The 110823-nt window shown below is 41.5% G+C and overlaps 1 protein-coding gene across 1 annotated transcript; it reads left to right on the top strand.

The window, feature by feature from the left end:
• The first annotated feature begins 37487 nt into the window (after positions 1-37487).
• HSPA12A (heat shock protein family A (Hsp70) member 12A) lies at positions 37488-100818 on the top strand. The gene is made up of 12 exons (XM_065672342.1): positions 37488-37638; positions 55094-55179; positions 57761-57888; positions 65220-65406; positions 66297-66401; positions 68757-68873; positions 88042-88213; positions 90825-90911; positions 91466-91570; positions 92658-92916; positions 94596-94699; positions 95678-100818. Exons 1-12 carry the CDS (start codon positions 37611-37613, stop codon positions 96310-96312), a joined length of 2013 nt encoding a protein of 670 aa, XP_065528414.1. The 5' UTR covers positions 37488-37610; the 3' UTR covers positions 96313-100818.
• Positions 100819-110823: the final 10005 nt, after the last annotated feature.

Genomic DNA, 110823 nt, shown 5'->3' with positions numbered 1-110823 from the left:
TCTCAAGGCTGCATTCTCTTCTGTATGAATGAATACCTTTCCACGCATAAATTCCTGCCAGTGGAGAGTTATTTGAGGTAGGTCAGTAACATGCCTGAGTGGTATTTTTTTATAATCTTCTGTCAAAGGTATTGTGCAAAGATTAAAGAAATTATACGGGAAGAAGAGGACAGAGTATTCTTAGATGTCCGTCCTTTTACATTGCTGTACCATTTGATAGCTCTGCAAAGGGTTGCAGCCTTACTGGATTAGTTATCTGTTCTTGGATGTAGCAGAAAAGAACACAAAAACAATGAATACACTTGGAACAATCAGGTGAATATGTGATTGTATAGCTCTGTTCCAGTGTTGTTTCTGCAAAGTTTCCTTTTCAGATGTCCCCTTAGGCATGGTGAAGGTAAGATGGCATTTAGTTGTATGTTCACTCCCCAACACCCTCCCCAAAAGGCAAGAGTTTGTGTGTGATTGTTTTAGACCTTCCTTCTGCTTTGAACGTGTCTAGTTCCCTTGGAAAAACATTCTCTACATCCCCATCCCCCTTTAGAGAAAACAAGTGAACTATTCATGCAAAAAAGTGTGTGTGTGGTTGGGAGGGTGGGGGGGCGATGCCACCGACAGGCCCTATTGAAATGCATTGGCTGTTCATTTACATTCACACTTTTTTTAATAAAAATGTTAACTAATGATGTTAAATGCTTTGCCAAAGGTCCTGGCGGGTCAGTTGCCCAAGTGCCATTTCTGCCTAATTAGGGCTCTTGTGGCAGCCCAGGGGTCTCCTGATGCAGTGGGTGACAAGCCGGGAGCTGACAGCTTCAATCGGCTCCAACAGGAAGGTTGGGCTGGTCATGTTTTCTAACTCAGCCAGGTGTTAGCTGAATGTAGGGGGGTTCTTGGCCAGACCTGAGCATTCGTTTGATCTTCCTTTCTTTCACTTGCTCTATTTTGAGCTCTTCCCTTTGCCTGTCCTATCTTGTGTCAAGGTCAAGAATGAGCTTGACTAAATCAGCAATTTAGTTTATCTCTGGGAGATCATTAGCAGTCCTTCCCCCCTCCCTCCCCAAATAAACCTTAGGCAGTGGTGCAGAAATAGTATTGGTTCCAGAAACCAGGCACTGAGCAGTCCAGATCTGAAAAGGAGAAGGAATAAGTGCAGAGCCTTCCATAAATAAAATCTTTTCTACTTCTGTGTTGCAAACCTGTTCCATATTATTAATATACATTAAATATCTCAATCAAAACATGCCAACTAACCCTCAAAAAACACAAAATGCTTCCACAATCACAAAAAAAGGCTTAGAACATGTTTAAAATTTTATTTCATCCCTACTGTAGTAAAGCTATTTTCTTAAAACCACAAGAAAACCAGAATAAATGAAGTTTTCTTTTGTCCTCACCTGTTTCTTAGTAGCACACTGACAATTTTTGTATGTGGCCACATGCTTTTGATTGGTGGCCAGGTTTAGGCGTTTTGACAGGTGGTGACTGTAAAATCAGATCATCAGCATATTGGGGGAATTGGCTTTTTAAAATGGATATCTTCACTTAATTTATCAATAGCACTTGGACTTCAGCAGATTTACGCTAGTTTATGTTAACTGAGAGAATAGCCCTTAAAACATAAACCCTTGCTGACCATTACATAAATAACTCTGGATTTCAAAATGTTTTACCAAGAAATGGCAGAAAGCATTAGACTGATCAAGCTTGAAATAATTTACTAGATTTCTTTAAGATTAATCTAGTTTTCAGACAATGTTCTGTGTTTCAGATCTCAACTAGATTTTGGACTTCTCAGTTTAAGCGATGTATTTAACTGTTCCCTATGTACATAAAAGTCACTACATGCAGAAATTGCTTTGGCCTCTATGGAATGCAATCACTGGTATCAGTTGGATAATAATAGACAACTAGTGAATAACGCTCAATAATATTAAGGACAGGAAACAATAAAGGAGATTATATCATTTGATAGCTGTAGCCATAATTTAATGATAGGGTGTGTTACAGGCTTTTTAAACAGGAAGACTGTAACAGGAAACAGTTGCATCCTTTCTTATTAATGATGTCAAGCACTTAAAAAATTAATATTATTTTATTAGTTTGCCCTTATCTCTGATCCAAAAAACAACTCAAATTCATCTCTGGAGCAAACAAACCCTCTTCTGCTGTATTCATCAGAATTGGAACTATAAAATCTGAACTTTCAGCTGAGGCGCAGTTGTACTTTATGAAAGCAAGGACAACAGAAGTTTCATTCTATTCTAGTATTTTAATAAAAGTTATTTTTCAATGAGGACAACTATTATAGCAGCCAGATGTTCCCAATAGGAAGCCCTAAGAGTTATGTTATGTAGTTTATTAAGACAATATTACTGTCTTTCAAAAGAGGTTAATATTGAAATAGGAAGGTAATGTCGAGACAGGCATTTCTTTCAGGAGAAAATGAAACTAGAAAACATAATGAATCACATCAGTCAATATCCTGCCTGATCTACTTTCTGGCTCTGTAGTGTGCATCTTATTTTTTCATCTTAAAAAGAGCTTGGCATGCAGGACAGTTGCTGGCTCGGTGCAAGCCCACAAGGTAATTTCCAGGGGGGATATTTCTTTCTTTTGATTGATAGGATTTTTTTTGCAAAAGTAGTTTTCCTTGTCTTATGTCGAGCTATTTCATTGCTAGTCAAAGAGCATGAAGCAGAATGCTTGCTGTGCCTTTATTACTACTGTCCCACGGTCTAAAAGGATTTTAGCCTTCTTTTAGTAATGTTGACTGGTTTTGGGAAGTTGGTGACAGTGACAGTAGCACAGACTTTTTGCCAGATGGGTCCAATGGGAGCGTTATGATTTTCGTAATACCAAAAATGCCAATTACCCATTTGGTTATCCCAGATCATAATTTCCTGCATTCTGTCCTCTGTCTTCATATGTAGTTTGATTTGCTGTCCACAGTCATAAAATACGCAGATCCTCAGCAGGTTTCGGGAATGCATGTGTTGGAAAGAGAAGGTGATTTGGTTTCTGTTGCATGCTGAAAAATTTGGTTTTCTGTTCACATTGTAACATACATGTCAGTTATTGAAGAAATGTACACACCAAACATACGTTTTTAACCTCTTAAAGTGCCATTCTGCAAAGGTGACACTGTGCTGAGAAGTTTCAAATGATGGAAAGTTATAAAATGCAGAGCACCGTGAAGGTAAGGCTGGGTTTTTTTTTTAGGCAGAAATCTGTCTTTGTCTCCCTGTTTTATTATATCCACAGATTGCAGCACATCAAATAGCCTAAAATGTGTAATTCAGGAATCTTAAGATGGGTATGTGGAGGGGACAAGACTGTTTTACAGGCGATTTCCCTGTGCTCTGTACAGTTCTGGGAATATGCCCAGAAATTCATGCTGCTGCAGCTTACTCTAAACTGCGTACGGCTCTGTTACACAGCAGCTTACATCAATCCAGGCATCCTGCCTTGCAGTCTATCTTCATAAAGTTGACAAAGTGAATTGAACCAAGGACAGAGAATCAGGTTTTCTCTCAATTGCTCTCCATTTATAAGATTTAGAAATGTTTCTTCACCAGTTTACTCCTTAAGCATAAAATACATGCCCAAGCTGAATATTCCTGTTGCTTCCTTTCTTTGTGACTGGCTAGTTCATGTGTGTATTATTCTTCTGAGTTCTTAATTCCTTGTTGATTGTTGTAATTTTTCCTTTTTTAAAATGAAGAATAAACCCCTTTATTGAAGCGTTTTGTATATGAATCTGCAAGAAAGTTATGGTAGATTTACCTGGTCTGACCAACAACAGGAATTAAAAATATGCACAGATAAGAAGAATTCTGCTCTTCTGCAGAAATCTACACCACTCACAGCAGTTGCTCTTGCTCATCCGAGGTAGGTCAGAGTGTTGCTCAGGGGTGGTACTGATTGTAGACTATAGCTGTCTGTTAGGAATAGTCATGACCTTGGAGGTACAGTGTGTGTTAGCAGTTCTTCCTGCTCTCACCGATGCGTGTATTAGAGGAAGGTAGTGCCAGTCACCTCTTTAATAGAGTCTTTGAATTCTTTTGCAGTTTAGGGCAGGAACAAACCATGAGGCGTGATCAACGACCCATGAATCCAGTGAAGATTCACTCACTGACCTGCTGTTAGCAATGATTCAAGGCTTTAACGATTCTGTATTTTTCCACTCTTCTCGTGGTTTCAGTCTTTTATTTCTATCTTCATATCAGATTGGTAGAATCCATCTGTTACAGCTAAATACAGTGACACGAGGCCTGAAAAGGTCAGGAGCAGAACAGATTTCTTTCCTCCAGATGGAAGCTTTAGAACAACAGGGAATAATTACATATAAATGCAAGAATGCTCAGGTAACTGATCGGATTTTATCTGCCTGATCCTTGTATGATGCGAATAGAAGATCGACCTGTCCCTGAACTCTCTTGGCAGCTTCACGGAATGACTTAAACGAGATCAGCTAAAACGATTATACTCGATGGGTTTTAATGATCAGCCAAACCAATTTATCTGCTTGTTTCTCATTGGGACTTTCATTCTAGCATGAGACAGGCTGACTTTACAGACTGGCTGCATCTTGTTGACAAAACAGTTGATAATCTTGAAGGTACAACTTTTGAGTTTAAGTGATAAGTTGCTTCATAAAATACCTGTGCGTGTGACATGCATGTTGTGATGTATCAGCAGTAGGCAGACATTGAGTTAAGCTGCTGGAATTCTTCTTGACTTCTTAAGAAGCATTTTTTGACAGCGTTAGTGTAAATATTAGAGCCCCAGCACTGAAACAGGTTGAAGCCTTCCAAGCTCACAAAAACATCCATTGTAATAAAGACAGAGTCAAACAGGGAAAATCTGCAGTAGAATCAGCCTAAATATTCTCACCCTGACCTTGAGTATCTGGAAAGATGAAAATGAAAAACCTGGAGTGCTTTATTGTGTTCATCTAAACTTTAGGGGGTCTGTTGAGGAAAGAGGATATTCCAGCTGAACATAATAGAGCAAATTCCAGAATGATTAGAGACTGTGATGTCTAATTAATTAGCTTTTGTGGGAGTTAATTAAGTGGTCAAGAGTAGTATATGAGGCAATAAAATCTGCTTCTAGCATTTAGCATGTTATTTACAGGGTACTGATAATGATGTAAATGTTATACTGCAAAACTTGCCTAGAAACACATTCGTTCATACAGTGTAAGATCTGTAATGTTTTTAAACATGAGAATAACTGTTAAGCCCATGGAAAAATCTCATAGTGAATACTTGAACAAAACTATTACCTATAGACCCACGTTCTAAATTATTCTCACAGATGTCCATCCTTGGGATTTCAAATTCTACTTCCCACCAGTAAAATGAGCAGGGCTTAGCCCAAAAGCAGAAAAAACCTTTGCCTTACAAGGTACCAAGGTGGGAATTTTCTGCTATTTTTAGTAGCTTTCATGTTATATATATAAAAAATAACAATAAAAAAGTGACCAGACATATCTGTAGGGTTTCTTTTTACATTTCTGAAGCTAAAATTCTGGGGTATTTTACAGTGGTTCCCTGATGTTTAAAGCTGCAAAGGCAATAGGACTTAGGAATATAAACCAACATAGTATCTCCAGGACTTTTGTAAGATTGCTTGGGGTATCACTGTAAAACCCTTGACATAAGTTATGTCTTTCATGTATTCAGGAAGCTGAAAACACTGAATATTACTGATGGTGATTTAGGTGTCACTGTTGACTATTCACTGTTGATAAACTATCTTTCAGTTTTTACTTTTGTGGGATGATAGCATGAAGACTGCATAACTTCTGTGAGTGCCATCTTATTTGGCAGCAGGATCAGGTACAGATAGACAGTCCTGGCATCTGAGTTCAGTCTCCAGATGAAGAAATGGAAAGAGGGAGATTCTGACTTAGATGTTCTTCATCCTTACTCTTCCTGAGGACAGCCAGGTCAGATACCTAAGACCTCTTTCCAGAAGGGTCGCTTGTATGTGGAACACCAGATTGCACCAGGGGTTAGTGTCTTTATGTTTGAACCTGTATGAAGTGTGCAGCTATCATGTAGCTAGGACCCATCGTGAGTGGGCTGAGTTCACACACTTTGCCAGCCCACATACGATGTTATAATGCTAGCTGGCTTAGTAGGGCTGCACATCAGATGGCACATGTGTTTCCTGCAGGGACAGAAGGCAGAGGTCTACAAGGGGAAAAGCCAGGAAGAAATGAAGTGGGTGGAAAGAGCAAATCAGGTGTCCCTCACCCTAAAATGACAATGGGTAAGTGCTATTAGGTGATGCCAGTCCCATACCTTTTCCATACAAACACTTTCCCAACTATTTGTGGTTTTTCCATTTCTGTATCCAGTAAAGAAACTGCGCAATGTTGCCTTTTCACTTATCTTTTTATTGAGATCTTCTACAGCTTGTGGTAATACATTTCTTTTCTTTCTTCGTTTTTCTATTATTTGCAGTTAAAGACTTGTCCTGTATCTCCAAACCTTTCTGATAGATTCCATAGAGAAGAAAATGATTCAGGAGAAAAGTATTTGAATGCATTTTGTGAGAAATATTAGGACTAAAGCTACCTTAAAACTCCCTGCAGGTTTAATGAGAGAGCCTGTTAAATTTTCTGGGCAGAGAAGAATAATTTGCTAAACAAAATCCCTGCAATCGTACCTTGGTTGCCTACCTTTTTTTTCCCCCTCTTTTAAACTTCAGAATAAATGAAAAATTGATCTCTATGGTCACTGAAACATTAAATTGTCTTATCTGTCACTTGTTCAACATTGGCTTCTTAAAAGGGAAAACAACAATCACAATCAGCAGTTTCTCAGTGCCTAGAAGAAAATAGAATCTATAAATGGGCAGATGAATTATGTGCTTCCAGTGGTTTTCAGGGGAAGCATTTACTGAGGGAGAAAATTGTTTTAATCTTATAACAACTAAGGAGTGTAGAGTTTGTAAAAACATGGAACACCTACACATAAACTTAATTTTTTGTTGCATAGGAACGTATACAATGTACCTTCCAACAGAAACGGTTGGGGAAACGAGCTCTTTCATTGTTTGTTAGGTTACTTTATATCTTTAACAAATCTCTGTGAAGCACTCAGGGAAACCTAAACACAGTGGGTTATTTGAGTGTTCAACCTTTACAGTATTGAAAAAACAAAATAGGAGTGAATCTTCTTTTAAAATGGCAATAAGTATAATGAGTATAATAATAAGTATAAATAATAATAAGTATAAATTTTGTTCATGTGCTGTGTATCTTTTCTTGCCTTATTTTGAAAGAGTAACTGAAAAGTGTAAGAGGAAGCTAGGATCAACCCCAAAACAAAGAGCAGCCTCTGCATTCTTGTTTTTTTGTTTCCCTGTCCTGTGTCTATGTCTATATTTTGCTAAGGATCCACTGAAGCAAAATAGAGGTGCAAACCTGCCAGGAGGAGGGATGGATATCCTCTTTCTTGGGTTAATTAGTTCTGGCCATTAGAGCACCCTGTCCCTCCATTTTTTGCTCTTGTTTCACAAGCCTTGAGTGGGATGGTTTAGTGTGAGGTGTCCCTGCCCATGGCAGGGGGGTTGGAACCAGGTGATCTCCAGGTCCTTTCCAACCCTAACTATTCTATGATTCTATGATTCAATAGCGGAATGAAAACAAATAAATTTGGAGGAGGGAAAAAATCGGAAACCTTTCAAGAATTAAATTTTCATTCTCCCTTGGAGAAACTAAGTAAATGAAGTCCTGGACACCCAAAATAATGTAGATTATCAGTTAATAAAGGCAGAAATGTAATATAAATGTAATATAAACCTATAAATAGGGGGTTGGACTTTTGAGTTCCCTTCCAACCCTTGGGATTCTGTGATTCTGTGATATGAATCCTTTGTTACGATGGGAAGGTAGTAAGAATCATAATCTGATCCTTGAAATTAAGCTGTTTATGACTGCAAATCTAGAAGCCAGGTAAGGTTAGAGTTTCCCCTTTTGTTGCCATTGTAATCTATTGACCAGTGTAATAATGAGGTTTTCTTATGTCTGTCCTCTGTGCTGGTGTGGGAGAACTGCTTAACCTACTAGAAATACAGGGGGAGAGGGGACAAAGAGGAGAGATTGTTGAGGACTGGGAAATGAGGGTATTGCTTTGGTTTTAGTTCCAATGTGATGTATAAAGCATTGATTTTTGCACAAGATGGCTCATCTGCCAGATATTTCCAATCACATTTTACCTTCTAAATGGAAGAATGTGGATGCATTACTCAAAGGTGGACCGGAAATGTGGATCCCTTTCTTCCACTGATGTTATAGTAGATGTGTAAGATCAACTATTGGTAGAACTAAGAAAGACATGAACTGGTGTGAATGGTTTTAGAAGGGGAGTTTTTTTCTGGAGAACTCATTAACATTTCCTAAGCCTTTCTTATCACAGAATCACAGAATCCCAAGGGTTGGAAGGGACCTCAAAAGATCATCTAGTCCAACCCCCCTGCAAGAGCAGGGTAACCTACAGTACATCACACAGGAACTTGTCCAGGCGGGCCTTGAATATCTCCAGTGTAGGAGACTCCACAACCCCCCTGGGCAACCTGTTCCAGTGCTCTGTCACTCTTACAGTAAAGAAGTTCTTCCTGATGTTAACGTGGAACTTCCTATGCTCCAGTTTACACCCATTGCCCCTTGTCCTATCACTGGATATCACTGAAAAAAGCCTAGCTCCATCATCCTGACACCTACCCTTTACATATTTGTAAACATTGATGAGGTCACCCCTCAGTCTCCTCTTCTCCAAGCTAAAGAGACCCAGCTCCCTCAGCCTCTCCTCATAAGGGAGATGTTCCACTCCCTTAATCATCTTTGTGGCTCTGCGCTGGACTCCTTCAAGCAATTCCCTGTCCTTCTTGAACAGAGGGGCCCAGAACTGGACGCAATATTCCAGATGCGGCCTCACCAAGGCTGAGTAGAGGGGGAGGAGAACCTCTCTTGACCTACTAACCACTCCCTTTCTAATGCACCCTAAGATGCCATTTGCCTTCTTGGCCGCAAGAGCACATTGCTGGCTCATGGTCATCCTCCTATCCACCAGGACCCCCAGGTCCCTTTCCCCTTCGCTACTTTCCAGCAGGTCAACCCCCAACCTGTACTGGTACATGGGGTTGTTCTTCCCCAGATGCAAGACTCTACACTTGCCCTTGTTAAATTTCATTAAGTTTCTCCCCGCCCAACTCTCCAGCCTGTCCAGGTCTCGCTGAATGGCAGCACAGTCCTCTGGTGTGTCAGCCACTCCTCCCAGTTTTGTGTCATCAGCAAACTTGCTGAGGGTGCACTCAGTTCCCTCATCCAGGTCATTGATGAAAATATTAAACAGCACCGGTCCCAGCACCGACCCCTGAGGAACTCCACTAGTCACAGACCTCCAGCTAGATTCTGCGCCATTGACCACAACTCTCTGCCTTCTTCCTTTCAACCAGTTCTCGATCCACCTCACTACTTGATCGTCAAGCCCACACTTCCTTAGCTTATCTATGAGGATGCTGTGGGAGACAGTATCAAATGCCTTACTGAAATCAAGAAAAACTACATCTACCGCTTTACCATCATCCCTCCACCTAGTCACTTCCTCATAGAAGGCTATAAGGTTGGTCATACATGACTTCCCCCTCATAAAACCATGTTGGCTGTTCTTAATGACCCCCTCATCCTTGATATGCCTAGTGATGGAGTCAAGAATAAGTTGTTCCATCATCTTTCCAGGGATGGAGGTAAGGCTGACCGGTCTATAATTACCCGGGTCCTCCTTCTTGCCCTTCTTATAGACTGGTGTGACCTTTGCCATCCGCCAATCCTCAGGCACCTCGCCCGTTTCCCACGACTTACCAAAGATGATGGAGAGTGGCCTAGCAATGACCTCCGCCAGCTCCCTCAGCACCCGTGGGTGCATTCCATCCGGACCCATCGATTTACAGATGTCCAGATTGCATAGCTGATCCCTAACCCAATCCTCATCTACCAAAGCAAACTCCTCCTTTGTCCTGACTCCTTCTGGGGCTATAGAAATCCGGGGCCCTCGGGGAGAGTCTGCAGAGTAAAGACAGAGGCAAAGAAGGCATTCAGCACCTCTGCCTTCTTTATATCCTCTGTCTCCAGGGTACCCACTTCGTTCAGCAGTGGGCCTATATTGCCTCTTGTGTTAGTTTTATTTGCTATGTATTTGAAGAAGCCCTTTCTATTGTCTTTAACCTGACTAGCAAGATTGAGTTCCAAGGAGGCCTTAGCTGTCCTAATTGCCTCCCTACATCCTCTAACAACTGTCCTATATTCCTCCCAAGCGGCCAGCCCCTCCTTACATAATCCATAGATTCTCCTTTTCCACTTGAGTTTGCCCAGCAGCTCCTCACAACTTTATGTACAGCCAAATACCAAGCTAGCTCCATCTGTTTTGTTTTGGTGAAGGTACATTGCGGGAGGTGGATCCAGCCTAAGACTCCACTAGTACAATCACTTCAAAGACTGAGTTCGGTTCCTTTAGTGTTAGTGAAATAAGTGTAGCAAACCCTTTTTATGGCTGGTGGTAGCACAGGTGAAAGTGTTTGCATTGTTCTAAAGGCAGCGAGTGGAATATTATGGATGTAATGTGGCAAATAAAATCAAGGCATTATGGGAACAGGAATGCTTGAGTTGTTGGGTGGAAACTGGTAAGCAGGGATTGAGAGCTGGTGTGGAATCTTGAAAGCTGTTTTCACTTGTGAATGCTGAATTTATTTGACCAGAGGAAAAAAGAAAAGGTGAACAATATCTGTAGGGAATGACTTTTATTTCACTTTCATCAGATATAGCAGTCAACAGCCATAGCTGAAAATGCTGTAACTAGAGACGAAAATACTTGGAGAAAGAAGATAGTTGTTATGTTCTGCAGAACAGTATTGCTGATAGACTGATATAGAAGGTTAAGCATGGGCTGAATTCTTGACTTCTCTGAATGCTCATGTTGGTTTTTTACACACTGGGGGCAGGTATTGATAACCCTACCTGTCTTTGAAATATATTTTGAATCCTTGAAGTATTTGACTCTTCTTTTTATTGTCTCTGCTTACTGCCTTATATGAAGGATAGCAAAACATACACATTCCATTTAAAAGGTTTTAACATGGGTTAGTATTTTAAGCTTTAAACAGAATGTCTGCTTTGGATTTATCCAGTCAAATTTCAGATAACATCATAATTTTATTTGCATTTTATTACTTGAGATAGGGTGAACTGCATATTGTTTTTTCCATGTTTTTGTGTTTGCACCTCTGGATATAATGAAGTAAAAACAGTGCACAAAGATTTTCCAGCCTAGCAGATGTTTAGGGTTCAGTACATAAAGAATAAATGCAATTGCACTAATAGAGAGCCAAGCAATATAACAGGAATGACCTATCCTTAAGATCAGAAGTCCTCTTTACATGCAAGAACTGTGGGTTTCATTTGTAGTGAAAGATTAAATGCCTTAAAGAACAGATGTCTGTGTTCCAACAAATATGGTACTCTAAGCAAATAATGGTCAGTGGAGATTCTGCCAAAGGGAGTTCTGTCAGATAAGCCATAAAATCCCGATTGTTGTAAAGGCACAGACTGAGTAATTTTTTCCTTAACCTTATTTTACTCTGTTCTGGGGGCTCTGTATTTGTGAGGAGAATTGTTAAAATGTGCTAATTTATTATGCCTGTGTTTATGCAGTGCCATTCCTGGTTTTATGGGAATCCTACAGAGGATCATGTGCATCAATGGACGCCTGCTGTGTCCATCAGTGTGGCATGAATGACACACAAGATTGTATGGAAGCTCTCTGCATAGAGGTATTTCTCAGTTCTTGGTCTTCCTTGGCACGGTTCTAGAAGTGATGAAAAATCAGGCTAGAGAAAGAAACATTAGGAATAACCAGAATGTTTTTTAACATGCTTGCAAAGGCTAACAATGAGGAAAGGAATTAAATGTGTGGAAGAATCTAGAAAATCAGTTTGTAACTGAAGCCTCGAGGCTTTTAATATGTCAGTCACTGGCCTTCCCTACTGAGAGCAGCTAAAACGTTTACAGTGCTTTTTTGGGGTGGATGGCATAAAACCTCAGAAATACTAGCCTTTTTCATTTCAATTAAGCACATACAAGTGCGTACTTATGAAATGTAATTTTTGATGGCCACAAAGAGAGACTCGTAAGTAAACATAAATCAGTTCACAGGTGTCACCTTCACCATAAGTACTTCCTTATTGCCTTTATATTTTGTAAATCAAGGAGAGGAAAAATAAAAAGATTAGAATTCATGTTGTTGTTTCTGTATCTTCAAGAGCAGACCAATAATAGCAAAAGGGAAGAGGTAGGGTCAACAAAAGGTTTCTTGAGGAAATATCAGCCATGTCTCAGAGTTGTCATCCTATCTCTTCCTCTTGCATATATTTCACGAGAAAACTAAGACTAAAAAGACAGACCTCTTAACTTTCTGGTCTTCGGATATGTGAGATTCCACATGCTGGAGCACACATTTCTGTGCAAGGTTAGGTGATAAACAGATGTCCAGTCATTAAAGAGCTGAATCCTGCAGCACATAGCCTTGAGAGGGGAGAATGCCTTCTAGGAGGGCTCCTGTCAGTCTTGGCTCCTGCTAAACAGCGCATTCCCCAGCTGCAATGCCAGTACCATGACCTTTCTTGTGCTCCTTGACCCACACATCAGATGCAGCTGGTCAGATAATCACAGAGCAGACTGACCACCTGCATCTGATGTGTGGGATCCAGAAGTGTGAGAGAAGCCATGGTACTGCCATATAAAAATGTGCAGTGCCAGCACTGACAGAGCATAATATAAAAAAATGACGCAGTACATGAGCCTTGACAGGTCTGCCTTATAGCACAGCTGAGGATGCACCAGATCCCACAGCATAGGGAGCAGGAAGGGAAGTGCTCTGTGTGCTGCCAGTTCTTCCTCCTAGAAGTCTGTTTCTGCATTCATAGTTTACCAGACTACCTGATGAGATGTACTCATCTCATCAGGTGTCACTGATGAGTGACACTGGCACTGATGCCACAGTTCATCCTGTCTTACAGATAGCGTGGAAAGCATGTTAGCCATAGGAAAACATGATTTTTAGGCTCTTCTCCATTGATTTCATAGAGAGCTCTTGTTAAACGTTCAGGTTTTGAGTCAATGTTATCAAAGCTACATGTTTTGACAGGTTCTCTCCTGTGTGTGTGTGTGTATGGAAAGGTGCTTCATGTACCTCCTAAGTTGAGAGATATAATTTGAACAGAGAAAATTATGGTTCATAGAGTGCTCTTGTTAGGTGACATGACTATGCTTAGTCCACTGCAGGACAGCCTACCCAGAGAAATGCATATTTCCATACAAATTACAGTATACTGCAGCCAAGAGATCAATTAGAATGTCTGCGACCAAGAACTCTCAAGTGTCTCCTTTCAGGCTGCCATTCAAGCCAGACAAGAAACGCGTTCAATTGGGGTAAAGAATTTGAACTCTTTCAGGGAATGTGTGGAGACTGCTGGAAAGTGGCATTCCCCACGGGGTGGGACTTGCCCATTCTGTGAGATCCAGCAGGGAATTTTAAGGGTTCTGTAACCTAACATTTTGTCTCCTGTTGAGAGAAAAATTGCAGAACCTACTGAATACTGTAGGAAGAATGAGTTTTCATTGGTCAGATGTAACTGACTATGCCAGGTGTATCATGTGTTACATCAGTCAACTTGATCATCTGAAATCTGTGCTGTATTTCATGTGAAAGGAACTCGAAGCACTTTGCAAGCTCTGTTGCAGATGCAGCGTCAGCATCTCTGATGTTGAAATGCAGGTCTTCTGGAATGAAACATCACAGGAATGAAATGTCATACCTGTTTAACTGTCAGTAGTAACAGTTCATGGATCAAGACAGGAAATTCAGGTTTAAAAACCCTTGAAAATTTAGAGGTGTGTGTTTTCAGGGCAGCAGAGTATGATACTGTTTACTCTTTTGGTAACTGCGTTGAGACATTCATTTAACCAGAAGTTGTGGAAAACTGTATTTAGCAATTCAAAATGCTTACCTTTCATCAAGATGGTCTAGGATCCTTCCCTTTGATTAGAGCTGTAAAGTTCTGTTCTTACTCAAGTCAGTGAAAAAGCTCCCATTGACTTCACTAATACAGCAGCAGAATGCAGAAGACATGAAACCTATCACAGCTTTCACTCAGGAAGAATCCATCCCAACTAAAGCCATTGAAATGTAATAGAATTTAAATGTTAAAAATACCTCTAATATTATTTCTTTGTAATATAGTTATATTGCAGTTGATAACATTGTAAATAATTTATACTTGAAATAGGGTGACATTCAGATACATTATAATTTTCTTTAAATATATCCTTCCTCTGGTATATTTCTTATTTTCATCACTGAGTGATTTGAAATACTTCTGCTCCATTTTAAGCAAACATGCTCCTCCCAGCAGTTAGCAAAGCATTTTTCATGTCTAGCTTTTCCCCTTTAAAAATATTCTTCGACTGTAGGAAAGATCTTAAACTTAATAGAACAATTTCTTGTTATAAAGGTATTGATTAAAAGAGAACCCTTATTCAGAGGCAGGATTTCCTTCACTCATGATTTATTCAGGGCTTCCCCAGGCACAGGATTGGTAAAGTAAGGCTCATAAATAGTTGAGAAGGGGCAGGGTTTGCAGGTGTTTCCTTTGGAAATCAGGTTCTCTGATCAGCTTTTTATGTTGGTTGATGTCCCAGAAGTTTTGTAATATTTTAGGATGCTTCTTCTTGCTCATTTTGGTATCTGTTCACTAAAGAGATGTTTTTAATGATGGCATGACCCGCAGGGTGTCCGACTTTGCACCAACCTTTTCCATAAGAGGTACAGGATCTCCTTTCTGATAGGCACTGGCTCAGGTTCAGTATTAAATATGAGTTTGCAGCAAGACTGGCCCAGCACCTCAGACAATTGACTTGGGTGGAAATCTTCACCTCTCACTCCAGACTTTTTATGCTGCAAAGAACTCCCCAAAGCTCTTAGAAGAGCCGTGGGATGATTTTCTGAGAAGTCAAGGGACGAGCGAATGAAAGACTGTGGGGTGCAGTCTGTGGTGTCTGGGAGCTAGGACATAGGAGCAGGCTGCAGGTAGACATAGGGAGCACCCAGATTCCAGCTGGTCAGCCATCTCCCATAGCTGAGGCATGTAGTGAGCACTCAGGTTTCCCCAGGAGGGAATCCGTTCGTCCCTGATGGACGTAGGGTGTCTTCGCTTAGCGTTCTCCCATCTCCTGTTACCTGTATTCTGCATCCACTCCTGATTTTACGCTGACCTACAGTGCATCTGGTTCTCCCCATCCCCTCCTCACGGCTCTCTGAACTCCAGGAGCCCGGGTCATCATACAAAGCCATAGGACGCCCTCCTCTGGATTGCTGTGTCCAGCCGCACATGCTTCATACAAACAGTGATACAGAAACAGCAAAATGAGGGAGATGGAGAGGACGAGGGTCTTTGAAAGCCTTTCTAATAAATTGTATTTTGTGGAACCTAATACAATTTATAAGTTTATTTTATATATTTCTTATAAATTGTATTTTAGGTGGAACATAAAAGTGATGTAATACAGTATATGGCATAACACTGAACAACCTGTGGGATATTCCTGTGTATCCATCTTCCCACTATGACAGCTAAGGGCTACACTACATGAAAAAAAGAAACTGAATGTATAAAGGTAATGTAAATTTACATGTTTGTGTATATATAAATTTATGCATATAAATGAGTTTTGCAAGTTTATATATGGGTTTATATATATAAGAGCCAGAAGGAATACAGATTTGATTTTTTAAATTAACTTTATATCAGAAAGCTACTTATTACATTGTGGCATTCCAGGTCATAATGTAATTGCGCTAATGACTGAGTCAGGAAGACCTTTTTCCATGGACATGCGATAACAAATACCTGGTCTGAGCTTTGAATGCTGTCTTCTCCAAGTAAGTTTCTTAGTTGAAGCAACAGCTGAGTGTCCCTTAGAGATGCTGGTGCAATCCTTCTGAATAACAATAAAGACAGCCTTTTGAAGCAAGCTGTTGCATGTTCAGTGTGCACTCACAGCTATGAGTCTGCATCTGTAACAGCCTACATATCAGAGGTGAATCCTTAAAAAAGTACCACACTAGCATGATACAGAACATCAGGGAGTTCCTCAGGGCTCAGTTTAGTACCAGTTCTATTCAATGTGTTTATCAGTGATCTTGATGGAATGCACTATTAGCAAGTTTGCTGATGATACCAAACTGGAAGGTGCTGCTGACTCTCTTGAGGGACAATATCCCTTGCAGGAGGATCTAGATATATTGGAGCACTGGGTAATGACTAATGGGATGAAATTTAGCAAGTCAAAATGCTGGATTCTGCAGCTAGGACAGAGTAATGCTGGGCGCAAATTGGAAGAGGAGTGGCTGGAGAGCAGCCTGCAGAAAGGGATCTATGGTGCTGATCACAGCAGGCTCAATAGAAGTCAGCAGTGTGCTCTGGTAGCCAGGAGGGCAAACCACATCATAGATGCATCAAACACAGCATAACCAGCTGGTCAAAAGAGGGGATTATCCCACTGTATTCAGCTCTGCTGCGGTCTCACGTGGAATACCGTGTGCAGTGCTGGGCCCACAATTTAAGAAGGATGTGAAGGTCCTTGAATGCATCCAGAGGAGGGCAACAAAGCTGGTGAAGGGGCTGGAAGGCATGTCAGCCTCCTATGAGGAGTGACTGAGGACTCTGGAGTTGTCTGGTTTGGAGAAAAGGAGCCTGAGGAGTGATCCCATTGCTCTCTACTGCTTCCTGAGGAGGGGATGTGGAGAGACACTGATGTCTTTGGGATGCAGTGACAGAACATGTTGAACTGGTTCAAAGCTGCACCAGCAGAGGGTCAGACTGGACATGAGGAAACATTTCTCTACCAAGAAGGTGGTCAAACACTGGAACAGGCTTCCCAGAGGTGGTTGTTGCCCCCCATCTGTCAGTGTTTAAGAAGCATTTGGACAATGTCCTTAATATGCTTAATATGCATGCTTTAACTTTTGGTCAGCCATGAAGTGGTCAGGTAGTTGATGATTGCTGTAGGTTGCATCCAACTGAAATAGTCCTGTCCTATGCTATGCTATGCTATTTTATCCTATCCTACCCTATCCTATTCTACCATCTCAAATAAAGTGCTGCCTACAACTCTTGACTTTGCTGGACAGCACTGACTTCCCAACACTATGAAGCCAGATGGACTTATTTTTTTAAAGCAGGATTAGCTATTAAAAACAAGATTACAGGGAAGAAAATGAAACAATGAGTTTCTTCTGCCAACTGCTTATCACTGGATTAGCCATGACCTTGCATGAGTTTTTCAGAGGAAATGACAGGCCCCATATGAATGTTATGTTCATGGTGATCATAATGCTTTAGGGAAGACAAGGCACGGTCTCACTGTATCTGTATCTTTTCTGTATCAATTAGCAGATGCAATAAGAAATGTTTCCTTTGTACTACTTTTCCCTAATTTCAGTTTCTAAGGAGCTTACCTTTTCATGTCTAAGAGCAGAGCTCTGAGCAAAGCAACATGAGGGGCTTTCAGGAGGTTGGCCCATTGGGGAGAGGCTTTCAGGAAGTTGGCCCATTGGTATCCATAGCTGAATACTTGGGCTGAAGACAGCAAGTTATTATTAGAAAACAAAGGACTGAGGGAATAACTAGAAAGCCATTTGCTCTTTCTCAAGTCAAAGAAGCAACTGAACATGAGATCAATAAAGTTATGTGCATAAACACACACATATATGTATATATAAAATATAGTTATTCCAAGAATTCACCCCTTTTGCATTAATTAAAAAAAATGGAAGGATGGAAGTGATGTACATTTAGAAACAGGCCACTATTAAAGTAAAGCAAATGAAATGCAGTTAATTTCAAATAATGTTATTGAACAACTTTTAGCTCTTCTAATTTGAAAAGGGAATCCTATTGTTTCCTTTTCTTTTAAACTTCCAATAAATACCCTGAAAGCATAAAGTCGGTACATTATTAACATAATAGAAATTAAAGCAATAAAAACTGAAAACATCCTAGGAATATGGCATCAGTCTATCTCAATATTGTCGTTGATGAGCTGAACCACACGATGGCAGTGTATTGTTGGATAAAGACAAGGAGTCTGAAAACCAGCTTCCCAGCTTGTACTTTTACCTACTGCTACAGAAACTTTTGTCTTTTAGGGTCATTGGATTCTAATTTTAGCACATGAAGGACTTTCCCAAGGACCTGGTTAAATATATCCACAAAGCAGCTCTTTAAAAAACAACACAAGCTTCTTTTCCAACAAACCTTAGAGCATGAGAGTTACTTGAAGTTGCAGTTTAGATTCCAGGCTCCATGACCCTGTAAGCAGTAGATCATCCTTGGATGCCAAATATAATTCTGCATTTCCACTCCTGCTGAAGGCAGTATTAAAACTGTGGCTGTATTTAGTCAGAACTGGATTAGCCTTATCATCGGGGCCAGCAAAGAAAGATCACAATTCTAATGTGTTTTGTAAGAAGCACCACAGAGCAGCCTTTGAAAGGCCCATTTGGGAAAGTTTGTGTCAGTGCATGTGACTCTTTCAGAAGCTGGACACGCTGGTTTCATCATCTCTTGAGGTGGAGAAAGAGGCAGCAATTAACTGATTGACAGATAAAGAGAAATGGAGTGTCTGAGTGCTTGAGTCTGGTCTTTCCTCGGTGTCAGATAGAGATAGCTGCTAAGCTGAGTCTTTCTTTGAGCTAAGTTTTTGTACATGACCTTTTGCCTTGGTCATTGTCTGCCAAGTCAAGCACCCTCTGCATTGGTTCTGGCTGTTCCTGTAAAGTGAAATAAAGGGTGTGTGGGGAAAAATGATACAGCAAAATTGCTCTGTCCCATTTATTTATTGTTCTGAAATATTCCTATCCATAATCCACACCATAGTTTATGCAGAACTGCAAGGCAATGTCAGCAAAAAGTGTGACAGGGTTTTACATGGGAGACAGCCCATCCCTCCCAGCTCACATATGTTGAAATTTAACTTGTGTAAGCAAGGAGTGTCACAGTGTGGTTTGATAGTCGGTTGAGTTCTGGTAGATTATGGGCAATAAAAATTCCAGAATTCGGACTCCTTCCTTTCCCTCTTCTGCATGAAGAGCTGGTAGATTATGGCCTGCTGAGTCTTAGCTCGTACATAGCTAGGAGAGCAGGGCTGTTTCTGGTCATTTTGGCTTTGTTCCAAGGTGGGTAAAATGTTTGAGCTTTATACCCTGTTGTGTTTTGGAGCCTTGCCTTGTTTCAGGAGCTGTAGGAGAATCCCAGCTTTGTGGGTTTACAGACAATTATGGAAACACAGACATTAACTGAAGAACTTACACACTGGCAGTCAATAGGAGCTGCATGGGCTATAGCTTATGGTGAACACCGAGTGCTGATTTCCATCCAGTGGGACATCAGCTGTGCAGCAGCTTGGGGTCTTCTGGAAGAAATGGTTTCAGGAGGAAGCTGTCATACTGGAACAATTCATGTGTGCTACGGGTAATTCTGTGCTGAGGGATATCGAAGAAACCTAACAGCCAGAAACGGGTTACATGGAGTCTGTCACCAGTGCCCTGCTGCCATCTGTCCCAGACTCTGTAAATACAAACATACAGCAGCTTCTGGCAGACTCAGTTCCCATGGATAATTACAGACCTATGCAGGTACAATGGAACCAGAACTTCCTAGAGTCATAGAATCATAGAATAGTTAGGGTTGGAAAGGACCTCAAGATCATCTAGTTCCAAGCCCCCTGCCATGGGCAGGGACACCTCACATTAAACCATGCCACCCAAGGCTCTGTCCAACATGGCCTTGAACACCGCCAGGGATGGAGCATTCACAGCTTCCTTGGGCAACCCATTCCAGTGCCTCACCACCGTAACAGGAAAGAATTTCCTCCTTATATCCAATCTAAACTTCCCCTGTTTAAGTTTTAACCCGTTACCCCTTGTCCTGTCACTAAAGTCCCTGATGAAGGGTCCCTCCCCAGCATCCCTATAGTTCAGTTCCATGTCCTTTTTATATTGAGAACACCAGAACTGCACACAATGCTCCAGGTGAGGTCTCACAAGAGCAGAGTAGAGGGGCAGGATCACCTCCTTCGACCTGCTGGTCACACTCCTTTTGATGCAGCCCAGGATACGGTTGGCTTTCTGGGCTGCGAGCGCACACTGCAGCCGGCTCATGTTCATTTTCTCATCAACTGGCACCCCGAAGTCCTTCCCCACAGGGCCGCTCTGAATCTCTTCTTTGCCCAGTCTGTAGCTGTGCCTGGGATTGCTCTGACCCATGTGTAGGACCTTGCACTTGTCATGGTTGAACTTCATAAGGTTGGCATCAGCCCACCTCACAAGCGTGTCAAGGTCCCTCTGGATGGCATCCCTTCCCTCCAGCATATCAACCGGACCACACGGCTTGGTGTCATCGGCAAACTTGCTGAGGGCGCACTCAATCCCACTGTCCATGTCAGCGACAAAGATGTTAAAAAAGACCAGTCCCAACACCGATCCCTGAGGGACACCACTCGGTACTGGTCTCCAGCCGGACTAGCTACAATGTACCAGGAGAATGGTCACAGCGCGCAGCAATCTCCCACTGTGTGGTATAGGCAGAAGGTATGTGATCTGTTCAGATGGAAAGACTGGACACTAAGTCATCAGAATAGGTCATGCAGCTCTTGCTAAGGCTAGAAAGGTATTTTCTGCCTATCTGTTATGTCTCTTGATGCTTGCCTGTTATTTTAGGACCTTTTTACAAACATATCAAGCAGAGATTAGTCCTTCAAATTTATCTGTAAATTTTCTTCCCAGACATTCTCATTTGGCCTCAGCCTTCAGGAGTTATCTGCCAAGAAGTGGGTTTAGTTGGTGAAATTAATAATCAAAAAGCTGTAATGTGGTTGCATTCAGTAGCAATGAGGCTGAGGCCTCTTCTTTCATTTAGTGGTAAGAATACTCGATTCCTGCTTTCCCTCGTATCAGCGCCAAGGGACTTCGTGTCCCTTGAAGGAGAAGAGAAGGCTGCATGGAGACCTCATAGCAGCCTTCCAGTATCTGAAGGGGGTCTATAAGGATGCTGGGGAGGGACTCTTCGTCAGGGACTGTAGTGACAGGACAAGGGGTAATGGTCCTTTCCAACCCTAACTATTCTACGATTCTATGTTTCCAGTGTGTCTGATGCCAATAAGGTCATCTTCTCTAGAGAACTCAGTTCTCTGCCTGCACATTGCAACAGCTGACCAGATTCTGAAGAAAGATCAACGTTCCAGCTATAGAACCCTCTGGACACTGTTGCCTATTTTCTGAACAGAAATCAGCTTAGGACATGGGACATGATTGGGAACCTTCCAGAAAAAATCGAAGTTTTGTGTTCTGAAAACCTGAATTTCATTTGTCACCTCGTAGATAAATAAAGTTAGGAACATTTCTAACCAGCTCCAGACTTCTTAACTCTTTCTTCTTTTCATAAGAATGACTCACAGATTAATGAGAACTGGCTTACACTGATACAAAAAAAAGAGAAGAGTGATAAAATTCTAGATGAACACACAAAAGCAAGAGCTGATGAGGTAATTTCCTTCCCCCTGCCAACATCATACAGTCCTTTGCAGAATATTTCTGCTCTTTTGCCCTAATTTTTCCCATCTGATGTGTTTAGAATTTCAGATTTACAGTTTTTCACCTTTTCATCCCATTACAGCTTTTTTAACAGTAAAAAATTCTCTCCCACTACAGTGAGTCTGCTCCCATATTGCTCAGATTCTTGTTGAAGGTTTGGTAGCACTGGTTACACCCATGTTAGTTAGCCACTGCCTTCTGAAAGTAATTAGATACGTCTTACTGAATCATCTTAATCATTTTTGCTCTTTGAATTCCTTCCCTCCAATTTCCCATTAGGCTTTGTTACAGCCATAAATAATAAGAAGGATTTAATCCTGTTTCTCCATTTCCAACTTATCTTCATATAGCTCAAGACATAATCATAACATGGGGAGAAAAGCAGGTCCAGGAAGAGATGAAAGGAGCAGCATGATTCTGAATAAGCTGTAAACTTTTAGAAATAATAAAGGAGAAGGGCAGCTATGGAGCCCCTAAAGGAGCCATCCAGAGAAAACACCAGTGCTAAGACGTTTCACAGCAGAAAAATGACATTTAAGAGTGTCCAACAAACTAACTCTATGGGATAGTTAATAAGAAATGCAAAATGTGATAAAAGTTAAGGACAAGATATATTTAACTGTGGATTCCAGTGACATTTCAAAAGAAAAAACCCTTCTAAAATAAGGTGAGAATTTGGGGTTCATCTGTCCCCATGCTTCTGAAAACCTTTCCTGTATGAAAAGGCAACAAGGAGCTGTTGATGTAGGTTTTAACTGATGTTTGTTTATGCACATATTTATGTATTAGACACAGAGGATCTTGTGGGTCGGTTCAGGAAAGGTCAGGTTTTTCCCACTCATGTGCAGCTGGAGACTGTTCATTCCCTATCATTTGGGAACTCTTTGTTCATGCCCTCTGACTGGTGAGAGTCTGCAGGTGGCAAAAGCAGTGGGCACCTTTCTGGTGCATTTTTGAGCTGACACTTGTGTTTTGAGTGGGAAGGTAAACAGTTTCAGTGACATGATGCAGCTGTGTCCTTTATTTCACTCTCCAGGGTCCTAGAAACTACTGGAGTGTGTAACTAGGACATCAGATTTGGATTATTATCAGAAGCAATGGAAACAATTGAGATTTAGCACAAGAATATACATGATTACAGATAAACTGTAGTGACTGTACTTCACAAGGCAGCAATTCTATACTGTGTGGTAGCACTTCAACTTAGATTTCAACCATATTATGCCTTCTATGACATGTCTTCTGTGTGTCTTCTTTGACATGTTTGTATTGCTAGCCCTAATTCTTGTCTCCTGGCACAGCTGCAACACAGAGCTGTTGTACCTCCTAATGTGGAAAATGAAATAAAAAATATAGTAAAAGCTATAGAATTTGAAATGAAAACTTTAATCAATACAATGGAGATGTCAGGGCAGATGCTGTCTGTGAGATTGCTACCCCTGAATCCCAGAGCCAGTTTTGGTTCATATGCCTGGATGCTTCTCATCTCAAAGCTTTCTGCAAGAGCCGTTCAGGAGCTGCAGTGGACCTGTTAGCTGCAGTGTGGGAACTCACTGTTATTCACTTGGGCCTAAGTAAAGGTGTCTCTTACCTGCACAAAAGTACCTCAGAAATACCTAGGACACCCTCAAGACATAAGGACATTACTAGTAGCATGATTGTGGTGTGTGTGCTGGCATTGAAAGGCAAGTGATTATTTTAGCAGTTTACTTCCCTCTTTGGGAATGTTCATTCTCACTGTTCGATATTCATGCAGCATGTCTTGTCTTCTAGTTTCTTTGCTTATATAGCATATTAAGAATTATTCAGGATTCTTTCTGATTCAAGACATTTGGTAGAGGTTGGAATTTAGGTTCTGTCTTCTGCCTTTGAACACTGCCTTGTGAGTCGAATCAGGCAGAGGTGTGTGTCAACAGAGAATTGGCCTACAGTTGGCTGTCCTCTGTGTCCAGTCCCAATCTTAACAAGTTCTTATATGGAAAAGTATCTCGAAACACTCTTATAATGCACTTTGAATGGTGCTTGGTTCTTATACACCTTATATAACAATGTGAACCGAATACAGTATTCCAGGTGAGAGCATCATGTTTAACATAGCTTCGTGTCTGATTTTTTGTTCTGTTCCTTTGTACTATTTTAACTTTCTTCCATTTCTTGATAGCTGTTGAATGGTGTATTCACCATGACAGCAAGCTTTTTTTGGTTGGGATTAATTTAAAATTAAGCAGTGTTTATAGGGTGTTCAAATTATTCCTCCTGAAGCTGCCTTGCATTTGTTTTCTTTGTACCAGATGCTGGGACATTGTTGCTAATCTAAAATGTAATCTTTCTGCATTAGTATTGTCTGATTTTAGATATGCATCACATTTCACGGTGCTGCAGGTCTAAAATATTGTCTGTGTGTCCCTGTAGCACTGGGAATAGAACAATGAGCTTGCTTCACATTTACACTCTTGGAATTGTAAGCAGAACCTGATTGATTTCCTCCACAAAGTTAAGCTTGCATATTAACTTGGCTGAAGAAAAAGGTCACGTTGAAAGGCACAAATTAATCAGCTGGGACAGTGTCATTAACTATGCAGCAAGCACTGGCTGTTTCTGGAGCTCCTGTCATAACATTTTCTTTGGTACATCATATGCCATGCATGGGGATGATCAAAAAGAAGGTAGAGTGAGAATAACACTGAAAAGGTAGGAATATTTTGCCAGTGATTGAGCGCTTAGAGGTTCTCTGGACCACTGAATGTAGCCTCCAGGCGAAGAAAAGGTAAATGGCTTTAAACTGAAAGAGAGTGGATTTAGATTTGATATTAGGAAGGAAATTGTTCCCTGTGAGGGTGCTGAGGCGCTGGCACAGGGTGCCCAGAGAAGCTGTGGCTGCCCCATCCCTGGCAGTGCTCAAGGCCAGGTTGGACACAGGGGCTTGGAGCAAGCTGCTCTAGTGGAAGGTGTCCCTGCCCATGGCAGGGGGTTGGAACTGGGTGAGCTTTAAGCTCCCTTCCAACATGAACAGTTCTGTGATTCTAGGTAAGTTGTTGCTTTTGTGAAATGCAGGGGCAGGATCACAGTCTTACATTTCCTTAGATCGGTTTAGTTTTTATTGTTGATTTCTGTGGATTGTTCTTGCATTTGGGTTTTGTGCACGGCTCTGTTTCTGGTTTTAAGATGTATTCAGTTCATTGCCAACATGTTGGCAGTTGTGGTTGTGGTTCCTAACTGGAGCTATGTGACATGTTTGCGCCTGAAGGGGCAAATCAAAGTGATGTTTATCCAAAAATGTTACCGGGTTCAGCTTTGCCTGTCAACTCAAAGCCAATGTATGGTTGTTTTGTAAGGAGCTGATTTCCATTTTGCTCTTGCCTGAGTGTGTTCAACTTCCATTGGCTGTAAAGAGGGTCATGCAAGGTTGTTGAGGGACAAAACAAGCACTGCACAAACAAAATAGATAATGAGAGTGGGTTTCTGAAGATGATATTGTGCCATTCTGAAGATGTCCTTGGCTGTTCCAGAATGCTTAGATAGCAACAGTTGCCAGGAATGCTTTTATCATCCATGTTTGCCCAAGAGTCTGCAACCTTTCCTTTCAGATGCTGGCCTTACACGGTTTTCTGTGCCCTCGTCACCTCTTGGGTAGATTAGTGTAGTACATGGTATCTTGAGTAATACATTGCAGTCATTGGAAGCTTTGGCTGCTGTGGAAAGTGGTTGCTGGCCTATTTAAAGAGAATGATTCAAGTGTTCAAAGTCCTGAGCAGTTTGAATCTGGCATGACTTTGAAATCCTCTGTCTCGGTGACTTCTAACTGCAGAAGTTGATGTAACAGCAGTAGTACAGGCTGAGAGCCTCACATCCATCCTTTCCCTTCTTGAAACTGTGAGGGAGTTGGATACAAGGAGATCGGGAACCTTGAGCCAATAGACAAGATTAACTTTCATCTCTTGCACCTTCTGAGCTTTTGATTAGTGCATAATACTTTCCTGTTCTCAGATTTTCCTGCAGAAACTACTGATTTTAGTAAGAAGGAGCAGGAACCTCTACTGGGGAAATTCTGCAAAGAATTTAGTTTGGGCCTTTTCAGCAGGGGTTTCTAGGTTTGTAGGGGTGGCATGCCTGCTGCTTTGTGAGGATGGCTGTCAGGCAAAAGAATATGACATCGTGGTTAACCTTTTTGTCTTGTACTGCAAAAGTACATGCCTTAGGGCCCCCTTTTAAACATACATCCACATTTGGCTCCAGATTTGCATCATAAATCTATTTAATTTAGGCATAGAAATTAAATGTGGCATCTGTGCAGTACTGTAGTGTGCATTTCAGGTCACATTACATTCCAGAACCAAGCAGTAGAAAAAGCCTGGCTAGCAGTTTACCTGAAAATCATTGGATTATAGAATAGTTTGGGTTGGAAAGGACCTTAAAGCTCATCCAGTTCCAACCCCTGCCAGGGGAAGGGACACCTTCCACTAGAGCAGCTTGCTCCATGCCCCATCCAATCTGGCCTTGAGCACTTCCAGGGATAGGGCAGCCACAGCTTCTCTATTTTCTTCCCAATATCTAATCTAAATCTCCTCTCTGTGAGTTTAAAACCATTCCCCCTTGTCCTGTCCCTACAGGCCCTTGTAAAAAGTCCTCCAGATTTCTTCTCTTAGGTACTGTTGGTTTGAAAGCAGGGAAAGAAAGACAAGCACCTCTCTTTTCCACTACATACACCTGGACAGCTAGTCACCTTCTGGCTTAGGTATGCTCAAGGCATCTGAAAGGATCAGAAAGCACAGGAAGTTATACGTTAAAAATCCTGCGTTGGATCCCAAGGCATCAGCTGGAGCTGTAACTGTGTATTAGCTGTGCAAGGCTATCAGCATCTGCCAGCTGGCAGTAACTCAGGTACCTACAGGCTTAGAAATACATTACAGGAGGTCTTGGAGAAAGCACTGGTCCCTAACTGGTGAGCAGGGACCTAGAAAGTGACCAGTCCATAACCTAGTGCCCCAGCTCAGCTGTACCGGTTGAGAAGGGCCAGCCAAATACAGAAATATTACAAACAGAAGAGCCTACAATGAGGAGATTTAGCAGTGATTATAATGGCTCACCTAAAATTGTATTTTTGTCTATAAACTGTACCACATTGAGAGGAAATTATGGTATGTATCCACGTAAAACTTGTTCATACATAACATACAAGTACAGCTGCTTCCCTTCTTTGTAAGTGATAATCATATCTATCCAGTCATCCAAAGTCCTTGAAATTTCAAATACCCATAGGAAGACACAGTTTTAAGAGAACTACCTCACAAACTTCATTTTCTTTCCAGAAAAAATCCTCATAGTTGCAGAGTATAAAACACATGGATACACAGAAACATCTATTACAGGGAAAATACTTATGCCAGTAAGGTTATCAAAGGACCCAGAAATGGACCTAGCTTTCCAGCTGGCTTTGAAGCCATTTTACAATTGTTTCCTGTGATTTTTGACTGAGGATTAGGTGCCTCTGTGAATCTGGAAATCAAGCTGGGCATCTAGCTGTCTCTGAGTGCTCTAAATGCTGGACTTACATGCTTTCTGATGCTGGGCAGCTGCATCTTAGAGAAAGCAGCAGTAAGCTGGATTCTGAAAGTCTAAAATTAACCATTCAGAATTAGTGAGTGCTTCTAAACTATTGTTTTCTCTGCCTTAAGTCTTCAGAGATGCTGAGCCCTCACAATACTCTCACAGTGCATGGAAAATGAGTTATAGATGCCTGTGAAAAACTGACTTGAAAACCTCTTGGTTTAGTTACCTCAGGTGTAAAATGATGATGAGAGTTAAGTGTGCTGCTTGTGTATGGATGAAATATTCAGTATTTGAAAGATTGAAGAAGGAAGGGTAACTATAAATAGTTATTCACGGCAGCATTTGGATTGCTTACATGTCTGTTGTCTGCATGGTCCGTTTGTGACTGGGAATGCAATTTTAAATGAAATGTCATTCCAAACCCATTTATCTGTAGAAAGTGCCCCTCAGATCTTGCATGGGTGAACAGGAAGATGTATTTGATACAAGCACCCAATCTTCCCTGTAGCTATATACAATATTTCATGTCTTATTAACATAATCTATCTACAGTGAAGTTTATAGGCCTTGACAGATAGCACCTCGGGTGAGAGAAAGGATGACAGAGAAAATTTACTTTTACAAAGTCAGTCTTTCTGGATCTGTTCTTGGACAGCTTGACACCAAAGGCTATAAACATAGGCTGGAATCTGAAACCTTCTCTGCAATGACCTTGTTTTAGCAAATACTATTCTTATCTCCTGGTGCTTATTCTCCTCCTGGCAGCCACTCCTCACCATAAATTCCTTACCATATGCTCCTTTCTGTTTCTTGAGCAGTGCCTTCATGTTTAATATTTGTTTACTACCCATTTTTATTTAAGCCATGCAATCTGAAGGCCTGCTTTATGCTACCACCAGAATTACAGTATTGAACCAGTCGACTTGATATAGGCTTCTCATCTCTGACTGTCACTTTTCCATTTCTTTAGAAGAAGGCTTTTCCAGGAGGAGGACTGCTCCTGCATTGAGCACTGCATTAAATTATACTTTAATGGCAGTAGTTTGGTACATTCAGATTTAAAATTGCCCAGTCTTTATATTAGTAAAAGAAGGTCACTACTTTCTAAATAACAGAGCAGTCAAGCATAAGGCAAAGAATTGAAAATACGGACTCAGCCAAAATACAGTCCTTTGAAAGAGAGATGTCAAATGGATTTGAACAGTATTTTTACACATATTTCACTATTTATAAACAGTGTCAAGCACTTCTTTTGCTATGAAATGTTATGCTGCCATTCTAAACAAACCAAATGCAGTTTCCTGCGGTGATAGCATTTTTTTTTTGTGCACGCACCCTGCCCATGAGACACGCATTTTCTGCAGAACTGATTTTAAAGAAGCACCAACGTTTGCTTCCACTGCTTTATGTTTCAAAAGCAGGATACTTTGGCTGAACAAAGCTCACCTGGGGTGTGCAACCTCAATTGCATTTGCTCTGTTTGGGTTTCCAAACATCCTTGCTCAGATCTGCTAGTGTTGCAAGATCCTGAAAGCAATCTAGTCTCCTTTTCAGCATGTTCTGCCCTTTAAATGAATCCAAACTCTGATTGTATAACAGACTTCTTAAGCCATCTGAATCCACATTCTGTGCCAGTCATTGTGGTGGTGTGAACAATCACGGTGTCTGTGTACTAGCACAGGTTAATGAAGTGCTAGCGGAAGAACAGCTGTATTAGAAACATGGGCATACATTCCATCCTCTGTTATACACTTCCCAGATGCCAGGGCAGCTGGCACCCAACCTCTGTTTTGGCACCTGATTTAATGTTAATGAAAGAAATGGGACTTTGGATCCAGCTGAAAGAAGCTGCAACCAGAGTTTGCCGTCATGTCTTCAGTACCAAAAGGCATGGAATATTGTTGTGCTCAGTGGGTTTATAGCATATGCATGCACACACAGGATATTAAAATAATCAGCTGTATCTCTTTCTGAATGGCAATCTTCAACAAGAAATAAACCACACATTTTTATTGCAACTAATGGGGTCAATGTTATGTGATTCTTCTTTTGTCAGTGAGAAAGCAAATTAATATGATTCCATTTATTTTTTCAAGGGCTTAAAGCATTATCTTTATGGTACTTAACTTTAAGAAAGTGACAACATTTAAAGAGTATTAATTTTTCTCCTGAACAAATTCTTGGGTTATTGAGTGACCAGACTTGAGCAGTTCAGTAACAATGCAGGCTGAACACTTACAGGAATGCAAACAGTCTTTTCTGCTGGCAAAGACAACTAAAATAATAAATCATTATTGAAAATACCACTAGTAAATCCAGCAGCTTTAATAAGAGGAAGAATGTTTCTTACATTGTGTGTGCCAGTTTAAAGATTTTTGGTGTCGTTTGTTGTATTTCAATGAGAATGGAACAATAACGGACTTCTCAAACTCACAGCGTTATTCTTCAAGCAAGATGTGAATCATGGTTTCTGATTTCAGTTCCTCTTTAAGACAGTGGAGCTCTGCAAGGTATTTTATTTTTCTCTATCTACTACTGAATTCTGAAATTAGGGACAAAATATTTTCATTTATATTTGTGTAAATACAGGAAATAGTTTATTTTTGCTTCTATTTTCTATGTAGCTGCTGTAGTCAATTCAGTATTCATTTATAGAAGCTAAATACATTAAGTGTTTCAGTGATGCTTGTATAAGATGGACTTCTCTTATAAATAGTCATGTCTTTGTTTGATGATTGTTGGATTGTTTCTCATATAGTCTGACTTTTTAATTACTTGTTATTGCTCATAGTAATTCCTCACCTTTGCAGGAATAACACGAGTTACTGATTTGAAGTCTTTACTTTAGCATACTAGACCCCTTGTTTAGAAATCATCAAAAACTTATATTGATGTCTGTCTGTCTTCAGAAGGATTTTACAGCAAGTGATTGAGTGGTGTGATCTTACTGAATTGGCATCCCTTTAGTGATTAGGGAGGAAAAAATGATCAGAGGTCTAATGTAACCTGTAGTGAGATAAATTAGATATTGAGCTGAAAACCTCACTCTGTTCATTTGGGATGTTATGTACTTTCATTTATACATGTGTGCCCTCATTAAAGGGTCCAAAACTAGAAAGATGTGGTGGTTAACAAAGAACATACGGAGAAGAGTGGCATATCAAGATTGTGAGAAAATATTGATGACACTGCAGCTACCATTAATTCCAGACATCTTAACCAAAGTAAATGACTCAAAGTTGTGACTGAGTGATGATTTAGCCTTTGGATTGTTACAAATGTATTAGCTACTGGAATTTTCTTCAATGTTTAGTAAGAACAGGTTTCAACCAGTGGATTCATGCTAAAATATCTACTTCTACTATGTCTAGTATTTCTATTTTTATTTCATCATTGTGATGTACTATGCTCTGTCTGCCCATTAGGGAATAGATGGTGCTATTTGATGATCTAAATATAATTTGCTGTCAAATATTCTTTTTTAAAAACAGTTATGCTCTGAAAAAAGCCCCATCATTTAATTTGGCTTTAAATGGCTTCAAACTGACAGAGGAGAGATTTCAATCGGATATAAGGAACTTCTTCCCTGTAAGGGTATGGAGGCGCTGGCACAGGGTGCCCAGAGAAGCTGTGGCTGCCCCATCCCTGGCAGTGCTCAAGGCCAGGTTGGACACAGGGGCTTGGAGCAAGCTGCTCCAGTGGAAGGTGTCCCTGCCCGTGGCAGGGGTTGGAGCTGGATGAGCTTTAAGGTATCTTCCAACACAAACCATTCCAGGATTCTATGATTCTATATTTGCAGGTTTATGTTTCATGAGCATTTCTAAGGCATATCTTGGTAAAACATCTTTTGCGACAGCTTAGCCTTTTCTTCTTGAATAATATTCTTAGAAGTAAAAATCAGATCATATCATATTCATATACATGAAATGCTAGAGGTTGTAAAACCTATCAAAATATGTTTATAATGTTAAAAACATTTTCAGTACTCACCAGGCGCTTCTTAAGAGTATCAGTGGGCTTTTGGTTATTTTTCATTTCCCTTCCAAATCTAAAATGCCCCGGTCCTGCTGCATCGTTAAATGTCAGATGGAAGTTGGATGTTAGGGAATTTATTCATATTTACTGCATTAAGTAAGCAGTTTGTTCAGCCTTAGGTGGTATATATGTAGGTATAGATTCCTCTGCATACTGTGAGTGGTTTTGTTATTTCCCTTGGTTACTCCATGACTGTGCTAGCCTGCATTTCTCCAGTTGGCCTTTAAACTTCATTTATTTCTCCGTACATGTGTGTGTCTCAGTGTGACTGCTTCTACCTCCAAAATACAGGGTAAGAGGGACGAAATCTAATGTGCATTATAGTGCTCACTCTTCCAGTTCATTCCATGCTAATCTGGAGGATCTGGGTTGACATTTTTCTTTCATTTGTGTATTCTCCACATAGTTTCTCTAACATCTGAATGAAAAACAAAACATAAACTGACATGTACCTAATGAAACCTAAATGTCTGTTTCCTATGTGTAATCCATCTGTGGAAACCGTATATCATCCTACTTTCATATTTTCCGCTTGGATGAAATTTGTTTTGAGTATCATGTCAATAATGTTTTGCCTATCTTTCGGCATGCTGCCTTGTCTTTCTAGTGTTTTCGCTGGGTCACAGGAAGCTTCAAAACGCAGTTAGGTAGGAGCCTGGTAACTGCTGTATGTTGTATGTATTTCTGTGATGACCTTTTTATATATCACAGGTACACAGCAAGGGAACGTAATCCTCTCATGTGTTGAGTCTGATAATTTTCTGAGTCCTTGCCCTTTTACATTGTCTAATTCAGTATACTTAGCCTGGCACAGGATACTTTAAAGGGACAGAATTATTACTTGCACTGCACATTGCAGTTTTTGTACTGATATTTGATTCAGTGAAGTGGTCTACAAATCAAGGGTATGAACTAAACATGCCACCTGGGGTTGCAGTGTATTCACTGGAACAGAGGATATAAGGAATAAGGTAGGCAGAATTTTGTCCTGCCCGACTGTAGCTCCTTGTTTTTAGAGGTGGCTGAGCCATCTGCCACTTTTAACTTCAGTGGGAGCCAACATACTCATCATCACTTCCTTAAGCAGGAACCACGGAACAAAACTAAATTTATTGTTTGATGCACAGGCAGCTTTGTTTCTTTTGAAGCGATAAGAACTGTGTGGTAAAACAAGCCACTGTGCTTGTTGTGTGCACAATCTGGCTGGTGTTTTAAAAATGCCGTGACAGAATGGCATTTTTTACTGGATAAGGATGGGTGCATGTTTGGAGAGGAATACTCAAATGATTGTTTGCTCACATTGAGTTATCTAATAAAACTGTTTCATCTAGAGGGTTTTGTTTGTTTGTTTAGGATTGGTGTTTCTTTAGCATTTGGTTTTGGTTTTAATACATCCAGCATAGAGGAAGTGCAATGGGCTTAAGGAAAAAAAAAGTTCAAGACATACAGTATGAATGAAAACTTTTGAGGACCGAATCCACCTTTTAGTTCTGTGCACGCAGCAGCTAGCACAGTCCATTGGGATCCACAGAAAGGCTGCTGAATGTTACTGTGGTGGGGGACGCTGTTCAGTGTTCAGCATACCTACATAGTATAGTTTATAAAAGAAGTGAAAATACCTGAACAGTGTAAGTAGTGATTAGTGCTGCCACCTCTGCATTTGAAAGTACCCTCTAAAGGAGTGTGCCACCAGAGATTTGTGAGCATCAGAATTCTGTGCAGGCTCTATTCTCAGAATAATGGACTTCCAATACATGCCAGGATACTGGGAGGGAGAAATGTATAAAAGACAGGTGAATCTGTTCCTTTTGGAGAAGCCCTTCATGTTCTTATGTGCTCAATACGCTTCTTTTGAAGGACTGTGACACTGTTGAATAGTTTTTCATTCTTCTTGTCTTTACAGAGATTTCTTGAGTGTCAGTATAAAAGGCTTTTCTTTTAGGAAAGGGGAAGATACAAACTGCATCAAGGGAAAGAGATTGATAGTTGACTGTAATAAAAATAATTTCTAAGTTTCTAGCACATGAGCCAACAAGCCAAACTGTAGATGTTAAAGTGCTGTAATATGAAAAACTATACAGCCAGAATGGAAGAGGAGACTGCAATAGCAGTTACGCAGGTGACAAACAAAACTCAGGTATTGTAAGTTTAATGATGCTCCGGAAAGTATGTAAGAGAAAGCTTTGACGTATGAAATTAGGAATTTTAATAGAGCAGATGGACCTACTGTTTGATGACGGATTCCTATGCTGCCAGGATACAAGGCACATTTACCTGCTTTCTGCTCTTTTGTTTTAAATGTGGTGGCGTTTTTAAAGATACAGCTCTCTCTGATACCAGTGTTGGGTTGGGTATTTGGCTTCAGTTGGATGCTGCTCTCAGGGTCTATAATAACGTCTGTTCATCTTGCTGCCAGGTGCATGGAAAGCGACATTCAAATGCCTATATTCCTTCCAGACCTCTGTGTCTAGTGTTTACAGCTCCCCAGTTCTCAGTGCTGTCCTGTCAGTGCTTCCCCTAGACCCTCACAGCCATGTGGGAGAAGCATGTAGCTCTTCTCAGTGGCTAGCTGCAGCTTTGTGTAGCTCTCAAAACACACGAATGTGGCCCTGGAAGGGCACTGTGGTGATCTTCAGTTTTCACATGAAATTGTGATTGATGCTAATGGATAACATGTATGTGGGAGCTCTGCTACAATCACTGATATTATTCTTCTCCTGACGTTTATTCAGTGTCTCTGAACTCTTTGTGTGATGAACTGAAAGCTGCAGCTTTCTGGGGATCATCTAGGATAAGAAGTGCTCTGTAGATGCAAAATACAGTATATTAAATCCCTGTACTTGATTATGCTTGAGAGGTGTTCACTCCCAAGTAGATGCTTGAGAGAGAACTTAAATCAGATGCCTGTTCCAAGCCACTGCAGAAATCATGCTTCTGCCCATAGTCAGAGCAATTCCATAAAGACTGCTGGTGCTGGCGCTTGAATTTCACACTAGTGAGAGCCTTAGTTGTCTGACAGATCAACACTTTAATGTTTCAGAGTCCAAAACAAGTTCTTCCTTTCTGCTGCTATTCCCCTGCAATGTACTAATGCAGCTGATGTCAGATCACTGAGAAGGAAACGAATTCTTCCCAGACCCACACTAAAATTGAACCTTGTATAACGGACAAGTTGATGAACTCACCCAGGTGTTCACCAAGACCGTGTTCAGAGGATGTGAATAACTTTACCTGTGCCATCCTTCCCCAAATCTACCCATTCATGGTATTTTTACATTATAATCATTATATTTAGATTCAGTTCCTGTTACGCTTATAAAATAATAAACCATTAAAGCCACAGATCCCAAACAGCCTGTCCAAATGACCATGAAAATGACAAACTTCCCATGGAATAAGTAACTTCAGCCCCAGAGCAGCCTCGTTGGCAGCGGTGACCTTTTCAGAAAGGCTTTTTCTTTCATATGAACTGTACTTTTTATTTGTTCCAAGGAAGAGAGATGGAAAGGAGAAAATAATGCATGGAATGGTTTGGGTTGGAAGGGACCTTAAAGCTCATCCAGCGCCAGCCTCCTGCCACAGGCAGGGATACCTTTCACTAGAGCAGCTTGCTTCAAGCCCCATCCAACCCGGCCTTGTATTTCTTTAATTAAAAAATAAAGCAATTTTTTTATGGATTCCTCACAGCTTTCCCAAGAAGATACCAAGCTCTCTGGGAAAGGATCTTGCTTCTGAAACCAGCAGTCACACACCTTCAAATATTCTCCTTCTGCATTATTCAAAACACCTACAGCCAAGTGTGTAACTCAGGCAACCTGGCTTAATACTGAATAATGCAGTCACTGCCTTGACATCCGGAGAGATGTCTGTACCCAGCAAGAGCTATTTTTATGTGTGTTGTCTTGTTGCTTGAGGGATGATGGAAAATTAGCCTGCATGCAGCATTCTTTTTCCTGAAAGGATACGATTTGCACGTGTTTCTGTGTTCCTTGACTGTTTCTTTTCTTTACCCTCCGTCTTTGTTAATTATCCCACTGCATTTTTAAAGCTTACGATTAATCGCTGTTGAAGTGCATTGAATTTGAAGCCAAAGTTTCTCTGCTATTTAAGTCTCTTGCCAAGAAACCAAGTGTTAGAGTTGTTTGGTTTCTTATTTCCGAGGCTGTTTAATGACAGTAGAAATACTTAGCCTGGCTCTAAACAGGTGATTAAAGCCGACTACTGGCCAGATGTTCCCCTTTGTTGCCTGGCCTGGAGGAGAAGGAAGAACAGGAAGCCAGAATCCCAATGCACCCTCTCCTTGTGTTTTGGCAAGTGATCCCTGTGTTACTGAGTGTCTGCAAGGATATAATCTTACAGCCAATGCGAATGGCGGTGTGAGCTGCTGTTCCAACCATCCCTGCATGCACCCTCTCTCTCAAGAGTTCAGAACACCCTTTTGTGCAGCTGGACTGGGGAGATGGAGAACTGAGTTCAGCTTTTCCTGGTGACCAGATAGTGGATTTCAGGAAGAGGTCATCTTTGGAGTGTATGAAGGATTGGTGAAGGCCTTTGAGATGAGTTGGGTGTGTAGATGTGAAGCTGTTTACTGCTTTAATTTTAACTTTTGTGCCACACCTTCTGTCCTCAGAGGCAATAAATCATAGAACCCCAGATTGGTTTGTGTTGGAAGGGACCTTCAAGTTCATCCAGTTCCAACCCCTGCCACGGGCAGGGACCCCTTCCACTGGAGCAGCTTGCTCCAAGCCCCTGTGTCCAACCTGGCCTTGAGCACTGCCAGGGATGGGGCAGCCACAGCTTCTCTGGGCACCCTGTGCCAGCGCCTCAGCACCCTCACAGGGAAGAGCTTCTGCCTAAGAGCTCATCTCAGTCTCCCCTCGGGCAGGTTAAAGCCATTCCCCTTGGCCTGTCCCTACAGGCCCTTGTCCAAAGCCCCTTTCCAGAATTCTTGTAGCCCCTTTAGGCACTGGAGCTGCTCTAAGGTCTCCCCTTAAGGAGCCTTCACTTCTCCAGGCTGAACCAGCCCAGCTCTCTCAGCCTGGCTCCAGAGCAGAGCTGCCCCATTCCTCTGATCATTTTTGTGGCCTCTGGACTTGTTCAAGCAGCTCCATGTCCCTCTTGTATTGTGGTCCCCAGAGCTGAACTCACACGGAGCAGAGCTAATGCCATCACAGGAGGAAATCAAGGAGCAGCTAGATGGAGATGCTGAGTAAGCGCCTGCAGTGTCCAGGCTTTTGCTTCAAAATTCCCTCATCCTCAGAGGTTTTACTGGGATCCTGCCTTGTGTGAGCCTCGGTGAGAGGATGCAGGTAAATTCTAGGTGGATTTTATGTTATGGAGAATGTCAGTGGCCTCCTGAGCCTTGGAGTTAGAAAGGACCCGAAACTGTGCCTGCAGTTAGTGCCCTCATTCATTCCACCTGAACTGCTGGCAGTGCTTTCAAACTGGGGGTGGCCGCTGAGCCTGGAAAGTAAACGAGAATTAGACCATGAAGCATGGGAGGAAAACAGGAGAATGTTTTCCCTGGCTCTGTGTTCATGGGAGTATACCAGCCTTACTTCTATGCTCTGGTTTGCAATGGCTTCTTGCTTAGTTTGGAAAACTCTTAATCATGGATCAAGTGGCAATAGGGGCGTCCCTCTCCCAGGTCCTGGAGACAAGTTAATCATCTAAAAATCACTGGAAGCGAGAGGTTCTGGCCCTCATGGCACTGCAGAACCACACAGGAGAGTTAACTCCAAAAGCAAAGAAAAAGAATCTTACGCTGTGAAAGTTACCCAGGAATTCATGATTTCGGTGGACCTGCTAATGATTTCTGACTGCTCAGGTTGGCTGGACCTGCACACCCCGACAGCAAACAGCCACCATAACCTTTCCAGACAGCATCCTTGCCCTGTCTCCACCAGAAGACCCTCTGCCCAGACTACCACCCGGTCGCGGAGGGGGTGCGCCCTTATAGCTGTCACCGTGAGGGGTTTTCCGCTTCAACAGCCGCGAAACCCGCATCTGGGGCTGGGCTGGGCTCTGCCGCCCCTCGGAGCTTCCCCCCCCGCCCTCAGCAGCAGCCGCAGCCCCGGGTCCCTTGTGCGGCTGCGGGGAGGGGCCGCGGCGGCTTCCCCTTGGCTCTCAGCACCGACCGCAGGAAGGCGCGGCTGGGGCGGGGAGGGGACGGAACGGGAGGAAGGAGCGGAGCCTCCCCCGGGGTGGGCAGCGTAACGCAGCTCCGCTCGGCTGCCGGCCCATGCCTCGGCGTGTGCAGTGAGCGCGGAGGGAGGGAGCCGCGGCGCGGCGGCGGGCGGACGGGCCATGTCGGAAGCGGAGAGCGGGGCTGCAGGTAAGGGGGAGCGGGGCCGGGTCCCCGCCGCAATGCGGGAGCGCTGCCGCCGACGGGCGCGGCGCGGCTCAGCACAGCCCGGCCCCGGCTTATCGGGGGAAATGATCTGGAGCCGGAGCCCCGTCCGGAGGAGGAGAGGGCGGGGAGGAGGCAGACAATGTCCCGGCGGCTGTGGCCTCATCAGGGGCAGGCAGCGCTTCAGTCCTGGGGAGAGGTTTCGATGCGGAGCTGCCGTGGTCCCTGGGGAGCCGGTGCAGCAGAGCGGGGGGGGACATAGGTGCAAAACAGTGCTGCGGCATCGCTGGGCCGGGTGCCGGTGGGCGCAGCATCCTTCCCGGCCCCCTCCTCCCCGCCGGTCCGGGTCTTCCTTTCCCAGCAGCGGCCCGGGAGAGAAGGGGGAGGGCTGGAAATAAAGGCAGGCGCCCTTTCCAGCGAGTAGCCTGATTGATGCACTGAGAAAGAGCGAGCTGGCAGCTCGGTGGGAAAGGCAGCGGTGTCTGCGATGAGGGTCTTACCATCCTGGAGCGGGCCCGGGGACCGGAGAGCTCCCAAGGAGGCGTAGGGATGGGATAAACCCCAGGGGTTCCGTTTTACCACGTTAGCGGGTCTGCGGGTCCCTGACTTTGCAAACTTGCTCTACGGGCTGAGGCGCGCTGAATCTTCTTGTGCCTGCATCAAGGATTGTGTGGTTTTGGTCCGTTTGTGGTTACACTGCATCTGATAAAAATAACATAGCCTTTGCAGGACAGGGGTGGTCTCTCCTTGTGTGGGAAGGGAGCTGGGGGAGGGAAGAGGGTTCCTAGGATACAAATGATACGGGTGAATAACCCTAAGGGAAATGCAGGCTCGGCCTGATTTCATTCTGTCTCTGCATCCCTTCTAACTCACTGTATGCTGCAAAGATTTAAGGAAACCTTAATACTGAGCCTGAAGTACTGGCAGTAATGTATGGAGAAACTTGAAAGGTTGACTTTATACAGATCATAGTGGGAATTGGGAACATTTTGAATAAGGTAGCTTAGTTGCAGTGCAAGTGGAATAAAAGTAGACATTTAAAAAAAAAAAACAGAAAATGATACTTAGAAACTAGCTGAATCTCCAAGATGATTGGATTCCCTCCCTGCCCCTCCTAATCTAAATGCCCTCTCAGTGCTTCCTAAATAGAGTCTCTAATGTCTGTTTGGTTTGAAGGAACCTGTAACAATGTACGAGCATGCAGCTGACAAAGGGAAGAGCAGACTGACAGATCCATTTGTCTTTTAGATGACAGAGTATCATGTGTTTTGTTTTCTGCAAAGTGGCAGGGCTGCGATAATGAAATGAAGTAACTTGTGACATAGGGAGATCTATGCAGGAAGGGTTTATTAGAAGATAGAAGACTGTGTACTAAAGCTATGATTTGTTATGCCAGAAATCTTTACGTTCTTTCCACACTCTGGAATGCTGAAGCTGTCAGGAAAAAAAAGGCTTGGGGGATAAAATGTGGTTCAGTGAGTGTTGCTGTATTGACAGTATTGAAGCTGCAGTCACTTATTGCTGCATAGTACAATGTGCTGGGGAGATGTCTATATGTAAAATAGCCAAGTGTTGTATGCAGTGCCTGCCAATCACTTTTATAGCTGTGGTTAGCACAGCAATGCGGTATCTGCAGCTTGGGTAGTATGAGCCGGGATGAAACTGTTGGGACCTGGGAGCTGTGGCATGTAAAGCTTCTAATAATACTGACTTTTGGCATTTTTAAAGCCATTGGCTCATAACTAGGTGATGCTGATTCAGCTGACAAGTTTTCCTCTATGGTTCTGTCACCCTGTAAGCTTGCAAGTGTGAATATTTAGTTCAGTCCCACTGGGAGAGCAGCTGGTGTTCAACAGAGCTGCTCTGCTCTGTGCCTTCAAGGTTTCCCTATTGCTGCAGTGAGGTCCCCAGAGGTCTGTTCCATCCAGAGGCTGATTAAGCTCATGCATGTATGGTGCAAGGGGGCTTTATCCCAGTCTAGAGGGAGTGACCAGGACATAGCTCAGATACAACTGCCACCGGGAACTGGAAGAGGCTGCTGCAACCTCAGATGTCAGCTTAAGTTAGAGCAGCCTTTGGAGGCCAGGTCATTGCAGGGAGACCAGAATGCTGCCTCAGCTACAAAAAAAACCTTTTCCCTGCATGGAAATGTCAAGACGTGGGACAAGTTTTGCCTTCTGACTGTGTCACTGGTGCTATGTGAGTTGACTGGTGTCTCATCTTGTGCTCTTCTCTGCTTTTTTTCTTTGCTGTTGAGCTGACATGACCTGCTATGGCCAACTTCTCCCACTTTCATGGGAATACTGGAATTTTTGAGGCCCCATCTGGACATCATACCTGCTGCTATCAAGTCTGGATTTATTTCTTTTTTCTTTTAAAGCTGCAGTTTTGATCAAACACCTTAAAATGTCCAAGTCCTTATTCTTCTGTTCTGGATGATTAGTTGCCTTTTTGCTGTTCTCTACTACGATTTCACCTATTGTATCTATCATAAAATAATAGAATAGTTATGGTTGGAAAGGACCTTGAGATCATCCAGTTCCAACCCCCCTGCCATAGGCAGGGACACCTCACCCTAGACCATGTTGCCCAAGGCTCTGTCCAAACTGGCCTTGAACACTGCCAGGGATGGAGCATTCACCACTTCTTTGGGCAACCCATTCCAGTGCCTCACCACCCTCACAGCGAAGAGCTCCCTCCTGAAATCCAGCCTGAACTTCACCTATTTAAGTTTGGCCCCATCACCCCTTGTCCTGTAGCTACAGTCTCTGATGAAGAATCCTTCTTTGGCATCCCTGTAGGCTCCCTTCATGGCACCAAATAACCACCCCTTTCTGAAAACCAAATAAGTCTTGAAAACATACTTTTTAGTTCTAAGCAGTAACATCCAAAGTATCCCACCACCTCTGTTTTCTGTACCTGAATTGGTTCTGCCTTTTGATGGTGTGTCAGATGGGATTTCACAAGTATTGCACTTCAAAGAGCACATAATTTACGGCTTTAGAAACTTCTTTCTGTGGCTGTTTTAGTCTGTAGCGATTATGAAGGAGCAAATTGGCTTTTCTGAGGTATTTAACAAAGCTGCACTAGTAAAACATAAGGGAAAATGTCAAAGGACTAAAAACCAGTGCATTCAAATTATGGTACTTCTGAGTCATGACCTTGATTAAGTATGACACAACATTACCTTTTTTGGGGGTGGGGGGGTGAGTTTGGATCTAGTAATTTTCTATTTTTTAAGTGAAGTAAATGTTGATGTTTTCCATATGCAGCTTAGTGAAATGTGTCTATCCATAAATGACTTCAGTTGATTACTTGTTCAGCTTCTGTACAGCACTTGTCACTAAACAGCCTTGCTAGTTGAAAACAGAAATGGGGGAAGCTCCAGGCTGCATCACTATTGCACAGGCACTATTTGTGCAGTGGTGAAAGAGAGTGGTACCAGGAGGACTTGGAATCTGTTTCAGGAATGAGCTCTGAAGTCTGCTGGTTGTGATTGCAAATGGTACACTTGCTCCACAGATGTTTCACTGGAGAGAGTGCAGCTGCTTGGTGATGTAAGGTCACAGATGCTGGGGTTGTACTGAGAGAATGCTGCTGCCAAGTGTGAACTTCAGCCCTCTGAGATGCCTGTGACATACCTGCGGACTTCATCTTCTTCACTGTGACAAGTGACCCAATGGCTCCTAGGTCATTAAATTGAAACTGCCTCTTTCTTCTCATTGGCCAGGCACATGTTTGAACATTCCATAGCTCTCATTACTGAAAATGTCAACTATGGCCCATGTGTTGTGGCATTAAGAAACATAGTGATATGCATTTAAAATAAACAAATGCAAGTTTTACATTTTGCTATAACTCCTAATAAAGCAGTGGCTTTGTAGTGTTTGAAAACTAGGATGGTGAGCTGTGTAAGTAATCGGTATTAACACAGGAAATTCCTTCGAAGTCTGTCTCGGAGGGATTTGAGAAAGGTTTTCATGTAAATGAAAAGGAAGATGCAGTCAGTTCTAATAAAGTAAGCAAATAAATAAACTCCAATACTCAGAATGTAGAGGCCAGCATTCAGGAGAGAAAGCCTTTGTTCTGTCTGAAGGTCTTGACTGAATGTCCTTACTCAGGACTGCATCAGGGTGTGTCAAGGACATCAGAGGGCAGCTTCAGGGTGCTCCATCCTCAGCGTGCTGCTGTGCTGTGGTTGTGTGTGACAGTCAATTGGTGCTCACTGGCCCAGATCAGTAGCTCTGTTGTGATTGATTTGCAGGGCTGTAGGCACACGGGTCAGTTCTAAAGGCATCTTCATTTACTAGAACAGGAGACCTGAAGAGGGTTTTTCTTTGAGCTGTTTCTTCCGTCAGTAGTTCTTCAGTGCCTGAGTCCACCGTCTCACTGTGCTCTGCAGATTCAGTTTCTGAGGTATATTGAGGGAGATTTCTAGTAATTGTTACCAGTTGGATTCAAAAGAAGCATGTATGTGAATAGAGTTTTGTAACAGCAATTTCTTGTCATTTGAAGGACTTCATTCACTTATTCCCTGAAGGAAAACCGCCTCTATTGGAGGAACCTATCCAACCTGCACTTAGCTTCCTTGGGGAAAGAGGCAGAAAGAAATTATTCTCCTTAGGCCACTTCCTTCTCAAACAGGGAATAATCTGGGAACACAGCTTTGATTTGTCCATTTCTGAATACATCTTTCATTTTAGTGCTGCTCGGGTCCAATTTCTAGGGTTGAAGCAGTTTCTCTGAAAGGGTTTTACAGTCCTGATCACTTCATGCCCACCCATCCTACACATTCCTCGTGAGGCTCTGTGTTTGTAGTCACTCTTTCTTTCTGACGTCTGAAGAGTGAACATTTGTATGTCTTTTTCCTTGTTACACCAATTGGGCTATTTTTCTATGTTAGCAGATAATAACAGCATTAAAATCACTGTTTCTTTAGTACATCATTGTTTGGGAAATGCATTACAGTGGCGATTTGGCCTTGGGGATTTCATCGTCGTTTGAGGACTCTTCATGCTTTCTCCATGCTTAAAGATCAAAATACCTGTGGTTATAGTAGGCTGACTAGCAACTAGCCACATTCCCTGGTGCCAAACAGATCCAGCAAATTTAACATCTCTTTCTCAAGTTTCCATGGATACCTTAGTAGAGCACACGCTGCAATCCAAGCAGCAGGGCATGTGGTTTACAAAAGCTTTCAGTATTGTCATTATGGAAATGCTGCTTTCAAATATCAACCTTTTGCAGTAGCACTCTTGCTTACTCGGCTATGGTCCTATTATGGTTTTAGCCATAGGAACTCCTTTGCAGGCTGTACCATTGCTTCTCACTGTGACAGTGAACCGTTCCAGCTAGTTTTCTGGCTGGTCAGTGTTGGTCTCTGGGTGATGTCTATGCACAGTCTTGGCATTTGAATGTAAGCCTGATGAGTGCTAGGGTAAAAACCTCTGGAAATGGCTTTGGGTCAATGATTGCATGATTCTGTCATCAGCTCTACAAATCCTAAACATGTACTTCTGTCCATGGCTTCTTTCCTCATAAGGTCTGTAGTTTGCTCTACAAATCCTAAACATGTACTGTCCATGGCTTCTCTCCTCATAAGGGATTTTCCTCTAAGCCTGATAGCTGATCTGTTTTTAAGACTGTAAAATAAAAAGAATGAAGACGTACAAGCTTACTTTTGATTTAGCTATAAAGTGCCCCTCAGAAGCTCAATCAATAGCCATAGACTATGGATTCACAGATGACTTTGCTAATGAGTTATGAAATGTACCAGTGTTTACAGTTTTGCAACAGCTATTATTCTCTTTATTTTCCCATCTTTGAACAAAATCCGGTTACACTGCCTTGAAGAATGTCAAGGGATTTATATATAGTATTGCTTATGCTGACTACTGTGAGCAGTGATGGTTCTTCTAGTTTGGCTATTCTATTTACCCTGTCTTCTTCTTTGTTTTTTTCTGGTGTTGGGGGGGGAGGAAGTGAGGCTTGTTTTCTCTTATCAAGACTACAAATGTGTGAATCATGTTTAGCATTCCTGAAGACTGTCAAAATGAAGAAGACAAATATTTTGGAGTATTTCTTCCAATTCATGCTTTAAGAAAAAGGAGTCGCTGCATTCATCCAGCTTGATGCACTGGGAGATACTTCACGAACCTGGGAATGCTTGATAACTAAATAACTGTTATGCCATCTAAGTTAACAGATACCCCCCAAAGTGTTCTTATTCCTGTGTGCTGGACACACAGTCTGGAAAAGCTGAACAATAATTCTTGGTCAGTCTTTGGGTAATATCCCTTTGAATGTCTTGATCTAGAAGGGTAAATCTATCCCTTTGAATGTCTTGATCTAGAAGGGTAAATCTAGGATTGCATCTAGGATGCATCTAGGATTGCATCTAGGATTTACATCTTGGATACAGTTGCATCTTGAGATGGTTCTTAAATAGAAACTTGCAGTAAATCAGGGATTTCAGAATTGTAATATTTTGATCTTGCTTCTTAAGAAGAAAAAACTCAACCTCCCAACCCCCCCCCCCCCCCCCCCCCCAGCTGGTAAATGGTGCTCTTTCTCTAAAGAAAGTGATTAGCATCACAAATGTTTTATGAGTGTGGTCCTGCGAATTGGAGCATAATCTTATTAGTGCCATTCCTGACAACCTTGCAGTGAACCAAGTAGATGGTGACAGACATGATGGAGAAACAGCAGGAAACCTTTTCTAGGAAAGTATCTTTTCACAGAACCTAGGTTCTGTACATCTGGGTTTTGTTTTCTGTTCCTTATGTCTTTCTGTTTGGAAGGAAGGAGGGGGGAGATGAGGCATATAGGAAAACAGTGCTTGCACAGAGGCAAATAGTGCAAGGGAGCCTGAAGGAAGCAAGTTCATACAAGAGCTTGCTGAAGGAAGAGAAGGTTAGTTGATACATATGAATGGTGTCTGTTACAGAACTATATCTGTGGAATATTTAGAAAGATCCTGGAGAGCTGTCTCCTACCACTGTGAACTGCAAAATCTGTTGTTAGCCCACCTTTATCACAATATGCAGCCTGGCCTCTCCCACGTGTAATGGGATCAGTTTTGTCTCTCCTGGCAGTAGTACATGGGTGTGGGTGGAAGAGCTGGAATCAAGAAGAGAGAGATCACAGGCGCTGCTGTTGAGCTCCTCAAACTCAGGCTCTGGAGTGTGAGCAGGTTCTGAGCAAGCTGGAACCATGTCAGGACTGGGAAGGAAGAGTGAGCTGACTGATCTCAAAAGCTGGAAAGCTCTTGGGTCATTCAAGGTGGAGCTGTATTTATGACCTTACAGTGTGGGTGATGAATGGGCTTGAGTTTAAGGCAGCTTTAGGGTCAGATTGGTAGGACCTGGCTGTGGCTTTACAGATCCAGTGTGCATGGAAGTGTGATAGTCCTGATCCAGTCCAGCTTATCAAGTATTAGTGAGGCCAGATCAAATCTAGGTAAAATAGTTTAGCCAATGGCCTGTCAAACAGAAAAGTGAACATAACCCATGTGGCATTTTCTAAAGGTTATTGCGAGTTCTTGTGTGTTTCTTTCATCTTAAGTTCACAGAAAATAGGTAGTGTCTTTTGTTTGGTGAAGTGCAGGAAGATGTTATCCACAAAGTGAGTGATGGGATGAACCTGTGGTGGTTTTTTGATGCTCTTAACAATGATGTTAAAAACTTACATTATCTTAGAAAGCTTGATAGCATGGTGTAAAAGGAATTCCTCCAGTCAAACTGTAATCATGATAGGAGGCAATATAAAAGCTGTAATGAAAAAGGTCAAAGCTGTAATGAGAAGCATGTCTTATTTTTAGAGTTTTATCTAAAGAACTGGGAGGGTTTTTTCTACTTAGGAAATCACTGGCCTTTAATTGGTACCAGTGCAATGAATACCAGCTCTTTGGGTAACCAATTATTATGGAAGGGTATCAGGAAACCTGGATTTATATCAGAGATGAGCTGTGGCTGTATTCATAGAAGGGAAGTGCACTGCAGTCCTCAGCAACCCAGCTGAATGCCTACTGGCATTTTAAAACAAAGAACTCTGATTCCATTGATAGTAATAACAGTGGTGGCATTGGTTTCAGTAGAAACAGAAGGTTCTTACTTCTGATATGAAATATGGGATCTTTTTATTAAGCATAAGAATATTTCGTTTCTTGTATTCTCTTCTTTTTTGTTGTTCTCTAATTGTTTTCAAAGGCCATCTTTGTCTTTACAGTAAAACGCTCGAGGTTGTCATGTTACATTTGGAAGCTGTGACATTTTGTGCTTAATGCAAAGCAAAATCTCAGCAATAGGAAAAGTTGAATAAGGTTTTCTTCCTCAACACAGCAGTTGCCAGCTAATAGCAATATGGTACACCCTTCTTTTCCTGTTGTGCAAACATCATTAGCAGGCTTTGCTTGAGGCAAAACGTAATTATTGATGCTCAAAATGATAGACAGTGTTTTGAATGAAAAATAATGGTTTTGATTTCATTCTTTTATGAAATGGTGACCATAATATACCCATATTTGACTTAGTAGATCTTTTTAATTTTTAAATCCAGAGATAGTACCTGAAAGGAAAATAAAGAATTTGGCCAAGATTTTGGTATGACCAATAACCTGACTGACATCATAGCTACATGGAACAGTCACTCTTGCCAGATGCTGGATAGCTGGGAATTCCAGAGGAATAGCCATCAGATATGTGCAAGTGTTTGATATCTGAAAATGATCCACATGTACACAGCACATTGAGTTTATTTGGATTTATTGGAGCCATAAGGATCATCTGCAGTAGTGGCATTTTTAGTAGATCTAATGCATCTGGCTCATCAACCCACATACAACTGAGAGGCTGAACGGACTTGGCATATGCTATAGTGCATATCCACTGTTCAACTCAAAAAGTGTGATTGCAGCTTTCCTTTTGAGGCAGGGAGGTGTACCGCAGGCATTCTTAGATGGAAGTTGGAGAGCCTGGAAAAGGTTGTGGTATCCACGTCTTCCCAGTGGGTCCTCAAGCTCAGCCAGAGGCTCAGATCTGTACAACGCATGGGATTTATTGCACTGTACACTATGGATTGGAAAAAGGACATTTTTATTGTGAAAGCATATCTTCAGATTCTCAACATATCATCTGAAATAGTGTGGATGATTCAGAAAATCGTAATTTGATTAGCAGGTGTTGGGTTTGGGGCCACTCTGGCAGGATAGAAGTAGAAATTAACTTAAAAATACATTGACTGGGTTATAAATCCATGCTAATGTTTGGACATGTTTCTACAGAGAGGTGATATCTTAATGACGCTGCCTATTTTCTGCTTTGCAAAACAGCTGTAGGAGACCCAGACTATGATGAGTCCCTTTCACCATCACTTGGAAGTGAGGTCTGGAAGGTTCGGGAAGCACAGTTCTGTCCTGGCCAAGCCTTCTGTTCTTTTGACATGACTCTAAAGTACTGCAGAATGTGCCTGAAAAGGTCCATGTTTGGTTTCCTGATGGCAGACTTGGGGCCTGATACCTCATTTCTTCTTTTCCATTTGCTAAACTGGTGACATGAGACATACTCAGAAAATACCTCCCTTCCCTGATGTGACTGCATGTCTGTGCTTTATGCTGCTCCACAGCATATCCTCCTTTTACTTGTCTTGTTAAATTCTTACTTAAAGGCAATGCATGCTTTAGCTTATCTGTTGTCTACATTATGTGGGTTGCAGGGAACCTTCTGTAAGCAGAGAATCCACTGCTAGGGTGTGCTGCTCTGCTATTGAAATGAACAATTCAGAATATGTATAACCAGTAGGTTGGAAGGGACCTCAGAGATCATCTGGACCGACCTTTCTAGGCAAAGCATGACCTAGACTGGATGTCCCAGCACCCTGTCCAGCTGAATCTCAAGAATATCCAACTCCAGGAATCCACCACTTCCCTGGGGAGATTATTCCGATGGCTGCTTGTTCTCATTGTGAAGTATTTTCCTCTTGTGTTGAACCAGAATCTCTCCAGGAATAACTTTGTGCCTATTGGCTCTCATCTTTTCCGTGTGATTCCTTACAAAAAAAAAGGAGTCTCCATCCTCTCTGTAGCCATCCTTTAAATACTGAACATGATGATAAGGTTTCCCCTGAGCCTTCTTTTCTCTAGGCTGAACAACCCCAGTTCTCTCAGCCTTTCTCTCAGCTGTATGAAGACATACTGCTTCCCAGTATTTGGATCATCCTTGTGGCCCTTCTCTGGACCCTCTTCAGCCTGTCCACATCTTTTTTGTACAGCAGGGACCAAAACTGAACACAGTATTGCAGATGTGGCCTGACAAGTACTGAGTACAGTGGGAAAAGCTAAAAAGAAGTGTTGGTTTTCCTAATATGTGAAGCAGCAAATTTTGCTGATGCATAGTGTAGTTGAATTATTTAATGTTAAATACTTCATGAAAACTGAATTTGATAGAGAATCATAGAATAGTTAGGGTTGGAAAGGACCTCAAAATCAGCCAGTTCCAACCCCCCTGCCATGGGCAGGGGCACCTCACACTAAACCATCCCACCCAAGGCTTCATCCAACCTGGCCTTGAACACTGCCAGGGATAGAGCACTCACAACCTCCCTGGGCAACCCATTCCAGTGTCTCACCACCCTAACAGGAAAGAATTTCCTCCTTATATCCAATCTAAACTTCCCTGTTTAAGTTTTAACCCGTTACCCCTTGTCCTGTCACTACAGTCCCTGACGAAGAGTCCCTCCCCAGCATCCCTATAGGCCCCCTTCAGATACTGGAAGGCTGCTATTAGGTCCCCACGCAGCCTTCTCTTCTCCAGGCTGAACAGCCCCAGCTTCCTCAGCCTGTCTTCATACGGGAGGTGCTCCAGTCCCCTGATCATCCTCATGGCCCTCCTCTGGACTTGTTCCAGCAGTTCCATGTCCTTTTTATGTTGAGGACACCAGAACTGCACACAATACTCCAGGTGAGGTCTCACAAGAGCAGAATAGAGGGGCAGGATCACCTCCTTCGACCTGTTGGTCACGCTCCTTTTGATGCAGCCCAGGATACGGTTGGCTTTCTGGGCTGCGAGCGCACACTGCAGCCAGCTCATGTTCATTTTCTCATCGCCCAGCACCCCCAAATCCTTCTCTGCAGGGCCGCTCTGAATCTCTTCTTAGCCCAGTCTGTAGCTGTGCCTGGGATTGCTCTGACGCAGGTGTAGGACCTTGCACTTGTCGTGGTTGAACTTCATGAGGTTGGCATCAGCCCATCTCACAAGCGTGTCAAGGTCCCTCTGGATGGCATCCCTTCCCTCCAGCATATCAACTGGACCACACAGCTTGGTGTCATCAGCAAACTTGCTGAGGGCGCACTCAATCTTGTATAGTTGCTGAAGGAAATTTTTTGTTTTAATACCACCTTAGTGACTTGTGGCTGTGAGGTTTAGCAGGCATCTTTCTTACATCTGACTATCTGGGACTGTAGTTGTCCTTGGCTGATAATGTCAGTGGTTTGGCAAAACTTAACTTATCCAGTCTCTTGAATAGGAGTGCACGGCAGGGACTCCCAAGTACTCAGAATAGAATATTCAGATACCAGCACCATTAACTGATTTTTCTAATTAAATGGCAAGCCTGGTTCTGCTCTCTAGATCTATAAGAAAATCAGATTTATCAGTGAAATGGTCACCCAGCATCATTGAAGTGCCTGTAAATGCTCTGGACTCTGCTTCTACTCTGCATTCTATGACACTTAAAGGTTAATCCTTCATTTCATTTTGTTGTCAGCTTTGTTGCATGTTGTTGAGATCTAGAATGTGGCTGATCGTTTACTGAAGAACAGGAAAGGTTGAACTGATTAGCTATTGTAGGAAACCACAGGAAATACGCTCTTGCATGTGTATAGATTAAAAGAAGGAATAGTGTAAATTAAATCTGCTAAAGCAGCAATTGTGGCTAATATGATAATGGACATGATTCAGTATTACTACAGTATCTCCTGATTTCATAATTTTACCCATTCTGTGTGCAGTTCTGGTGTCCTCAACATAAAAAGGACATGGAGCTGCTGCAGCAAGTCTAGAGGAGGCCACGAGGATGATCAGGGGACTGGAGCACCTCCCGTATGAAGACAGGCTGAGGAAGTTGGGGCTGTTCAGCCTGGAGAAGAGAAGGCTGCGTGGGGACCTAATAGCAGCCTTCCAGTACCTGAAGGGGGCCTATAGGGATGCTGGGGAGGGACTCTTCATCAGGGACTGTAGTGACAGGACAAGGGGTAATGGGTTAAAACTTAAACAGGGGAAGTTTAGATTGGATATAAAGAAAAAGTTCTTTCCTGTTAGGGTGGTGAGGCACTGGAATGGGTTGCCCAGGGAAGTTGTGAATGCTCCATCCCTGGCAGTGTTCAAGGCCAGGTTGGATGAAGCCTTGGGTGGGATGGTTTAGTGTGAGGTGTCCCTGCCCATGGCAGGGGGGTTGGAACTGGATGATCTTGAGGTCCTTTCCAACCCATCCCATTCTATGATTCTATGATTGTTAATTGCAAATCAAATAGGAGCCTTTGAATAAAAAAAAAAGGAAATAAAATGGTGAAAATGGAAGTCTTCTCTATTTTGCCTGTCACCTCATAAATGCATGAGGTGTTCTTTGGCAGTTGCTTGGGTTAGGACTAAAGTCAGAAACTGTAAGGATATAGTCAAGTTCATTCTATGAATTATCCAACCCCCTGATATAGTCACATCTCAGGTTAATGTTTATATTTTTTTCTATAATTAACTTGAAGAATTTTTACTCAGTATTTAGAAAAATATTATTTTAAATATTGGTGTAAGTGCTTAAAGACTTACTTTAATTTGGATTCCAAGTCAGATTCCTCCATTTATTTTGATGGGCAAGTTGTCAAGAGTTAAATGTTTATTTAGCTCACGCTGTTTAGCTGTATGTTTTCTCATAGCGTGTAGTTTGACACAGAGATCCTCGGTAAACGTGGGAGATAAAGCTGGAACTTGAGCTATGTGGGACCCTACTCGTGTTCTTTCATTACAGAAGCCTTAGTAAGTCATCTTGCCTTTAAGAACTGTTCCAAATGCCATGATACTATGCAGGACATCTTTTTAAATTACAAAGAGGAATTTACTTATAAAGGCTAAGGATGCCTTCTTTTTGTTGTGCGATTGCAAATCAGGGTCCGTGCAATCCTTTTCCCATTCTCTGGCTTGGAAAAGATGCTTCTTTTTCTTTCAGATCAACCAATCACAGCCCTTTAGAGATAACGGATTTTTAAATATCCTGGAAAATCCAGGCATTTGCCACTTTTCAGAACCATGGTGTAAAAATTGTGACACAGGCACGTTTTTTCCCCCAAGCAAACATTAGCTCAACAAAATAGTAAAGCTCCCACATGGACAAGAATATCTTAGCACCTTTCAGTTCAGATAGGTTAGATGGCATAATGTTACAAATTTTCTGATTTCAGAGGGGGCCTGCAGGAATGCTGGAGAGGGGCTTTGGACAAGGGCCTGTAGGGACAGGCCAAGGGGAATGGCTTTAACCTGCCCGAGGGGAGACTGAGATGAGCTCTTAGGCAGAAGCTCTTCCCTGTGAGGGTGCTGAGGCGCTGGCACAGGGTGCCCAGAGAAGCTGTGGCTGCCCCATCCCTGGCAGTGCTCAAGGCCAGGTTGGACACAGGGGCTTGGAGCAAGCTGCTCCAGTGGAAGGTGTCCCTGCCCGTGGCAGGGGTTGGAACTGGATGAGCTTTAAGGTTCTTTCCAACCCAAACCTTTCCATGATTCTATGATTTACTTTTGACAACTGGTTCACTATTTCTTAGAAGAACTCTTGGAATTAAATCCAGGGTGACCTGGATTGCAAGCCATTTTCTGTAGATATAAATTCACTCTGGTGAATGACTCTTTCAGTTCCCAGTATTCTGAACTGCACTTACTCATTTATTAGCTCTACAAAGTCTCTGGTAGTGTCAGGGCCTCTTTTAACAGCTGAGGTAGGATATAACAATTACAGGTGCCCCAGTTATTGCACATGATTAGTTGGTAGTCTCATTAAATCAGTTGCAGTGTAATGCAACTGCTGCTTAAGCCAACATGAGAAGAGCTCTACAGAATCCGTGGACCACTATATTTGGGTTAAAATGTTCATTTGCTGCTTTAGAGGTTGTAGAATTGTCTCCCATAATTTTCCTCTCTTGAGCCAACAAAGCTCTAGGCTGGCAGCACGTAGGATGCACTGTAGAATTCCTTTGTTCAGCAGCGTATTTGCAGGAGCTGCAGTGAACACACTGCAGATGGTCATGGGTTTGGAAAGGCTTTTTTTTCCCCTGTGGTCCAAAAAATACTAATATATGGCCCAGAGCTTAAACTTCCAGCAGAGCTGGGCAGTTAATGAGAAATAGGAAAAGTTAGCCCTTCCACAAATCCAACCTTTATCCATAAGTTCTTGAGAGCATCCTGAAACTGGAAAGGACAATTTACCTTAAAGAGTTTTCATTGAAATGTCTGTTTTCTTTTTCAAGTGATATTTTCTATGAGTAGCTAAAGATCTCGAAACCCTGCTTCCCATTTTTTTTATTCATTAGCAAACATTTTAATACCTGTGGATACAGTGAGCATCCCTGTATAAATTTTTACATCTCTGGATTATCACAAGTTGATTGGGTTGAATGAATTCTTGATAGAACACCACCCAAGTTAGCACAGTTTCATTGGCTAAATGGGAATATGGCACTGCTTATTGAATCACTGCTGAGAGACAGAAAGATGTGGATACTGTCACACAGGATTTTCTGAGCTGCATATAGAGCTATAAATAACTCCTTGACATACACCCAGGCTAATAACTGAAGGCAGGCTGGAAAATAGGTTGCTGAAACCTGAGTGCTGAAACAGGTAACTAAAAGAATTGAAAGAGAAACACTGAAAACATAGTGGTCTGCTATCTACATTTTTGTGCTTCAAAGTGTATATCCTCAGTGGGGAAAATGTACCAGTATCCGAAGATGTTGAGTCAGTACTGCAGTGCCCTGATCTGCTTAGGAAGTATTGGTTTAGGTCCAGTCACGAATGGCAGCAGGATGCAGGGAACATGTTTTGTCACTAATTCCCTTTTTTTTTCCCAGTGCTAAAATGTTGTTCTTCAATTCTACAAAAAAGGCAGTGTTGATGGTACAAAAATTAATGTTTTGAAAAGAGAAAGAAATGGCACAAAGGGGGCTGATAACAGCATCTGAGGCTGATAGCAGCATCTGATCCAAATGTATCTTAATGAACCAAGCAAATTCTGTGCTTGTCACATTTGGCCTGTGGGTTTTTGTACATCACCATCAGAGCAGTAACATAACATGTTCTTGAAGAACTTGTGTGGGCAATGAGAATATTTTACTTCTGCAAATGCTTCTGAAGGTCAGGCTGAACATGCATATTATAACTTGAACACAAGTAATTGTCTTAAGAGCAATATTAAGAATTGGAGGAGGATTTTTTCCTCTAGGCAGATTATCCCATAGTTACCTACTGCGGAGTTTTTGCATCTTCCCTTGGAAAGAACACATGTGATTACTAGGAACAATAGGATTCTTCATTGAGTAGTTAAAGGGTCTTTTCTTGGAGAGCAGCTCCTGTGTCTCCTGAGGATAATGTCCTGACTTGTCAGTCATGTCTAGGAGTTACATGCTATGAATAAATATACATTTTATTGTGTGATACTTCCAAGCAGGTGCTAAAAATATGTTGAAATGTATTATTTAATATTTGTTGTTAAGTCTCTAAAGAGACTTGCTAAGTAATTGCTTTACATCTAATTAGGTTGCAGTGTTGAGGTGGGATTTTGACCCTGGCTGGACCCCAGGTGCCCACCAAAGCCACTATGTCATTGCTCTCCTCAGCTGAACAGGGAAGAGGAAATACAATGAAAGGCTCTTGGATCAAGATAAGGACAGGGAGAGACACTCACCAGCTACTGTCACAGGCAAAACGGACTTGACTTGGGGAAATTGGCCAATTTGATTTCTTACCAATCAAATCAGAGCAGGGTAATGAGAAATAAAACAAGATCTTAAAAACACCTCCTCCCCACCCCTCCCTTCTTCCCACTGTTAATTTTACTCCCAAATTCTCGACTTCCTCCCTCCCAGCGGTGCAGAGGGCAGGGAATGGGGGTTGTGTCAGTTCATCACACGCTGTCTCTGCTGACTCCTTACACGCTTCCTCTGCTCCAGCGTGGGGTCCGTCCCACTGGAGGCAGCCTCCCTTGGGCATCCCCCTGCACTAGTGTCGGGTCATCTCCAGGCTGCAGTGCATCTGCTCTGCTGTGGACCTCCATGAACTGCAGGGGCACAGCCTGCCTCACTGTGGACCACAGGCTGCAGGGGAACCTCTGCTCCGGTGCCTGGAGCATCTCCTCACCTACTTCTGCACTGACCTTGGTATCTGCAGGGCTGTTCCTCTCATATATTCTCCCTTCTCCCTCTGGCTGCAGTAGCTGGGTCATTTCCCCCTCCCAGTATCATCCCAGAGATGCTACCACTCTTGTTGATGGGCTTGGCCTTGGTCTGTCTTGGAGCCAGCTGGCACTGGCTCTATTAAACATGAGATATGAGCATGGACAGGTGTGTGGTACCTTTTCTACATTCCATTTTGAGACACTTGCAGTCTCTACAAGATAACATGTTATGAATAAATCCACCTGACTCATCAGTTTTATTTTAATAAACCATTTCCCTTTCTATAATCAATGGGGTAAATACAAGAAGGAAAAATACAGATAACGTGTTATGGTATTTGTCACTCGTTTGGTATGTTCCTTTAAATGAAACTTCAGTATTGTAATGCAGGGTACAAATACTTCTTTGATGGTTTGTTACTAATACTTTCCTTTTTCCCAGCTGGATTGTGTCCTGCAGTAATATTAACAGCTGCAAGATGTTTCAGTGCAGAGTGCATTGAAGAATAAAACCAGACAGTACTGGGAAAGTTTCAGAATAAAGGCTCATGGTGGAATAATTGAAATCTACTGTTACTGCCTTGTCAAATTGATACCAACTCCTCTTTTGCTCTTAAAATGAGTCTGTCCTTTTTGATCTCTCCACTTGCGTTTAGTTTCTGCATTCATACATTTAAATCTGATGCCATTAATATCTGTGTATAGTGTTCAAGCTGCTTGTATTAACTATGACTTCTGACTAGGTTTAGAAAGACTTCAAATTTACTTATATGGTAATGTAATAGGCAAAAGAATGGAAGTAAGTTGTGAAGGTCTGACAAACGTTTTAAAACCAAACCTGCAGTTCTTCTGTCATAATATATTGTAAAAGTAAAAATACATATTTTACATGGCTGCTGTGGAATTTGCTTTCTTTTGAGCAGAGTTGTTACAACAAGGAGAGTGTAGCAGTAAACAAGTGTCCTATCCTACGCATTCTGCTTACTGACACTGAGCAATCTTGGTTTCCTTTCAGATGCAGTTTCCACATCTGCTTACTCATCACCAGCGAAAAGTTTGGGAGACCCTGGAATCACTCCACTGTCTCCATCACATATTGTGGTAAGAAATGAACTCTTAACATATACTGTATGTTGACATTACTTTTTTCTGTGTATTTAATGGGACATAATTTGTTTAGAAAGCTGTCACTTCCTCACATCCCTTTTATGCTATCCATAGTCTTCAGTGAAATTTTGGTCACGCTGGGATTGGTGACAGAGCTGTCATTCATTTCACTGGGGTCCTGATTTTGCTTTATTTTTGTCTACTTGCTGAGCTGATAGATGTGCTCCTGCATATTTTTGTATTGAGCAGAAGGGCTTCTTGATCCTCAGGGTTCCCAGATTCTGTCTCTGTCTGGTTTGTTTAGGCAGCCCTTGAAACGTCTCATTCTGTTCATTAAAAAATAAGAAGGGCATAAATGATATTCAGCAGTAAAATCCAACTTCCCAGAGAAAGGAATCTCTTCCAAACTGTATGTATATACATATATATAGAGAGAAAGAGAGGAGTTCATAATAGAGCTGGTTTAGTTCCTTAAGGAAAAACTTCTAGAAGCAAGCAAATGTCCCATAAAAGTAGTGTTAATCTCTTGCACATCATGCTCATTTGGTTGATAAACTCCCATTAAAACTAGGTCTCATCTGTTTTTAAGGTCATCTGCATCATCTGTAACACAGTATATGCATGGTGTATTTCTCGATATTGCGAAAGGTCATGTTCAGAACACATTGCTACCCTTACCAGATTTTTTCCTTAGATTTTTAAATCAAGAGTTGTGCAACATTCCTCTTCTGGGGTTCCAGAGTGCACTCTCATAAATATTTGCTTTTATTCCTTTCTTTCTTCATATACTCAGTAACTTATTCCCTTTTTCTTCTGTCACAGTGCTGAATTTTATATCCTCTTTCAGTTAGATTGTCTCCTTAAACTCTTAAGTTTAAGACATAAAAAGTCTTAAGGAAGACATATAAAAACCAGGTTGCCCTAGTTGAAAAGCTGTGTTAGGAGGACCCAAACAAGGCTTTCATTATTTCAGACCAAACCTTATTACTCTTGTTTCTGCATTTTAAGTAGCAGGCCTATGGGATTATCTTGGAAAATGTAGGGGTACAATAGAAAGGTGCTGGAAGTAGCAGGCATGGAGATAACAGTGATATAGGAGGAAGATCACAGAATCACAGACTGGTTTGTGTTGGAAGTGACCTTAAAGCTCATCCAGCTCCAACCCCTGTCACGGGCAGGGACACTTTCCACTAGAGCAGCTTGCTCCAAGCCCCTGTGTCCAACCTGGCCTTGAGCACTGCCAGGGATGGGGCAGCCACAGCTTCTCTGGCACCCTGTGCCAGCGCCTCAGCACCCTCACAGGGAAGAGCTTCTGCCTAAGAGCTCATCTCAGTCTCCCCTCTGGCAGGTTAAAGCCATCCCCTTGTCCTATCACTACATGCCCTTGTAAAAAGTCCCTCTCCTGCTTTCCTGTAGGCCTCCTTTAGGCACTGGAAGATGCTGGAACACTGCTCATAGAGTGGACATTTGGCAGATTAACAGTTGCTTCAAAGTGTGCTTGAAAACACAGGCTGAGCAGCTGGGTTCAGACATGACCTGTATGGTAGTAGGTCAACAGGTCTGTTCCATAGTGATTTTGCCAAAATGATGTGTGCAGACAGCTGTACTGCCCTCCTTCACTGTGTCCTGCCTTTAGCACATAGCCTTTTCACCAGTATTTCCATCTTGTTCTCTTCCTGTCTTGCTAAGCTGTTAGTGCTTTAACCACATCAGCTTGTGAAGAGTAGCTCCTTGCTGTACTTATTGTTCCTTTATGTGGGATTTATGTTAGGCAATAGCATACTGGGGAGTCATGCAATTCCTTGTTTATTCACATCATACTTTATATCACATCATTATCATTTGGGCCATAAGCCTCCCACCTCTTCTGGTTAATGTTCCCATATTGCCCTTGACTGTGCTGTTCAGGGACTGCAGGATTACAGGTAAAAGGCAGGAGCGGGATTCAAATTCACTGTAAGCAGCTCAACAGCTTTCCACGCTCTAGCACAGGCAGGAGGAAGCAGAATGCATGTAATGCTTACAAAATCAGTGTTATGTAAATTTTTCATAAATAAATAATTACCATAGGGTGTAAAGCTTATGGCTGTATTTTGGGTTTTGAATGGCAGTAATGCCTCATGTTTAGGGTTATGACATAGTTGACTCCTAAAGCCACCAAAGAAGTCCCAAATATACCATGTTGATGGATATAAACATGTTCTTCAATTGATCAATTTTAGGAAAAATACCCCAAACAAACCAGCCCCCAAAGCAGTAACCCAGTGTTCAGCCGTAAGTTTTAATGATACCAGATAGTAGCTATTCCAAAGAAAATTAATGTGAAGGAAACTCCTGATTCCGAAGGTATATGAAAGGCTCCAGGAAATAGGTTGATTAGTATATTGAGTTTCCTCTTCTGTTGAAATGTGCAGCTTTCTGGTATCAGCTTCTGTCGCAAATGCAACTTAGGGAAGTCCTTATTTCCACTGAAGAGATGTGTATGTCTCAGAGAGCAGAAATCCTGAAGGGTAAGACAGGTTACAGTTACTCTAATCAGTGACTCGGTGTCTATTTTGCTTCTGCTGTTTAACAGAAGGACTCTGATGCGGATGATGCTGTAGAACAGTTATTTCTTGTTGTTGTGGCTATTGATTTTGGCACAACATCCAGTGGCTACGCCTACAGCTTCACCAAGGAACCAGAATGTATTCATGTAATGAGGTAAGGGCTGCAATGCAGCATTTAGTTTTTGATCGTGATAGCATGGACTGTCTGCAGTAGCTATAGATATTCTCTACAAGAGCCTGAAGTGTCCAGATTTGTTTAGTGTTGCCACAGTGTACACGTTTGTCATGGTTATAGTTTTTTTTTGTTGCATCTTACTATATTCTGATTTGCTTTAATAATCTATGTGAATATATCCTCTCTTTTGCTGAGTTTACATGATGACATGAGCAAAGGGAGGGATCAGTGAGTGTTTAGAATTGCTCAGGGAACAGTGATAATTATTAAGTCAGGATGCTCTTTCTTGGAGATTAAGAGAAACTGCACGTTTATTAAGGGTCATGGCATTTCAGAGGTGCTGCCTGTCCCTTGGAATCATGTTTGTTTGCAGTTGTGTCTGCGACTTAAGTTACTTGCACACAGAAACTGGTAGTTCCTTTGGCTGATTTAAGCTTTTTAGCATTAAATTTAAATCAAATGTCTGAATGAACTAGTGATACTGGGAAATAAGCAATCAAAGGGCATGAATGTGAAAATTAAGGTTTGAGAAATCTGTTTTGTATTATAAGTATGTAAGGGACATACTTTAGGTGCCATTATGTGGGTTGAGGTATTTTTATTTCTTGATTAAATCAATACCATATAAAGCTATGCATATAAATCTAATGCAATCACAAATGCTGAAACTATTATGGCAGGTGCCTGAAAGGACTGCCCTACAAACCATTTTTATAGTGTTTTATATGGTTATTTAAAACTTGGTTTTTAGAACTGAAGCCCTATGCAATTCTTATTAAAACTCTCTTTAAAATGACTGTATTGTAACAATTCCAAGGTATAGATAATTTCAGATACAAACAAGGTATGCATGAAAACCTTAGCCATACAAGTGCTCCTGAACAAACCAGCTGTAGGTAATATACTGTTGGCAGCAGTGTAACCCCGAGAACAAAAGGGCAAAAAGACTACCTTGTAATCCAGTGTGATATTCTGTGATTTTTCTAAGCAAAGATGCTAGCTGAATGCAGCTCTGTCTCAGCAGACAGTATGGATTGTGCAGTCAGCCTCCGTAGCAACTTTTGTATACAGCTGCAAGTATTTCAGAGATCCAATGCAGCTGAGTGGTTTGAAATACTGTCTAAAGGGAGGTAAACTTTGCATCCGGTTGCGAAGATACTTATCATTTTCACTTTGGATGAGTAATGCTTCAAGGCCTTTTATGCATCTCATCCATCTATTGTTCTCTGAACAGCACAGGAAGCTGCGTGAGGCTGGAAGTCAAAGGCCAGGCCATGTGTTGCTGTCTCAGACAGGTTACAGGGTTGTCAAGTTGGAACCTATTTTCATTAGTTCCACTTGTCTTATGACAGCAAATGATTAATCCACTTTCTCGAAGAAGCTGGATGAAATGAGGGAATACATCTCCGAAGCTGTACCTGAGCAAACCTACTGTTGTTCCTATAATCTCTATGGAGATTTTACTAAGTGAAATCACTGCTCTTCCTAGTGATGTCCTTTATGCTCTTCGGATTCAAAATTTTACCTCAGGACCCAATTTTTGCCATTGGGTTCACGCTATACTGCACTGAATTACAGACTAGATCCGCCTTCCAGGATACCAGGCTCCTGCTGGGACACTAAAGTCTAGGTGCTGCATGGTCGGCTGAGACTGTGTTCCAAATGTTAATTGGTATTTTACTACATATAGTTCAGAACACCGCTTTTTCTTCCTCATTCAGTAATGGTAGCATGATTGTGATTTCAGACTGATGTAGATATGAGATACTGATGTAAAAAGAAACTAAACCAATTGATGTATTTTCAACCAGAAGGAAGGAACATATTTTGGGAGGGGAAAAATATTCAGATTTCCAACAACTTATTTTAAACAATGGAAAATGTTTTAATACCAAAAACGATTTACTTTCCCTTAATAAATACTACTGACAGGTGAAGGAGTTTTGGGAAGATATACCAAAACTTCCTTATGAAATAATATATATTTTTATAGCTATTTACATATAAATACACATAAATTGTGAAATTCAATGAAATGAATGGTGTATGTATCAAAATAAGGCTTCAGTAGTTCAGAAGGTATTAAGAGGTTCAAACTCTGTACATAATGGGCCTCACATGTTGGATAATTTACGAATACTTCAGCAGAGTCAATGTAACTTCCCGCCCGCACTCGAGAATGTTTACATGAAAATAAAGCCTACCAGTGATGCATCGTCCTCTTTGCTTCCTCACATATTTTCCACCTTCCCTACTCAGTGTTGATCCTTTCCAGACATTTAGATTTCTGACTGCCTGTTAACAAAGCTGTTTTTCTGTAGATATCTCAGTTAAGGGTAAGATGGGTTTATTGAGAAGGTCCTACTTCAGAAAAGAGTGAACACCCAGCGCTTTGCTACCACTCTGTAGTATCAGTACCACAGTATAGTATCAGCAAATTTGTGATTCCGGTTGTGTAATTAGTAGACAAAGTCATGTCTTTGTGTGCTTAATTGCTGTGATGCCCTAAAAAAAAATGAATTTAAAAGCATTGACATAACAAAGTTATTTGAGCATATATTGGCTTTAAATGCATGAGTAGCCTCACTCGTATCAGTAGACTAAAGTGTATATTTCAACTCGGGTGTGTGTTTCTAGATGATGGATGAATGACTGCACTTTGATTGCCTAGCATAAGTTAGTTATTGTCTTATCAATTTTAATTAAGGCAATAATTCATGCCTGTCAACTCTTCCTAGTTCTCCACAGCTTCTATAAAGATGATAGAATCCCAGACTGGTTTGTGTTGGAAGGGTCCTTAAAGCTCATCCAGTTCCATCTCCCTGCCGTGGGCAGGGACCCCTTCCACTGGAGCAGCTTGCTCCAAGCCCCTGTGTCCAACCTGGCCTTGAGCACTGCCAGGGATGGGGCAGCCACAGCTTCTCTGGGCACCCTGTGCCAGCGCCTCAGCACCCTCACAGGGAAGAGCTTCTGCCTAAGAGCTCATCTCAGTCTCCCCTTGGGCAGGTTAAAGCCATTCCCCTTGGCCTGTCCCTACAGGCCCTTGTCCCAAGCCCCTCTCCAGGTTTCCTGCAGCCCCTTTAGGCACTGGAGCTGCTCTCAGGTCTCCCCTTCAGGAGCCTTCTCTTCTCCAGGCTGCCCCAGCCCAGCTCTCTCAGTCTGGCTCCAGAGCAGAGCTACTCCAAGCCCTCGCAGCATCTCCATGGCCTCCTCTGGCCTCACTCAAGCAGGTCCACATCCCTCTTGTGCTGAGTGCCCCAGATAGCTGTGGTTAAAATGTATGTGAAGAGCCTTGCCATGAATTCAGCAAGCACTTCAGTGGTACAGGGGCAGTGCCAAAGCCAAAGTGAAAGCTGTAGAATGAGTTAATAATAGTGTCTCTGTTGGAGGGAATAGAGAAGGTATTACACAGTTTTGGAAAAACTCCTATTGATTTATGTACGCTTAAGTGAAGTTATAAATGTTTTGGCTGCTGGTTAAGCAGCAGCAATCTGAATGTACTTCACAAATGGAGAAAAATAAATGAAATAATACACGTGATTATGGAGCAAACTGCAGCCTGCCTTTGGAAGGTGGCAGAATGTGGTCTGTTTTCACTGTAACTTTACTTCAACCTTCAGGTTTTTCCTTTTGCTTCTCTTCCCTTTTTGATTGTAATTCTTGGCAGACACATGCTTGCCTTTCTCCTGCATACACACTTCTAGCTGTGTTCAGCTACATTTTGATGACCCCACTACTTTGTTTCCCTGACTGTTATGCTGCGGCTCTGTATCAAATTCTCACCACTCTGCACGGATCACTCTCTTTGCTCTGTCTGTCATCCAGGTTCAAGGCATTTCTCTAACCTTAGTATAACCTTGTGATCCTTCCCATGCTAACTTTCTTACTGCTTCTTTTTTCACTTTTAATATGCAGTCAGACCCTCTGTGGCTATAAACAGGTCAGTGCTGATACTCAGAGCTACTCCACTTTATATCAACCTAGGAACTGCTCTCATATGTCTGAATTTAGGCAGAAATCTACACCGGGTTCTGCTTGAATAGATTTGCAGCTCATACCCTGCTTTGAGAAGATATCTCCCATGTGCATTTAGAATACTTCTGGCTTGTATTAGTCTATGCTCTTAATAGGTGTTTCCATATATTTTTCTTTAGCCTGAGAGCAGTAATTACTATTATTTTACCCATATTACAGAATCACAGAATCACAGAATCCCAAGGGTTGGAAGGGACCTCAAAAGATCATCTAGTCCAACCCCCCTGCAAGAGCAGGGTAACCTACAGTACATCACACAGGAACTTGTCCAGGCGGGCCTTGAATATCTCCAGTGTAGGAGACTCCACAACCCCCCTGGGCAACCTGTTCCAGTGCTCTGTCACTCTTACAGTAAAGAAGTTCTTCCTGATGTTAACGTGGAACTTCCTATGTTCCAGTTTACACCCATTGCCCCTTGTCCTATCACTGGATATCACTGAAAAAAGCCTAGCTCCATCATCCTGACACCTACCCTTCACATATTTGTAAACATTGATGAGGTCACCCCTCAGTCTCCTCTTTTGCAAGCTAAAGAGACCCAGCTCCCTCAGCCTCTCCTCATAAGGGAGATGTTCCACTCCCTTAATCATCTTTGTGGCTCTGCGCTGGACTCCTTCAAGCAATTCCCTGTCCTTCTTGAACAGAGGGGCCCAGAACTGGACGCAATATTCCAGATATTGGGAGGCAGAAAGAAGACTGCAGATGAAGGTGTGAAATCTCAGCCCTGCTGACTGGTGTTCTCCACTAATTGACTGCTCCATCTGAGAAGAGTGAGCAGTCAAGAGTTACCATGCACATGCTTTTGCAGCTGCATCTCTCAAATAGATGTCACACAGGAATACTTTTAAAGCTCTGATTGCAAATGGTAAAGTCAGGTTTCCCCTTCAGTTTCCGTATTGCTCTTTCTGTGACCAAACAGTAATACAAGCTGAGAACTTTAGAATGTGCTGAGCAATTACTGTCTCGAGTTTCCATCAGAAACTCATCGGGAAGTGAACATCCAATTCTCTAGATGGCTTTGAAACTTTCAGCCCATACCACTGAGCATCAATTTGTCTTCATTTAAACTGCTCCTTAAGTGTACTTATTCTGGACAGAGCAAATGCGCCCAGCCGCAATGAAAAATAAAGAAGTTTTGTTATTAGCCATGTCCTATTTATGGAATTTCCTACCAGTGACTCAGAATGAATCATTAATGATTCCAAGCAAAACTGATAGCAGTCTGTCTCCTCTCTGCTTGCAGCGGGTGTGTGGGATTTAGCAATCTGGTGAAATAGGCAGCGTTTTCTGTTCATGGGCTGTGGGATCCCAACTTCCTCACATTGCAACCATATGTTTGCTGTGACACCTACTCAGAGTTTTCAAGCTGACCAAAGTACATTGCTAGCAGCAAGTTAGAAGGAATGACCTGGAGCAGAACCTTTGCCAGCTGATAATAGCTCAGGGCCTGAGCAGTGGGAACTAGAGAGGTTTAGGGAAGTTTTTCTGAGCAGATGAAGGTGGAAATCATTTAATTTCCCATTATGCTGTTTCTGCTTTCAGAGCAGTGGAATTGTCCTCTACACTGAGGTAAATGCATAGACCTGTGATGCCCTGCCATTGCTAGTGCAAAAAACTGGAAGATTTCACTCTGTTTGATCTAGCTGAGTGGTCTGAACGGTTTCCAGCACTTTAGAAGATCCTGTTCCTTGTTACTTTGCCAAGTATTAACCCCTTAGATTGTCATTTTCTGTATCGGTTGTCTGCCTTGGTCTGCAAGTCCATTAATTTTCAATTGCCTCAACTGTTTCTGAGAGTGAAATGGAAGAGATTTTTTTCAACAAGAATCAAGTAGATTGGAAAAGACATTTAAGATCATCCATGATCTTCCTATGTCACAGAAACAACTACCACAAAACAAGGCAACCTTTTAGTGCTTCGGAACAAGAACCTTGGCAGTAGTATATTACGAAAGTGTGTTTGGCTATCTTTAGAAAGAAGTAATCAACATGTGGTTTAATAATGAATGCAGTTGCCTGTGTGATCTTAACTTGGCTCCTGTTTGAGCTGTGTTATGATTATGTCTGACAACATAAACAGATTTTCCACTAAGGCCTTCTTAAGCAAATGTTTTCTGGTAAGTGTTTGTTTCCCATGCTGAAACTACACGTACATAGGGTGAGGAGGAGCATTACTGTGAGTTTCTTGTTCTTCCGTTCTGCTTTTTTATATGATGGAGCACTGAGGAGAAGACAAGAATGCTCACAGCTGTGTCTGTGCTTCCTACTGTCTGACCTTGTCCTGCCATGCCCTCCCGATTCCTGCTGCTGGGTGTTCACGTGTTCAGTGTTCTTATTTATTTCTTTATCCATTCTGTGAATCAAGCTTTGGATTGCTTTTGTCTTAATACTTTTGTGCTTCTTGGGTCTTCCTAAAGATACCTTTACAATCTTGGTAGGATAGGATAGTTTTATTCACCATTTTACTGGACAGTAGCGAGGGAAATGCTTTGGGGGAGATAAGATACTTGGGGGTTGGGATAGTCTGCTTTATTTTTGACAGCTTAAAACTTTTACAGCATTTGGGGCTTTTAAAACACAAAATCCATCAACTTCAAGTGGGTAGAGAGTGTGATGCAGAGAACTCGACATCTGCAGATGTGTCTTCAGAGTTTCAGGTGTCCAGGAAATCAGGCACAGGAGTCAATTCCGGTTGAACTGGCTTGTCTTGCTTTGGAGAGCATTCTCTGAGAGAAATGGGGCTTTAATCGACTTCTCTGCAGTTGTGCTCAGATGGCTTAAACAGGTCCCTAATTCAAAATGGGGAAAATAGTCCCTACAAAGAGGCATTCATGGACTCTGATTGACAATAGATAGGCTGCTCATTTTGAAGATTTAGGGTTTTTCTCAGTAGTGTTCTTGGATAATTACTTGATTTATTTTCTTCTGTACAATATGTATTACATGCATACACTTGGTTTGAAAATTTCAGTGTTGATTGTGCATGGCTTGCTTCAGGGAACCTGTATCCTTATCAGAGTATGCTTATGTCCTTAGAAATTATATGACTAACTGCAAAATGTATTGAATTATCTGAAATGAAAATGACAGTCTTCTTTTCTTGGATGTGAATAAAACCACTTGCTTTTGGTATTATAAGGATTGAAATTAGTGTTGTTGGAAGGTGAAAGTAGTCTGTGCAATCTGCCACCACGTTGTTTTCCTCACGGTACCCTGTTTTTCCTGCTGCTCCAAACATTAGTGTCACTTACTGAGGCTCTTTCACTTGTTGGATAGGCGATGGGAAGGTGGAGATCCAGGTGTATCCAATCAGAAGACACCTACCACTATCCTCCTAACACCAGAGAGGAAGTTTCATAGCTTTGGGTACGCAGCAAGAGATTTCTACCATGACTTGGATCCCACTGAATCAAAGCACTGGTTGTATTTTGAAAAGTTTAAGATGAAGCTACATACCACTGGTGTAAGTAATAACCAATTCCCTTGAATAACTGTGAGCTTGCAACTCGGATTACCTTCCTGTGAACAGTACTAGATTGCTGCCTAAAGACTGTCAACTAGATGTGAAGCAGTTCTATGTTTAGAGAGTAAATAGAATAAAGTCAGTTACCATTATGATTCATTTTGCTTCTCGCTGCATTTGGCAAGTGTATTTTGCCAGCCTTGTTTTTAAATCTTAGAAGTTCAGTATCTGCTTTGCTTAGATCTTCATGTCCTAATTTGCCTGGGTGAAATTCATAGCTGTCGAGGGAGTCTGCATGAAGTTGGTTTGTTTTATAACTCTAGTCAGAAAACAGAAATGGAACATAGGAGCCATCCAGAACTCTAGTGCAGAGGAGCAAATTTACCCTGAGTTCATTGTCAAAACTGCAAGTGCAAATCATGTTGCTAATTTGACATTATTCCTGCTGATTATATTTTTGCCTTTAATCCATTCTAGAGTTTTGGGACTTGGCCAGTACTTTCTGTAATGAGGTGTTTTCTGGTTTCATGTGTTGGTGGGAAGCCAAAAATCTATGCTTTTAACTCTTGGATTAAATATCTTGCATATGTAGCTTTGTTGCAATTAATTACAGACACATTCATTGTAATGCTTTAATATTTAGTCCGTATTTCTTTCTCTGCCCGCAGTTATCTGTAGATATGGTAGGTGTTAAAAAACGAAGTCTAAAATAAGCAGCAGATGTCATGCTCCAGGAAATTCAAGTGATGAGTTAGATCCTCTTCAGAACAATTTTGTCACTTTTTCCTAACCAGGTGGATAATGAAGAATTCTGTTTCCTCAAGCAATGGGAATTAATTTCATGTTTTCCTTTTCCTTTTAATAACTTCCACTTATTTCCTTTCATGTAGAATCTTACCATGGAGACAGACCTGACAGCTGCAAATGGCAAAAAAGTCAAAGCACTTGAGATATTTGCTTACGCTCTGCAATACTTTAAGGAACAGGCATTAAAGGTAGGGTAGTGCTTCCTTATCTAGATTTTCTGGTTTTATAACTGGTATAAATGTGAGCTTAGCCCTTCTAACCTTGCCAAGGTCTGGCCTCAGTAGTATTTGATGTAAAGGAAGTAAGGAAGCTCTAGAAACTCTAGGCAGGCTGTGGACTCTGGAGATCTCACAATAGCCTGAAGTGATTTCCCCTCACACAGGGGAAGCTTGATTCACTAATAGTTAAGTGCATCACTGAGATGCAGAGTTCTGAATATCTTCTTACTGGCTTAAATATTTTCCACTGCCTTTTTTTTTTTTTTTTCATGGAAAAAATGTTGATTTGAAAAGACAGTTAAAAAATGCAGGTGCTGAAGCACAGGAATAAGTTTGAGGCTGCGTCCTTCCTCATCTCCTATACTTCTGCTGGAACAACCTGTTGTTCCGTGTTCACACAAGGTTCTGTCTCATGAGAGCGGAGTAGAGGGGCAGATCACAGTTTTGATGTCTCCATTGTAAGAAGGAGATGAACTGTTGGAACAAGTCCAGAGGAGGGCCACAAGGATGATCAGGGGACTGGAGCACGTCCCGTATGAACATGGGCTGAGAAAGTTGGGGTTGTTCAGCCTGGAGAAGAGAAGGCTGCGTGGAGACCTCAGAGCAGCCTTCCAGTACCTGAAGGCGGCCTATAAGAGGTGACGGGTTCAAACTGAAACAGGGGAAGTTCAGGTTAGGTATAAGGAAGAAGTTCTTTACTGTGAGGGAGGTGAGGCACTGGAACAAGTGGAAAGTAAGAGAGACATCTGTTAGGGGTTTAATTTGTAAATTCATACTGTGTTCTGATGGACTGCCTCCATTTGTGTTGCTTTTCTCTTTTCTCCTATGTTTCCCCCCTGCTGTGGCTGGTGTGGCTTTTTATTTTCCATTTCCCATTTGAATTGTTGAAATACTCATTTCTTGTGATATTCTTCTTGGGACACAAGGTTGTTTTGCATATTCTTCTGCAAAATATATGTCCCCAGGAAACAGTCTTTGAGATTTAAAATCTCATATAAACAGTCAAGCATAAGTTCACACTGGCTTCAAATGCACCACTGTAATGTCCATGTAAGCAAGTTGCTGAGTCAAATCAGTATATTCATCCCAGCAAGCATTGTTTAAAATAGCCTTGTTAAAATGTAACGTCCTTTTTGAATGGGTTTAACTTATTCTGTGTGAGATCTCTTTATGGAAACAGGGAAACGTTCTTGCCATTACAACTCCCAATTCCTCATCTTGTCACAGACTTAACTAAATTTTGGGGTTGATCACGGAGTCACAGATTTGAGCCCATGCATAGTCTGGGGAAATTCTTAGTGAATGCTGTTGGGTTTCATATATATGCTGTGCTGCCTGTTCAAGCCTACAGCCTTTCTTGAGGTTAATAAAACCCTGTGATTTATGTGTGCATGCTGAAACTAATTGGACGAGTGATGTAAATGAATCGTTACTTTGCACCATAATCTGCCCATTCCTGTGCCCTGTGCAATATAAAGGTAGCACTTTTCCAGCCTGGATTTTTGAACTGCAGCATAGCTAAACAAACACAACACCTTTGCACAGCACATGCAGAAAGAGTTTTTTACATTCTAAAGGCCTGTTGTTCACCTTTCTGAACCTTTCCCTGTTTGGATGGAGATTTAGGTAGGACATATGGTAATGACATTTTGCTTGGAACCTTTCCCAAAACATGTCAGTATATCACCTAATTCGCAAATGCGATACAGACTTTCCTCTTTTTAAGGGGAAAAAAAGGGACAATAAAAGAACTAAACTGGTCTTGAGTGTTTGCTTAGAGCAAAATTTTCAAGGAGCAAGCAGTTATTTTTTTAAAGGGTTTAACTCTAACTTCCTCTTGTTAACCGAGTTGTAAAAAGTTGATTTAAAGGTAAGTGCTGTATAAAGAAGTCATTGAAAAACCCAAATGGTAAAGCATAATGTTCATCAGTGATACCTCAAATGTGTTTCTGTGTATTAATCAAGGTGCAAGTGTGAATTCCTCAAGCGAACAGCAAATCCCACACTGTGACTTAGAGTGTACGTAAATGTTCTGTAACATTCAACAGTGTAGGAGCTATTTTTGGAAAAACTAACTTTTTTACTTCATGTTAAGCAGTAAACTTTTCTATAGGCCTCCTTGAGAAGGCATCAACCCTAATCCCAGCTTTTGGCACAGTAAAGCATTCTTGACAGGTTGGCAATGATTCTGATTTGTAGTGTGGATGGAAGAGGAAAAGAGTTGAAAAGAGAAAGTTACTGTTACTCGAGCCAGCAGAAAAGAATGTTTTCTTACGAAGTGGACACCCATCATTTTGCATTGACCTCTGGTTTCATTTTATTTAGGAGCTCAGTGACCAAGGAGGCTCAGACTTTGAAAACACTGAAGTAAGATGGGTCATTACAGTGCCTGCTATTTGGAAGCAGCCTGCAAAGCAGTTCATGAGACAAGCAGCCTACAAGGTAAGATTACAGGCTGAATGTAGAAAAGCCCCTTTAAAGACCTAGTTGATAGGCTAAATGATAAACTTTTATTTGGGACAATTAGCTCTGGTATAAACTGTATACAAATGGTCTAGAAAAGAGACTAGTAACACTAAAGAGGAGTTAACTCTACCGAGCAGTAGCTTTGAGTAAGACATGTTTACCTCTTAAATGACTTTTTCTTTCTATTTACTTTTGTATATTGGTGTCCCTCATTCTGATGTTTTAGTCTTCTTGTGCACTCTGTTCCTGCTGAATTTGGTGCACATGAAAGCGATGCAGTTTTGAGACCCAAGGGAAAGCTGATTTTAAAGTACTGCCCACAGTTTGGTTTTGTTATTTTCTTTAGGTCATCGCAGACTTTTAAAGTAAAATAAAAATAAAGAATAAGGAAGAGGAGGGAAAGCAAAGAACCTCCTCAGTGGGACTTTTTTCCCAGTTCCCATTTTCCCACAGTAGGAATGAAAGGATTGTGAACCGGATAGTCTGGATATAAAACTAAATTCAAACGTTATTTGCACCAGTAAGAGGTTTATCTGCATTTTAACTCTCTCCCCCTAAACCTCCCCAAATATGTGCACTTTCCATATGCATGTCCTTTATTTCAAATTCAGTTTGTCTTTAACACGTGAGATGCACACATTCTTCTTTTCATCAGGATGCTCATTTTCTGTTTTGATTTCTGTTTATTTGCTTTGGTCAGAGACTTGTGTTACCCATTGGCAGCAGCAATGCGATGCACGTTATGTAAAATACCTCTAGTAGATCATGAGTAATTTGCAGAGTGCTCCTGGGAAGCACCAGATTTTTTCTGACTCTGTTTCTATCTCTAATGTTGAGCAACATTTTTCTTAACAGTCTTTATTGTGGGATTGCTAATGCTAGTGCCAGAAGCAAAACACTCTTAAAGTTCTGATGGAACGACACGGTTGTAGGTAAATCTGAAACACTAGAGACCCATTCATTATCTCTGTATATTGTTGTCTGCCTGCTGTCTGTGTGCATGTGTGCTCGTGAACTGGGAGCTGTGGAAGGAGCAGGGCAGGGTAAAGTAGATCTCTTGGCATTTCTCATTTGTGGCACAATGGAATGTCATTAATTAGTGTCTGTGTCTGTGGTTGTGTCTGTGATCGTTGTACTTCTATCGGCAAGCTTGATAAACAGCAAGGACTGACAAGGCTTTTAACTCGGGGTGTATGATCACTTGCAGGAAAACAGGAGTTTAGGGAGGTAACTGATGTTTATTTGACACATGGTTCATTTTTTCAAAGTAATGGGGATGAAGAAAGAAGTGCAGAACACGGAGAATTCTGCATTGCCATTCAGTCTTTCAGATTCATATGGCTGGATCCAACACGTTCCCCAAACCAGTATGTATAGATGGATCAGAAGTTGCAGCTCTTGTTGCTGGCTATTGGAACATGCAAGAATCTTGAAAATGAGAGCTTGTCCTGAGAGTAATTGGGGCATCAAGTGAAGTGTGAAAAGCAGTGGCAGAAATTTTGCTACTGGAAATACACTGACATACAAGCAATAGTCTAAGCTGAGTTAACTAGTGGGAAGTGTTAATGAGTTGTGGAAATGAGTAATCTGTACCAAGTGAGGTAGCACTAGAACAAAAATGCTGATGGCTTCAGTCATTGGTTCACAATGTAAAGCTCAGCCTTTCTGGAATGGTTAAATAGTTGTCTAGGCAAAGCTAAATATTGCATGGGATTAATGAAGTCCATTAAGAAGTGTTGTAGATCCGCTTCTGCACTCAACATTTATCATCTTTTGTACAGCCTACAGTCTCAGTGCACCTCTGATATCTCCTCATTCTGTCTTGCCTTAAACAAAACATTGCTAGCCTGGAACTCTTAATCTGTCCAAGTGCTCCTGCAATGTCCCCTTCCAGCTGCTGTCTCATCAGAATGAGTAATCTGGGTGTTCCCTTCAGCTCACAGCTCCTCCTCTCTCTTTCCACCCAGCCTATCAAATCCCGCTGGTTCTGTCTGCATAGCAGCTTTTCCTCTCCTTACATACTGCTGAGCTTTCCCCAAAGCTGTCGCTGATTTTGCATCTTGTTACTGCAATATCATTTCCTTGGCTTTGTAATCTGGCCTGTTTTGTGTCTCTTCAGAGTATTGCTGCTAAAGGGTTTTGTAGCCTCATATTTGACAGGGAATCAGCCTGCATTTGACTCCTTCATCTGTGTCAATTCAGACATAAGCTGCATGTCCTGAACATGAACATCTGTAATGTTAACTCATTTTTCTCCTCCGAAACACTCTCAAAAATGCTGCTTTTATTCACGCCTGCAAGAACTTGACTGTGATGAATTTACTAATGTATGAAAACTGCTCCTCATTGCTTCTTGCTGTTACTCTGCCTGCCCCATCTGTATTCATCTGTTGTGCTTTTTATCTCCTTAACTCTTTTGATACTTGAGTTGTTACCACTTCAAAGCAGGTATTTGTTCTCATTTGTCTTGCTTTCTGGGGCTTCCTGGGTGTCTTAAGTTCGATGGGCTATAGAGAGCTGCATGACTTTGCATCTTCACTTTGCTGAATCAGAATTGCTTTATTCCTGAATAACAGTCCACAGATGCTTCTCCCTGCCCCTCATGCTCAGTTCTTACCTGTCCAGAGATAGTTCTAAAGCTGTGTCACTTGTTGAGGTCTGGTTCGCTCAGAGAGAGCTCTGTGGCAGGAGCAGAGTGCAATCTCTGTAGGACCTCCTTTGTCTTAAGTTTCCTTTCTCAAAGCATGTCTCCTGGAATTAATGTGCATTGAACCTATGTTTGTTACATCCTGAAGAATGACTCTTAGGATGCATTAGTCAGGTTTGCAATTGTCCCCACCATAAAATGTGAGGCATCATAAATGGCATTAACTTTTCTTGTTTCTGTGTCCTAGTTGTTCCGTTTACAATTCTTTGCTTTGGTGTAGTTCTGTCAGAAGTGCTGTATTTGCCAGTAGTAGAAGGAATCCCATTGTCATGAAGAACTCGCATCGTGAGTAATTAATTCAAATTGCTCGTCTGTTTTCTTATTGTGGAGACCTTGGCAGCATGGTCTGGTTGGACAGCATGGGGAAGAACTCCACCCTGCTCCTGTGGGTGGGACCTGCCCTTGTTCCTGTCCTTGCAGAAGCAGTGAAATGCAGCTATCTGCTCTGGGCTTGGGGTTTAGACCCCAACATGGAAAGATGACTTAGGGGTTGAGGCAGGCCACTTCCTGCTCCTGAAAGTGGCCTGGCACTTATAGCCTCATCACAATGGTGTGTGAACACAGACACAAACCCAGGATCCCACCTATATATCATCTGAGGTCCTCCTGACACAAGAAAATTCAGTGTCCTGTTAGTCTTGTGTTACTGATGACAAAAAGCACTTTGCTGTCTTAATATATTACTATGAGAAGCACTTTCAGTCCCTTATCCAGATGAAATTCAGGCACTGTACATCGTTTATTAGAGGAGCAAAGGATCCAATGCTCTTGGCAGTGTGTTTCTTTTTAGTAAAAGCATTCTTCTAGCTCATCTTTCAGTTCACATTCTTTGGGTGCTGTAAGTGCAGAGCAGAATCTGCAGGCTGGAATTCCTTGAGCATGCCAGTAGGAATAAGGTTTTAAGGAAGAGTCTGGAATGTGGCAGGAGTATGTGAATGCAGAAGCTATAAAATAAGAAAGTAAAAGATGGCGTAGCAGATGCAGTCAGGGCAGAGCAAAGGGAAGGGTTAAAATAGCACATTGCTATTTAGCTTGCCTTAAATATTCTGTAGGCTTACAAACATCAGTCACCTGGTCTGCTTCGAGATGTTGAGGGTTCTTTTCTTTTTAATATGAACTGTTGATTTCGAAATGGAGTTCTAGAGCTCTGAAGTACATTTATCCTTCAATTACACATAGCTAATAAAATCATTTACATGGTAAGCTTTTATAATTAAACAGAGGCAGTCTAGGTTATAGGATTAAGCATGTGAGCCTGGAATTCCAGAGGCTTTCTTTAATGAGCTCTTATGCTGAATATGTATGAATTTTTTCACATCAGTTCGTGATAGAATTGATGATGAGATTTGTTTAACACATTGTGTTCCAGGGTTACATTACATTACATTGATCAGTACCAGCCCGCTCTGTGGAAACCTTCATAGAAAAGTAAACAATTTTGGTGAAAGAGTAATGTGACCGCATGTGAAATTCCTTGCTAATAAAAAAGTGATGTGAAGTGTGTTTGATTTTTACCAGGATGACCAAAAAGACTTAACCACATTGACATCTGTGAAGCTGAGCTACACTTACTCCTTTATAAATATATTCTTTGGTACATAAACCACAGACAACTGAAACTTACTTGTCTAGGCACAATATAGCAGACTTCTGCCTTGTCTGCTTCCACTGCTCTCAAAGAAATCACCAGCTTCCCAGTGCTTCTTATGCCTGTACATCATTGCCTTTTTATGTAGTTTATAGCATAAATACATTAACTATCCTGATTAGTTATAGCTTCTGGGCTTCTCTTGAGTCCATGCTTCCACTTTGGTGATATTAAGATCTTTTTGATCATAAGGATTAAAATTAAGTGATATGTGAGGGAGGATTCTGCATCTTGTCGCTATGTTTAATTAGGGAAGGATAACTAATTGAGGAGTGAAGATTACAAAGTGAGAACTCAGCACAGTGGGAAATGGTGTACTAATTGATCTCAGTTTGCACATTTTGATTACCCAGGCAGGCTCACATGAAAGCAGAGGCAGTTGACAAAGCCATCTGCTAATCACGTTCTGTACGTTTCTGTTTGTCCACTTCTGTGGCACAAGTCGGATTATTTGGTGGTTTTCTTTTTATCTTGCTGAGAAAGTAAAATAGGAAAAAAGAATCTAGAAGATTTAACTACAAAGAGAAAAGAAATGCAAGCTGTAAGTGGAACCATAGTGAAAAAGAAAGCCCAAGGTACAAAATCAGGTGCAACTAGCAGAAAATAGCAAATATACAGTTTTCTCAGCGAAACTGCTCTCAGTCAGGGCCATTTCTCTCACTTTAATAAATCAGCCAGAGCCATAAGGACCTACAATGGGGATATCTTGAAACAAAGGGAAGGGGGGAGCCTGAGACATGAGGAGGATACTTAAATAGAAAGAGAGTCAGGCTTTGCTGTTGTGGTAACCGGTGCATGCCCATGGTACAAAAAGCATTTCCAGAATACCATAACATGAAAAATTTAAAAGCTTATGAGAATTTAATGGCTTCATTTTTCTAATGCAAGCTACTCATAAAGCTTGCAGCTAATGTCCTCTTGCACCTTAGGGCATATAACGTAATGCAGCAAAAACTTCTTGGTAATGCCGCTTGGAGCTAAGCTTTCTTTTGCTGCACAAGTGTTATCTATGGCAACAGTCACTTGGGAATGAGCTGCAGCAGCATTACCCTGGTTGGAAATCTGGTCTCAGTGCCGCTGTTGTCCCATTTACCATCAACCTGTCAGTGAATGTAATCTCTCCCTTAGTATATTATCATTCAGCAATATCTGAGTCACCTTTAGTAATGCTAATCTGGATTTATTTATGGTCCCTGCGAAAATGTTGGAAGAGTGAAAGGGCAAGGACGCAACAAAACAAGCAATTTGGAGATCTTTGTGCAAAGAAAGAAGCTGATGATTTCAGAGTCTTGAGGTTGTTCCTTCCCTTGTAAGAGATCCAGGAGTCTTCCTGTTACAAAACTGGGATTACTTCTGAGACCAAAATGTGATAGACTAGATGTGATGCCCTAAGTAAGGTCTACTGTGATTACCGGTATTCTTTTTCTGTCTCACAAATACAAGAAATCCTTTTCTGTCTCATGATGACCCAGAAAGCTTGTGCCATGCCTCTGTGCAGCAAGAAGTTGTGGTTCACAAAAGCTTTTTGAGGAATAGGCACAGGTAAACTGCAGAACCTTCTCCATGCATTGTAAACAAAAGTGGGTTTAATGCTGCGTTGTGATTGATAGGCAGTGATCGTAATTGAGATGTTTCCTTCCTTATGTTCCACTTTCTTTCCTCAAGGCCTGCTCATCACCACATGCTACAATACTAATTTCCAAGCCATTCTGCTCAGACATCTGCTCTTGGATTCATCCAGCTCACTGTTTTAACCTGTAAGTGTTAGACTGCAGAGCTCTTTCCTAGAAAAGTGAAGTATAATTGGAAGAGGAGATTTTTAGATTTAAAACAGGAATAATCCTCTCAACATGCCATAAAGAGAAAGCAGAACTTCTGTGTCTCTGTTTCTGTCTGGAAAGCAGCCACTTCGAGAGATTCAGTTCCAGTGGGCATTTTCCAGAGACAGTGGAGAACAGACAGTACATAGTGGGGGGTACGTAAGTCCTCATTTTCTGTCTTAGTAAGGACAGCAGGATCTTTCACACTGGGAGAGATTCAGGGCAGACTGCTGTACAGTGCAAAATGGCAACTGAGTTTTCACACCACTCTTCCCAATTGTTGGCAAGCTGAAATAGTTTCCATTGAAAGTGTTCCATGGATGCACCTCCTGGTGATGCAGGTTCCCATACAGGGCAGAAGAGGAGAAAGCAAGGGGCTTGCGACAGGGATAGAGGTTCTATGACCGCACCAGAAACCATTCAGACAGCAGTGTGTTTGGAGCTTTGGGTGCTGTCTTGGCCTGCTGGGAGATGTGGCAGCCCTTCCCCATCTCTCCTCAATCTGTTCAAAACAGATGTGAACTCCCAGGGAGACAGCACCACTCCTGTGGCTGGTGCACATCTGATCTCATGAGCTTGCTGTGTGCTGATGTGCATAAAGAGGGGAATCAAAGACTGAGGGGGTAGAACAGGCAGTGATATGTGGTGGTTCCTCCTGACCCTCTTTCCACACCTTCTCGCAGGTGCATCACATACATTTTTCTCCATTTCTTTCTCTTTGATTTCGATCTTTCACCTTTGCCGAGAGAGAACATTGACTCTTCCTTCCACATTAGCCCTCAGGTCTACACAGCCCCTTAAAACCCTGAAATCATCTCCGCGGTCAGTTCAGCATGAGCAGACCTTTCCTTTGAGAAGTAAGCAAATGACCAACAGTCCTTAAAAATTAAAGGTGTATTTTTTCAGTGAAAAGATAACTTCAGAATAAACAGCTGGCTTCCATTTCTGGGTGGTTTCTGGCAGGTATAAACCAGCTCAAGATTGTCCCAAAGACCTTTTGCTTTGAGTCATTGAACATGTGTACTAGTTTTGGGATAGAGTGGTGTTTTGAGCTAAGACCAGTGAAAGGACTTGCTCTAACTGTCGAAGGAAGCTTAACAGAGAGAAGCTTTTGTTGTCACCATTGCTGTTTTCTGCAAGAAGCCACATTTACCTTAGCATTTGGACTAGAAGTCTAATCTTAATCCGTTTAACATTTAGACAGTCAATACTATATTCTTTTGGTATTCTGCTAGTGTCATATCTAGGAATTTGGCAATATTTCTCTTCTCTGCCTTCTCATTGCTCCTACTACACAGGAGAACTTCATGTTTCACAGTGTTGGAAGGGACCTTAAACTTCTTCTAGTTTCAGCCCCCCTGCCATGGGCAGGGACACCTTCCACTAGACCAGGTTGCTTAAAGCCCTGTCCATTTCTCTGAGTAATACTTCATAGACCTCAGGAGCTCTTGAAATTATCTGCTTCTTTTCCTCCTTTGGCTTCCTTTATACATTTTAGGAGTTTCAAAGTTTGTATTATATCTTACCTTTGGTAAATTTTATTGTTTTGTAGATTTAAAAAGGGAAATTATAATACAAAATCCAGCAGACCAGATGAGTATGGGGTTTAATAATAGAATCAAATAGTGCTGATAGTCCAAAAGAATTCCAAGGTCAGGTTGAAAATATAAAGAATACGTTATAAAAATCTTGTATAAAATATGAGGTATAGAAATGCACAGGTAAAAGCAATCTGAACTCTAAGCTGGGTAACAGCAACCCCAGGAAAAAAGAAATTGAGGCAGTTTAACCATGCTTAGCAAAGGCATTTATCTCAATAAGACAGCCTAGCCAACCCTAACAGATTGGTTTATCTAATCAGTGACCACACAAAGGCAGAAGTTCTGGCTGTAGCCAGTGCACAAAATTCATTATTTGGAGTGTGCTGGAAGTAAAAGTCACACTTCATTACAGTTCCAGGTGCCACATTTATCTTCTTGCTTTTCAGAATGGGATAATGCCATGGTTTCTGAGCAGCCACTGGGAGGGAGCAATGTACTTGTATTTCTTCTCATAGGAGCAGCTTTATTGATAGGTTAGTAATCAGAAGTGAAATACCAAATGGATTCTGCTTTGGTCCAAACCAGCCTTCTAAGTAGCACGATCAGGTATGTGTATGATAGAGATAGCCAGCTAATTATTCAGAGTCCAAGCACCCCCATTCCAGCAAACTTCAGCGATAGTTCCAATGTAAACTTTGGTATTGAGTTGGATGCTCAGAAATTCATGCATTTGCTTTAGTAGATTGTTTCACAAAGTTTGGTCTAAGCGAGTTGCAAACTTGAAGCTTTGTAGCAAATCTGAAAGCACAATTGAGCTCTAAGTTCAGGCCTGCTGTTTGCATTCTCATGCTTTTAAGCACAAGACAAAGTTTTCTCTACAACCAAATACAGCAAAATGAATTAATCAGGAACTGAATTTCCATCTCTGACAAGACACTGGACTGAGGGAGATATTTTTGGTGCAGTTGGTATTAATGTTTTAAACTGAACTTGTGCATCCTTGATGCATTAAACTAATTGCTTTCTCTATATTAAATCACTTTTTAGAATGACCAGTGGTGATGGCTGATGTTTAAGCCTAAAGAACTGTTTAGAACTGTTGCGCTCGTCATATTTTCAGATTTTAAAGTATAACTTTCAGATAAAAATAAAGTGTACTGTGACAAATGTTTCCTTTTGATCCCAAGACACTTAAAGTTCTAATTGCAAAAATGACAGAGCTCTCTATTGAAACTAGCGAGGTCCTGGATAAGCAGGCTTGTTGCAGTGAGTCTACTACTACTGTCATACTGTCAGACATTATGATGCAGGCAAGATTTTGACATAGAATTCACAAAGACTAGGAATGAGAAAGCATGTAGGTCTTTGACATTTGGGAAACCTTCTTATGGTCTTTCTCAATGTATAATACCTGCATCATTTTAGAATTGTGGAAGCATTCATTGGAAGCATTTGTTGGAGATCACCTAGTCTGACCTTCCATTTGAAGCAGGGTTATTGCAACTCCAGGTCAGCAGTGGCTTTGTTTAGCCAAGTTTTAACCGTCTCTCTAGGCATCTGATCTGGTGCTGCATCACCTTCCTAGTGAAAAGGGGTTTTCATAATACCAAATTGGAGGTCTCCAAACTGCAATATGTGGCTGTTGCCCCTTGTTATATCTCCTGGCAAGACTGGGGAAAGCTGTGCCCTGTTCTCCTTGTAACTGCTCTTCAGATAGCTGCAGGCACTATTAGAATGCTTCTTGGCTGCTTCTTCATCAGACTAAAATGCAGCTCCCTCAGTCTCTCCTTACAGCGGATGTTCTCTAGCAGCCCTCCTTGAACCTTCTCCACTTTCATGTCTGTCTTGAACTGAGGGGAGCAGAAGCATTCAGTTGATAGCCTTTATGGAGCTCAATATGTAGCGATTACTCATGGAAATTAGCAGTCATGAATACTTGCACAGAGAAGTAACCAGGAAGTAAGTGCTGTAGTAGAGAGCTGTAAGTGATTCTAGTGGTTTCTTTGGAATTAACAATAATAGTAATAGCTTGCACAATGCTTACATATTTTCATCCCAGCTTTTTGAAGTTGGTATCCAAGATTTCTTCCACCATAAACCCACATCTAACTATAAATAAAATGCTAATCTAAACCTCTTGCCCCTTCAACATATACATTCATGCACAAACTCTTACAGGGGAGCAGTAGTGTTGCTATTAACTGAAGTTAATGTCTGGTTAACATCAATCTTGTCTGGTGATGTTCACCAAACCCGCTATATGGGTGCAAGTGTGAGGTCCCTTATTATCATCTACCCTGATTTACTGCAGGTTAGAGGATTTCACCTAAAAACTCCCTTCACAGGAGTTCATAGCTTGTGAGTTCTACGTCTGAAGCGTGAGCAGCGGCAAGTTCAGCCTATGTGAAGCCTGTGAACTTTCTGGGGGTTAGTTGCTTTGTATGAGCTTCTGGCATGGGCAAGCCCTGGGAATTCAGAAAGCACTGCAAAGCCCACACTCTGGTATTTTGAAAGCAAGGGAAAACTGTATAACTGTATGGTAACAGTACGTACTTCATCTTGGCAGGAGGGAAGATATCTGGAGTCTCAGAGAGGTCTCAGGGTAATCCCCAAATCCTAAGGACAATTTAAAGGCCGATTTTTATATTGTGATCCATCCTTCTATGTCTTTGATGTGACTTAATCACTTATGCTAGTGCGAAGTGGATAAATGGAAACTATTACAGGGGTCTCAGCTTCCAGTATTGTGCCCCTTCCATTAAACCGATGGCTTTTCCAGTTTTCCTTTTTCATAATTTATATTTCCCTTGTCTGCAAAATGAAGTTACTACTGTCTGAAATGTCATTTATGTGCTCTCAAGCAGTTTTCTCATGGAGAGATGAGTGTCTTTGTCCTGTCACCGGTACAGATGGGGAAGCTGTGACACTAAAGGAATTCTGCAGCTGTGATAATTATCCACTCTATCGTCACTTGTGAAATGCAAAATACCAGTGGCACCTGATCAGAATTGGATGAAGGACAGCCTGTGCCACAACCCTCATTTTAGCTCAACAGGCAACAGTAGTCAGGCAACAATAGTGTGAAAATGTATGTGTTTATGTATATCTGTTATGTATATGCTTGTATGTGTAGCCAATGTTACTGAAGAGAAAGCAAAAAGCTCGTGTTGTTGTAAAGCAGAGTGCTTTTATGACACTGTTGATGTCAGATCTTGCAGGGTCAACCACCACCCAAACATTGCATTGCTGGATTTAAAAAGAATAAAGGAGAATACTTATTGTGCTGCAGTACTCCTCATCATGCTGAAGACTAATGGCACACATACAATCATAGAATGGTTAGGGTTGGAAAAGACCTTAGCATCACTGTGTATGTGATGGCATAGTGATTTTCAAACATTTGTTGTGAAGGCTTCTTAAGTCTCAGGGCTGAAGATAAAGCAAAACTGTGCTTTTCATGCAGCTTTGTAGTATCTGCTAGCCCCACTCCCTGCCAGCCCCACTCCCCCTTATGCGCCTCTTTGTGATAATGCGGAGAGTCTTTTCCCATGTTGCTCATCTTCTTTCCTGGCATGCTCTGCCTCCATAATTAGATCTCAGTCGTTTATTTGTGACATCCCAGTTTGATGCCATAGAAGTGGAGAAAGTGCTAGCTAGCAGAAAAGGAGGAGGATTAGAGGAGCTCACTTACCAAGGCACTAAGTGGATGTGTTATCATGAATCCGTTAACACAATGAACTGATTAGTTTAAACAGTGTAAATTTCACAAGGCACTTAATTTCCAACTGCTGTTTTGTGCTGCCTTGATTCAGTCACACAATACTTTCTTCATACGGGCTGCACAGTGCTTAACTTGCAATCATAGCTTTCCTGTTGTTGCTGATTATAATAAATATCTTGGATGATAGAAAAATGTTGATATTAATTCACAGCTTCTGTTATTTTGACTGAATGCTGTTATCCCACAGGGCTTCATTTCCTAATGAACCACATTCTCTTTCATGGACTCCAGCTTCTAAATCTTATCTCTAGTGCCTACAAAAGTGGCTTTAGTGGTAACACAGGTTTGAAAGGTTCTTCTTACCGTGCAGAAGAATGCATCATTACACTCATCTGGTCTGCAGCATTGTTTCAGAGGTGATTAAAGCAATGCAGTTGGTGGAGGCGGCAGGCTGTAAAAGCAGAATTGGGGCTCAAGGCTGTGTCTGCAGCTTCTGCACATGCGCAGATTGAAGCTTGCTGTTTGGTGAGCAGTAGTGTTTGGTTGGGACAAGGAACTGAAGTTCTGGGGTTGCAGAGTGGATTCCTATCTCGTTGTGAGTTCCTGTGCAACATTAGCCAAGGCTTTTAGTCTCAGTGCCTTGTTTCTCCAGCTGACTAATAAGGGTGGTTCTAGCGTGTGTTTATCTGTTTAGTCTATTTATGCTACATTTTTGTACCTGGAAATGCCTTATTAATTGTGAATGCAGTGCCTGTGGCACTGACACAGTACTGAATCAGGTCTTAGACACCTAAAAATTTATCAAAGCAGTAACTTAGCATTCATGCAGTCAGACCTCATTCTTAGTGTCTTTCTTTTTCTGAAAGATCCAATTTAACTGCCATGAAAGTTATATGGTGTATGACTCTATACTTCTTTTACAAAATGTTTTCCTTTAGTGCTTTTCAATGCATAAAGAACAAGAGCACTAGTATACCTATTCTGTGGGTAGGTAATCTGAGCTAGTAAGAAGTACAGAGTCTGCCAAGAGCATCTCGCTGGTTAGTAGGGCAACAGAAAGTAAAATCCTCTTCTCCTGAGCATATGCACAGTTTTAATCCAGAGAAGGTGCACTCTTTAATATTTGTGAGTATACATTGGAATAATTTACTTATTCCATTTGACCCTGAAAGTGATGTAGCAAGTATTACTAGGAGAAAACCCCAAAGTAAAAAGGGTCTCAACCAGATTCTTTTTCTCCAGTTCAGAAAACTGGCCTGAACTACCCCATGGACCAAAGGGCAATCAAGGGGTCAGAGTGGCCTCTGTGCTCTTCTTGCAGCAGTGACGATCACCACTCTGCAAGTTAATGTAGGCATTAGCTCTGACGTAGACTCAGCTGCAATTTGCTGTGGCCCTGACTAGATTCTAGTGAAATAGGGGTCAACACTGGAATGCCTGCACAGGTCTGATTTGTGCTGAACCTGTGTAGTGCTCCTTTGTACCTCCATTATTTCCAATATGTGCTGACTGTTAAATATTTCTCTTGTACTTATTGGATCTATTTTAGGGGCTGTGTTAAGATTAATGAATATTTTCACCATATTTTTGTCATAAGGAAAATGCTGATTTTATAATATTAAATACAGCTGCACCTTAACAGGGTGAGGTTTTTCTGCCTATGTTAACAGAACACAGAGGTGCAAGAGCCATTGTTGGATATTAGGAAAAAATTCATCACTATGAGGGTGCTGAGGTGCTGGCACAGGGTGCCCAGAGAAGCTGTGGCTGCCCCATCCCTGGCAGTGCTCGAGGCCAGGTTGGACACAGGGGCTTGGAGCAAGCTGCTCCAGTGGAAGGGGTCCCTGCCCATGGCAGGGAGCTGGAACTGGATGAGCTTTAAGGTCCCTTCTAACCCAAACCACTGTATGATGATACGGTTCTATGAATCTAATCCTATATAAGCATGGTGTAAAACGCACCTCATCCTTTATTCTATTTGTTTAACGTTTTAATCTCTCCAGCCCCCCATGCTGCAGAACATCATTAAGGCAGATTCCCCTGCTGTCGTTCTGCTCGGACTCTGCCTGCAAAGAGTAGAATCACAGAATGCTTTGGGTTAAAAGAACCTTTTCGTCTTTAAGTTCCAATCCCTCTGCCATAGGCAGGAACACCTCATGGCATGGAGCCAGCTTGATCCCATGAGCTGTTGCTTTCCATCCTCTCCTTGCAGGGCAGCACTGCCAACATGTGGAGCATCCCAAAGATTTAGTCGGATTTTACAGCTGTGCTATAGATTCTTCTTCCTCCACACAGCCTCAGGAACGTAAAAGTCTTCATTATTGTTCCTACAAACTTAACAAAAATACTCTCCTTTTGGATGCAGAAAAGTTCTTGGAAGGTCTGCCCAAGACAGGGCAGTGTTTGATCACTGCTGTTGTGCCCCTAATGTAGTTTCATCCTGCAGGTTTGTCCCATTTTAGTTATCCGGCTCCAAAAGAAAGCTAAGCCTCTGCAGTGGTCTTGTGAAAGTGTGTGTGCCTGCCTGCGTTGTGTCACACAGTGTTGATGGAAGGGGAGAAGCTTTAGAAGCAATTTAAAACAGGCAGCTGTGTGCAGGAAAACATGGCTATGTGTTCCCTAATGATGGGGAAAGTGCTGTGAGAGCCATCAGTCACCTGTAAGATTTCAGAAGTTTTTGTATTCGTAGGTTTGACACTAAGGGTGTTTGAGTAGAGAGCATTTCCAGGCAGGTGAAGCGCAGGGAAATAAAGGTGAATGCAAAATGCATAGGACGGGCTTCAGTTAACATACCATTCTAATAATAAATCAGCATTAAATTCCACAGATGGAGTACTGTTTTCTGTATGTGTGATTTTTGCAGTATTTAAGACCTTAGTATCTGTTTTATAACTCAAAGAACCTGGTGCACTCCATGCAAAGGATGTTCTTTGTGGTACAAGTCAATGGTTGGGCTATATTTTTGCCTTTAAAAACATATATGAGTTATCTCTGTAAAAGCAAAGAAGGAAATTAACCATTGCTTTCAGTAGTCTGAAAGAATAGCAACAGGAAATGTGTACCTTGTCAGTGACGGTGTATTTCCTAACATGCTGTTGCTTTTGAGGTTACCATGGTGTAATAAATAATGCCTGATAGCACACAAATATTTTGCCTGGCTGTGATATGAAATACAGGAGTACTCCAGCTAAATGCCGATGCTTCTAATTAAGGCAGCTTTCAGAGCTGGGAGCTTTTATCTAGGCCTTTTATCTAGCCTACCTCATGGCTTTAATTGTCTTTTAAAAAGGCTCAAACTACAAGGAAGATTCTAGTATAATACTGTATATAAGCCCATATGCATTACAGTATTATAAAAACTAAAATCAGTGTGCATTGCTGTTTTTTCATTGTGTGTCAAGGTGTGTGAGGGTGGGTTTTAAAAGCAGCATCTTTTAATCTGTAGTAACAATGATTCTGTTAGGAATGGAAGTGAATATCATTCACTTCGTGGTGAATGGAAGGAGTGAATATCAGTTCTGTGGAAGGGCTCAGACTGCTATAGAGAGCTCCAGTCCAAACCTCAATATTTGCTAATGATGAATTGGTCTTAACACTTGGCAGCTGATGCTGTTCAGAGAATCAGGAATGTGTTTGTGGTCAGCTGTGGCTCTCATCTGATGACACATCTCTGGCTACAAAACCAGAGCTAGTGCGCCAGGTGAAGAATTCACCTGCATCTGGATGGTAAAGTTATTTGTGCTCCAGTGTGTGAGGCTTTGAAGCACTTGGAGGTTTGCTGTCGATGATGCATCTTGGTGAATGAATAGCAAGGCACTAGCACCAGCTCACAGAGCTGTTTAATGGAGTGAGGGAAAACCTGGGCATTCTCTTGTCAAAGCATGAAATCCTAGTGCTTGGGTGTGAGAGCAAAGGGAGTTTGGGGCAGTCTTTTAAAGTAGTTCTTTTCATGGAGTTCTTTGCTTCTCCCAGGTAGATAAATGCATCATTGTCCTGCAAATAAATCCATTTAGAAGAGCTTTCTGGTGCTCAAAGGATTTTTGTAATTCCATGATGGGTTTTCCATGTTTGCATTTTTGGGAAAACCACTGCCTGCTTGCTTCATATTTCATAAGTGATGACTGGTGAGTATAATGGGAGAAAGAAAATCTCCTTAGCAGACTGAAGTCAAGACATGGCGCTGTTATAGTCTGCTGTAGGCAAAAGCAGCGTGATGCATCTGTGCCACTGCCAGAATCATCTATATAATGCTGAATATCAAGACACTGTTTAGATCTGTCCTGTTCAAACCTGTTAACTTGTGAATCTCTATCCTTAGTTACAGCAGTGGGTGAGGACGTGGAGTGAGGCAGATAGAAAGGAACAAATACAAAATACAGCAAATTCCCAAATGTTAATATTTTAATATTATAATTATAAATATAAATTAATATTAATACAGTCAATATTTTAAATGAATGCATCACCATTTCTTTGTGTTGATCGCCTGCTGTTTTCACTCTTCTTTCTTTGCATGCTCAATGTATTTCTCCCATCAATCCCTTTCTCCTTGGCTATAATGATGGGACAGAGGTTCTGCTCCTAAGTCTTCATCTTCTCAGAGTTTGTATTAAAGCAACCTTACTGCTCCATTCCTCCCTAGAAGTATGTTCATGTTTCTTTCTCATCTCCCCTTCCCCTACTCCCTCTGTGCTGTGTATCAATATAGATATGTACAGTAATGTACAGTGTATAAATACTACATTCACAAGGTATGAAATAGTCAATATTGATCAATACATAGGGTGCCCAGTACCTTACACTGCACAAGATTTTTGTATGGTCCTTTTATGATGTGAAATAACACATTCTTTATTGTAACTGGCCCCTTCAACTCTGTAAGGAAAGCTTTTTAACCAAAAATCCCAACATTTTCTTCATGAAATTCTGTTAGATCAGCTGTGCTTCGAACTGTGAAAAACTGTCATTTCTGTTGAATGTTTTCCTCAGCAGATATTTTGTGTATGTTAAAATAGTATCTAGAGAGAAAAAGTAGCAAGAGTAGCATCAGCTGTACTTGGAGGGTCTGAAAACATGGATCTGAGTCCATCTGCTACAGGTCACTGCCTTCCTCTCCTGACATGCAGGCTGCAATGTGAAAAGCTCATGGTACAGACTATGGAGGAGGGGAGGAAGCAAATGTTATTGTTAATGGTCTACTGTTTTCTTTTAGCAGAACCAGCCTTGGTAATTTGTACCGAACCCCCCCCTAGAACAGATGACTTTGCAATTAATACAACCTTCCCTGCCTCGTGTTAGGAAATACCAGTGTGCAACTCGGCTCTTGTCACTTCTGCGTATACTTTATGATGTAGCCTTTGGATTTTAGTATCCTTGGCAACAAACTATTTTTTTTCCCCTAAAATACTATTTTCTCTTTTAGTATATGTAGGTTAGACACAAGACTTTGTGCTGCTAACATATGCCCAGTGCATGGAGCCGGCTGAGCACATGAAGTTCATCCACATTGCTGGGTATTAAAAAACCCTATTTGCTGCTCAGAGTTTTCACAAGACTTGATAATGGATTTAATATATGTGAAAACTGCAGCAGGGTAGTAGGGAGATATTTGTTCTCCATGCCCCTGAATAGGGCAAGAAGTGCCTGCCTTAAAATTGAAGGAAGAAAGATTCAGATTAGGCTTTTAGCAAAACTTCCCAAAGGCAAAGACTGAGGGCTGTGAGAGTTTGTGTGCAGAGAACATACGTTTTTGGAATTCTTTAGCAGTTTAGATAAATATCTGTCAGGGACCAAGTATTGATCCATATCTTGAATATTGCCCTTTCTAATTGCAACAGATTGAAGCTATGTGTGTAGAAAAGCTCACAGGGAGTTGAGTGATGTTAAAGTGAGCTGGAATGAAACCAGCCCCTCTTGTGGCTACTATGTCCAGATGGGTCGGAGGAAAGATTATGTTTATGGCACGATGCAAGAACTTCGTCTTCATCCCCAGTACAGCTCCAGAGCTTTATCTGAGACTGTGCTTGCCAACATGCATGCATGCAAGTGGTGTGATGGCAGGAGAATCTGGTTTGGACCTGTGTTTGATTGATAGTCTTCTCATATCTTTAGGGGTTACTCTGGCTGCTGTAAATCTGCACTTTCCAGATTTTGGAAGTTTGGTTGCAGGCATTCTTTTCAATATGGTACTTTTTTAATATGTGCTGCCAAGGTTTGATATTCTGTGGTATATGCACAGTATTCTTCCCAGGCAGTTCCCCTCATTTCGGATCATGCTGTTGAGTCCAGTGGATATAACTGAAGCAGAAGGTTTCGCCCAACAGCAATAAAGGATGTAAAATGACCATAATCCCGATCACAAATTGCTGGTGTTTTTCGTTCTTGTTATTAATGAGGAATATATTTTCTACAAAAATCTATTTATTTTACTTATTAAGTTAGGGTAAAATGGGTCAGTTCATGTGAAGGACATTTTTATGTCTCCAAATCTTACCCTAGTATTGCTTTTTGAACAAGCTTTGCTTTGAGTTCCTAGCTGCAGATGTAAACTAGCCAGCAATTCCCAGTGTAGCTGTATGGAGGAAGTCAAATTCCAGCCCAGGTCTGCAGTCTTTCCTTGTGAGTCTGCCTTCTTTTGGGGATGCTCTGGAGCCACCCCAGTGCGTGTGTATGAAGTGAAGGTTTGCTGAATGACTGTGGAGGCAGAAAGGTGTTCATACACATTTGTTTGCTAGCATGCTTTAATACTCAGGCACTTACCAATAGCAGGTAAACCAGAAGTTGGTCAGAAAGAGTTACTGTTATCTCTTTTAACAGAAAATCTTACAGGAGGGAAAAGTACAGGAGGAAAGAAATGAAAATACAGTTTTGTCCCCTGCTTTTAGATATTTTTCTCCAAGCCCAGCTCTACGAGTAATGTGGGTACATGAGAACTTGTGGCTTCTTAAAAATCTATGTATCTTGAGGCTGAAAATCCAGAAAGAAAATGGAAAGAATGGGAAATGTTCATTTTGTAATGTGGGTTTATTTTCAGGCTTGTTCTCATCGCATTCTGGGGAGCCTGCCCTATTGTATTTTGAGTTCTTGAATACACTGAGCATTTTGAAGGTGTTGTGAAAGCGATTGTGCTTAAAAGCAGTGGATTTTGTAATAAAAAATGTTGGGTTTAAGTCAGAAGATGCATTTCTGGCAAAGTGTATCCTATATTCCTAGTAAGCTACACAGTGAGGGGAGTCTATTCTGGCAAGTTTTGTAGGTATTGGGCTATAAAGAAAGGCACACATAAAATATTGTTGTGGGGAGGAGAGGCCAAGCATATTCCTTCATTTCTTACATGAGGCTGGGGCCCCTCTTAGCAGGCAGATTCACAGGTTAATTAGGAGTTCAGATTTTAGGCCATTCATTACGGGTTTCAAATCTGCTTTCTTCTTTTCTCCACCCGTCATGTACACAGCTGCTCTTCAGACACTTAGCATGGTAGGTGCATGCATACTCCCTGTTCCAGCCTGTGAAGTTGTGCTATCCATTGTGGGCAGGACGATTCCCAGACCAAGACCTTTAGCCATCGGCAGCAGCTCCTTTGCGTGTTCAATGCAGGGGGCTGACCTAACTGGAACCATGAGCTGGGGAAAGGCTTGTTCAAGGAAAAGGGTCTGCTAGGTTGTGGTTAATTCCCACCCCACTTCCCTGACCAGTTCTCTCTCACAGGCAGGAATGGCGTCTCCTGAAAATCCCGAGCAGTTGATCATTGCCCTGGAACCTGAGGCTGCCTCTATCTACTGCCGAAAGCTCCGCCTGCACCAGATGATAGACCTGAGTAGCAGGGCGCCTGTCAATGGTTACAGCCCAAGTGACACTATCGGAACTGGATTTACACAGGGTACTTCTATTAACTCTCTTCTTTAGATTCTTATGGCTAAGTTTTCTTTGCCCACGTGGGCTCTTTCCTTACCATTTCTTAATGTCTTTTCTCTCCTGAGTGTTTCAGGTTAGCATCAATTTCCTTTTATAAACTGTTTTGCTGTTTGTTGTTATTAGACTAATTTAGGTATTAATCCAGCAGACATGTTTGCATGCACTTGAATTTAAGCATGCAGGTAGCTTCATTGCCTTGTCTTTATTAGGATATTGTGGGAGTCTCCTAGTATTTTTTACAGTAGTATTTTTTTATGTTGGATCATCTTTTTAATTTGTTGGAAACAGTCACATGTTCAACTAGCTGCATTATCAAAACAGTGTTAAGTAACTGGACCTGCAATGAGACTTTTAGTCTGAGGTGTTCCAGGGTTTTGGCAGATGCTTTTGGATGTCACCTTAGGAAGTCTCATTAATTACTTTCAACACTCAGGGGTCCATATGGTACTGGAATATAGCAATGAATTCATGCTTGTAGAAGAGCAGCTAGATACAGCACTTCTGATTTATTGACCTAGGGTCTGTTGCTAATATCAATGTCTTAGGGCTGATTTCAACGAGGGACAGAGATTGGACCACAGTGTAAGTCACTTGCCCAAAGGTCCTTTGTAATCAAGGGTTTTTGAACTTGGTATTCTGCCTGAGATTGGAGGAAAATAGGAAAGAAATTAAAAAAAGGCAAAGGAAGCAGCTGTAAGATGTGAATGCTGCATAATGCACAGATACCCCATCTGTGTGAATTGTAGCAGTTGCACTGATGTGGGTGGTAGTGTGCCAATCTATCCCAGAAGGAATTTTTCAGAAGAACTTGTGTTTTATCACATTTAGTAGGTCAAAACAGTGCAGGCAAATGGAAGATGAAGCTAGAAAAGCTATTCCTGTACTTACCAGAGGGTATTTCTTTTAGTGAGGCAGTCATTACATCATTCTCTCAAATCCATGCCTCTCCCAGCCAGCACTCGTCAGATGTGTTCAGCAGAGCGCAGGCACAGTCCCTTCAGGGGCTCCTTGGCTTCTGTCTCCCTTGTTCATGTTGTGAACCGTTCCCAGTCCATGTGATTTTACATGAACTCACTTTCAGGCTACACAGGGATTTGCCTGTGGGAAAATAACAGGAGGGTTTCTCCAGTTAAGATTTTGAAGCTAAGCAGAATTTGGCAGATCGTGGATTTCTGCTAAGGAGCTTTTTCTTGGATGCGGGGTAGAATTCTCCTCCTCGACTTCATATGGTAAAATCTGTTGGGGATGTGAAAGGTTTTGTGTCAAAATTAATGAAAACAAAGTTTGGAGGGAATTAATTTGGGGTTGGAATTAAAATTTCATAAAGGCATGGCAGGCACCCAAGACAAGCTGAGAACAGATTAAGGAGAAAACCCCTTGAAATATAAACAGAGAGAAGCACTCCAAGGACCATATTATTGCTGTGAAGTCAAAACAAAAATTTTACTGTCCGTAGCAGCCAGGATAAGCTTCAGTCATAGTTAAAGGCTGGCTCTTGTGTTCACTTTTAACCCACAGGAGTGAATGAAAGGGCTCCCGTTGACTTCTGTGGGCTCTGGGTCAGGCCCTTGCTAGGATCTGGTGCTTGTTCTGTCACTGAACGCTTCACTGTTTAAACCCCTGCTGTGTGCTGCTCTGTCAGCGCAGCAAGGCTAATGCAGCCTGTCTGCAGCACAGGGTCTTTATAGGAAGGAGGGGGTGCAAGTGGAGCTGCTGGTGTTTTTCTGGTGATAGGCACTATAGAAACAAGAAGCAAAACCCATTCAGCGATTTGTGTGCTGATATTTTCAGAAAGAATGATATTTTCATGCATGACCGGATGCCTGCCCTTCTGTAGTGTTTTATAGAAGCGCCTTTGAAGGTGAGTGAAGGTTACACAGGGAGTAATTTTTTTTGAGCACTCAGTTGTAGAGGTTGATTTAAAGGCATAATAGCAACAGTTCTGACTGCACTCCCTCTCTTCACAGACTTCTGCATCTTTTAAATGTCTAAGTAGGAATTCAGTTCTGTGAGTTCACTGATGGATTTAATATCGCTAGATTCTTTGTAATTGGCGTATACTGAAAATAGTATGAGGGTGATCACTGTGGCCTTAAGGAGTTACAAGTCTGAAGCAGCGCTTTAGCTGCTTGTTTTGAGACAGGGTAAAAGGCTTGGGAGGTGTCCCTTTGCTTGAGAACCCCAAATCAGCAGCTTTTGTCAATGGGGATGTCTGGCAGCAGGCTGGGGCTGCCGCCTTGCGGCAAAGGCTGCGCTGAGCACAGCTGGCTGCCAGCCCACTTCCACACAGCGCTTTGAAACCAGAATATACTAAAGAAATACATCTGACCTGCTTAGAGCTTTCTTATTAGGGTATTATGTTTAATGCAGTTAGTATCAAGGAGGATCAGTGTGGCTGGAAAACAATTTTCCATCTTTCTAGGAAGAGCGTTATAATGTTCCCGACTCTAATGTGATAATCTTTGTTCATTTGTTTTATTAAGGAATGATAAATACAGATGTCAGCCTGCTTGCACTTGATATCACCTTCTTTGTGCTTTCTTACACTCAGTAAGTTTTTCTCTAATCATGACTAGCGAAGGAACACATCCGTCGTAATCGACAGAGCCGGACCTTTATGGTGGAAAATGTCATAGGAGAGATCTGGTCTGAACTGGAGGAAGGTAGTGTACCTTTCTTGGGTAAATTGCTCTCACTGGTTTTATATTGCAGGCAGATGTGTTTCCCACAAATGTGCTGTGCACTACATTGTTCTCACAGTGATTGCAAGTAGGAAAATAAAGTAAAATACAAGTTCATGAGCTGCTCTTAGTTACTAAGGCTGAACTGCAATTCTGTATGCTCTAGTGAAATATGGTTTATTAAGGATGTGGAAAAAGCAATCCAGGTTTTAAAATGGAGCAGGCTGTGTGAATATGCCACAGTATCAATTTGGTAGCCTGCTAGAATGTGTATCAGCAGCATGAGAAATTCCACTAATCTACTAATTTAGCTCAAAAGCTAAATCAATAGCTTTTGAAATCTGCATTTCATACTTGCTATCAGTCGTTGCATTATAATTACTAATAAGGATCAAGTATTCAGCTTAGACATTCATGACTTTCTGTAAGTCATTATTTCTGAGGCTGATAACACCCTGAGCAGCATATTTCATTGCAGTATGCTGTTGTGATAATCCTAATGTAAATACTATTTCCCCACTCCTTTGGCAAACTAGGTGACCGTTACATCGTTGTTGACAGTGGAGGAGGCACAGTGGATATAACTGTCCATCAGATCAGGCTCCCCGAAGGACATCTTAAGGAGCTATACAAAGCAACAGGTAGTTTCATTTTCACCATTTGCTTTATTTATGTCATATTTTGACTTGTCAGTGAAGGAAATATATGCCTTTATTATTCACTGCATTTCACTAACAGTTCTCCCTGAAATAAGACAACATTCAAAATCAGTATAATCTAGCTGCTGGTCAGCATATATGGTAGCTTCATATGGTTAGCATATATGGAAGCTTCATGCTTCTCATGCTTTTGGATGGTAAACCTCACAACGGGAGAGTAAGAAACTGCCATCTCCTGTGTTATTCACTCTCATTCAGGCCATGACCTCCTGCCTTGGTCCTGGTCTGACTTCTGCTAGTAAAGGGGGTCACCTTCTTTTCCTTTGAGAGGTCTCCTGTGTATTGCTGCTCTGTCCAGGTATTCAGAGACGTACCTTGGAGATATGAATAGCTGAGTATCACAAAATCCTTCTAAAGTGAATGCTGGCAAAACGGAAGTTTCCCTAGATGTAAGGGGAATCTCATATATTCCAGTAATTCCACAGGCAGTGTAACAAGGAGAGTAAGCCATCCCCTGGGAAACATGTATTATGATTGGCCCCCAGCAAAGATATAAAGTGTGATTCCCTGATAGTATTCCCTTCCTGAACTCCCAAGCCCGTCTGTCTTTGCCCTCTAGCTAAGCTGTTAAGGACAAATCAGCTTATTACTTGTTGCTGTGTCTCTGTACCGAGTTAATCTTCATCTGTGTGGTTCGTCACTGAGACTTTTCAGTCTTGGTGGCTGTAAGACTACCTCAGGAAACAGCCTACAGTGTACGTCAAGCCTGTCTACTCCTAAATATAAGTCCAACCCACACCTCACATGTGGATAAGGAGGCAGTTTCCTCCGCTTCTAATAAAACTGTTTCTGTTTTTTAGTGGTAGTGTTGCAGTGGCTCTGATGGTATAGAAGTGAGACAAAGGTAAGATTATATTCAGTATTAGACTGTTACACTTAGGAAAGATACCTCTTTCTATGGACCTTCTCCCATGACAGTCCTAGTAGTGTCAATTCGATGTGTATTTGGTCAACTTGAAATCTAATAAGCGGTTCAGAATATTAAAGCTGTGTTTTGTTTGTAATACAGGTGGCCCATATGGTTCTCTAGGCGTGGACTATGAATTTGAAAAGCTCCTGTGTAAAATATTTGGAGAAGATTTTATTGAGCAATTTAAAATCAAGCGTCCTGCTGCCTGGGTAGACCTGATGATAGCGTTTGAGTCCCGTAAACGGGCAGCAGCTCCAGACAGGACCAACCCATTAAACATCACTCTGCCTTTCTCCTTCATTGATTATTACAAGAAGTTTCGGGGTCACAGTGTAGAACATGCCTTGAGGAAAAGCAAGTGAGTAGATGATTGAACCCAAATGAATGCAGAACTAACTACTGGTAGCAAAGACAAATAATTGAAATATCCTAATTGCGTGTAGACTGAAAAATAATAATGTAAAGATGTGATATAAGGATGAGAAAATGGGATTGCCTGAAGTGCAGTTTCCAGAATGAAAAAGTCTGATCAGTCTCGTGCCAAAGCTTTTCTGTATAGACTTGCACTCTTCTGGTATTGCTTTCTGTGATTTTCATTAGGCCACCACTGCCTCATTTTCCTGAATTTGGCCATACATTTTGAACCCCTTATGTGTTCATTAGGAACATCAGATCAAATACAGAATTGATGTCTGGAAGTTAGCTACCTAGAACCTGAACTTTTAGAGGCCTGGGCCCTGGAATAAATCCAAGATTTTGAGTGAGATGCAGGGATATTTTAATGGCTTGAGTTATGAGCAATATCAGATCAGTGGTGAAAACATGCACTACTGCATAGAGCCCTACAAGGGGAAAAGCATTCTTCTCTCAAAGTGGCGTCGTGCTTTCTTTACTTCTAGTATTTTACCAGTTAATTTTCAGTAGGTGGGGAGACATAATATCCTCCAGAGATTTTAACTCATGATTTTCAGTATCAGGAAGTCACCCTAAATGCTAAGATTATGGACTGCTATAGAAAAGGAAGTGAGGAGAAAGTAAAAGTGGGCATTTTGCCTCTTTTGAAATTATTTACTACAGGAGATTTGGAGATGAATGGCATAAAATAGAATGAACAAGAGGGACTGTGAATGTAGGGCAGAATGATTGGGATCTGAGAGAAGATGTAATATTTAGTACGTGTACCTTTAGTTCTTTCTGCCTTTTTTAACCCAGGGAATGTTGAATGTAGGCTTCATGCTCCCGCATCTCTTCCTAAAGTTATTGGTAAATGCACTTTAAGCCTAAAGGACTTGGAATCCAGCTCAGGGTCACTTCCTAAATGAGAATGAGGTTCTGAAATCATTAAACATTTCTGGAAATATTACCCCTCAGAAGAGCATCTCCTTCTTGTTAATAGTTTTAATGGTGAAGCTTAGAGGGAATGCTAAATGTTCCCTTCAAATAAAATGCAATTCAGTGGATAACGTGATAGAAAGAGTATAAAGGTGACATATAATGTGCACGACTGAAAAGGAGATTACTGAGCTTTATGGATGTGTATGGATGGAATAACATAATGCCTGTATTCTCTTAACAAATGTTATGCCTCATGAACAATGCTGGGCTCCCTTCTGCCTCCTGAGGCTTCCCATACTTGCTCGTTTTCCTCATGTGTTTCCAGTGGCTTTGGCCTGCTTCTGCTATAATCTAAATGTTGCCCTTCTGGGGATGAATCAGTGCTGTTTCAGATGAGCGAGCACTGGATTGACTGCCAGCTGTTTCAGGAAGCAGCTGAGCATTGGTAATGTTACAGAAGGCAATCAGGCAAAGAAAACAGCAATTAGACAAGCACAAATAGTAATTCTCCCTTGAAATTTTACGTTGCTGCAGTTGGCATGGGGTTAGGGTGAGGTGAGGCACTTTCTTCCGAGTAAAATGCATACAGATTCTGTAAACTCATTCATGTATTTATTTATTTAGTGTGTCTTGGGAGTGCCTGCCTGTTTCTCACAGCTCAGCTATAATGTATTAATGTACTTTGTACCTGTTCTTTTCCAGTGTGGACTTTGTGAAGTGGTCCTCCCAGGGAATGCTGAGGATGAGCCCGGATGCAATGAATGCTCTTTTCAAACCTACGATTGACCAGATCGTTCAGCACCTTAGTACGTATCTGTGTGTAATCCCACTTTCTGGCTGAGGTGAAACTGAAGCTTTGCCTACCTATTTCAAACCAGTAACTGGAATTAAAGTCAAATAACCCCTCTAGTATGCACCAAATATGCATAGTAGTTAGGAGAATAATAAAACTAAGGGACATCACCTTAACATTCCTGCCTAGTTCTAGTACTAGTTATTGAATGTGATTCAGTCCTGTTACTGCCTAAGCTTCAATTATGCTGTACTTCCAGGGCTGTCAGCATTCAGAAGATTGAAATGCACCGACTAGCACAGATCCTGCTTTTCTTTTTCCTGTTTCAGGCAACAACTAAGTAATGCCAGAGATATAACTAGTTTCCTGCTATTAAGACATCTAGTTCATTTCTCCTCAGTGGAAGGTCACATTTGTCCATGACCATCCAAATTACTGACATTTCTAAACACAAATAATATGTGAGGCATCATGGTAAAAGTACTTCCAGGCATGGCTTAAGCAGCTCTGAATTTATTTATTCAGTAATGGAAAATGGCAAAGACTTACTGGGACATCTGTTATTTAAAGTTTTCCTGGTAGATTAGATTTGTATCAAGTAATACATGTAATAATAACATGTATAATACGTATACTGAGCAAAGTATTTCTGTCCTACACTTTAAAAAGCACTAATTGAGTCATAATTGAATCATGCTTTGCTGTATTTGTGGAATTAATAGGTAAATTTATGAGGTCACAACTTAGTAAGACAGGTAGCGCAGAGCAGCTTATATTTGAGCAGGGAGGGAGAGACCTAGGATTACAGTAGTTGTGACAGATAACTCAGTCTTGCTGCCTCAGTTGCTTGAACTAAGGGTGAGCCTACAACTGAAGTGTATGATTTTCTCGGAAGTTGGGATATTCAATGCACTCAGACATTACGAGTTTCACCTGCTTTGCCTTTTCACACTGGGTTTTTCCCTAATGAATGGGCTCTTTTTCTCTTCAGGTGATGTGTTTGATAAGCCAGAAGTGACCAATGTCAAGTTTCTGTTCCTGGTGGGTGGCTTCGCTGAATCCCCCTTACTCCAACAAGCTGTCCAGAGCGCTTTTGGTTCGAGATGTCGAGTCATCATTCCTCAGGATGTGGGGCTCACTATCCTCAAAGGAGCTGTTCTCTTTGGTCTAGACCCTGCTGTCATCAAAGTGCGGCGTTCACCTCTCACGTACGGTGTGGGTGTGCTCAACCGCTTTGTGGAAGGGAAGCATCCACCAGAGAAGCTTCTAGTCAAAGACGGCACACGCTGGTGCACTGATGTCTTTGACAAGTTTATCTCAGCCGACCAATCCGTAGCCCTTGGAGAAACTGTGACACGCAGTTACACACCTGCCAAACCTTCTCAGTTAGTAATAGTGATCAATATCTATAGCTCAGAACAAGATAACGTTAGCTTCATCACCGAATCTGGAGTGAAAAAGTGTGGCACCCTTCGCTTGGATCTCACGGGAACTGATGCTTCAGTGCCAAACCGGCGGGAGATCAAAACGCTTATGCAGTTTGGGGACACCGAAATCAAAGCCATGGCCATTGATGTTGCGACCTCTAAAAGTGTCAAAGTTGGTATTGATTTCTTAAACTACTAACAGCCCATTTTTCCCCACCACAGCCTGTTTGTGAGACTGACCTTCCGCTCTCCCGATTTTTTGACTTTCATATGTCATGTCATCAACTTGAATTTCAGCAGGCTATATGAGAACAGCTTCTAAGGTGGGGTATGTCATGTTTGTGCCCTTTGACCAAAGGCTGGGTTTTGAAAGACCCATAAAAAGTTTTGGGAGCAAAAGTTCCAGAGGTAGTAAAAGTTCCCAAGTTACTCAAGCATGCTTAAAGACCTACCTTTATTAAGTAAATACTGATTATTGTTGGGTCCTGATGATTAGTTAAGAAGATATAAAATCATAGTCTCTTTGCCTTCTTCTTCTTCCTCTTCCACCCAAGAAAAGCTCACCCTGATTGTTGTAGGGGGTGTATCTGTGTGGGGTATCTCTGTAAACAGCACCATCGTCTGGCAATGGGAACAAATTAGTAGTCTGTGATGTTCTTTTGATTTTGCCCTATGCTTTCAATATTTTAAGTGCTGAAAATCAATGACTTAAAGAAATGAGAACTGAGTTTCTTAAATTCTGAGATCCTATGGAAAAGAAGATTCTCAGAAATCCTTAAAATTAGCTTTAGGAAATACAGATATATATTAGGAGCCTAATAGTGATTGCTCCAGTTTGAAAACAAGGCCTTTATTGGTGAAGCTGTCAGAACAAGCTGTTGGATTAAATAGGAAGCATTACCCTCAATATACTTTGAAAAATGAAGCTATTTCCCTCTTAGTTCTTCTAAACTTACTTTTATTAGTCTCCATCTGCAGTCATAAAATCGCAGAATAGCTGAGGTTGGAGAGGACATCTGTTGACTGCCTGGTCCAGCCTCTTACCTCTAAGCAGTGTCAGCCAGAGCAAGATGCTTTGTCCAGTTCTGAATATCTCCAAAGATGGAGATGCCCGAACTCTGGGCAGCCTGTTCCAGTATTTGACAACCCTCAACGTGAAAGAGATTTTTCTTATTTTTAAACAGAATTTCTTATGTTTCAATTTGTGCCCATTGCCTCTTGTTCCTTCACTGGAAACCTCTAAGAAGTCTGGCTGTATCCTCTTCACTGTCTTCTCTCAGGCATTTATATACATTCCTAGCATCTCTTGAGCCTTGTCAAGTCTGGAGAGTCTCAGCTCAGCCTTTCACATCACAGTTATTCCAATTCCTTAATCATCGTCATGACCCTTTGCTGGTCTCAGTCCAGTATGTCCATGTCTCCCTTGTACTAAGAAGCACAGAACTGGATCTGGCACTCCAGATGTGGTCTCACAAGGGCTGAATAAAGGGGAATAATCACCTTCCTTGACCTGCTGGCAATGCTTTCCCTAATGCAGCCCAGGAGGCTGTGGGCATTCTTTGTTGCAAGGGCACATTGCTGGCTCACAGTCAACTTTGTGTCTGCCAAGACCTTGAGGTCTTTTTCCAAGCTGTCTCCCTGCCAGTTGGCTTGCAGTGTATAATGGTGCATGGGGTTACTCCTCCCCAGGATCTGGACTTTGCGCTTCTCTTCATTGAACTTTAAGAGGTTCCTGTCTGCACATTCCTCCAGCCCGTCTGGTTTATAAGCACTTCTCCAACTGATTATATTTGTTTTCTTGTTAATTCCTGTGTTAAGATTTGGAAGTAGTTAGATGGTGGCTGTCCAGGAAGATTTAAACAAAAGAGAAAACATCCAGATCAAAAGTTCCATAATATGTTTTGAGTCGCAAGTGGTTTAATTGGGTTGAGTTGAATGGCCAGTAAAGTGGAAAGCAGAAGCCAGGAGAATGAAACTACAAATAGCGTTAAATAAGCCGTTCCTCACACGGCTCTGAGCACCCAACTCTAACACAGATAAAACACGCTGATGGTCACAGTAGCATCTTGTTTTCCAGACTTTCTGGAAATCTTTCCTTAAGCACATTCAACTGGAAAATCTCTTCTGCAACTGGAACAGGTTTTATATTGCAAAATGGTACAGGTGCGTCATTTCCGAGACATACAGTCTGCATCTGTCATCAATTGACAACTTCAGATCCAAATCCAAATCCCATCCCAGATTGGCAGACTGATACTATCCTATAGAATCACCCTAAAATGCTGACACTTTCAGAGCATTTATACAGAGCTGCCTGATTACCTGCTGGAATTCACTACATTTTTGAAGCTTTGCAATGTTAATTGTTAAGCTAAACCTTCCTTTCTAGTAAGTTGAGCATGAGTTAAATCCATCACTGTCACTTTTGGGAAATTAAAGCTTTATCAACTATTTCACTGGTTTACATTCCAATCCTGCACTTAAGCTTTCTGTGTTTAGCCTGGAGTTTCGCCTCGGTGAAGAGCTGCAGAACTGATCTCCTGCATTTTGCCATTGAGTTTTGTGTCTCCTGCAGAATTCTGCAGAATGCAGCATCGTATTCTGCATCCAGCTTTAAGAAACAAAAAAAGTTAAGGAAAAAACATAAGGACTATGGAGAATGCAAGTCACGGTATCTGGCTGGGTATTTCTATAATTACAAAGTGTGCTTGCTAGCATTCAGTTTCTTGCTGCCTGCTAAATGCTTTAAAAGCTAAATACTGGGATTTTTTTTTTGTGTGTGTGTGTGTTGCTTTCCATGGTTTACAAACAAGGGAAACTTTAAGATGAGTTATGAACAATATAATTTTATGTATATACAATATTTAAATATTGTACAGACTCTTTCTTTCTACAGTGCTATTTTCTTGTATAAAAATGCTCTTTGCCTCTGTTGATTTCATTCAGCTGTTAATTTTAAATAACATAATTTCTCAATCAGCTTCTGTAATTACAGCCTTTTAAAGATGGTTAAGATATGAAATGTAAAAGGCTGATCTTATAATAATAGGAAAGAAATGTTGGTGTGTCAGAGAATACAACATTCTTCCTGCAATGCAAGTCATAGCAGTTGAGCCTATTACACAGATGCTCTAGTATGTTGCTGTGATTTTCATTTCTTTGTTTCAGACGGTGACCATTCCACCTCCAGCAGTTTATCATAATAATGGATGAATCCTCCTGTAAAACCAAGTTAAAAATTAGATAGTTTGATCTGGATATACAGCTTCTTCACTAGGTTTTGGGGTTTTCTTAAGGATCTTCCATAGTATAAAAAAAAAACCCAACAACCAAAGAAACACAAAACTACCTTCCAAAGCCAGGCAACACTGATTTATTGTAGCTGCAGGTAAGACCCAATCTACCACTACCACCTACCAAAAGACAAACTTCTTAAAGAAAAATAGGCTTTGCTGTCTTTGCATCCTATGTTAAACTGAATTGCTCCAGTTCTGCACAGATTTGTTTCTGGTAACCTTAACACAGAATTTGGTATGATAAATGGTTGCAACCTCCCCCTCTCCCCTCTGAAGAGGAGATGACCTGCAAGAAAGATGAGGTGGCCCATGGTTTTGTGTTGCTTCTAGTCTGTCTGCAGGGCATGCTAAGGGTATTTCTGCGGCTCTTCTGAAACATGGTTCCCTGCAGAGTAGCGATTCTCTGCCCTTTCTTATTCACCTTTTGTAAGATCCCATCTGGATCCAAGCAGGGATTTGTTCCTAAAATTACTCTAACTGTAAAATGTGATTTGCACATTTTTGCACTTCCTCATTCCGTCTGATGGGAGCACTATCAAGCTTGTCTTTGCAGAGCACTGAACTATGGAACAAACTCCCAGCTGTCCTTGTTGCCCTCTTTAAGAATGGAAAATTTAGCTTGTCTCTTTAAGGAGTTAGAATTGTAAGTAGAATATTATGCTGTGGTCTGTAGTCTATAACCCAGTTAAACAACCTTACGTTGTAAGTGGCATGTGGATGCCTATTTTGATAAAGGATGTTAGGCTATAAAATTAATATGAAATTTACTAGGAAAAAAGTCATTTTTAGGGTAGAATTCTGATACTTTTGCAGGAGATTCCCTGCAGAGCATTTTATTGGTAGGGGTTTCAGATGACATTGTGCAACGTTGTGTTGAAAAGACAAGGCCAGCTATCCTTAGGGAAAGTGGAAGGTCTTGGTAGAAGTTTTGCTCTAAGCAGCAACTTGCAAGTTTGGGTCCAAGTTACTTAAGTCTAGGCTGAAAGTTAGCAGCTAATTGTGATGGAATGATTAATTGTGCTAGACTATGATAAATGTGCTGTGATGGTTAGGACAGTTTACATTGGTATGAATATACCAATATTATATACAGGAGTTTTAATGCATTATTATGAGAAGGCTAATTATATATTGCAGAGATTTAATCGCCAAGATAAGCTGCATATTTATGATATGAAGTGGCTTAAGCGGATGAATAGTATAAAAGTTGTTGGGCATAACGTCACAGTACTCACCTGCTTGAAATAGTCCTAAACTATATTATAAAACCAACCATTGTGGTCTTGTTCACCTCTGTGCAAGATAAATTCAGATTTCACTGATGTTTGAAGCTGTTCACAACTTGTCTGGATTGTATCTTGAGTGTTCTTGTGTCTCCAATCATGTCAAATAAAATACTGTAAAACTGATTTTTCTTCTTGGGTGTTACTGGTTTTATGAAAATGGTTATAAAAAGAAACCTAAATTGATTATGGAAGTGAGGAAGGCCAAGTGGTTATACTTGCATTTGGATGCTCCTTCATATGTGTAACTGAGCAAAAGTGACACCAACCATATGTATGGCTTATGAGATCTCTTCAGTCTTTTAGGTGTGTGGATGCCAACAGTCTTTGCCAAGGGCTGGCAGGCCCCTGGGCACACACACAGCTCTTCAGCAAGAGGCTGCTGCATTTCTACTTCACTTGTGAACTTTCTAGGGGGGCTCCATATGTGCCTAAGGTACAAGTCCACAGCTGATGATTATTCAGGGTCCACCAAACTTGGTGTAGCTCCGAGTAGGGTGTCTGTTGGAGTCCAGACAGAAAGACTGTGTGTGATACCAAGAGCAGATGGCATATTTTCTGTGATGATGCTCTGAGAGAGCCAGGAAATCAAATATGAAATATGATATCTCGAAGAGGACTCGTCAAAGGCTGGTTTATTGTTAAAATTCTATCATCAGACCAAAAAGCTGTTGCATCTGCGTGAGAGTGTACATCTATATTGTGTGTTTCTAGATCTAGGATTGTTTAGTAAGGTCCAGCTGCACTGAAAAAAGCTTATATAACTGTGTGTGCAATATTACACTTTTCTGCTAACCATTGCAGGCCATGTCCCTCTGAAGTTCAGCAGTGTTGGCACTAGACCCAAGACCATTCAGTGGTGTCTGTGACCTTAGTCTACAATGCTGCTCATGTGCAAAGATGCAGAGAATGAATTGAGCAGCCACTACACCCCAACTTCCACCTATTTGCTGCAATGAAGGTGTTTTACAAGTGCTTTATGACTATAATTATAAACACCATCCTAATAGGCTAGGCACTGTATTTAACTTGTAATGAACTTGATTTCAGCTAAACATTCAATTAATGTTACTAGTACAATGGGAAATATAATTACAGTCTTCAGGACACATTAAGAACCAAATTTTGCTTTCAGTGTTCTAGCGCATTGCTCTGGTATCCAGGGGAGTTTCATGTGTGTGCATTCAGAATTCCATCCTTTCACTGGACTTTTCTAAATCTTAAGGTTTTCTCATATGAGTATGTTAATATTTAAAGTCACAGCCTCATCTTGATAGGAAGGAGTCTGTATAAATTGTTGGATTTGCCAAGATCATGTAAATCCCAATGAAATTTGCAGATGACATTTTCATGTTAATAGACACGGAATAAAACAACTTATAAATCAACCTCCATGACAGCAATGTCCAGCTTCCCCAAAAAGATTCTTTCCCCTCAGCTTCCTAAGCAACTACCTGAAACATCACCCAGGCATCTGTCTTAAGGATGGTGAATTCAAGTCCCCTTAATGAAAGAGCTGCCTGATTTTCAAGAGATCCGTCATGGATAAACAGGTGAGAACTACAGATGCTTTATGTAAATGGGATTCAGGCCTGGTATTTGCCAATCTCATTAGATACTGGTATTGGAAAACTTGTATCTGCTTTTTTATGAATAAATTCTGTAATAGTAATATAATGAATATAGTAATATAATATATTAGTATTACTAATAAATTAATAATAAATAAAATATTAATATATACTTATATAATAATAAAAATCACAACATTTTTACAGTACTATCATAAATTCTGTTGTAATATAGTTCTCATTCATCCCTTGCTGTGTTCTAACACAGAGAAACACTTTTGTAGTGGGGCTGCTGTACGGTCACAACAAAGTATTGAGGAGGGCAGAATTTTGTGCTTTTTTTTCTTTCACATTAGGAATCTGAAAGAAAAAGCTTTGTGCAAGAGCCTGTGCAGTTCAACGGATGCAACGATCAGTTTCTTGCTGCAAAAGCTGTCTTATGCTACCCTGAAAATGCATCATAGCAAATGCCAGGAGTGCTGAGTAGCCTCTGGGGAGGTGATGATGTTCATGGTGTATTTGTGATGTACAAGTTCACGATGGTTCTGTTCTCTTATCTGTGACTTAACATTTGGACATGCTCACAGGTAAAGAAGCAAGATTATCTCAGCTTCACTAAGGGGTGTATCAAAAGCAGTTGAGCATATACTTCACTGATATAATGGGACTAAGTGCAGTATATTAAGTTAGATAACCGCAAACATTTTTCTGCAAACCAAGAACCTCTGTATCTTTGTTTAACATACAGTTGTGTAGGTGCTGGCTATAATTTTGAAGTAGTATTTATTTCCTTATTTTTCAGGGACTGTAATAATGGGGAAAGTTTACTAGGTGCTATATCCCAGGAGCACTGGCTTTGTGCCTAGAGCAAAAGTCATCAAACTAGGATATAGTGTATACTATTATATAAAGGTAAAAAATGGTTGTGAGAACTTGGTAGGTTGCAACTGCTATGATTCTTCCATCAGTGTCCACAGGTGAGCTTACAGAAACATGGAGAAATGAAAAACACTATACAAGCTTACTCTGGGACTATTGTGTGCTGCAGCAGAGGAGGACAATACTGGGTTGAGTGCAAGGAAACCGAAGGAATCAGCTGAAAAGGTGTGCAGCCAGGGTTTGGATGTGGGAGGACAGAGGCATTGTTGTGCTCCAGCAGAAACTGAAGGTCAGGGAAGGTTTCAAAGTAGAAAGGAGTGGTGAGACTGACAGCTGTGAATGTTAAACCATAGTAATCTAAGGAGTTAGAAAGGTCACTCTCCCTTTCCTAAGGACAACAACTATTTCCTTCCCTCTGAGGAATAAGCTCTGCACCTCAAGTAGGAACTTCCGTCTGCCATCAGCTGATAAGAGCAGACACCAGTCTGTGCACATCCTCTTCCTTTATAGTACAAAGGACAACCTCGGTGCTGACCTGATGCTTCCCACACAAGTGTGCTGCATTCCATGCTTGTGCCACCACTGCGTATTTGCTAATGTGTACCAGGGCTGCAGCTGAAGCCCTGCAAGTACAATGCAGGAACAGAGCTTTTACTTTTCCTCCAGTGACAATCATAATGGATCTATTTTATCAGGCTGTTCTTCCCTTTAACACGCACGCACACACACATACACACACACACAGATGACTATTGACTCCCCAAAATGAGCAAAGCTTAACTGTGAACAGAGCTGAAAAGGACAGCAGAAAAGATGCTGCCCTGCATGACATCTGCAGAGGTTCCTGTATGTAAGTGTATAATTCCATGAATGATATTACAGCATCCTCCTTCAGATCATTTTCTCCCAAATTAATTTTGTAGTTCTTTTGTTTTGTCTTAGGGTTGAGACACAGTAGGTTGAAGCCCAAAAATTGCCACACACTCATCAAGGATGCTACAGGACTGAAGGGATGTTGCCAAAATACACTGATCACATAGTCAGGTAGTATATACCGTTAACCATGGCTTTAGATTTTGTCCCTTTTTTCTTCTCTATCTCCATGCAGACCCATCCAGTATTTTTGCTGACTGCAGTTGCAGCTCTGTTGAGGAATCACAGGAGATGCATGTAGCTGGAGAGGACCTCAGACATCAGCTATATCTCACCTTCCTGCAGCAAAACAGTATTAGTTCTTCCTAAATTACTCCAAACTCCTGTTCAGTCTGGTATTAGACCTTCTGGTGCTGCAGTGGTACTACCTGCCTGGGCAGCTTATTTGTGTTTCACTGCCTAAAGTTTTACATAATGTCACCTCTGACTCTCCGTGGCTGTCCTACCCCTAGGGGCCATGGAACATTTCATCCCATCCCTGCTCTGACAGCTTTTGACATATCCGAAGACTGGTTTCATGCTTGCCCTGAATCTAATTCTCTAATTAAACCCCAGGTCTTTCAATCATGTTCTATAAACTGGTGATCTTTTCTACTGTTGGCAGCACTGAGGATCAGACAGTGGATGCACTATACCTGAGGCACGTTGTGGTTTTGGCTTCTGCAAACATTGATCAAAGGCTGCCTTGTGTGCAGTCCAAAGGGTGCGTGTTTAAACCTTAGGAGCTTGTTGCAATAGTTAATACTGCATTAACTGGGGGTGGTTTTGATAAGTTGCACTTATGAGGGGACCACAAATCGTGGTTATGAACCATACTGCGACGTTTGCATTCATTTTGCTTTTGGAATTTGCATCCTTCAAGCGTTTTCCTTGAATCGCCACAGTGCAGGAACTGCAGCTTCCTATGCTGTGGGACTTCTGATGAACTACTTGTGCTTTGCTGACCTGAAGCGTGTTCAGCTTTTCAGCTACATGAAAAATGCTGCAATGAAAAACTTCAAAGAGGGTGAGAAATCTCTGCCTTCCTGAATGACTTGCTGGGGCAGTTTAGGCAGGATACATGGAGCTTTCAACTGTGATTTTTAAATGCAATAAAATTCTCCAACTGCAGAAAAACGGGCTCCACTCTGAGGTCAAAACCTGATTTTGTCTGGTAGTCACCCCTACCTTTGATAAGGTGTCAGCACCTCTGGTCTTTAATTCTCCCTTACATACCCCCTGTCATTAAATCCCTGTCACTTCTCATGTGGCTCTTATGGGACATACTGTGCTTTGGAAAATGAGGATCTAAAGGAAGAGCGTCAGAAGACAGCACTTTAGACTCAGTCACTTACGATTTTACTCAGGACTGACTCGTGTGGGAGAATTATGTGATATCTTGTTAGTTTCCCAATGCTCCATCACCCAAATCTGTGAGACTTGATGCTAACAATGTATGGTAAGTGTTAAGTAGTGATATTTCTCTCTGCTTAACCAATGGAGAAAGCAGAATCGCTGCAAACAATAAGACAGCTCTTTGGTGTAAACTCTGTAATACAAGATTTGTTTCACCTATCCTATTCTACACCTCCACAAAGGTGAAATGAAGCATTTTTCACATTGTCTCCATAACCAAAAGCCCTCACAAGAACAAAGAAGAATATGGAATTGTTATGAGCATCTTGGTGCGCCCAGAGAACTCCAAAACATCTGCCCTATAGATACGCATAGTCTGAAATTCCAGTCTTTGTTGGGAATGGCAGAAGAGCTGGCCCTGTTTTGGATACCAAAGCAAAGCAAGAACAAGTGGTAAAACTCCCCAGATGTATTCACCTCTTGTGGGGGCTTTTAGTGTGTCAAGTTACATTCATCTTCCCAGAGTACTATTAGCATATTCACCTACATTTAAATAATTAATTTTCTCATTATATGCCAACTCTTAATTTTTGGTTCTTTCAGGTTTATTGAAATCTGTGACAAGAGGTAGCGATACGAGGAAACGTTTGGTTTCTGGTTTGTTAATCAATTCCATAATATCTCATTCTTCACAATTGCTTTATTTAATAGCACCAATTTCTGCTTTCAGGTCTTGACTTCCCTGTTAAGCATTCAAGTTTCTGAATTCTTTTTAATCTTTTAACCTTTATCCCTTTGAGTATTTTTTTTTCTCAGCCTATAATTTATTATACAGTCTCCTGTCAGAGGAGGAGGTAGACTCGGTGATTTTTACTGTATTGCAAATTATAATTATTATCGTTATTTGCATTAGTAATGGATTCATTCTTACCACTGAAAACAATTCCATTATCTGATCAGACAGTTATCTTCACACTGTCCGGGATCATATATTTTCATTAGGCACCTCTTTCTCTGTGGGTCAAAAGGAGAATTATTCTTCAGTACAGTCACTTTTCACTTGTAACGTTTTCCTTGGTTAAAAAGAAGTTTTTCATCCTCTACAAGCATCCTCTGCAACAAAAGTATGCCCCTTTATGCTTCTGTGTCACCATTCCTTCAGACCCAGCAAGGAATGACACGTCCCTGCTGTGAACTGCCCTTCAACATCCTTTCTGTTATAGCCGCTAGAGAGGGTTTGTAATTCAAGTTCAGTGGGAGGCTGATTTTCATGACCCAGCAAAGACATTTTGACTCCTCTTTGAATTACAGCAAAGGTTTGAGGATCTAGTCTCTAATGAATTGAAGAAACCTCCTTTCCCAGCCCTCTGTCCCTGCTTCCTGTAGGAGATGCAGGTTTGGAGATGGATGATTGCAGAATAAGGGTGCAGATGGAGCAAACTTATGCTCCTCTTTGACTCCCCGCTGAATTTCCTGTGTCTCTGCAGGGGTGTAAGAGGCTCAGATAGCACTGGTTTCCAAACTGCAAGCTGAAGGGAGCTGAGGAAAGTTGGAGAGAGATGTAAGGTCAGGCCACAGATCCTACTGAGCAGCCCTGGTGAGAGCTGGAGGTGGTGGAGAACCTTTTTCACCCTCCTCTCCTGCTGATTTTTATTCCCTCAGCAAGTGAGAGACGGTGTTTGCGTAAGGAATTAAGGACAGTAAGGAAAAGATTTTCCATCTAAAACAAAAGATTGGGTTTAAGCAGCTCCTTTAAAGTTTCTGTAGCTCAAGTCAGGCTGTGGTTACCAAATCCAATGCCCCATGTTCAGAGAAGGAGAGGATGGCTTCTGTTCTTCTGTCATTTCAGGCAAAACATGCACATGCTCATTGTGTGTTTCGTATCCCATGTAATTAAGGTGATGAATATATTCCTTCTCCGTGCAGAACCTCTTCTGAGCAAGAAGTGGTACTGCTCTCATGGGAGCGGTCACTTTCCAAAGAGGATAATCAGCACTCCCAGGAGAATCCCAGGTCTGAAACTGCACACCCCAAACTGAGGCACTCGGGCTGCCAGTACTGTGCGTTTAATGAGAGCAAGTGAGAGGTATGTTTACCTAAAATCATCGGCAAAATGATAATAATGTGAATTACTGTGTGAAAAGTGCATTTTTTTTTGGACATTTAGGTGCAATTTTCCCCCCCCCTTCACCTCCCTAACTGGTTTGATGTAAAGCAATTATCTACTTCATTCAATTAAAGGTAAGATTTGTCATAGTATATGTACCAAAAAACAATTACATGTACCATAGCACAAAGAGGGACTTGAATGCAATTTTTGTCTTTGCGTCTCACATAGTATATGTCTTCAGTGTACTAGCAAGTGTGGTAGCCACTCCGTTGTTACTGTGGAATTGAATACAGTATTGTGACTAATTTAAAGTGCACTTTGCGTCTTGTTTCTGTTTGTATGCAGGCAAAATGTAGAAGTGACATGTATTAATATCTTTTCAGTTAGGGCTGTGGGATCATCTCATCCACCTTCTCCTTTCTTCCTCTGCCCCCTACTGAAGCTTTCTGTTTTGACTGGTTAAGGATACTGATACATTTCACCCTTTCCTTGTCTTCAAATTGTAGAGGGTTTGCAGAGGCAAAAAAAGTGTCTGAGCTTAGTATGTAATTTCTTTGGCAAAAGATGGTGTTTTCTTCAAGGGAATCTCCTTTTTTCCAAAGAAACTGTTTCCAATTTTTATCAGTAAAAAGATGTTGACAAGTTTAGTCTTGTTTTTTCAGTTAAATACAACCACACACAGGATATATTTCTGAAGTATGAGGGCATGGCAAAATAGCTTGTGATTTACAGTCAAATGAAGAACAAAACAACCTTCAGGCACAACGTAATAAAATTCCTATTTGCAACCTCTGAGGACACATCCCAGAAAGGTATGGCAATAAATACGTGTACATAACCCTGCCAGCTGTGGCTAGGTGATGAAAGCTCTAGTATAGCAAACTAGATTACATGAAACCCCTCAAGAGGTTCAGGAAGGAGAATTCATCAATGCCAAATTAGGAACTTTCACATATCTCTTGAAAGATAGAACCTCATTATCCTCCTGATTTACGAAGCAACGTAATGACTGTAGACAGCATTGTCTAAAGACAACAATGAGCACTGCTATATCTCAGTAATAATTAGAGTCACATGAAATCTTCCAGGTTTTTCTTTATTGTTCTCCAATGATTTGTAATATAGGAGCGAAATACATTGCACTTGGCAATCTAAAATGTAATGAAAATACGTGGCCCAAGTTGCTCCCATATTTAAAATTCTGATGGCAATGCTGCCCACCAACAAAATAATAGTCATTTGTGGCAGGAATTATAAACCCTAAACTACAGCTCAAAGCATTGTTCACCAAATTACTCTTTCCATATCCACAATTACAGCCATTTGTTTTCTTATACTGATAACAAAAGATGCATTTTAAGATCGGCGCTGTGCTACTCTTCCTTTAATAAATAAAGTGAGCTTTTCAAACGCAGTAAAATGGTGCAGATAGAAATCAAAACATTTCTACAGCTCAAGATTCAATCAAAGACTTGCCATGAATGGTGTTATATTAAAGTTTAAAAAAATAATCAATTTAGTGTGTATTTTTGAACACGGTTTGTCACAAATAGCATTCCCAATAGATAAGAATGATTATATGGTAAAGAGCGTAATTTATATATCTCAAGCACTATGCTTTTGTCACTGCCATCGTTAAGGAATTTGACATGTTTGCAGGAGAACAATATATGTCAACTGAAATATATACCAATTAGCCATAAATGGGACACTGAAATGAATGATGCATGTGCATGCTATACTTACAAGTAATAACATGCGGTTTAAAGTCGCTTGCGTTTTCAAACAAGAATTCTTTTTATGTTGTCATTTAAAAAATCTAATATTTCAAAAGGTCAGGAATAAATAGCACCATTAGCATTAAAAGCTAGCTAAAGGGAAAGTAATTTGTTGTTCATTTAACATTGCATTTTATGTAATGGCTTTGTAAAGTGTTCGGGGAAGGGGGGAGAGATTTTTACTTTGCTAAAACAAGATGACGGCAGCTCCAGTTCATTATTAAAAGGAGATTTTGTATTATGCTATTGTCAACTTTAACGTGTAGATTCTGTTAGGTGTTTGTTAAAATTACATGGGCTGCTGAAGTGGCTATGGCAAAGGATAATGCAGAGAATATCATGGCTGTCAAAACAATTGTGTAGGCAAGAATCTGCTTATACTAAAGTAGAGGAACAAAAGACAAAGGAGAAACTCTGCTGCAGTGTTACGAAGTTAATAACCTTGTTGAAGTTTCCTCAGCAGGTGGTACTGAGATCAGGAAGCCAAATCCTAGAGGAGACAGATAGTCAAGGCAGAAGGAAGGAGGCATTGTCAAAATGACACAGAGTACATGGAAACCCATCGCATGCCAGCTCCTGTGCCTGTGATTATTTTCCTCTCAGTAAACCTGTAATTATTTATCTCCCTGGAGTGGAGATGTGGGTTCCTCCTTGGGCTGGATACCATGAATGAAAGGTGAAAGCGTGTAGAATCCTGTGACTGGATACTCTGCCTCCTACCCTCAGCAACCCAAAACTGGACTTACTGCAACCTTATGCAGGACAAACAATTCACATCCTCAAAACTTATTAAGCCTTATTGTCTTATTCCACCACTATAAGGCTGACCACAGGTGGGAAAACCTGGAGCCAAAAGGAGTGTTAGATTATACCCTTCATGGACAGCGTAGGATGGGAAGAAAACATGCAGAACATCTCTGCTGTGCTCTTGCTGCCGCCATGAGGAGCTGCACAGGGAAGGAAGCAGTGTAATGAGGGGAAGACACGTGTAATATCTTCAAGGTGGGAAACATCTTGTTTCCCTCTTGAGAAGCTGGACAAGGAATTGGCTTAGCATTTAATACCCCATACCTCTGACAGCGTAGCACAGGTTGTTTCCTTTACTAATTCATATGTTTATTCCCTATTAGCTTCCCTTGGGCAAGGTTTCAGGGGACTCAGAAAACTGTGGTTCTCCAGATCTAAATGTGGTTCATACTGTGCTCGCAGGGCAGTACAACTGGGAAGTGCCCTTTAACCTGGGCAAGAAGCATAAGTGCAATTTAGAAGGTTTTTAAGCTTAAAAGCAGTCCTGCACGTCTCTGACTAAAACTGAAATCAGCAGGGGATATTCTCTTCTGTTGGGTTAAACCAAGGAACAGGTTACTGGATGAGACCCTCAGTGACATGGTTTACTGGTGGTCCTACGTAATGGTTGGACTTGATGATCTTAAAGGTCATTTCCAACCTTGTTGATTCAGTGATTCCATTCGAGCTCTGACCATGCCCACAGGTTGCCAGTCTTCAGTGCTGATGGTTCTTTTTC

The sequence above is a fragment of the Lathamus discolor genome, chromosome 3 (genome assembly GCF_037157495.1).
Source record: "Lathamus discolor isolate bLatDis1 chromosome 3, bLatDis1.hap1, whole genome shotgun sequence".
NCBI lineage: Eukaryota > Metazoa > Chordata > Aves > Psittaciformes > Psittacidae > Lathamus > Lathamus discolor.
This window is presented reverse-complemented; position numbering and strand designations above follow the sequence as displayed.

Bases quoted from the DNA above. Each gene is read 5' to 3' on its own strand.
- HSPA12A (XM_065672342.1), top strand. From the start codon at position 37,611: ATGTCGGAAGCGGAGAGCGGGGCTGCAG. The intron at 57,889-65,219 runs GTAAGGGCTGCA...CTTGTTGGATAG, and splicing joins GAATGTATTCATGTAATGAG to GCGATGGGAAGGTGGAGATC. The intron at 65,407-66,296 runs GTAAGTAATAAC...CCTTTCATGTAG, and splicing joins TGAAGCTACATACCACTGGT to AATCTTACCATGGAGACAGA.